The 144,179-nt window shown below is 34.7% G+C and overlaps 4 protein-coding genes and 4 long non-coding RNA genes across 16 annotated transcripts; 3 read left to right on the top strand and 5 right to left on the bottom strand.

Moving 5' to 3' along the window:
- Positions 1-2,759: 2,759 nt before the first annotated feature.
- LOC138123041 (oxidative stress-induced growth inhibitor 2-like) lies at positions 2,760-26,406 on the bottom strand. 2 transcript variants are annotated; one of them, XM_069037554.1, is made up of 5 exons: positions 26,155-26,406; positions 15,348-15,416; positions 14,755-15,029; positions 5,430-6,467; positions 2,760-5,376 (listed from the first exon to the last, which is right to left on the bottom strand). In XM_069037554.1, exons 2-5 carry the CDS (start codon positions 15,397-15,399, stop codon positions 4,963-4,965), a joined length of 1,779 nt encoding a protein of 592 aa, XP_068893655.1. In that variant the 5' UTR covers positions 15,400-15,416; positions 26,155-26,406; the 3' UTR covers positions 2,760-4,962. The 2 variants fall into 2 exon arrangements, with proteins under 2 accessions (XP_068893655.1, XP_068893653.1); XM_069037552.1 differs by lacking the exon at positions 26,155-26,406 and adding an exon at positions 16,140-16,226.
- An 11,073-nt stretch (positions 26,407-37,479) lies between these two features.
- Positions 37,480-38,389, bottom strand: LOC138124864 (uncharacterized). Its single transcript, XR_011157300.1, has 2 exons — positions 37,885-38,389; positions 37,480-37,827 (listed from the first exon to the last, which is right to left on the bottom strand). It is a non-coding gene; the product is annotated as an uncharacterized lncRNA (long non-coding RNA).
- A 9,374-nt stretch (positions 38,390-47,763) lies between these two features.
- Positions 47,764-49,049, bottom strand: LOC138124444 (uncharacterized). Its single transcript, XR_011157148.1, has 4 exons — positions 48,748-49,049; positions 48,577-48,690; positions 48,268-48,519; positions 47,764-48,205 (listed from the first exon to the last, which is right to left on the bottom strand). It is a non-coding gene; the product is annotated as an uncharacterized lncRNA (long non-coding RNA).
- Positions 49,050-50,025: 976 nt separating this feature from the next.
- Positions 50,026-57,117, top strand: LOC138124053 (zinc finger protein ZFP2-like). 3 transcript variants are annotated; one of them, XM_069038974.1, is made up of 7 exons: positions 50,026-50,232; positions 50,281-50,748; positions 50,800-50,972; positions 51,024-51,225; positions 51,278-51,458; positions 54,908-55,275; positions 55,326-57,117. In XM_069038974.1, exons 1-7 carry the CDS (start codon positions 50,173-50,175, stop codon positions 55,830-55,832), a joined length of 1,959 nt encoding a protein of 652 aa, XP_068895075.1. In that variant the 5' UTR covers positions 50,026-50,172; the 3' UTR covers positions 55,833-57,117. The 3 variants fall into 3 exon arrangements, with proteins under 3 accessions (XP_068895075.1, XP_068895074.1, XP_068895076.1); XM_069038973.1 differs by having other exon boundaries at positions 50,027-50,232; positions 54,905-55,275; XM_069038975.1 differs by having other exon boundaries at positions 50,033-50,232; positions 50,285-50,748; positions 54,905-55,275.
- LOC138124055 (uncharacterized) lies at positions 56,373-58,779 on the bottom strand. Its single transcript, XR_011156991.1, has 2 exons — positions 58,513-58,779; positions 56,373-57,625 (listed from the first exon to the last, which is right to left on the bottom strand). It is a non-coding gene; the product is annotated as an uncharacterized lncRNA (long non-coding RNA).
- On the top strand, positions 57,601-105,812 carry LOC138124052 (oxysterol-binding protein-related protein 6-like). 6 transcript variants are annotated; one of them, XM_069038971.1, is made up of 11 exons: positions 57,601-57,800; positions 67,384-67,605; positions 76,489-76,809; positions 94,339-94,633; positions 94,686-94,900; positions 94,962-95,135; positions 95,184-95,364; positions 95,416-95,645; positions 95,715-95,970; positions 103,853-104,532; positions 104,672-105,812. In XM_069038971.1, the coding sequence occupies exons 3-11, from the start codon at positions 76,510-76,512 to the stop codon at positions 105,128-105,130; spliced, it is 2,790 nt and encodes a 929-aa protein (XP_068895072.1). In that variant the 5' UTR covers positions 57,601-57,800; positions 67,384-67,605; positions 76,489-76,509; the 3' UTR covers positions 105,131-105,812. The 6 variants fall into 6 exon arrangements, with proteins under 6 accessions (XP_068895072.1, XP_068895070.1, XP_068895071.1 ...); XM_069038970.1 differs by lacking the exons at positions 57,601-57,800; positions 67,384-67,605 and adding exons at positions 63,732-63,865; positions 64,134-64,325; XM_069038969.1 differs by lacking the exon at positions 67,384-67,605 and having other exon boundaries at positions 57,603-57,800.
- A 4,083-nt stretch (positions 105,813-109,895) lies between these two features.
- Positions 109,896-111,267, bottom strand: LOC138124897 (uncharacterized). The gene is made up of 2 exons (XM_069040079.1): positions 110,788-111,267; positions 109,896-110,726 (listed from the first exon to the last, which is right to left on the bottom strand). Exons 1-2 carry the CDS (start codon positions 110,981-110,983, stop codon positions 109,996-109,998), a joined length of 927 nt encoding a protein of 308 aa, XP_068896180.1. The 5' UTR covers positions 110,984-111,267; the 3' UTR covers positions 109,896-109,995.
- A 2,701-nt stretch (positions 111,268-113,968) lies between these two features.
- On the top strand, positions 113,969-118,687 carry LOC138124064 (uncharacterized). The gene is made up of 4 exons (XR_011156993.1): positions 113,969-114,495; positions 114,558-114,719; positions 114,793-114,955; positions 118,345-118,687. It is a non-coding gene; the product is annotated as an uncharacterized lncRNA (long non-coding RNA).
- Positions 118,688-144,179: the final 25,492 nt, after the last annotated feature.

The raw sequence follows: 144,179 nt of genomic DNA on the forward strand, positions 1-144,179 counted from the left end.
CGAAACGTTTCCTGGCAAAAATTAATCTAGAATTTTAGAAATAAAGTAGGTACCTTAGTATTTTTGTTCTTTTCAAATGGAAACTGTTATTTACCAAAGAATATGGCAGTGTGTATGTTTATACAATATGGTCAACAATAAAAGAGATAAGAGGCGGCTGTGGAAAACAAAATTTCTGTAAACATATGGCGTAACAATAAACTATCAATTTTGATATTTACCTGAAATTTATTTAAACAGTGATTTTCATTCGACAAGACAAAATACTTATGGCAGAAAGCTATTTTCGAAAAGGGAACGAAGAGAATAGTGACTGGGTTTGCCATATTTTTTGGAGTTTGAACAAAACCTCTTTCATCGTAGCTGTTAGTATAACTGAAGCTACGTCGTAGGTTTTCAGAAGTTTTGTTTTCCATAACCGCTCGTTATGTCTATTTTTATTGATCACATTATAGAATATATTAAAAAACAAATGAAAGGACCATTGACCATGAAGAACAAAATTCACACACACTTCTTCACTTTCCTTCACTTTGCTTGCTGTCACAATTTAATCCCATCTAACATTATTTTAGTAATTTCTTTAATTTTGTAACGACTTTCACAATGACTTTGCATACGGTCAAATTGATGAAAATAAAATGTAGCAGATAACAGTTCTTATAATATAAGAGTAACCGAAAAGTTAGTTCTCTTCAACAAGACACGGTAGAACAATTGAGGTGAAGAAAATGAATTATTTGAAGTTATACATTTACTGTACGAGTGTAACAAATTGATAAAATAGTAGTTTATCTAACGAGTTCGTTTGTAAATTGGCTTTTTTTGGCATGAGTGAGCCAGTTCTCGTTTCACTCGCGTTTTAAAGGCCCACGAGTGCCAAAAAAAGGCCAATTTACACAAGAACGAGTTGAATAAAACATTTTTTTGTTCAACGAGCCCCGTAAAGGCTCTAAATTGCTTTAAAATTAGCTTGTCGTTTCGTTTTGACAAGTTGTCAAATTTATCAAAATCCGTTCACACAAGAGAACAAAAAAGTGTTTTTTCTTATTATCATTGAAATGGATTTTTGCTTGATTTAAAATAATTAATACAAAAAAGGACACTCACAGATTCTTTATGTTCTCCGCGTGAAACATCCCCATACAGTTAGGCAATTGTATTCGTATGAGTCAATCTATGATTCGACGTCGGATTACCGTGGACTCCCAAATTTTCTTTATCAGGCGGTATTATTGATCCATAGTTTTTTAACGTTCTTGGTAAATTTATCCGTGATTCTTTTAAGGAGTTTTCCATTACAAAGAATCACCAATTTAGAACTTTTTCTTTTGATATTAACTTCCTGTTTGATTTTTTTACAGTTTATATCGTCCACAAGATTTTAATTTTTTATGAAAATATTGATTAATAATAATCAATTATTTTTGAACAGCAGGACAAAAATATAACTACTTAGGTACATCCTTTAGGTATAGGTATGTAACTTCTTCATTTGAGTGTTGGCAACCAGTGTGTGAACGAAACGAAGAAAAAGAGGGATGAAGATACAGGGGTGGAAGTAGAAAAGTAGAAAGGCCCAAGACGATAAATAAAAAACATGACCGAAATTAATTTTAAGACCGAGCGCCCATAAATTAGAATTGCGTGATGCAGGCATAGAAATAAAGAGAGAAAGAGAAAGAAAATAAATGTTACTTGGAAAAGAGTCAAACGAGGTGTAGATGTATTACCACTAAAAAACAATGGAACCTTTATTGAGAAAATGTAAATAGGAGTAAGAAATAGAAAGATATCTACTTAATGTAAAGAAAGAGGTGAAAATGTTTTCGTTTTATTTGCTGGATTTCCTGACGGAAGTCGTTGTTTGTCAAACAACCGTCGTTTTCCGTATTACGAGTACTTTACTACCATCTGTTCGGGGATTCATTTTATTTTGGTCGGATTTTGCAGATATCCATCGAACTCTAAAAATATAAAATATGTCGTGTTCTGAAATTGTATTTAGATCGTCAGTCTAAAATTGTGGTGACAAATCCCCGAATAGTAGGTACATACAAGGGCGGTGACCTACCCCTGTGACTCACCCAGTTAAACTCGTAAGCCTTCGATCCAGGTAGAAGTTTACTAGAAATTTACTACAATACTCTCCAACAACAATGGGAGAGCCAGATGATAGCAAATCTTAGACAATATTTCAGGTATTTCAAGCCTTCAACTGCAGAGGGTGTCAGTTTCCCTCCAATAAGATTTTATGCCATTTTGAGTTTGAGTAGTGTAGAAAGTTTGTAAATTAAGCTCTGCCAAATAAGTAATGTGTAATATAGGTATATTTCCCATAATTATTTTAGTTGATGGAAAATTATTTTTTTATAATGCATTTAACAACTAATTTCGATTATTGTTATCACTTCATTAAGGCTATCTCTTCAAATTAATTTTAAAACGGTGCCTCCAACCTAATAAGTAAAAATGAATAGATCGTTTTGTTATGGTGCATTATTAGCCGGCTATCACGCATGGCGGGTTTTATTGAGCAAAGATCTCTGATAAGAAGCGCTAATGTAAATTTGTTCGAAAATTTTCTAACACAATGTGGGCCGATAACTCCATTATTTGTAATCGTGTGGGTGTTGTCCACAATGTTTGCTTATCGCATTCGTGGCAGGTTAATTTGTTTCAAAGAATCTGCAGGAATTCAGACAGATTCAGCCGTCCCTTACGGGAAAACATCAGTTTTGTTCTGGTCGATCAAACACTTTCTTAACCAATATAGTCATTTTATTTTTGTAAAATTTTTTACAAATAAAAAAATAAACAACGTTTTTCCAACAAAACAACTGGTGAAGTTCGTATAATTTGGGACAATTATTGCTCACTTCAAAAGTACGACGTCCATCAAGGGTAAACAATATTAGGATAAATCTAAAAATAATTGTTCAATAGTAACCTCGATAAACAAAGTTGCATTGCTAGGCATGCAACCGAGAGAAACAACTAATTGCATGACATCATAGGACCTTAGGTTTTTTCTTTCGGTTGCACACATTCCCCCAAGTATCTTAACATCTAAACAATCTTTGTGATTACAAAGTATAAAAAATATCAAATGTTATTGTACCTACTCTACAACAGTATAACAAAAAAATAACAATAAATTGCACGTAAAAATAAGAGGATATAGATATTTTTATAAAATATTTTGTTACAACAGTGGAATGATGCAGATTTGAAATGTGACTCATCAAACTTCTACTCTCATTGTTTATGTTTTATATTATGCTAATTATCACGCATTTTAGCACAGAAACAAAAATAAACCGAACCAAATATGGTAGACAAAAAAATTATGTATTTAGATTATGAAAACAGACCGAGTGACTCTCGAAGCCACAAAAATTAAACATTGAGGAGTACAACTACACAAATTATTTAAAAACATTTAGGAATTTATTAACGTTTAAGTTTCGGCAGAAATGGCTAATTTTTAGAAGAGGTGTGAAATTGCTTGAAAAACTCGGTAGGTACTAGTGTTTTTTGACACTGCAATTTTTGGCCGGTCGGTTGTTTGACGTTTTGACAAATTCCAAACAATCTGAATAATCATAATAAACATCGTAGATTACACAAGAAGTACAAATTTCTCCCACACCATGTTTCAATATTTGTACAGTGGCAGCCATTAATTTGGAAACACCAAGATTTTTCTATTGTAAATTGTTTGTCACTTTGACAATGTTATTGACATATCAATTTCGGCTGCGACAGTCTGTTGAATGCGCTCAACAATGACATGGGTGACATGACTTCATGACATAACGCTTACACTATCAAATATTAGAAATATCCAGTAAACTATATTACGCCGGTGTTTCCAAATTAATGGCCGCCACTGTACCTAAGTATGTAAAATCTATTTGGAAGTATTTGTTAACCACGCCCTCTAGCATCTAAGATTGTCAACATTTTCGTAAAACATCCTGTTCAATAATAAATTTAATATTTTAATCGAATTCAGTCATGATTTAAATAGATTTAAAATGTCCTAATAAAATTATTCTTAAAATTAATCTATCGCGTAGGCAAAACTGCAAAGTCAAAAACATGATAACTGGATAACAAGTAACGATGCTACATTTAGCCCTAAATCTTTGAAATGCCCAACATTAAGATGCATTAATGAAATATCGCAAAAAATCAGCTTAGTAACTTGGTTTTTGAAAAAATTGCGATATAAAACCCAAAAAGTTTATGTAACTAAAAAATTAAGCCCACAGTATATAAAAACTACTTGGTTAAGCATATTTTTGTTGTTTAACATTGTTCCACACCTTTCATCTTTTACTTTTTTTGTTTTTTTGTTATAATTATAGAATAATTGTCAAAAGTAGGCCCAAGAAAGAATAGAGTGTCAAAATTAAAATTAAGTAAATGATCACAATGTGCACAGTTGTACAACGAAGCCAAATTGTTAATTTTGACACCCTCTATCACTGAAAAATTTACGAGCTGTCGAAGATGTCAGATTGAGCGTAAATGAATAAAACAAATTAATGAAGAAATAGGTAACTTCGTTGTTTCGCAAGTCTAATTGTTTCCACAACGACTTTTCTTTTTAGATTAGAACAAAACGATATTTCTTAGGACGACAAAACTGAACACACCCCAAAACTGTCAACACGAAAGCTGTCACGATTGTCAAATTTATCATAGGCGGCATCTATTATACCCACGGCCTCCTAGATTCATAAGAGACTCGTCTTTTATGAATCTAGGAGGCCGTGATTATACCTCTTCGATCTGTCATTTTCGTCAGCTCGATCAATTTTTGTGTAAAATAATATATAAAATCCATAAAATATCGCTTGAATTACACGTGAACTCAAGAAGTTTAACAGTACGACTTAAAATTACGTAGTTTTAACACCCAGTGCAAAGTGCGAAATAAAAAACACTTCACATCTATGCAAAACAAGAAACAGAATTGCTGTTCTTCCTGTACAGCTCTGAAACAACAGCCAAAGCACCACCTGGTATGAATCTAACAAAATTATCTCCGGCCAGAGGCCCGACAGCGAACAAATTGTCGAATCCGTCAACGGCATGTGTCAATCTGTCTATGTTCAAAGTGTTGGTCTTGCAGTCTATCGGCACGTTCTTCTTGACCCCCAGGTCAAAGTCTTGCGGTAGGAATTTCAAATCCGGTCTGGATCCGATCAAGACGGCAACGAACGAGACCCGGACCTTTTGGACGTCTCCGGATTTGGATGTCAGAATGACGGAACGCGACGTTTCGTCGACGTCGGAGACATTATACTCAGGGTAGGCGGTGTAAAAGGGGTAAGTAGATCCTCCGTCTTTCATCATTTGGTGTACCTAATAAAACAACAATTGAGAAATGTATGTAAACCATTGTTATCGTTACTTACTTTGTGATACTCCGGGTACATGTTTTCGGGCAGTTGCCTGTTCAGATCTGCCGCCTTGTTCCTGAAAACGTGCAACACCGGAACATTGCGGCCCCTGGTAGCGACGACGGCGTCAGCGGCGCTCAGTCCGGCCCCCACGATAAGCACCGGATCGATCTCTTCGTCTCCGCTGCTCTGGATGTAGCGGTCGAGGTTGTACTCGAGACTCCTCAGGTCGTGGAAGAGCCACGCCGGGTCCTTCTTGCCTTTAGAAAAATCCAGTCTATTGGGCAGGTCGCTGGCCCCGTTGGCCAAAACTAGGTATTTACAGTGGTACGTGGTGGTCTCCCCGGACTCGACGTTCCGGGTCTCCACGGACCAGCTGCTCCGCTGGTCGGGATCACAGATTGGACTGATTCTAAAAGGCACGCGCGATGCATTCTTCGAGTCAAAATTACGCGAGTTCCTCACGTTGAAATTATCACTACGGAAACTATCACAAGAATTTGTTGAATCACAGCTTAAGCTAACGGATCGGTCCCTCTCCCGCCTAGACAGGAGCTTGGCCTGAGTATTCACCTCCCGGATTTTTCTGTCTGGGCTTAGGCCCTGACAAAGCGCGTCCCTCGGTCGTTTGCAACACCGACTCGGTTTTAGCTTCCTGTGGCCTCTGGAAAGGAGGTAGTTGAAAGCGTCGGAGATTAGGCAAGATTTGGGTGTCGGGACGATCTCCATCTGTTCGATGGTCACCTTTGTTTCGGCACTCAGTCTTTCTGCGACCTCCCTCTCGCGGAAGTCTCGCTTGGTTCCGTTGAGCGGCGCCACGTGCGACACCACGGCGTTGTTGACGAAGTATTTCGACAGGTTCATCTCTTGAACGTACTGGACGTAGTAGTTGGCCACGTTGCAAGCGAAGGCTCTCTTTTCGCCAGAGTCTCGTGGGTGGAAGGGGAGCCCAGGCAAGGACATCCAAGTCCCCAGAGACAATGTCAGGATGTAAGGGTCCATCTTGTGCCAGGAGCCGCCAGGCGGACCCTTCCCTAAAACCACGTGGTCGATCTGCAAAATGGACAAACAATTGTCTTTAATAACAATATATTTTTTTACTATTACATATGTACATCTTGAGTTTGGTACCGTAGAACGATCGACTTAGATTCATCCATACAGTTTTTAAATAATTACAAGAAATGCTTAAAGCTTCAAAATAACACTTTGGATATCAGTATCGTTTTCTGTTTTGAAACACACAGTCACAACCATCCAGAAAAAACTAATTAAGCCGTTTATGTACTTGACACGAAAAACAAAACAACATTTCGATAAATATTTTGTCTAATTGAGTAACAGTCTAACGACAGATGTAAGCCACCTTAAGCCCCCTTTAGTTTAACAATCATACACGTAAGAAACAATTTACAAGCCCAATTTTGAGTTACAACGGCCAATTGGGCTTACACAGTTTTTAAATTACATTATACTTCTCTTAATTAATTTTTAAATGCTTTAATACAGGGTCATTATACATGATTGTCCCATCGTAGTTGGCGCTGAAAACCCACACAAATTTTTTATGTGCCGCCACCCTCGCAACGTTAGACAAACTAGTAGACAGATTTCCACTACCGCCAGTAGCGTCACCTATCGGCGATACTAGTCTCACTCATGTTATGAAGTTTTCGGCACATTCAACTACGTCACCAACGCCTACTGCGATGAGACAATCATTTATAATGACCCTGTATAATTGCTTAAAATTTGATGTACAGTCAAATTTAAAAAAGTGGTCGTCAATGTCATTTCATTTCATTAAATTTTATGCCAAAATGTGACATTGATGACCACTTTTTTTTTTAATTTGACTGTACAAGCTGTACGTAACAAGTAGATTGCACCGATTTTTTAAAAACTAATACGTGTATCGTAATGCATCTCCACAATAATAGTTATTTATGCAACGAGTTTCTGTGTAAAAGCCAAATTTACCCAGAAACGAGTTGCATACAAAATTTTATTGTTTGAAACGACGTCCCTGAAGCTTCCAAATCTTTTAAAAATGGTTTCGCATTTGTTTTTGACAGTTCTGACAAAATTTTTTAAGACCTGTCAGAAATGTAACGTTGAATGTGTTGTCTAGGGCAACGGTTCGTTATCTGCTCATTTTGCTTTAGGGCATTTAAGACGCAGTTTACAAACGAGAAAAATGAGAATTTATGTCAGTTGAAAACAAAATATGTTTAATATAAAACAAATGCTTGTTATTTATTAGTTGCAATAAATGTCACCGTTAGTTTAAAAATCATTCAATCAGAGAAAATTGTATTAATTATGATTTCAAAAGTGCTCTCACACTAAAAGAATGCATTGGATTGGAAGATTCTGTTCTACTATTGGTAGTGAAGCATTTTGTGGAAGAACAGTTTACAAATGGTGCAATGAATTTATGTTTAAAAGAGTTTCACTCCCTGACGATTTATACGTAGGCAAATCAGTTTCTGCTGTTCAGAAGAAATCGTAGCCGCTCCAAGAACAGAAGGGTGATAACCGAAATTTACTTATAGAATTATAGGAAGTACCTTGAACATTATTGCTATTAATAACGTGTTGCATTATCAGTTGAGCGTCAGACAAATTCTTTGTCGCCGGGTGTTCCATCATTTAATAGATGTTCAAAAGCAACAACGGGTCGAATACCGCAAAGAAACTCTGGAAGATACCTCCAAAGCAGTTTACATCATCATTACAGTTGACGATACTTCGATATGTGGGTGTTTCTCCACAAGGCTGTAATCCAGTTAAAGTTAAGTAATCTGGTGGTGTAGAGAAAAAGATGGTTGCTTCTTTTTTTCAAAATCTGGACGCGTCGCTGTTGTTACTTGGGGAATGAATGCACAATTAACACAGAGTAAAATTATTAGAACGCGTGTTCTTCACATTAAAACGTGGAGTTTGGGAGTCCTCATCATGCCGTCGAAAGTTTTAAAAATACATATAGTTTTTGAATATACAGAGTTTTTTGAACTTTTTTTTAACTCTGAGCATAGCCCATACTTAGGCCCTATGTTCAGTTTTAAAAAACGCAGATCAATGTTCAATGCATGTATCTAACCAGGTAGCAGGTACTTAACCAACGTTACGTCAATTTAGCTGCTTGACAATAAAAAAAGACAGGTTGTTTGAATTATTATTGTGATAAAATAAATTAAATTACACATTATGTCATGCCATGCCAATCGGGTCATAAGAAATGTGCGTCACGTTTTTTTAGTCACTTATCCCGATAGACCAATTCAATCAATCCGAACAATTTTTAACATTATTTCAAAATTTAACAACCACGGATGCGTCGACTATAAATTGGCTGCATAGCAAATATTCTCAATGCATTGATCTGCGTTTTTTAAAATTGAACACAGGGACTAAGTATGGGCTATGTTCAAGAGTTAAAAAAGCACCCTGTATTGCAAAAAAAATCGAGTACCTACTGAAAAGCACTGATTTTTTTTTTTTGACTTTTAATGGTTATGTCTGACACAAGAAATGTCATTATGTCTGACGTAGTGACGTAAGAAATGAAAACAAGAAGAATGAATTAAACACTAATAGAAAATTTGATGTACTCGATTTTTTTGCATGTCCATTTTTTTGTATGTCCATTGCAAACAATTTTTTTTGGAGAAACAGATTTTTTAAAATGATTTACAGTGATAATGAGACCGACGGAATTGAAAATGCAACCCACAATACATTTCCAAAGTTAACGTGGATATATGTTTTTTAATTTAAAAAACATGAAACATGGTTAGCTGTGCAGTTGCGTAAATTTTAACATAAACGTCATTTGCTTGGTTAAATGAAATTGTGAAAAAACGAAGAGGAAAATGTTTATTGTCTGCATAAACGCAAAACGGCTAAAGCATTTCTCGGCTTCCGTAACTAGTAAACAGACTTTTACCACAATAAATACGTAATTTGGTGAGAACTTTGAGACCTATCAATAATGCGTTTTATTTTTAAAATTTCATTTTCTTTGTAAAACATTAATTTTGTCATGCTATGCAATAGGCAACCAGTAAAACTAATTTGCTCTGAGGGTTGCCTATTGTAGATCAGACTATTATTATTCCATTTCTGGTGAAAGAGTCGGCAAGCTATAGTCCTTGTATCTTCGTAAGGAATTACTTAATGACTTAATGATTTAAGTCATGAATAAACCAAACAAAGACCCCACTTAAAGAAATTTATTGGGATATTGTACCTATCAATCACTAGGCGGTCTCGGAGAAAAAAATTACCTGGGGTAGTACCTACTCAAAATATTTGTCGGAGACGGTCTAGTGATTGACAGGCACAATATGACAATAAATTTCTTTAAGTAGGATTTTTGTTCGGTTTATTTAGGGCTTAAGTCAGAATTCCTTAGGAAGATACAAGGACTATATCAACGCCTGGTACGATCTCACATTTACCAACCGTCGACCGATTACCACCTTTTCTAGTGCAAAGTCAATTAGCCGGAACACATATTACAAATGATAACCATGAGTTATGAGAACCATGAGTTCGTTTAAAAATTCTTCTGTACTAAATAACCCTCGCAACTGTAGTTTAGATTAAAATTAACTGTAAATATTTTTATAATCTAATAAATGTTTATGCATTCAAACTGTTTATGCAGTTTATGTCTCGCTCAACCTATTAAATGGGGTGATTCAAAGTGATTGCGAATAAGTATGGCAACTACATATTATGTACAAAAATTTATGTGGCAGCTGTGTGGGTAAGATAGAGTTGACATTTCTTTGACAGTTCATAGTCGCCCAATTTTAAAAATTGTCAAGTCAATGTACAGTGTTATAAAAAAATGCACGCCTATGAAATGTCATACAAATGTCAACTCTACTCTACCCCACCCACATAGTTGCCACATAAATTTTCGTACATACTTGCCATACTTATCCACAATCATTTTAAATCACCCAATATTATAATAGATATCGTTTGATCAAATAAATTTCAGATCATAACAGCGTTGTACTATTATTCGACACATGTGTTTAGAAGGAGCAAATGACATTCCAAGTACTAGTAGACTAAGTAGACTTATAGTACTATTGCGGCCAAAAAATTTCGTCCACCCTTTTCCTGTCATTTCACAAAAATTGGATGTAGTTTAACATTTATTGTCATTATTCGTTCCTAAAGGCTGCTTTACAGCATACGTGAGTAGAATGACAGTTGTGGACAAAAAAATTTTCCGCCATATTTGATCACATGATAGATTAACATACAGAGTATTTCACGAGTGATAATGAGCTCGACGGAATTGAAGATGCAACCCACACAACATTTCTGATAAAAGCTGGCTATTGAAATTAAATTATCCAGCTTTTTTCGAAAATGTATTCTGGGTTGCATTTTCAATTCCGTCGGGCTCATTATCACTCGTGAAATACACTGTATTTGATGTGTAAATTTACAAACGCAGGCAACCAATAATGCATCAATTCTTGAAGTTTTAGTAAAATTTTGATTTTATTGAAAGTAGGAAACTTGAGAATAACTTGAAGTCAGTGGCTTTATCCAAGACCAAATAAATTATTTATTATTTATTTTTTAAATATTATAATAATGTAAAAATTTCCGATAACAATGCATTGTAAATCAAAAATGTTATGTAATTATGTTATCAATACATTGTAAATTAAAATGATGTTAAAATTAATTATTGTGTCAATTGCGAAGTAAATTAGTCCCACATAGTTTGAAACCATTATTGCTGCGATTATTCATGTAATGTGGTTAATTGATGAAAATGCTTAAATTCTTTTATCTACGATCGTGTATAAAGTAAGCACTTTTTGCACTAAAAATCGTTGTCAAAGTTGACGTTTAATGAACTGACGAATTCGTGCCATAAAACTTTTAGTGCACGCTTTTATGACACAGAACTGTCAAAATACAACAATACAATTTGTTTGAAACATTGTGTATAAGTAGGTAGCTAAACGACGTGGTTCTCAAACGACTTTGGTTACTCATAAAATATGGAATCAATGATAATTATTTTATACAAATTTATGTTGAAACACTCACATCCTTTCAAATACCTACTCTCTCGTACCTCGGTCGTATTTTAAACCCGTTCGTGCAATAAAGGATAACTTTTTACACTTATATCTTAAATAACTATTTTATTTCAAAATAAATAAATAAATAAATTGAAGTGTAATTTTGTTATCAAAGTTTTACATTTTTATATCGTAAGTATATGTTTTGTTGCAGTATGTTGCAGTATGGCAGTGGCGACTTGTGGGTGACAAATTCTACTAAATTTTCAAGATAAATGTATTTGGGTACAGAAAACGTACCCAAATACGTCACATTATTGTCTACTTATTAATTAGTTTTTCAACAGTAGGAGAAATAATTTTATTAATTGAATTAGTAAGCACTAAGCGTAATTAAAACGAAAACTAACGTGTGAAGCTCTGCAACGACAATTTTTTCAAATTCTTTCTCCTCGCAGGAGACCGGACATTTATTTCAGTGTTTTTGCTTGTTATAAAATAAATAATAATAATTTATTAATAATGTATAAAAAGTTTATATGTACAGGGTCTTTCACAACTCGCGCCCTACAGAAAAAGAGGAAACAAGAGATCGCATTTGGATGTGTAATTTTGAAGAAAAAAAATCTAGCTTAAAAGATATTCGAGAAAAGACAACTTAAAGTTAACCAATTAGAGATCTACACCTCCAAGGTGTATTTGCCGTAATTTTACGTTGCTAGGATTTCATTTAAGAAAAAACATCTTTAAAATATTTGGGCGATTGGAGTTTTTTTGAAAGATGTCACTGTCAAATTAAATTTGTACAATCATGTATTCAGCCGCTGATTATTTAGAAATGATAATAATTTTTGGGGAATGTGAGCGTAACGCCAGGGAGGCAGCAAGAGTCTTGGAAGAACGTTTTCAGGGCAGAAATCATAATTATTTTTTCGTTTGCAACACATTTTTTTTTTAATTTTTTGCTTCCTACGTTGTAATAATAATTGAAATGACCTAGAATGCCATTTAGTTGCGACCATCAAGCATCAACCACTACCCCACGAGTCCGAGGCCCGCGGCCCGTCCAAGACAAAACTTGAGAGCGCGGCCGACCGGGTCATACCAGCCAGTCTTTGCTTAAGCAGTACCTAGACATCTGAACTTGCAATGTAATGACAGCTCTAACATTTCAGATTTTTAACCTAAATTTGTTGAGAATGAAAAGTCAAATCTAATAGTGTCAAAATTACAGTAACCCAAACATTTTTTGTAGCTGATGGTATTATTTTTGAAACCTAGCAACTGACTTTATTTGGTTGAAATAAAATCACACCTCGAGATGCCCTTCTGGGATTGGTAGAATTACAAGTCTTGTAACTCAGTTATGAAAGCAGTAGTAAATTCTTTGTTTCTATTTTTTGACAACTTATTGTCGTCGGCAGGTACCCTTTTTCTGTAGGGCGCGAGTTGTGAAAGGCCCTGTATATTTAATTGACAATAAAACAACATTCAATCATCTATTCAAATTATTTCTTTCTGTAATAAAAAAAAATTGCAATGACGAATAAAACAAAAATTCAGACGCTGTGTTGAATAATTGACAAGTACAGCTAGCAGTACTAGGCTTACATACGACGTATGTTACTCAATATGTGTTTGTTGTTGATTGTACTGCAGATAATAACAACGTGAGAGTTTTCTCGACTGGCATGTTTGATTAATTATTATTGTATTTGTAAACTAAGCTACAGCTGGTTTCAAAAAAATCGGGAAATGAAAATTTTCCTAATGTAAATTTGGTTTTGTCGATTTGTCAATTAATTGTCTACTTGACAATACCTATCAAGTGATTTTTAAAAATGTGATTGAATTTTGACGTTAAATCTAACCTATCTCCCGTAAGAAGGTTTCACACTATGGAAAAATTGCAAAAATGTGTCAATTTTATTCTGACAGTTCCCGTTTTTTTTTGCAACCAGCTGTATGTACTATTGCGATCAAAAAATTTTGGACACTGATGTCATCGTGCTGTCATACATTCTAAAACGACCTTTATGTATTAATAACCTCAATTTTGATTGTGTCAATTTTGAAAATGTGAATGTCAGATTTACCGAGAAAATATTCAAAAAGATAAATGGAATAGAACCAGGTTTTAATTAATAAAAAATATAAAACAAATATCCAAATGTACTCGCATATTAAAAAAATTATATTTTAAACCGGAGTCAAATTGACAACAATTTCATCTTTCATGTGACAGTTTCAATAAAGCATGATTTAGAGTAATTTTTTTAATGTGACAGAAGTTTGATGTCCAAAATTTTATGATCGTAATAGTACTACCAAGCTCCATTCTTGTCACGGGCTTCTCCTGTAACAACTGTTTTGTTGCTTGCCTGCTCATAATTTTTTTACTGTACTATAGGTTCCCAAAGATATACAGGTATTTCACGAGTGATAATGAGCCCGGCGGAATTGAAAATGCAACCCACAATACATTGGAACGTAAGCCTGGACATGGAGGCGATAAATATCCGGCTTTTCCTCCTGATGTATTGTGGGTTGCATTTTCAATTGCGCCGGGCTCATTATCACTCGTGAAATACCCTATCGACTGTAGAGCGATTATGGATTTGCCGTGCAAAGTATCTAATGAGTGACTCAAAATGGTTGTGTGACAACTGTGTGGGTAGGACAGAGTTGACATTTCTTTTACAGTTCGTAGTCGCGCAATTTTGAAAATTGGCAAGTTAGCTTGCAATGGTACAAAAAAATCAAATGCACACCTAGGAAATGTCATACAAATGTCAACTCTATCCCACCCACACGGTTGCCACATACATTTTCGTACATAGTTGCCATATTTATTCACAATCATTTTGAATCACCCAATAGTTTACAACGGCTTAAACGCAATCTACCTTGATAAGTGAATTGCCAGAATTTGTTTGTGGCTAGCCGATGATAAGGGTCTAATAGGAGACAGTTATGACTTTCTGTTGTGAAGATTAATGAATTTTAATAAATGGTAAACACCAATTTGGCCATAATCCCAATATATTTTTGAGAAAAGTATAAAATGTTTGTCTTTTAGTATTTATTTTTAATCGGTTGCCGTCAATCTGTTTGATATCAAAGAACTGGCCCATCTGGATTCTGGACCATCTGAAGGTCTGAATATGTTCATGCTAGAGAGAGAGAGAGAGAACAGTATCGACAAAAAATCGGAGTATTCCAAGGTTAGGTACGTCGACTCACACATTTAAACCACTTCCTTCCGTTCCACTCACCTCAACCCCGGCCTTCTTGAATTCCACCAACGGCTCCATCTCCATTCCGATGTCGGCACAGGGATGCAACAACGAATCCAACAGCAACGATACGGGATTGGTTGACCTGCCTTCGAGTCCGGCCGCAAGATGGCCCAAGTCCTGGTTGACTAGGCACTGATTGATGCCAGATCTGAGCCGCATCGACAACATATCGTCGGGGTGCGAATCCGAGATCAGGAAAGGAAGATTCCCCGACAACATGAAAGAGAGGGCAATGCCGCTCGGTCCATTTCCTACAAGAAAATATGTCGTCATCGATCTTGCTGGAAGGTCACGGTGAAGGTGACTGATAATTATTATTGAATGAATTCCGACCGATGTTAGAGCGTATTTAGTTGTAGAATTGCGCAACTGGAAGTCGGCCCCTGCGATAACCACCGGGGAAGCTTCCATTCAAACTTATTTTCAATAATTTTGTTTGTCGCTCCTGATAAACAAATTATTTTTGACCCGATCTGATTGCGCGCTGTTGATGCATCTTCGTAGCAACAATCGCTGTTTTTAATTAATTTTATATCGACTCGACCGACTGTTAGTATCTACATACCTACCTATAATGACCACTTCCTTGTAAACAACGTCACTGGAATTTCCTGACTTCATGGTGCTTTGTCGATTTACTGCAAAAAAAAACTGTCAAAAAGTGATCGGTCATGAGATGAATGAAAAAATTCACACGTCTGCTGGCAGGATTGTTTTCAGTTTTCAAGGTCGCGATATATCACGCTTCCCATACAGACGAGTGATCTTGAAAAAAAAGCTCTTGGACGAGGTCCAAGTGAAGTAAAAGTCAATTGCCCGCCCGACAAAAATAAATAAATAAATTTGATGACACATCGGACATCATGTAGAAAAATAAATTCGTGCTAAGAAAATATTGATTTTCTGCAAATTGTCATTAGAAAATCTAAGTGGAACAAATTTGGAAATACTTTGTGTCAGATCTATCTGGATGCATATTTTGAAATAGATTCATCTAGTTCTGGTTTTATGTCTATTCCTGTGATCCTACTAAAATATTAACGATCACGTCTAATAAATACACATAATGTCGAATATAAAGTGAACTTGAACTTTAATGGGTCGTTTTGAACGAAACCGTGTTGGTCTCGTGACAATCTACTTAAGCTAATAACGCAAATAATTATCCTCAATTCTGTCATTAATTAAACGGGGCAAAATTTTCCACTAATTGAGCGACTCGTGTTCAACTTTGTTTTTCTCGTTGAACTTTAACCTTCACCAAATGTGAAATGGTCAACTGAAAGTTGCACAGGAGCAGGACATTAGCAACAGGACTAGTCTAGTTCTTTACTGACGACGTTACGATTCTATGTACTTACGTTGAATCCGATTTGTTTGGACAACCATGTGACTCACACACGTGCAAACAGTATTAAGTTAACTAGTCAAATGGAAAAAAAATCAAGTAGCATTTTATACTTTTGGGCAACTTTATCTGATAAAAACCGATAAAATATAGCGGAAGAATTTTCTCTTTTTTCGCGAAAAGGAGGTCGTATGGAAATCTACTATTTCGGAAACTCGCTCGATCGTAAATTTAAATTTTTGGCATCCCTGGAACCCAGTTCTGGTCACTCTCGAATTTCGTTCATTCCACAAAAGTAGCAGCAGGAATATTTTTAGAAAATGTGCATTTTTCAGGTTCCACATCCTGCTATAAATTTTTTCTTGTTTAGTTTTTTTGATATTGCTGAGTAAAAGTAAACGTTGTTGCTCGGGGAGATAAAAAAAATATAATTTTAGTGTTATGTAGGTCGAGTGTAAATTTGCGCAATGCAGCAAAAATCGCATCCGGAGAGGAATAATTTGTTGTAAAACAAGAAGTAATCACTTTCTCTGATTAGTAGCATTCGAGTTTGATAAAGGAAAGTGAATTACGTTGTTAGTATGTACTGATGACAATGTTTGTCGACGTTAAACTTACCGTAAAGGACGAACATTTTTTTGAACAATAAAAAAAATGGACCAGAAATAGCACAGATGAGGTCAAAATACTTGCTTATGTAAATTTATTGTAATAAATGCGAATAAAGTGTTACTGCCAATGACGAATCGTTGTCATTAGTAAATTATAAATTATCATAAGAATTTTTATAAAAGCAGATAAAAAAAGGAATTAATAACGTGGTGTACGTCCTTTGAAAAAAAAATTTGCCCATGGCACTATAAGATTAGATATAAACTTTTCTGTGACGATTTTTGAAAATTTGTCAAACATCTTTAAAAAAATATCCAAATTGTTTCTTATTTCGGTTAAAATTCTTTTACTGAGAGCTTTGTTTTTTGCAAATTAAAATTACAACACCTCAGATTCCATTAGTACGACTAAATGTTATCGATGGAAAAAATCTACCTACAAAACAGAATTTGTGTGTTTTTAAGTTTAATTCGAATGTTTTGTCTGGTTTCTGCCGTAATTTTGTAATTATATCTTATCTGTAAAGTTAAAAGTCACAAATTGGTACAGATTTAAAAAATGATCGTTGTGAGCTTGAGTGTTATTGTTTTAGCAACTATCCAATTCTATTGTTTATTAAGTTATCCTCGTTCATCTTATAAACTGTCATTAACTTTCTCAAAGTTTCATCAGATATGAACTGTTGAAGAGGTATCACGGCATTCAAGGATGTAACCTAATTATGGTTTTACACAACTTCTAAATATAATTATTAATAGTATTGCGAATAAATGTTAAAACAAATGACGAAAAAGTGTCATATACATTCCGTGCATACTGTATACTAATCAATGGCTACCTAGAAACAACGTTAATACAAAACCATGAATGTTAAATTAATGACTTTTCCAATATTTTTTATTTGAGGCTATCTTTCTTTTCTTTCTACTTCATTCCAGACTTCCAGAGAAACCTTTTTTTTTTCGTTTTCTATCAAGATTGGTGTACATTTTAAGAGTTTAAAATTAGTGACGATTAATCATTAAATTTAAAAATATTTTCACCTGCTGCAAATATCCTTCAACAAGTCAATTTTCGAATATACCGCGCGAGCGAGTAACCTGATTTACGCCACTTTTTTTAGAACAAGCGATGCTTTGAAATACATACTCGTATGTCAGTTCTTATAAAATTTAATTTTCTGAATGCATAACTAATGTTATTTCTTGAACGTCGTCCATTTTGTCCGAAATTATAGCATCATAAATTAACCAATATCCGACAGAGCTGAACTATGGTTTAAAAATGTGACTTTGAAATCTCATTATTTAGTAGAAATCTTTAAATTTCTGACTTATCTAGTATTTTTTTTTAGTGATACATTAAAAAAAATATATGTATTTACTTCTCCGGGATTACCAAGTGATAGTAAATGATTCACCATCACCTCGTCTATTTCTGTAACATAAGTACGAGTATATTAATTCACAAAACAATTTTGGGACTAAGTAGTACATATTTCACGTTTTAAAATTGCAAATCACGGCTCATTAGATTACTAATTAGTGTCAAAAAGATAAAAATAAAGTCGGAGAGGATAATTTTTAGTTTTATTATGAAAAATACAGTCGCGGACAGAAAAACGTAGGGCAATGTTTTTTCGCGAATGTAAGTCGGTTTACTCTTTCTATGGTTACTATTAAGATATTTATTTATTTATCAATTTTAGCTAAATTTCTTAATAAGACTTGTCCTAAGTACTTTTTTCGGTTCGCGACTGTATGTATTTTTCGAAAAATGTACAAGGACATTATAAAAATATATACCTACACAAATGCCAGAATTTAAGGTTAGGAAGCTGTTTGTTGACGTTTTATGTACAAACGTGTGTACAGCCGTGGTTCAGGTTACAATAGAATCCATGCCTAGAAAGAATTTTACGAAAACTTTAAATTAACGGCAAAAAATAAGTTGTAACGGCTGCAATTTCTACACAGATATGTATTTATTTCAAATATTAAATGTATTTGTACCATAAGAGCAAAAAAAAATGCCATCAAGGATAGCCACGAAAAAGAAAGTACCGTGTCTTTGATTAAGAAATTCGTCATGCATTTGTGGAATCCTGAAATAGGTTATTTAAATAAACAATTATAGGTATTATTGCATTTTTTCCCTGTAACTTACAGTGGATAAGCGCATTATGGACTGTGTCACAGCTATCCTTGATGGCATTTTTTTTGCTCTTACAGTATAAAATGTTTAGCAACTAAATTAATTGTCATGTATTGTCTTCACGTGAAGTAACTTTAGACGTCATATCAATCGGAGAAGACCTCCCCAAGGCTAATTCCATTACAGACTTTTTTGATCACACGGTACTAATAAAATTCTACATTATATAAAAAAAAAATCCAAAAAAATTATTTACAACCTTTAGAATGCCAAATATCAGTTAATCTTAACTTAAAGCGTGAAATTTAGATAACCAATAAATAAATATCTAAAAATGTAAAGTTTAGATTATTTATTATTGAAAGTTAATAAAAGTTAAGTTCATTTTTGAAAAAAATCAAACTTCACGATTAATGTTTCATTTCGTTCCTGATAAGATCATTAGTGTAAGCAGTAGCCCTTTGAGTTTAATACGATAAATACGATCTTATCTTTTCTAAAGCAAAAAGTAAAAAGTAAATTACTATTTTCTTATTTCAAAAAATCTTCGAATAACATTAATAAATTTATTCGTAGTGTGGAAAGAATAAAATATATTATTACAAAGTCCTAGACTGTGTAACAAAATTTTATTTTCTACAATTTTCCACTACATGAAATGACAATTGTTGAGAATTATATGTTTCACCCTGTATGATGTAGAACTTTAACTTGTTTTGAAATTTAGAAACGCAATTGAGCTCTATAAATATACAAATTATATAATTATTTAGATCGGTGATAATTATTTAATATCTTATTTTTGAACAAGTTTAGTCAACCTCTTCCCTTAGCTTCGAATTTGGTTAAATTTCATCAAATTGCAAAGATTCCGGTGGAACGCGGTTTAAGGACATGTCTCACTGGTAGCTAATTGAAATCGTTAGCATACCTCTTTGAAATAATTTGCAATTAGGAGTTATCAGCAATTATTGGCGCCCGAACGAATGTCGCGAGGTTATCGATGAACGTATTGACGGCTTTTTTTAAATTGTTGACTTCGCGACGATAAGTAACAAGCGACAAAAATTAGATAACAACTAATTTTCAACAGATGCACTGCACTGGACCAAAAAAATATTACCTAACAGCGGATTTGGTATCCCACTAAAGTAAACAGGCGAGAATTGCATCCGATAAATAAAGCAATGAACTTGCTCTCTTCATGATAAATTCCCAACCGCATAAAATAAACAATGATTACTGATGACAATCGATTTAATTGGAATGATTTATCGATGTCATTGAGGTAAATCGAAAGTTCTTGTAAACGTGATTAAGGACCAACTGAATTTAGACATTTAGAGTGGCCCTGGTTTCAATAACATTTTTTAAAGCAGGATAACGGGATTTTAGTACATACTCCACTATACGTTTTTAAGAGCAAACATTATTTACTTTTTCATTGCTATTACTATAAAGCACCTGTTGCATTGATTGTTACTGAAGGTTGTTACGAGCTAATAATTTAGAATGTTAAATTAAGTGGACTATTTTTAAAAATGTATTCATGTTGAAATTATAAAGTAATTACAGAAACAATTATGTTTTTCAAGCTTTAGTCGTCATTATATGGCTTCGTAATTTTTTCTTAATTACAGGAAATTACAAAGGGAGATGCAGACCTAGAAACAACTCGTACAACCTTGGAAACAACTATTTGTGTTGTTGGAACAATACACATATCAAATTTTTCAAATGCAATAAAAATTATTAGTAATTATCTGCCTTAATAAAATCTATTCTTTAAAAATAAAAAAAGTTTTTTGCATATTACATCTGTCGCAATACTGTCCAAGTGGACAAAAAAAGAAAATCGGACATTTCATTATTTTATTATTATTTTAGCGATAGTTTGGCAGTGACATTTATACGTCAATACTTGATATTTTCTACACCCCCCGTCATTACTGTCCGTCCACTCCCTAAGTTAATTTTTATTTTTTAGCCTGTACGTTTTGAAAATATTCAGGAAACAAATAGTGCATTGGATTCCTTGAGAACTGGCCTTTTAAACGAGGTGTCACTTGGCATACCCTTACATTTGAAAAAAAAAGATTTTTTACAAAAATCGCCTATGTCCAAATTATGAATTTTATTCCAGTTAAGTTTTCTACACTGTATAATACGCAATTACAAGTACATATATCTAATTACATAAATGTAACTGCCGTAATTTAAACTTATAAAGGATTAGTTGTTTGTAACCGCGGCGGTCAAATTTAAGGCTCCTAATCATATTGCGGAGAAAGTACTAGAAGGTATCTCTATCTTTGCCAACTTTATTTTGAGTGTAGTGGACGGATGGTGAAAAACTACTATATAAATAAACCGTCTATTTTAGACAAACACAAACTGTTATTTAAACTGCAAATAATAAAATAGATAAATAAAATTTACAAAAATGAATTGATAAAATAGCAGTGATTTTCAAACAACTCTCCTTTTTTACATTTTATTCGTGACACTAAAACATGACATTTTGTATAATCAGGGTGGATATGAACGAACTGGTGTAATAAACTCTAAATATATTTTTGTTCAGTTTTGATTAATCGGAACGTTTTCAACTTCCTGTGTATACGGTGAGTTTTTTTAAGACTGACCATAGGGTTTTACATGCTAATTTTTCAACCCCCTGTTAACTTTTGTTCCGATAAAAATATTCAAACCATTTTTGGAACAAAGTTGGAAGATTTTTAAAACTATCGGATAGATTACAATTTAATATCCCAAACTGTCGAAAAAGTTGTGAAAAAAATATTTTGTCTGCAACCGTACGCGAAATGAGCACTTCGCGTGCGTACAACAGGCCGCGAAATTGAATTGCGCAGCCGTTACCTTGACGAAGGCCGTAAAAGTAAAAGTCATTTTTATATTTATTTATTATTACATACAATTACAACATATCTATCTGCATATTTCCGGTGTAGTCTTACAAAATCTGGATTGGTTACAGTTAAAGTTTGATTTTGTGGCAGGAACGGCCACTATTAGTACAGAATTTTCATCCGGTTTCAAATTTCCGCCAATTTCAAATGAGACAGCCGCATGAGGTTGAGGAGTCGATAACAAAGATCCCCATTATCGATCTTGGATCTATCATCTATATAAAACAACACATGTGAATTAGGTTAATTTTGGTTAATTTTTCACCGATCAAAAAGAGAAATATCTCGTAACATTTCCTGAATGTCATCACATTTTGGTTTATTTGTGTCTTTGCACGACTCCTGATATTTCCCCGATTAAAATAACCTAAAAAGGAGCAGATGATACAACCTAGCATAACAGAACTTAACTACCTTCCACAATAAATAAATTCCAATAAATAGGTAAGCCAGTACAACATTATCCGACACGGTTTTCACATTCTTCTTTTACATCAGTCTCAAAGTCACTGTAACATTTTTCATATTGCCGTTTCGATTTTTCAGGTTTCAAATGCGACACTGCACAGTTTATAATATTTTTTTAACTCTGGATGAGTACACGGAACTGAAACATCGTAATTTTCTTCGGACATTTTTGCAATTTTTCTCAAAGTGAATTGTTTTATTTATGTCGTTTCCGTAGCGACATGGCAACATGTAGGACGACTTTATTTTTATTGACAGTGAAGGAAATTTTACTTGTTCATTTTATAATTACAAATTTTCGGGTTGCACACAAAATGTTGTGTGCACCTTGGCTACGAAATCGTTTGACGACCTCGAGATTGTCTTGTCTCGGCCGCAAAGCGGCCTTGACGACAATTTTTCGACAGTTTGGGATATTGAATTGTACTCTATCCGATAGTTTAAAAAATCTTCCAACTTTGTTCCAAAACTGGTTTGAATATTTTCATCGGAACAAAAGTTAACAGGGGGTTGAAAAATTAGCATGTAAAACCCTATGGCCAGTCTTAAAAAAAACCCACTGTAACGGGTGTTTTTTAAAATTTGGCGTCGAAGTAGGCGTTGAAGTGTCGATTGTGAACGCACTATACAGGTTACGGATCGCGGATCAGCTGTTTCAATCTTACGCTTTTACATGAGTGGTGCGATCTCAATCGACTCTCCAACGCCTACTTCGACGCCAAATTTAAAAAGACACCCTTTATATCTCTATGTAAGTATGTTTGTATCGAGCGATCAAATTAATTAATTAATTAATAATTAATCAAGTTATCCATGAATCCGAAATCGTATGTCGTTTCTTGAACAAAAAACATAGCTTAAAACACAGGTTAGATCTGGGCATATCAATCGAGAAGACATACGGATTCAAATCCATGGATGACTCGATTACAAATTAATTTGATCGCTCTTACATACTGTATTCTGTAAGGATATAACAGATGGTCCCGGATCAACAAATGTAACGATTTATTTTTGTTTTCGTACAAATAAAAATTTATAAAAATGTATGGATATACATACCAAGAGTTAAAATTAAAAATTAAAAGACGAAAAAGATTAGAGTGTCACATGTATAAAAAAAACTGCCACTTCAAAAGTAAACACGTCGACAAAACTCAAACAAATTTGTTTATTATTTTCAAATGTACACTTGAAAAAAACTTGTATACTTATATACATAATTATCCAGGCGGGCCCATTAGTTGCTTTATCACTTACTAACTGAATACATTTTACATTTTGAACATTTTAAAATTTTTATTTAATATTTTGAACACTTGCTCCGTGTAATAATTTTATTTCCAAAAGCAGCGTTTCATTGTTCTAATGCAAAATAGGTTTGACTTTTTTCTGACCTGAATACAATACCAGATGTTGGGGCACCGAGATCTGAAGGTCACCCATGAAAGTAAATTACACCTTCAAGGTCACCGTTTTATGCCGTGTAACATCTAAAAGGTTATTGGGGCTTTACTTTTTGAGATATGGATGGCAATACAGCTAGGATGACTATAGTTTGTCTAAACATAAGTGAATTTTATGGTTTTAACATCTAAAGTACTTTATGAGGGATTTTAGGGTTGTTCACGACAAATCCATCACAACAGAATATTTAGCTACCCTGTCGTAAATTTTGCAACGCGTGCCTGTCTTTGTTAAACGAAAAGCTGCAGATTTGGTTATTGCCATTTTTACAACATCCCTCATAAAGTACTTGAGTTGTTAAAACCGTAAAATTCACTTATGTTTAGACAAACTTTAGCAGCCGATATCAAGAAGTGCTAAAAAATATTGTTCGCAACATGATTTGACATTATTTGGCTATTATCTTTGGAATATCTAAAGGATCAGGTGTATATTAATAACCCCCGGATCATCCACCAAAAGAAGCACATACGAGTCAGACTTGTTAAGAGTTTTTAAATAAAATGGCTGTTATTTACGAGTATGACATTATTTTTCTTGCACGTACCTATAGTTAATTAATTTTATTAAAATAATGTATGTAAGTATGTAATGCAAAATTTTTACTTAAAATTACTAAGGGCGAGTTGAAAAATTGTCAAAAATGTCCCGCTCGAATGTTTTCACGTGTGATCCATCAACCGAAAGTTCTAAGTCACTGATTCAGAAAATGTATATTTTATTCTTTGGAAATGAGTCTAGCCACCGCCAGAGGCTTCAGACATCAAGAGGCGCCAAAGACTTATTCGACTTCATGTAAAGTCTCAACAAAGATATGATTTTGCATTTTAAAGCACATAAATACCTACTTTACAATGGCTTCACCACGGTCTGTCGTAAAATACAATAAATATGGGCCACAATGTGTTTGCAACTATAGCCGACGACAAGGTTCTAGTACGAGTAGAAGTTTCATGATTGTCTGTTTTTAATTAAGCCATAATCGAAACATACCTTTGGGGAAACTTTACCCTGGTCATGTTACGTATCATTCTAAAGCACTCCTTGAATACTCATTTTTGCTCCTAGAACTAGGCGTCGCAAATGATCTTGAAGCGCTTCACAGACTTCAAAGTCTTTGGCACCTCTTGATGGCTGTGGAATTTCCACAGAATAAAATATACGTTTTCGGAATCAAGGAGTGAGGGATCTTTCGATTGATATCGATATGTCATACGAGTATACATGTAAATATTCGAATAGTCCTTACTACGACTAATAAACAACCAAAAATGGATTATTTTTTTTTAATTATGGATGGCCCACGTCTATAAATCTTTGTTGCCACCACAATTAAACTTTGAACACCAAAAAACCAAAAAAGATTTGTAAAATGTTTTCATTGAATTAGGCAAATCCCCCAAAACATCAATTTAACAATTTTAAAGATCCAAATTACGTACATATGTTGATATTTTTGTAATGTTTTCATTTTGGTATTATGTATTTAAATGATCTAATTTTACATTCGGATTTTCTTTGGAATGCATAAGTTGAACGCTTCACTCTGTATATATTTTGCATGATAGACATTATTAATATTTGTGTTGTCGGCGGCGACACAATATACCAATCAAAATAGATCAATACAATTTCATAACAAAATTGACATTATTGACATGTAAATAGCCACCTGTCACTGATATAAAAGTAAAAAAAAATACAATTTGAGATGAATTTTCAGCATTTTAATTTATATATCACCTAATAGTTAACTAATCCACTTTGTACATCTGTATCTTTTGATACATTTGGGTATCTAACTAATGGCAATTTTTCAAATTAAAAAAAGCTACTGTACAGTCAGAATAACAAAATCAATATGTTTGATTGTCGATTCATTCTTGACCATTTGCAACTTACGAGTAGATATGTAATTAAAAAAATAAAATAAAATAAACTCATTCAGGATAATCCCCGGAGCAGTTTCCTGTGCCTTCAGCGGATCTATTTCTGTGCAGGTTTGTAATAATCATCCACTACGTATATTTTTTTATAATTTCAAGTGACCTGCTATTTTTAGATTTAAGAGAAAATTTTTCAAAATAAAAAATCGATGTAATTCGTAAGCAACCACTTGCTATTCATCCAAGAACTATCGACTGAATCGGAAAAAGACCATAAAAACAAACTAAGCACAAGAACAAACCAAGCCACCGGATCCTTCTCCTGAGCTTTTTCGGCGGTCCTATTTTTGCGCGTCACGAAACCGGATCGTACTTCAGCGGGCACATGTTGCAAAACTATCGGATTTCAGCGATGACAACACACAATTCTTGACATCCATTAGTGTTTTGACAGTCATCCGAGTCAATCAATAATGCACCATAATAATTTATGGCGATACCATCCACTCACCTGTACACGAAAAGTGGTAAAAAAATTTCACGAAGCTCTGGCTTTTCCCTTGTTGGGCGTCGATCAATTGAAAAAAAAATCCAATTTCTGTGATTGATCGAAAAACGTACGCTGTTCTCGGTCCCGGAGCGGTTGTCTTTCTGCTGGTACACTTCTAAAAACTCGCGAACATTCCAACAGAGCGACATCGACTACTACTACTTACACATTTTACTCATGCCGAGCCGGCAAAGAATGGATTAGCTGCGCGCGCACCTCAAATATGCGGCTGACAACGTAAATTACGTAAAGAACATCGTCTAATCTATTGCGACGAGGGGGAAATTTATAGCTCACCTGAAAGTGCAGTCGGCACAGACGTCGACTTTGCCAATTCATCTGGCCTATATTGCGATAAGGTAGCCACGCCCTCTCCATTGATAAGGCCGTTATCTAACAATGCAGAGATCGCGGCGGCGATGGCCTTACGAGGTCTTCTTCTATTGCGCAACGATTGTTGCTGTGGTGTAATTTTGTGTTCTGTTTGTTCGAGATCTGCTAGGTGCGATAATTTTAAAAGGCCGTGAGATAAAAATTCGGTGGAAAAACAAATAATTATTTGACTAATTTTAAATGTCCGTGAAACGGACATCATCTAGACTAGACCAATGAATTAATAAATGCGAAGTGTGTACTGTAGTGTATCAACTACAAAGCTGGTTCCAACTTGCAAAAGATTCTACGACGAAGTTATTTAAAAAAACTGTAAACATCAATTTTAGTCGGATTCAAATTTAACTGAAATTATCTTTCAAATTCTGATAAGAAACCTATGGAAAGGACGTAATTTCAAATGTCCTAATCAAAATTGCGGATAATCTGGAATTGTTATAAAAAAAACATTTAAGTGAATGTTGGATATTATGTAAACATAAGATCAAAGCAATCGTTGGTTGAGTAATGGGAAAAACCATTTGCTTTATGTCTGAGGTACCAAAAACGCTACTGAGGAAACGAGTTTTAAAAATACGAGTATGTAGTTCATAACAATTTGATGAAAAAATGGATTTTCGACTTAACACTAGTTCCAATTTGAATTGAAACGTTATATGTATTTGTGTCCTGTGTTCGTATGAGTCGCATTACGGACAGGGTGACTTTGGAAACACACATTGTATATTCTTTAAAATCAAATTATAGTTATGAAAAAATAAAAACTCGTTCAAAGCCAACTCCAAGTGAAAATTTTAATAGTCACCCGTTACATAGTTGCTTTTAGTCTTGTACATTGTCCCACAACCTCGTAGGTAAAATTTCGGCACATTTTTAAAATACACCCTTGTATATCATATTTTAAAAATGTACGCCAATGCGACGTAACCTCTAGGAAATATGCTTTAAGCTTGTTTGACACGATGCTAAATTTTGTAGACAATTTGTTAGAAAATAAGAGAGACCCTCGATCAGGACCAATGAACGATCAGGATCATAATCTGTCTTTGTCAGATCCTGATCGTTCATTGGTCCTCTCTCATTTTCTAACAAATTTACACTTATAATATCCCAAGTGCATTGATTATTTCCGGAAATTTTTTCGAATGCATTTCCAAAACGTATTAATTAGCCCGAGTGGAACACGAGGGCTAATTACGTTTTGGAAATGCATGAGAATAAAATTTCCGGATATTAATCAATGCACGAGGGCATATTCGGTAAGAAAATCGCAACGACACGGACATTATGCTTCTTAAATTATAAATTTCTGACAAAAAAAATCAAGTTGTATAACAGAATTATCCTTGACAACGGAAAAAAATTGTTTAATTTCAAAAAATGTCACGTTTTGGTTCTACGTCTTTGCTAAATATTGATGAAGCGGTATAAAATACAGTACCAGTGAACACAAAACGCAGCAAAACATGTGAGTGGACCCAGTTTACAAGTTTTTGTAAAGAAAAAAGGTATAACTTTGAAAATTGCGTATCGCAAGAAGAGCTCGCAATTATATTGGGTGCGTTTTTTTGCAATCTTCTAGAAGTTGGAGATTCTTCCAAAAGAGAAACTTCCCACAGTCGCTAAATCGGACGTTTTTTTGCTGCATTCTCTTTGACAGTCCACAGACACACATAACATCATTAGTAATAAGTGTTTACTTTTTTGCCATGAATAATAACAATAACAATATGATATTATACAACATGTTAAACAAAAGGCAGCTGTGATTCTGCGCAGAGGATGTGGCTAAATGATAATTTTTGTCGTTTCGGTTGCACTATTGACTCTTTGCAACCTTGCAACTTTTCTGCTTTCTCTGCCATCTAATTTGATGGCAGAAAAGAGAGATGCTCGGAGAGAATCTTCCGCGACCAATAAAACGATACTTCTGACAGTGGGAGATTCTTCCGTTGAGCAAAAAAACGCACCCATTGAAAGACTGGGATTTTAACATGAGGAAGAAGAATGGAAATGAATATAAGGAGTCAGTGGTAAAAATTATGTGGAACTCCACTGCCAAACAATTACAAGAAATGTATTATAGGAAGTTTAATATGAAGTTTGATCCATTTACCGACATTGAATTCAGCAGCTCCAGAGCTGCACGTGACGCGAAAAGGCGAGATTTACAGACAAACCCCACAAAAAGAAAACACAGTTCTGCATCTTTAACTACTGAAGAATTGTCAAAAATGATAGAAATATGGGATGAAAATACGCCAAACGGGCTACAACGAAAACTGTTTCACATTGTAGGATACGAGCTCGCTTGGCGAGAAGGCGAAGCAAGTACTTGCTGTATTCAACACTTTATAGAAGAAAAAGACAAAAATGGTGCAAGAACAGGACGTGTTGAATATAATCCCGTATTCAGCAAAACAAGCCAAGGTGGTTCGAAGAAGCTAGCGGACAGTAAATGGTTGGTGGAGAATAAAGATAATCCAGATATTTGTCCAGTTCGGTAACTACAATCTTGTTTTCAGATTGTTGAGAAAACTCTTAGAAAAAAGAACAAAATTTATTAGCACAGACAGATTATTTTTAACTCCTAACCCAAGTTGTCAAAACCAACAATCTAAAGGATGGTTTAAAAACACGCCTGTGGGAAGAAACCAGATATCTTCATGGATGGCTGAATCGGCAAAAAAAATTGGTATCGACACAAAAAAAAAAAAAATTACTAATCATTCTGTAAGAGCCACGGCCGTTTCAAACTTAGCAAAGCAAGGAGTCGGAGAACAGCAGCTTATTAAAATTACTGGACATAGCAGCGCACATTCTATCCGTCCATACTTACAAATGGACATGGAGCATCACCAAACCATCATTAATTCAATGAGGCAGAAAATAAAACCATTTGGAAGCAGTTCTTGTAATGACACTTCATCACTATCAGATAATTCTTCCAAAAATATGATTACTTACAACAATTGTGTGTTCAATTTTAACAGTAACTCTTCTAATTAATATTAATTTTGTAATTTGAGATTTTTAATAAATTAAATGATTTTGATTGGCTGAAAAAATTTCCACTTATTAATTTCATGTTGGGTTAGCTAGGTGCAAAAAATTTCCAGGAAATCTCTGTATTGTTATAGAAACGACACCAAATTCTCTTTTTCTATTGGCTATTTTTAAGTGTCGTGCGATTTTCTACAAAATTTAGCATCGTGTCATACAGCCTTTAGAACAAGTAAACCGCATTGGTGTACGTTTTATAAAACATGATAAATTTGATCATTATATCCAGTCTAGCTTGACACATTCAAAGCGACGAACTTTAGGACGTGCAGTAAGTGTTATCATCCAAAAGGACGATAAGCTCGTAGTCCCATTGCAAGCACATTGCAATTTACAGTCATCTTGCAAAGTACACGTCCTGTATAATAGCTGTAATGAAAGCATTACGAATCTGCCGAATATTTTCATTTGGATTTCGTACAGCAAGAAGTTGTCTGCACCGTTTGCCGCCTCCTTGGATACTTTTAAAACGACCAGAACATGCCTGGCGCATATGAATATGTTCATCAGACCGTCTTCTCATTACCGTAGAAGTGTTAAAATGTCTAACCTTTTGGCTGTTTCCTGAAAATATAAACCTACCTCCTTTATGGCAATAATTCGCCCCGTTGCAAATGCAAATAATTGTCCAAATCATCCTGAAGCACGAACTCTGAGCCTTTTAAGAAAGTTTTCAGAATCAAGGACAGACTTTACCATTCTATAGATGTATGAGAAAAAACTCTTTACCTTACTTAGTTTTGCCATTTTTTGACTTAAGATTAAAAGAAGATAAGTAAAAAAAGATTAGTATTTTAGTGTGAGGTGATGTACACAACAAGCATATTTTCAGTTTGATTTATTTAAGTATCCTCTAGTATGTATATGTCAAATTTCGTTTTTTCTTTCAAAATATTAAACTCATCTTAAGAAATCTGAATTTGAAAAGATATTTTTCAGTCTTGTAGAGTTGTGATAGGTTTAGAATTTATCGGGCAAAATCCTTCCATAATTTTTGAAAAAAAATCCCAAATGAAGTTTACATCGTAAATTAATGTAAATTAAATTGAATTAGTAAGACAAACTCTTAGGGCGTGAGTTGTTGCAATTTTTATTCTCATTAAAGTATTTGGTCGTGTGTGACACATACAATAGAAAATTATAAGATAATAACTGTTCTAGAATAAAACCATGTTCTAAGATTTTATCTTCTATTAATTGTTATCATTGTTGTGGACAAAAATTATGAGATTTAGCAAATTCAACTTGACTATTTTGTCCGGCATTTATCTAAGAATCCTTTTGTAAATATGTTTACATGCAATAAAAATAAATCATTTTTGTTACATTCGTAATCTTGGCAAAGCTTCGTTTCTACAAGGTTAATCTTAAATATTTTTACCGATTAGAATAATATAAAAACGATTATTCTAAATTTTATTGATCATTTATTCATAGTAAATACGACTATAAAATCGTAAAAATTACGATAATTACTTAACCATAAAAACAGAAAAATACGACTTTCCACAAATAAAAATTAATTAAGGTTGTGTTTATTGTGATATGGGGTAATATGACGCAATAAGTAAACCATCTACGTATTATTAGTTTTGGTAATAAATAACGCAATAAACGGGTCTATCAGTTCATTTACCTAGCTTTGGCTTGCAAAGGAAAATTACATAATTCACTTCATTAAATAAAAACAATATGATCAAGTATAACGGAATTTAGGACTTTTAATTATGACGTCATGGAAATGTGGGGTCTCGAGGTAATTACTCGCCAAGCGATACAGTAGATAAGAAAATTAAAAAAAAATTCTGTAAATGTAAAGTAAAAATGAAAAGTGGGTACGAGGGTGATGTGAAAAATTCTCGACCTGGTATAGGTATAGATGTCGGTCATATCAACAGCAGAGAATAGTTATTATTATTATTATAAATTATACATTATAAATGATTGTCTCATCGCAGTTGGCGTTGAAAACGCCCACAAATTTTGGATGTGCCGCCAGCCTCGCAACGTTAGACAATTTAGTAGACAGATTTTCACTACCGCCAGAAGCGCCACCTGTTGGCGATACTAGTCTCACTCATGTTACGAGACTTGCGGTACATTCAACTATGTTGCCAACGCCTACTGCGAAGGGACAGTAATTTATAATGATTCTTTATTTTATTAAGTCCGTTAAGCCAGTGAAGTGAGTGTTTTTTGTGCATGAAAAGGTCTTTTACGCCGAGACGCAGGTCGAGGCAGGGCCTTTGAATGCACAAAAATAGTAGTTTATTTAACAAGTTGAATACGTTTTTTTGTTCGACGAGCCCCTTAAAAGCTCCAAATCGCTTAAAATCTTTAAAATTAGCTTGACGTTTCGTTTTGACAAGTTGTAACATTTGACAGTTGTAAAATTCTCAAATTCTGACAGTGTCGAATAAAAAATCGTAATATTTTATCCAACAAACATTTTTTTGGTTCTTATATACATCTTGTTTGGTTTCATACATTTTTTTTTAATTTGAAAAATGTATAAAATAAAGAAACTAGTAACACGTACTCGTACTCGTACTCGTACAAATTTATTTGTATCTATAAACTTCAAACAATTAATTTGTATGAAAATAACCAAAATGTTGAAAGTACCAAACAAGATGTTTTTTGGAGAAAACATTAAGAACATTTCATTTTCATTTGCCATTTACATACTTTGCGTTCATTTAAACTTATCCTCAAAGTAGCCGTTTAAGAGTCGATTGTGAACGCACTACGGATTACGGATCACGGATCAGCTGTTTAAATCTTACATTTTTACGCGAGTGGTGCATTCACAATCGACTCTTCAATGCCAACTTTGAGGATAAATTTAAATGAACGCACGATACAACTTATTATAACAAAACTTAGGATTATCTTCCACAATAAATAATTTTCCTCACTAGCTTTTTCTAAAAATAAATTTATCTGGTCTCGTGTTAATACCTACCTTAGACTTTTTCGCCTGATACCCAACTGATTTTTTTTTCAAAAAAGTATTAACTTCAGAAACTTCGTTATATTAATGCCATCCCGTATGTTTAGTCTGAGCTTCAACATTGAATACCTGCTCCAAAACTTGAACTTTTCAATATTTTTCATTTTCCAGTAAATAAGCCAATACCACATTTTCCGACACCGTTTTCGCATTCTTCTTGTTACACCAGTCTCTAAAGTCACAGTAACATTTTTCTTACTGCCGTTTAGACTTTTCAGGTATTAAATTATTAGCCTGCACCATTTATAATATTTTTAAATTCTGAAGGAGTACCCGAAACTAAAGCATCGTAATTTTCTTTCGACATTTTTACTATTTTTTTTCAAAATGAATTGTTTTATTTATTTCATTTCTATAGGGACATGCCAACATGTAAGCCGACTTACTTGACAGTGAAGGAAATTTTACTTGTTCATTTTATAATTAGGAGTACAGATTTTCGGTTGCACAAAAAATGTTTCACTCGGTACGTTAAAGAACGATTTCGCGGCCTTGATATAAAAATAACTATTTTAGTCGATTGTACCATAAAGTAGTATTTTTCGGTTTGAATATCTGAACGAAAACGTCGTCTTTTCGTCAAAGCATTATTTTTCGTTCTAGGCCGAAACATATTTTTCGTCCGCTTTGTTGTTAAGCAATGAATAACGTTCAACAATCGACAACAGTTAAGTTGTCAATAAAACCCTGGCAATGTTGTTAAAAAAAAAATAAGGAAGTTTTTAACAGCCCGCATTTTTTCAAAATTTTTATGGATCAAAGTTCACTTTGACAACGAAATGAAAATTTTATTTTTATTGCAATCGACTAGGTAATAATGTATAATACATGGACGAAAACAATATTTTCGACTCATTGCTGTTTCTGGACTCGGCTTTGCCTCGTCCAGCAATTTCCAGCAGTTTGACCGAAATATTTTTTTTTCGTCCTTATAATACTTAAATAACTATTGCGTTAAAATGATGCATTTGTTTTTATACAATTTTCAGTTAAGTATATGGCACAAATTGCAAACGACAATCTTAAAATAACGAGTTCAAAGCGCGGTAAAAGGTCATTTTGAGGATCTTGAAGAAATTCAAAAATACAGCCTTTTATTAACAGTTCTCAAACTTTTCAAGTGACGCGTATCCTGTCTCACAGAGTGTGGTATATACTTAAACTTGTAATTGATCCGCAAGTGAAGGTTCTTAAAAAAAAATTCCTGTCCTAAGTTTAACCGTGTGGGTACAGAAGCAAATTGAAAATTTTGCCAAAACCGTTTGGAAACCGCTGAAAACGGCCAATATTAATTCAATGAATGTCGGACGTTTTTTTGTTGACGCTTTTTTGACATTTTTTTTCTCAATAATTTTTGTTTTCAATACGTTTAAAGATACGTTCAGGGTTTGCATAATGCAGGGTTTAAATATATACCATACTCTGTGAGACACCCTGTATTCAGCAGTGACCGTAATCCCGAAAGACTGTTTTCTTATTGTCAAATAGTCAATCAGTTACAAGTTTTGTGGTCCACGAATAATCAATTCGTATGAAAAATTTACATATTTTTTTCTAGGAAAAATTCATGGAACATTGATAATAAAATTAATATTCATCAGAAAATTATGATTTCTTATTTTTATGTTGATATAGGTGGAAAAGAATATACTCGTAGTATAAGGTAAAAAAATCCGAATTGTTAACGTTGTCCTTGTTATCATAAATCGATAATTCGGTTGAATCCATTTTAACTAATTCCTGCACAGAATAATTGATTGATTTATTAGTTCTTTAATGTGTAGAGAATATTCAACAAAGGAAAAACTAATTCATTAAAAGTTTATTCTGCAAACAAGTAAAAAACAGAAAACAATTCTTCAATTTTCTGCAAAAATATCTTAAATTGAATGAAGTGGAACTAAAACAAATTTATCTACGATCGCGTAAAAAGTAGGCACTTTTTGCACTAAAAATCGTTGTCAAAGTTGACGTTTAGAGAAACTGACGGAATCGTTCTCTAATAGCTATTTATGCACCAAGGGCGTTACAACGATGATTACGCCCGGAGAACGATGAATCCAGCTCGAGGGCTTTAGCCCGAGAGATGGATATCGTTCGATGGTGGTGCATACAACATTTTATTTTTCACTATACGTGTTCTTTAAAAAAAAAAAAAAATTGGCATCTTTGCAATTATGAATTGATGAGGGCGTTATGAATTCATTACGCCCGCTTATTCTTATCAGCCCTTTCACAATGGCGTTAACGTTACGTCGATGTTAAAACGTTAATGTTAACGTTAGATCTAATTACATGTATTTCAGTACTTTTCATAAATTATTTCCGTTGGCTAATGTTAGAACGTAACGTTAAGAGTCCAGAACATTTCTAGAACTAACGTTAACGCTAACAATATCATGCAACATTCATTTTCATCATAACGTCATTGTGAACGGTCCACAATGAAATACATGTAATTTTGAATTTCTAGATCTAACGTTAACATTAACGTTTTAACATTGACGTAACGTTAACGCCATTGTGTATGGGCCTTATTACGAGCGCACCATGTGGAAAGATCCCAGCAGAGGGCCAGCAGTGTCACTAACGCTTGCGCGAGTTTGAGAAGAGTCATAAAGTGGTACCAGAGAGTGGCCGACTGATACCGCATCTAAAGCATTTACGGTATAGGAGGGCTATAGGGAATGCTCCCTCCTGTTAATACTACCTCCATGGTTGGAAGAGTGGAGATGGAGACCCTGCGTTTGCCGTCGAGGTCTACTTTTCAAACTGATATTCTGTGATCGCAACCCTTCCAAAATCGCTTCAGTGTTGGGTCGTGTCCCGAACCAGAAATCAATTGTTACATGGGTCACTACGTTCAGACAAACCGGAAGTGCGACAAGACGAAGAACTGGAGTTTCACTTCAATAAGGGGCAATTTGTAGTAGAGAACTCGCTCGCCAGATTTGGCCCCTTGCGACTTTGTTTATGGGTTTTTTTGAAATCTCGCGTTTATATCAACCATCTAAGGACCCTACAAGACCTGAAGGCCAAAATCCGTGCAGAAATTGCACATCACGTGACGTGAATACGAATGAATAATCTCCGTCGGAGGGCGTAGTGCTTAGCATTAAATTAAGGTACTATGGCGGACAATAAATTTAGGCCGGCATATTTCTGACATTTCAAAAAAGTCAATGCAAGCGACCATTTATTGTCATTATGACTGATGTGTCAGTTTGTCAAACTGGAGGTTTTCAAGCTGTTTGGCGTTTCCTTCGCCTTTTTCATAACTTACAGATCATGACGCATTAGCATAACTGATTTGTAGTAGCACTTCTCTCTGCTGCACGCTTCTTTTCCCAATTTAATTTTGATTATCGCTGTCACGATGACAAGAATGACAAAAATCGAAAATGGGGTTAGTTGAACATAATGCCAGCTTCACATTTTGATGTCAACTCAATGACAGGCCGGCCTAAATTTATTGTCCGCCATAGTACAGTTGGTTGCAAAAAAAAAAACGGGAACTGTCAGAATAAAATTAACAAATTTTTACAATTTTTTCATAGTGTGTGAAACCTTCTTACGAGAGATAGGTTAGAATTAGAGTCAAAATTCAGACATTTTTAGAAATTATTTGATAGGTATTGTCGAGTAGACAATTAATTGACAAATGGACAAAACAAATTTACATTAAATAATTAAATAAAAAAATTTCGTTTCCCGTTTTTTTTTTTTGCAACTAACTGTATTAAATTTGTTTGTGTATGCATTAAATCATTAAATTTCAATTCATTTTAATTATTCATTTTATCTTAATAAAAAAACTTAATTTAATTCACCTAATAAGTTAACACAACATTTATTGATTCTGAGGCGGTACGAAGTTCGCCGGGTCAGCTAGTTATTTTATACAAATTTATGTTAAGACCGGTGTGATGATCTCACGATCGTAGATAAAATGTTGTAAGACATACGTGTAAAAAGTTCCTTTGTTGCACTCACATCTTTCAAAATACTCCCTCGTACTTCGGTCGTATTTTAAACCCGTTCGTGCAATAAAGGATAACTTTTTACACTTATATCTTAAATAACTATTATAGAATATCAGTTATTTTAGTTATTTATTTCTATATACAGGATGTCCCAGAACTCGCTGATCAAACTTACAGTGCGTTTTCCTTGGTGATAACTGAAAGCAATACCGTTTAAAAAAAAGGACAGGGTATAATCGATTTTTTGTAATGAATAATTAAAGTTAACCAATCAGAAGGACGCTGTTAATTTGAATTTCACGTAAATTTAACCAAAGGTTTGAATTGCCTAGCAACATAATTCTAATAAGAATGGTATGGAATTTCAAGTAAATGTTTGGGCAACTGTGAAGATTTTGACAACGTCAAGTTATGATTTGATTCGAAATTGTCAAACTTCGTATTGAAATCATGTATACAGCTGCAGAGAATGCCGAAATGGTCATAATTTATGGAGAGTGCCGGCGCAATGCACGTGAGGATGCAAGGGAATATGCAATACGTTTTCCACGACGTTTGCCACATCCAAATTATAACGTATTTCTACGGTTGGTGTACCGTGCTCGAGACATTGGGTCCTTGGTGCCTAGCTGACAAGAAATTGGTGGTCCCCCGCGAGAAGTTAGAACGCCAGAGACTGAAGATGCTGTTCTTCAGTACTTTGATGACGACGGTAGAAGAAGTATATTTAAAGAACAATATTTACCGCGAACCTATCAATATTTTAGAAGAACTAAATGACCAAATTCACGAAAGACTGGCTACTGTTATTCCTAATATGCTTAGACTGAACACTTGTTATAAATTATTCTTTTTATTTTGCATGTTTCTTATTTCATTTGTTGCATTCTACATCGTTTAGTTATAAAATTTGATCTTAAATTTTTACTAATAATGATGCTAAAATAAATAGGTTAGTTCAATCCAGTTTTGTCTTCTTTCTTTCAGAACTGCCACTATGCTTGATCTGTTGCTAAAAACCTACGTGTAACTCCAGCTTTTTTTGCACTGTCAAAAATGTTCCTAAAAGTCTTTTCTTTCATATCGACGATGCTCGTGTAGCTGCGCTAATACGTTGCAGATGCAGTGTTATGCACAGGAGTCAGGATAAATTTCTTGTGATTCCGATTCACTTCACAGGCCCTGCATATTTCACTTTTTACTAAAATTTTTAAGGTAGTAGTAATATGTATTACTCACTTGACGCTACGTCGCCATTTTACCTTCCTTCAACAAAGGTTCAATTCATCATATCCCTCCCGTCAATTTGCCATACCCCTCAAGGTTACAATTGCTCTGGAAATTTTCACTCATAACAAACCATATTTCATTCATTGCCGGAATAAGAAACTTCTTGCGTTCCCTCATTTAGATTCTATACATTTGTTCGCCTGCCTTTGGCGAAATTATCCCATTTTTGGTTATTTCAAAAATAGCTGTCACTTTTGACGTCTGTTTCGACAAGTTGACCAGATAAATATTGAAAATAATTTTATTATTCATCGAATTATACGTTGCTTGGCAATTGAGGGAAGGTACTCAATTTTCTCATAAAGGGAAAATTAGATCGAGCTCTATTGGTCAATTTGATTAATTCATAACTAAAAAGCTGTTGCACCCTGAATATTTTTCTAAACGTTTTTTACCTTCATTACCATCAAGGAATATACAGTTTCAATTTGATCCGCGAGTTCTGGGACAGCCTGTATGTACTCGTATTTCAATTTCAACATGTTTATATAGTGCACACAAAAAGTTAGGGATACTCGTATCACAACGCCTAAATAAAAACATAAACCTAATATGCATATAGATTATGTTTAGGTATATTTACGCTTTCTGATATCCCTAACTTTCTGTGCTCAATGTATACAATATACTGAAGGACAGTCAACCATGTAATTAATTAAATGGCATTGTTTAAAAACAACTTTGTCATAGGAATTAGAGAAATAGATGCTGAGATTAATTTTAGTGGGTTATATGTCAACACAAAAATAAAATTGTCTAAGTAATGGACATTAGTGTTAATACTGAGCTTTTGGAATTTGCATTCTATAAAAGCGAGAGAATGTAGACAAAAAAAATCTTTTAAATATAGCACAGAACTACTTTGCTAGGTTAAAATAGCAGTGCGGAAACTCGCAAACTAGGCCATAATATCGTTGGAATCTCTTTCAACATATGTATTTTCATCTGTTTGTTGACAACATTTATATGGCCACAAAGAAATAATTCCATTATACTTTTGTAACACTGAATAAAACTACATTTTTAACATTTTTTCATCATTATTGATGCAAAATGATACAGCTGCACACGACCCTAATGAAAACGCTAACAATAGGTAAATTGATAACAGAGCATAGATACAGGAATGTAGTTTCACGATTTTTAAAATAGAACAAATGAATTCGATTAAAAAATAATCACAAGACTGATTATCATGTAACCCATTTCTAAATAAATACTTATAAAAGAAAAATAAAAACTTTAAAAGTAATCGATGTATCATTGTTACATGATGTTTGCAATCATCTTTTCTGCAACTCATCCGGATGACATCATATTTAATAACACTTAAACGCCGACAGAAAATTAATAGATTTGATGTAGATGCTTTAAATGGGCTAACATTGTTACTTTTTAAGTTTTTTGAAATCTAATTTGTGCATTAAAATGAACTAAGTCAGCGTCGTAGGAACTGTGAAGTTCTGATGGTTTTCAAATAAACAACTAACTCATCGCAAAATATTTCTAAATTAATGAATAATACTCTAATAAAGGAATTTTAAGTAAGATCATTTTGCTAAAAGACATTTGTCCCATAATAATGCTTCCAATCTTGGCAGTCCCCAAGATCTACTTGCTCCTTCGAATACCGAGCGCCGCCCCCCTCAACTCTATCGTTCGTGTAAATTTAAATAATTATCTGGTTATATCCAGATAAACTGCTTAAATTTATGGGCGCTGCTTCGATACAACGTTGTTCCACCTTTTAATTACGATTTATCGTCGACGTTACAATCTCTTGTCCCTGCATGGTGTCGTGTGTTACCTACATATGTTCGTATATACAGAGTGGCATACTAAAAATTACTGTGGGAACGACGAAATTGGTGCAGAAGAGATTTATCTTTGTCAATAATAACCGTTTGTGATAAGATAACACAGTTTACGTGTTTTATAATTTGCAGATAATTATGTACCTAGTGACCGGATACGAGTATGTTTGATTAGGTTACTTGAGGCGACAATGACTAAGATAATTTTAGTAGTTCTTTGTTCCGAAGAAGCACGTAAGCTTTTATCGCTGTGAGGTAAAATATGAAAAATAAAACCACAAACCTCAAAAAATCTGACATTATATTTATTGTCTTTGAGTACATTGTTTTTTATTTATTTTTGATAGTTTTTGTTCATTCCATTTAAAAATAGTTATTTATTTAACGAGTTTCACTCGTGTTTTAATCTGACCCACTCATACCAAAAAAAGTCCAAATTACCCAAGAACGAGTTGAATACAACGTTTTTTTGTTCGACGAGCCCCTTAAAGGCTCCAAATCGCTTAAAATCTTTAAAATTAACTTGACGTTTCGTTTTGACAAGTTGTCACATTTATCAAGATCCGTTCACATAGGAGAAAATTCTCAAATTCTGACAGTGTCGAACAAAAAAAATATATTAAAACACTTTTAGTAGATTAATGAAGACCCAATAAAGTAGACTCTTAAATTGTTTCACTTTTGTCAACTAATACTCAATAAATCAATAATAGTAAGATATTTTGACAGTATCAATATATATATATATATTTTAAATTACAACAGAAGGTTAGTGGATGGCCAATAGTCAAGCTGGGCTGGGGTTTGGGGGTTGTCCATTGCTTTACATTACATGGTAGCAATACTAATAATAGTAATAATGTAATGTAAAGTAATGACTAATTACGAAGTTCAGTGGTAGGAATGGATAATTGTAAAAATGTGTACTTTTAAGTAATTTTTTCATCTGTCAATGTAGGTATCTTAAAGAATTGTGCATTACCTGATAACACTTGATTGATAAATATTATCTGTATCAACAAGTCTTAATTACAATATGTAATTACAGTTAATTTCAAAATGATAGAGTACACCTAATTTTCTACAGTGTAAAATTCACTTACATTTTTTTTAATCTAACCGAAAACGCAAAAATGCTCGTACTTTCCAAATTAGAAGAAGGGTGGTTGATCCGGAGGGTAGCCCAGTATTATAATATAATATAACATGGTGAACAGCACCGTGTAGTGGATAAAACAGACAATATTATGGTGCTCTAAAATATCAGCGACATTATATGTCGTCAAATTTACCTAACCTATATAAAAAACATGACGTTTAAATTTCAAAAAGGAATCTTTACATGTTGAAAAAAACTATAATAAATCGACTTCTTGATTTTTGAGGTGTACTCTATAATTTTGAAATTAACTGTACACTTCTGTTCAGTGAAAAAGCATACACTTATATTTTGCTTGTGTAAATCAGATTTACCATTACCTGATGTCACTGTCAATGTCAGTGGCAGGTAATTGAAATAATTCTATTTCAATCAGTAACAGTGTAGGTACTTCATACCCCCTCTAATGTTACTGTTATCAACATTAGGTATAGCTATTATTCTTTATTTTCAAGGTTTATTGTTGGTTCTTTTAAGTCTGGTATAATCAAAATTCGTTTGTAAGTTCTTACCTGATAACTTAATAGCTATGGGTAAACATGGAAACAAACATCAAGTAAATTTACACAACCAAAAAATCGCAAAAATCTCTCTCAAGACTTGTATGCTTTTTCCGTGAACAGAAGTGTAAATGCCAAATTTTATTGACTTTGCAAGAGATACAAATTACATATTTGTAAAAATTTTGTGTTTTCATGTTGTTATTACTACTTATGAATTGTAATTTAATTATGTAATTCGTTCTGATAAGTAAAGTGATTATCATTAACCATTAACCATTAACCAAAATAATAGTATATTATGTTATGAGGAGCAAAAATGAAGTTTTATGTGCTGCAGCTGGTAGATTGGCTGCCGAACGCAGTGAGGCAGACAAACCAGCCAAAGCACATAAAACCATTTTTGCTCCGAATAACATATCTACCTATAATCTGTTTCAAAATCAAAAATCCACCAACAGTGCATTCTACCTCGAAAATACAACCGACAACGTCGCCAACTTTTGTTTTTAGTGTGCTGCAAGTGTCAGAAAAAAGTGGGGTTATGAAAGAAAACTGTTGTAAAGTCATTTTGGTGGTAGTTCATCGTGTTTTTTATTCTCATTTTATTATTTCACTAAAAAAGTATGATATGGTATCTACCACCTTTTTGTACATAATAATTATTTTGTGTTACGTAAATAAACTCAACAGTTCAATGTCAAATTTTGGCGGGAGGTTGAGCCAACCCAAAAAAAGTTAACTTCTTCTAGGGATTTCTTTTTTTTTGCCAACATAATTCAACAGGTGGTGGATTTTTGATTTTGAAACAGATTATATACTATTTTTTCTTCAAATCTTCATAACAAATTATTTAAGACATGTTAAGAAACCAGGCAGGAATTTCAAATGATTTAGCTAGTTTACTTTACTGCCGCTCATCAGTGGAGATAATAACTTCACGGACGCCCTCAGTGGAGATAATAACTTTATCTGCCGCTCTCAGCGGAGATAATAACTTTATCTGCCGCTCGTCAGCTCGTTAGATGCCATGACAATGAAGTGACACTTTAGCATTATCAATGCAGCAGGATAATGTCATAATTTACGAACGTTTGAAGAAAAATAGTCATTTACCCAATTAGTGGGATAAAAGCAATATTACAGGATTCGAGTGTGAAGATTGCAGATCACGAGGGCGTTAGCCCGAGTTCATCTGTAATCACACGAGTTTCCTGTAATGTGCTTTAGCCCACGTGTTATGTACAAAATTTTATCTAAGATCACCCCGCATTAAAAAAAAAAGGTAAATCTTATTTATTTCCGCCAGTTTCATTACACCACAGTGGAATAATAACTTACTTATCCCACTGAGTGGGGTAATGAAGCTCACTTATCCCACTGAGTAGAGTAATGAAATGCGTCCGGTAATGAAGTTCCTTATTCCACTCAAATGAGTGGGATAAGTGTCATTTATCCCACGGGATTAGATAAATATTTTTTTTTTCGCTCAAGAATTATTTTTCTCTCATTCATCCGCGCCCCACCTACTGATTACGATAGAATGTTCATATCACATTTTGAAGCCAGTCAGAGAAGCAAAGGTCATTTTCAAAAAACCTGCTCTTTCCTTTTGATCAACCACTGTTCCTTAAAGCCAGAGATATTGTTGAGGGTGGCCAACATTCTCAGTTAAGCTGCGTGGTTGTGAGGCTTGGAAGGTTCCATCTCCTCATGTCATTCATGGGTTGTATCGGCGCAATAATGACAGGGAGTGGCTTGAAGGCGCTACTTATGACTATTTGTACAGATCACAGGCATGGACAATGCCTATTCACGGGCTGTACGAGCACACATTCTGACTAATCTGATATTGGCTGGCATTATTTTGGATGAGGTAGATTTGACTAGGAAGGAAAGAGCCGAAACTGAGAATAAGCTACGTGAGAGTGAAATCTCTCATCTTGTTTGTAAAGGAAAATAACTCTTACCAAAGCCTAAGAGCCAAATTTAAAACTACGAGTACATTACATAATTTGGAAGGTAATGGTCCCACATCAAAGCTGTGGGTCCAATATTTTCACACGTGTACTCCCGTAGAACCATTCATCCTGGCAGAGCGTCAGGGTGATTAGAACCTTCACCTGTATACTATCGATAAAATGCTACCTTTTTTCATTCAGCTGGTCACTATTTCTACACAAAGAGTGCCCACTTATATTTGCAAAATATGGTGGCTCCAGAACAGCGGATGGATCCAATTGAGTTTAAGATATTCACAGAACGAAATTTTACCATCCGCCGATTCGATAAGTTTTGGTCCGGCCTGTGGTCAGATTTGATTGCTGATGTGGTCTATGAAAAGGTACGGTGGATTGACACATGTGCGTGGAATCTCCAGCAGTATGCTAGCACGGTGGACCGTAGGAATGGTGTTCATGGTTAACATACTCGTATATGCCAGGACATGTACCCGCTAGAGCTCAAATTAAAGCTCGCGGATGAATGACAGGAAAATAATTCTTGAGCGATAAAAATCAAGACCACTTGACCACAAAAGGAGCATACTTGGGGCGTTCGATGATTTTCCATACAACCAGAACAAGTCTGGTGCTGACGGCAGTATTTCTTCACCAACTTCACAGACTCCCTTTAAGTTGTTAATCACACATACTAAATTACGTTAAAATAATTTATTTGACCGGTTTAGGCCCTATACGTGATGTTGGATGTGCTGAAATAGTTATTTGTGTATTAAGTGCGCAAAATGATTGTTTTTTGTTTGCGCATGAGAATGAGTTTTTGGTCGAGACCGTCAGGTCGAGACTTCAAACTCATTCGAATGCGCCAACAAAACAATTATCTTGCGCACTAAATACAAACACTATTTTTTCTACAACCGCTTTTTAAACTTTTGCTAATAAAATTGACACTTACTACAAAACGATCAGACATTCAAGTTGCCCGCTTACGCTGGTTACTTGGTTACAAATTTTTGTAAAATTTTCCTTGGGTGTTTTAATATTTTTTCTACTTCCTTCTCTAAAGTGTCACATTTTGCACTGACAAATAGTGTATAAAACGTCACTTTAAAAACGATTGTTCATTAGTCACAACTTGGTGTCCATTCGGGCGTTTTCGGGATATTAAACACGCTCGAAGTTTCTTTAAACACGGCTTGAATTTTTTGGACATATTTAGCTCTAGATCAAGTTGGTATTTTGACGTTTATCAGTTTCGCATCCGGCATGAAAGAAAAGGTCATTGCAGTGGAATAATTCGTCGTATTTTTCAAATATGGACCTGAAGCCACCAACAGTTTGTATCCTGAGAAATATATATATTCCTATTTGGTATGTTCATTTAGTTTGTATGTTTAAATTAACATTTAATAAAAAAGTTGCTTGTTTCGTTTGTGTGTTCCATTTGTTAATTTGGTCGTAGAAAAAGTATAGTATTCAACTCGTTTATAAACTTCTCTAGACACTTGTTTATTAAACACTCGCTCCGCTACGCTTCGCTCGTGCCTAACATAAAACGCGTGTCTAAAGTGCCGTTTATAAATCTTGTTGCATAATATACTATTAAAATTAATGAAAACAAGTTTGCATCGTTATCGAGTTGCAAAGTATGTCATTTTTTGATAGATCAAAAATAGTTGTCTAAAAGTTTCCTTGGATGTTTTAATATTTTTTTTCACTGTTTTTATGGTGAAAAAAAAATTAAAACACCCAAGGAAAATTTTACAAAAATTCGTAACCAAGTAACCAGCGCAAGCGGGCAACTTGAATGTCTGATCGTTTTGTAGTAAGTGTCAATTTTATTAGCAAAAGTTTAAAAAGCGGTTGTAGAAAAAATAGTGTTTGTATTTCGTGCGCAAGATGATTGTTTTGTTGGCGCATTCGAATGAGTTTGAAGTCTCGACCTGACGGTCTCGACCAAAAACTCATTCTCATACGCCAACAAAAAACAATCATTTTGCGCACTTAATACAAAAATAACTATTTCATTAATTTTTCCCAAATTCCATTTTTTGAGGTTTTCGGTTAGGTGTATGCCACTTTTGAGAGAGGCATTGGACCTGCAGCTGCCCGTCAGATCTCAATTTAAAGCTAAATAAATATACTTCAAGTTCATTGCCCATGACTTTTCTCATGGGGCAAGTATTTTTGACGATATTTAATAAAATAAGACGTAAACAAATTTTTTTCACTTCTTGGAAAAAATACCCAATTTTTGAAGAACTCTCTCTCGGAAACTACTGGATTCACAAAGTTCGCTTAGGCCTCAAACTGTAGTGAATTTAATCTAGTTTAAAAAAGGTAACTTCAATGTTTTGTGTGAGACTCATATCTTTGGAGATATTGAGCAAAAACTGAAAATAGTGCGAAAATTTTGCTGTTCTTTGGCTACCACGCAACGCGCACAAATCTTTCGAAGTTGCAAATTTGGTTTTTCACTCTTGGCTGAGGTCCAAACAACATATTAAAAAATCAGAACTACATGACCTTTTGCAAGGTCGGACCCTTTTTTATGTTTATATTGACTGGACTATCATTATCAACTTAAGATTTAGTCGAATTAAACTATACACGAATGAATTTGGTATGAATAGAACGAAGTAGCATTAAATAATTTTTGTTCGACACACTTGTCAAAACGAAACGTCAAGCTAATTTTAAAGATCTTAAGCGATTTGGAGCCTTTAAGGGACTCGTCGAACAAAAAACGTATTCTACTCATTCGTGTGTAAATTGGGCTCTTTATGTCACTCGTGGGCAATTTAAACTGGCCCACTCATGCCATAAAGAGCCCAATTTACACACGAGCTCGTTAAATAAACTATAGTATTGCCGTTATAACTTTTTATCTGCTCCGCCCACTAAAATTGACCAATCAGAATCAAAGCCACTAAAGCCAGATTCAATCTGTACAACTTTTCATCACATTTGCCACGTAAAAAAGTTAAGGTTAGAATTTTGCTGTCAAGTCCACAATTATTGTTTTAGGTTCTAAAAAATAAAATGTCATTAAGACAATTCGAATGTCAGAAATTTTTACTGTGTAAATCAGATCGTCTTAACAACCTATTTGATTGGTAACTAAGAAAATGAAATGGGCGGGACAGGTAAAATGTTATGTTGGTACAAGAGACAATTAGAGTGTAGATCAATTCTGTGGCGGTCGTGAAAAAGTAGGTAAGTCAAATAATTTCAAAAATGAGTTAGCGATGTTTACACCTTAATAATAAATCATGGAGTTAAATAATTCAGATTTTCACAGTTTAAAATTGACTTATATTGAAAGCAAGTACAGGTAGAAAGAAGTTTCTATTTAATTACAGGATTATAGGAATGATGTGGAATTTTGAATCGTTGCCCTGAAAAATTAACATTTTCGACTTACCTAGTTTTTCACGACCGCCACAGAATTATTATCAAATTATAAAGCTCTAAGGCTCAGAGCAGATTTTGTTACCCACGTGTATACATAATAGTAACTGGTGTTTTTTAAAATTTGGCGTCGAAGTAGGCGTTGAACTGTCGATTGTGAACGCACTATACCTACAGGTTGCAGATCACGGATCATCTTACGCTTTACACGAGTGCTGCGATCTCAATCGACTCTCCAACGCCTACTTCGACGCCAGATTTAAAAAAAACACCCTTTAGATTTATACATTCAAAACTATAAATTTAAACTATAGGTAATTTCAAATTTGTGGTACAAATTGTGGGACAATTTTATTTTTCGAGGGTAATGTAGGCTGAACATTGAACAATATTTCCATGGATTTTTTGCTGCCAGAACAAAAAGCAGCTTTCATTTATTTGTCAGATTGACAAATGATTATACTTTTCAAAGCAATTTTACTGCAAAATGCCTAATGATAATAAAATTTAATTGTTAATTCTAGTCAAAATACATATTTTTTTTTAATAAAATGTTAATTAATTAACTACTTCAAATCACATTTAAAACCAAAAAAAAAAGTTGTCCCAGATGTATATGAACAAGTGAAATTGAGAGATACTATGGCGGACAATAAATTTAGGCCGGCCTGTCATTGGCTTGACATCAAAATGTGAAGCTGGCATTATGTTCAACTAACCCCATTTTCGATTTTTGTCATTCTTGTCATCGTGACAGCGATAATCAAAATTAAAATTGGGAAAAGAAGCGTCCACCAGAGATAAGTGCTACTACAAATCAGTTATGCTAAAGTCTATTTTTTCCTGGTAGGCGCGTGCGTGCGCATCTCCGAAAGGTAGAATCACATAGCTAAGATTTTTAGCAGGATGCAGGAATTGTTAGTATTTTTGGTTGCATATTATCTAGGGGGATCGGTATTTGTGGTTGCAGATTAAAACTCATGTTTATGATTTAATGTTTCTATAATTTGTAAAATGTAAACAAAAAAGTTTATGAATCAACTCGTGGAAAAATTGATAACAAATATTATATGTACAACATTTTTTATTTTATACACACAGGAGTTAAATTGGGTACAAAACAACTCGATACTTTTGGATTCAATCGTTAATTAAAAAAATAAAATAAAATAATCAACACCGCACTTTTCACCTAAAAAAAAATACAGTGACATCGACAATAATTGTCAGTTCACATGAAAGCGGCAAAAATTTCATAACATGGACATGGCCTGCTTCGACAACAATCATTTCTAATAACCATGTATCTTGCAAGATAAAAGGTTTCCCTTCTTGGCGTATTTTTTTTATTTCCCGTAAATATCTTCTTCGCCAAGATATATCTTCTCTTTCTATTAACAGGCTTTTTCTGTTTCGTTATTTGTGCTATTTGAAATAAACATAGATTTAAATGTTTACAGTTAATTGAAAACAATGTATGTACTTACTTAAATTTTAATTCATGTAAAACATTATAAAGCTTAGAACGACTGATGTTTGGAATTTCTTCATTGTTTTGCACTTCCCTGTACACAGCATCAATTGTAGGAATTGTGTTTGCAGAGAAAAATGAGTGCACTGTTTTTCGAATGAGATATTTTTGATGTTCATCCATTTCCTATCAGGTTTCTTCGGTGCCTGTAATTGCCCACACTTCTTTTCTTCCGCCAAGTATCATTGAATGGTTCTAAATCCACAACCTTCAACACAAAGTAATTAAGCTGTGATACAACCAAAAAAAACTCAGAAATCAATACCAGTATAATCTGCAGTTTTTTCCATTTGAGCCGTCTTGGTTAACTCGGCAAAATCCTTGGAGATCCCACGAAATACTTTAACGATCATTTCTTTCTCGGCTTGTAAGAAATTTGCTATAAATATGAATTAAAAAAAAACTGTTACTTGATGTTAGCATAAATCCAACTTACACCGTTTGGTGATCAAAATTAAGACATCTTGTTGACATATAAAAACTTCTTAACCTCTAAGAACTAAGAACTGTTTTTTTAATAAATAAACGGACACAACACAAAATACACACAAAACACGAAAGGAAAACTAAGACACGATGAAACAAAAATGGCAGCTTGGACCTGATTGAAAGTACAGAACACTGTAATATTGCACATTTCTCTAGTGTAAGTAGAAAAATAAAGTAACCAATAGGAAAGTCGCATTTCGTTGCAGGATTTTGTAAATGCGCACGCACGCGCCTACCAGGAAAAAATAGACTTATAGTGCGTCATGATCTGTAAAGCTTGTTTGACACGATACTAAATTTTTGAGAAAATTTACTAGTAAATGAGAGAGGACCAATGAACGATCAGGATCTGACAAAGACAGACTATGATCCTGATCGTTCATTGGTCCTGTCGAGGGTCTCTCTCATTTTCTAACAAATTTACTACGAAATTTAGCATCGTGTCAAACAAGCTTAAGTTACGAAAAGGGCGAAGGAAACGCCAAACAGCTTGAAAACCTTCAGTTTGACAAACTGACACATCAGTCATAATGACAATAAATGGTCGCTTGCATTGACTTTTTTGAAATGTCAGAAATTTGTCGGCCTAAATTTATTGTCCGCCATAGTACGTTACAACAGTTGTCCCAGATTTATTTGAACATGACTGTACATCTAATGATAATGATATTATTTAACTAAACATAAACTTCGGGTAACCTTCAAATGTCAATTCTCACGTTTCAGAATTTTTTTAGATTGCATAATCGGAATATTTTATTGATTAATGTTTGGCAAATTCTTAATGCCAAAGTGTTTTATTAATCTCGTAAGTAGATTCAATTATTCTCGTTTCGTCAATTAAGTTGCCATCATTAGCCCACACGTTATCTGTACTTAATAATTATTACATATTTCTAATTTTCAAAAATTAGCTTTAATTTCAATTGTTATTTTATGTTAAATTTTAATAAATAATTATTTCAATTACATACATAATTGTTTTTTCTATTGTAATTTAAAATTATTATATCATTAGGTACACACTCGTTATTTGACTGATATATTTCTAGTTAAAAAAAATAGCTTTAATTTGAATGAATTGTGATTTAAAATTATAATGTTATTATAATTCAGTGGATACAATAATTAATTCATTATGACAAGACACTGTAAAAAAATGGAATTTTAATTGACGCCATCTCTTGGTCAAAAGTGTTTACACACTTTGGCGGAAGATATTTTCTTTTTTTACATAACCTCAAAGTGACATTTGTCATGTGTTGACGTTTTGTTAATAAACTCGAAAACCCATAAAAAATAATGTCGCGTTTTTCAGTATTATTTTAATACGTTTAATCACAAGTATTATTAATTTTATGTAAAAAGTAAAATGAGGCACGTACGAATAACCGGCCAAAATATTAAGAAACTGACCTCATTCAAAAACCAGGTAAAATTAAATAAAAGCGGAACTCGCAACCTAATTGACGATTTTCAGATAGGCGATATACTTAAGGAATTGAATAAATTTGACGAAAATGATAAGACAGAAGCAATGTCCTACATACGAAACTACATTAGTAATGACTCGAACGTTGCTTGTTCTTCAGACTCATCTAAAGCAACTCGAAGAAAAGGTACATCTGCAGAGAAAACTAACAAGTATTGTAAAGTGCAAAAAAAGAGGTACAACTTGAGGTGTGACAAAAATAGGAAAATAAAATATTCAGATGGCAACACTGTTTCTCTGAAAAAAATCATTTTTAAATGTAAAGTTTGTAATGCCAGTGAGAAAACTAAAAAACTCATGTTGAAACATGTCCAGACTCATGTGGGGGCGCCTCGGTCTTGCATCAAGTGTAAGAGAACTTTTAATGGCAGTGTCCCATTCAAATGGCATCAGAGTAACTACTGCCACCCTTCATTCTATGACAAGTGGAAATTTAAATGCAACTTATGTCCCAGAGTGAGTTAAGCATTTTGCAATTGTTATTTCTTCATAAACACTTTTTTGCAGGAGTTTGTTTCAAAAAGGACCTTAGAGAGTCACTTGCAGGGACACAAACGCAATAATTGCTCTTACTGTGATAAAGTACTGACACGCCGGGTGCAGCTTATACGACACTTACTGGAAGTACATGCAATAAAACTTGAGAGAGATACTTACAAGTGTGACCACTGTGAAAAGAGGTTTGCCAACTGCAACACAAAAAACAGTTTATTATACAATTGTTGTTGCAGATATATCAAAAAGTGCTCGTTATTTTATCATTTAAGACAACATCTTCCAGACAAGTGTGTTTGTTTGGAGTGTGGACAGATTAGTGACTCTATTGAAGAATATGAAGCACACAAAAAACAGCACGATCTTCAGAAGCATTTCAATTGCTCCAAATGTGGAGACAAATTTTCCAGAAGACAACAGTACTTGTACCATTTGAAAGTGCATAGTAACTAATGCAGTGTGTATTGTTGTTAATTTTTTTTTTTTTTAGCGCCACAATCAGTACAGATGTGTTACTTGCAATGAGTCTTATGCATCGAGAGTTAAGGCCATCAAGCACAAGCAACAGGGTCATCAAGTTGAGGGATTAAATCCGAGATTCATTTGCCCCCATTGTCCCATAGCTTTCCACAGAGAAAGTCGGTTTCATATCCACATGAGGAAACACACAGGTGATAAAATCTAGTAAACATCGTTCACGTGATTAATTTTTTTTTTTGAACACACTGTTTGATTTCCGCCACGAAGTGCTTGACATGCGGACCCATCAAAATGAACATAACATGTTGCTGAATTTCCCGCAATGTCTGATTATTCTTTGATTGCAAATTAGCAAAACTGACAACAATGCACTAGACATCGATGCTATTTATAACCTCAAACTTAGAAAAACATAAACTAATTCAACAGACAGCTTTACTACCAAATTGGCTCTCATTATGCCAAAACAACGTGAATGCCTTTTTAAACTTTTTGTACTCATAGCCTTGAAAGCAACGCTTCCAACATCCAACGCTCGCTCCGAAACGAATGCTTCCCGGTCGACTCGAATGTAAAAATTGCAAAAAACACTGGCCCTTTGAGGCATTCAAAAAAAAATCTGTCTTGATAATAATAAAATTTAGTTCATAAAATACAACTTCCCTGGGTTTTCCTCCATTAAAAAATTACGGAAAGATTTATAATCGATGAAAATTGTTCCTACAAAATTCACAAATTATTGCAAAAATCGAAATATCAAGTGAAGCAATTGTTTCCAATAACCAAAGATCACTGCCTACTTGGTTTTATGTTCGTTTATGTTTAATGTATTAAAACAAAAAAATTTAATTTAATGTTCGTACAAAAAATATTGTACGAACCACTTGCGTGAAGACATCTTCCGTTCATTCGCGCATTAATTAAAGGCACTCGCTCCTTCGTCGCTCGTGCTTTAAAAAATGCGCTCATGCAGGAACATCGTCTTCCAGTACTTGATTCGTAAATAACTATAGTACACTGACGGACAAAAAAATTGTCGTCACTCATTTGACGGCACTGTCATTTTATTTAATGTTTCATTAATGTAAATCATACTTCTAACTTTGAGGTTAACCAATGTCTGGTCAAATGACTTGGTATTTTAAAATTATTTAAAATATTTGTCACTTATGACATATTATTGTGAAGGCTCGCAAGCATGTTTTACATAATAAAAATAATGAAAGGCATTTTGGCGACAATTTTTTTGTCTGTCAGTGTACATTAAATAGAGTTGGCTCCATCCTGGTTCCCAGGGGCGTTTTTCGATTGATAATTGGCTGCACTGTTTTTGTCAAAATTGGCACTATTTGTGTTTAAATAAAATTGTTAATTATCAAAATGTTTCTAGAGTGGAAAATAAATTATAAATTATAATGTTAACTATTTAGATTTGCTTGCATTTACTTCACAAAGTCCAGTGACGTGGGACAAAGTCTGTGGGAACCAGGCTGTCAATGCAATTTTAACTCTCAAAAACTCCTCTATGATTCCCTATAGATACTGTCAATGCTTTAGATATCAGTCGGCCACTGTCTAGTAGAATACAACTTTATGACTCTTTTCAAACTACGCGCCAGCGTTAGTGACACTGTTGGCCCTCTGTTGGGATGTTTCCACTGGCGTGCTCAACAGGGGGCAATTAGGGAATTTGGGCATTTCCCATTTCAGCCATTTTAGTTTCGGCTTTACGTGTGAGTGGTTCCGGCGTGAATTTTCTCCGTCTTTGGGTGCTGTTTTATTGTCTTTGTTGTTTTGTTATTGTTGAACTTTTTGTAATTCGGTAGGATTGCAAAGTGAGTGAAAAACGCCACTGGAGAGGCACATGTTGCGCTCTGTATTTAGTACTATTTTATAGCAGTGCGCATTTACGCGGCATTTCCCCTTTTTTCAAATAGTGATATAGTCCATTCATTTTAAATCTTGGGTAAAGTTGTAAACTCAAAACGCCGTAAATTACGAAAGCGGCAAGTTTTCATTGTGTGGGTACTGTAAAGTAGTAATCCCTCTGTTCACATAAAATTGGTACCACGTCGTACTTTCACCATCTTATCGACGAGCAAAAGAAAGAGACCTTAAAGTATCTGCAAATAAAAAAAAATTAAAACATATTTTGCGATCAGTGACCAAAAAAATGTTAAGAGATTGTTGATTTTGTATTGGGAAATTTTGTATTTGAGAAATAAGATTACTAAATAAATAAATAAGAGTAATTAATAAAGTATCCATTACATGTATACTTTAAAGTAAATTAATAAATAAAATAATAAAATACTTACATAAACAAATAGAAAATTAATCGTCATCTGAATCAAATTCACTAAAGTTGACTCAAGTTGCAAAAAACCACTTTGCATTTGCAACAGCAATTTTATGCCATTAGTCATTTGAAATTACTTTAAAACTGTACTTATATGGAAAATATTCAATCCAAACTATGATTTTCTGGTCCCTTTGTGCCTTTATTTGCTTCAAAAATATGAAAAAAATGCTGTTGCAAATGACAAGTGGTTTTTTGCAACTTGAGTCAACATTAGATGATTCACCAGTATTGGCAACAAATATTCCAGCACATTAATAATAATTTGTTCAGACTGATAAGTCAAATGACCCAAACCACCTGACATATTGAGTAAAATTAAGGCACTGAATTCACTTTACACAACACAAGTTATTTTTTGAACGGTACAACTAAGACTGTAATTGTTTAGTGGCTTAGGGCCGGCCGGTCCTGTATTTTTAAAATTCGGGAAAACCCCATTATTATGTACTTTCTGTCTACGCTTGGGATGTCTTATTATTACCTGCACTCGTCGTATAGATAAGGTAAGCAGAACATATTTATAGTACCTAAAAACAGATGTTTTACCGACGAATGCAAATGTATGTTAAATAATGAGCCACCCAGAACACTCGATATTTGTCTCAAGAAAATCCGCGGATAAATTTAACTACAAGAACGCAATGCCCTCAGAAATTTAATGTTTGGGACGGTATTTTTAATAATAAAATTATTGGGCGATTTTAGTAGTAAATTTAAACACAAACATATTTCGACATTTTGATAAATGTGAATAAAAATGTTTCTAATAACTTGACCATTTAACAAATGTTAAATTTAATCAATTTCTTAATGAAGTAGGTACCTGAAATCACGCAAAAACTATTTTTCATGTTAAATTCCTATGGTCAGGTTTGGTAGTTGACACTCGGTATTGAACACAGTTTTAGATTCACTGAGTTTCGGACAAGTGTCAAAGCAGGCAAGTTTTATTACTAAACCCAAGATTTAAAATGAATGGACTATAGTGCTCTCCCTCCTGTCAATAGTACCTCCATAGTGGTTGTAACGGGTGTTTTTTAAAATCTGGCGTCGAAGTTGGCGTTGAAGAGTCGATTGTGAATGCCACTATACGGGTAACGGGCCACGGATGCACCGTTTGAATCTTACGCTTTTACACGAGCGGTGCGTTCTCAATCGACTCTCCAACGCCAACTTCGACGCCAAATTTAAAAAAAAAACACTCTTTATAAGACGTTGATCTTGATATAAGATTTTGTAATTGCTAAAAAAATGAATGAGGTTTTTTTTTTCTAGAAGAAAGTCGAAGCGTTAATTGCAAGTATTGCAAAAAGACCTTCAACTCGCCCTACGCTTACTACAAACATTGCATAACCATCAACCACGAGAAATTCAGTCCGGAAATAAGCGACATCGTTTGCGAAAAATGCGGGAAACACTTTGTGAAACGTTATGACTTGAGACAACACATGTACCGCGTCCACAACATATCGAAACAGTTCTTTTCCTGTGACCATTGCGATTACAAAACCGTCCACAAGTGCAACATGGACAGACATGTCGCTTTGCATTTCCGGAAGAACAATCAGTACACTTGCGAGTATTGCGGAAAGAGCTGTGACAGCATCGCTAATCTCAACGACCACATCACCTACAACCACATCCAGGTACTCATTCTGTTAAAACAGCTTTCAACATTTGACGAGATCGATTTCAGACAAAACAGTTCAGATGTGACAAGTGCGACAAGTCGTTCAAGAGAAATTCAGAACTGGTGCGACACCAAGACAGTCATTCTGACGTGAGGCCGCACGTTTGCACCGTCTGTGGTAAGACGTACAAGAGATTGAATCATTTGAAGAGGCACGAGCATCGGGTCCATCAGATTGTCAAAGAAACCAGAAGAATAAAGAAGGTTTTGATTGGTGGAGAAGAGTGCGAGGAGCAGAAAGAAGCAGACGCACAGTCAAGCTCTAAGATGGTGTTTTTGCAGTCGCAAGTTGGCGACCCTAAGTGTACTCTGGTGAAGGAGCAAGAACAGGTCCTGTTGAATTTTTCTGGGACGGCGGAGATTAACAGTCTCGACCAGATCACTTATCTGTTGCCGGAGAGGGGTTGGGGTATCGATAATGATGATTTCTACAGGGTGTACAATGTTCCATTGAATTACGGCGGTCAGGATGGAAGTTTAACAAATAGTGAAAATATTCCCAGTGAGCAATGACCACGAGACAAAGAAAATGCTTTAATTTTTTCTATTTACCATTGATTGTTGTTTTGTTCAGTTTTATACCGGGTGCTTCGCTAAAATGGGTACATATATCCAAGACAAAAGTAAAAAAGAGACAATAATCATAAATAACATCGTTTTAATAAAGATTATCATAAAAACTAAAAAAAAAAAATAAGTACAATACAAAAATGTAAAGAAATTTAAAAAACAAACTTGTCTTGCAAGTACAAAATGTCGTGAGGGTTATCGTTTTGGATTTTTAATGATGGAAACAGTTTGCTAAGATCCAAGATTGTTTCAGAAAATCTTGGATTAATGGTCAGTCTGACATATTCGGAAGAACAAGAGAAACGTGTCTTTTTTTGTTTTTATTATTGAAAAAGAAAATTTCTTTTGTAACATTATTAACAAGCGTTAAATTTGGGTTTTTCACGCATTTCATGTCAATCTTTTTTTAAGTGTGACAGTTGACAAGATAAGCAGTCGAGGAACTACTTTAAATCGATTTAACCTAATTTTCATTTGTGCACCTGAAAAAGTTTACCATCGAATAATTTATCCTTATAATTAGTGAAAATAATTCAAATCTAGAAATATGGAAGATTAGGAGCTAGTTTACAGAAGCGAAATTAAGTTAACCGTAATCAAATGCGAGGTTAACTGAACACGTGATCAGATTAAACCAATCAAAATTTGGGATTCGTGGGTTAATCGCGCATTAAAATTTAGTTTAATATTTAATTCTCTTTCTATAAATTAGCCCTTCTAAGACAATATCTAGTAGGCTGTTTTTATCTTTTTTGTGTGGTGGAAAATGAGAAATTAATTTACTTTTTAATAATAATTTTAAGAAAGAATGAAAAATCTTTTATAAAAGAATAAGGTAGAAACAATTTTCTAAGGATATTTTCTTCTGGAATCATTTAAAGTGCTAAATATTAAAATATTCAAATTGTCAGCAATAGCACGAAAGTACTTTTGATACTTGGGATGACACTGAATCAAGCACAGACAAGCTTTTGAAAAACGACTCCACCGCCTCAACACAGGGATTGAATGCTTTGTTCTGTTGATATAGATAGTATTGTTCATGTAATTGTTGAAATGTGTAATTTTACTGTATTTTTCTAACTTTCTAAAACATATGGATCATTCGAATGCAAGTTTTCGCGAAGGTTTCGATGGCTCATTGTTTCCAATACAATATTATGAAACACTTCACAAATTGTATATACATATTATAAAATAGAAATATATTTGTTTCAGTCGATTTAAATTATCGTTTGATTAACATTCTCCAAATATTTAATAAAAGATAACATGGTAAATTGGATTGTAAATATTTTTTATCTAGCGTGGTGTCGCTGACCACGTATTCAATATCCATGCCGTAGCAGAAATCTATGAATTCCAAATCAATTTTTTTACAAGAACAACTCAAACAATTCTCTATCATGTTATCTATAAGCATTTATCAGTCAATGTATCCTGCTAATCATTATCAATAAAACTTAGATTTTTATCAGTTTATCACTGTTCAATCGATGTGTCATTTAATTTTTCATTCTACAACGTTGGCATCGCGGAAAAGCTGCCCCTGAAAATCTGGTGGAAACTGTCAGAAACTGTGTTCAGAAACGTTGGCAACTGATTTCGAAAAAAAAAATCTTTGAAACCGGGTGTCTTCAGTGTTGCCACCTCTCCGATCCGCATTCCCCCACTTCGAAACCCGCAACCTGCATTATAACCTTGGCGCTGCACGGCGATGGACAAGTAGAATCATCCTGTATAAAAAAGTATTGTCAACATAGTGATAGCGGTTAGTTATTGTGTTTTGATTACAGTGTAAGTTCGTAATTGTGCAGGCCGCGTTATAAGATATGGTACGTACAGTGTCGCCTCGTGAGTTTCTGCTCGGCTCGTCGATGGGACATAATTGGTGTTATTGGATTTAACAAGGTAAGTCAAAAATTCGATCATTTCCTAAATTTGTTGTATGAGGTAATGCTGGAGGCTGCACCTCGCCACTCATTAGCACCTGTTAGCGCTATGCCCCAGAGGGTCCCACTGTTTGCCGCGACTCGACGAAAAATCGTTACTGTTAACCTAAATTTTGATTTCTTGGTTTTGCACTTGGAAATTGTTGCATAATATTTTTGGCAGTTCGTGGAATTTATTTTAAAAAGCCCAATCTAGAGCCAAATTAGCAAGGTGTTTTATTTAACTTTCACGACGCTGGTGGCCCCCTTGTGACCGCGAGTACGTCTCGTTGGGCAAATTCGAAATTTATTGAACCACACTGGATATATTGTTTTGACAATGAATCATAAATATTGGAATTATCTCGGGTTAAAGTGTGAACCTGGAAAAAAAGAAGTAAGTACAGTAGCATGTGACTCGGGACATTTTTGCCGATAGTGATTTTATTCGGTTTATCGAAGAAGGGAAGGGCCACCTCAACTTGGAAAACTGGTCAATACATTTTTAAACGATCCGGGACGATTCTGCAAAATGATTTCCCACCGGTGAGTCAACATAACATTGGCAGTGTTGTCCGAGTCTGACCCTCCACACGAACTGGTAAATTTTTGATTTGTCGCAATAAAAGGCGCTCTTTGAGACAACGCTTTTTTAACCGAAATTGTTGGTGACTGAAACGATTCCGACTTACCTTGAACGGTGCTGTTTAATATGCGGCAAAGGTTCTACTTTCAATAATTCGGTTGTTTTTTAGTATGTATCTCAATTTTTGATTCGGTTTCTGCACTAGAACTAATGCGGAAAATTATCATTTGACACTTATGTCGATATTAAATGTCGTAGCCAACTTTGAAAGGCAACCTGCCAACTTTTCATTACATGCTTTTTCCAATTCTTTGACGTTTTCTATCGATTTTATGTTTTGGAAAATGATTTGATGCTTGCATAAAATGTTGAAATTAATTTATTAAAAAAAAATAGTTGTACGAAATGCAGTCGCATTGTTACCAATTCCAGACTAAAACATTTGATTTTCAAGTTGACAGTTCAGAGTTATGTCAGTTTTCCTGAGCAATTAAATACAGTCACAATGACGATCTATCGAGCCATCAAATTAATTTGTAATCGAGTTATCCATGAATCCGAAATCGTATATCGTTTCTTGAACAAAAAACACAGCTTAAAACACAGGTTAGATCTGTGCATATCAATCGAAAAGACATACGAATTCAAATCCATGGATGACTTGATTACAAATTAATTTGATCGCTCTTTATTTTTGTTTGATCCTTGGTGTTACGAAAAACCTAGTTTCAAGTGACTGAAATTTTCTTCACAAATTCAATTACTGTTTCTAACGACTCAGAGTTTTTATCTTTATTATAGCTCACCGCAAAGTACCCATGGATCCTTTCCGGTTTTCTAAATACAGAGTGTCCCATTTATGCAAGTACGTAGAGAGAAAGTATACGGAAGCTTTCGGTTTTTGACTCCCAATTGAAGTTTTTGCTTTGAGACACAGTGAAACTGAATTGCTGGTTTCTTCTTGAAAACTGCATTGAAAAAATTCTCTTTGACACTCTATAAACCGAAATTAACAATTTTTGATTTATTACCGATGTAAAATTATGTATGACGAAATTTTAACTCTTGTTGACACTTGTGACATCACAGTTTAGCCAACCTCGTTTCTAAATTAATGCGTAAAAATACCAAAAGTAGTCGAATTTCATTAGATAGATTAACATAGCCTTGAAATTATACAAAATTGGTACTTCCTCTTTCCTTTGGTGGGCTACGAGAGTGTCGATGTAAATAATTGTAAAAATTATAATTTTCCATTAAAATAGGTGACAGTTACATAGAGTGCAGTGTTGCCATGAAAAATTGTGACAATGACAGTTTATCTTAATTCTGTTTGATCTTTTATATTACTAAAAAAAAAACTGATTTCAGTGTAAATAATCGTGATTTTGCGAAGAAATTTAAATACATATTGTTTTATTTATTTTTCAAGATCCTTTACCAAGGAATTTGATGTTCGTTTTCATACAGAAGCAACTTTTATTTTTACTTTAGCGTGGTATAAATGTTTCACTTAAAAAAATTGTTACATTTAACAGTTTTTGCTTGTTTTTGCATACAGCAGACATTATTACTATTGACAGCAACCGTCATTATGAAAAATGTTATTTGTAATTTATGGACAATGCCTTATAAATTCATGCTGACATTTACCAAAACAGAAATAAAATATTTAAAGACTAATTTGAGGAAATCGAATATTTCAGATGTCAATAAGTGTTACGTAGAGTATAAAATTAATCTTCATTAGAGAGTTTGAAATAGCTATTTATGCAATAAGTTAGGAAATTAATTTTTTTCCGTATTACGGTCTACGGAAAAAATGGATTTTGTACTTATCTGACTCTGAGGGCCTGACTAATAAACCGATAATATTCAATTGTTCACCGAAGGGACATCAGATGAAGATGGTGGTACCGACCGTTTCATTGTAATTTTACCTTAAAAATAATTTGCCATAAGGATCATTTTTGTCATTCATAATTCTTGTCAAATCAGATAGAAACTCCGAACGAATATTCAACCCCTCATCTGCAGGGAGCGTTCTTAGTAAGTTCAGATTTACTCGTAATATGTACTTTGGGAAATACAACTACACAATGCCGCTCTCTGCATTTGGTGAATATTATAGTTTTATTAGTCGGGCCTTCAGAGTCGGGAAAATGTACTACATTGCACACATGTTTTTTCTACTGGAATTTGGAAAAATAAATTAAATTTGGATATTTTCAATTTTCTATAATCACATACATATTATGTATGTATTTCTAAATTAAAAAGTGAAATCAAAATTGTTCTGTTTTCGTTACTGTAGAAGAGAAACAGTTATGTTTATAAAAAAAACAAAGTTTGTGAAGGCGTTTCAAGTGTTCACTCGAGTAAATTTACGGAAATTCTTTTAAAATGTCTGCTATAGTGAATCATTTGATATTGAAGAATATGTAAAATAGGATAGGCCGAATACCTGAAAAGTAACATCGCACGAATATTGAACAACTTTTTTCGTGTTAGTTTAAGGAAAGTCTTAAAAGAAAACATCAATTAGTTGTAAATTTTGAGGTTATCTTTGACAGATTTCAAGTTACGTATCTCAGGAAACGATCAAAATTGAACTTTTAGTTTTTAGTGTTTCCGCACTTGTTAGGAAATATTCCACTTTTCCTAATTCAAATTAGTATTCAAATATGTTAGTTTTCCAAACTCTAGTAGAAAAACTTTAAAACGATATAGAAAATGCAAAGTAATTGTTTTTTTCCTTTTCGTCCAGTCTACTAGAACCAATATTTTGAGTGCATTTTTTTTTCGAAGCTGTATTTGAAATCAATGAATGTTAAGCAGCCTCTTGAAGAAATTTTGAAAAATTTGAAATGTAATTAAAAGTGAAATATGTAATGTTTTAATTTTTTCTCATTTTGGTGAGTAATTCGGTATATGTATTATACCAAGATTGGAATTTTGAATGTAGGAGTAACATATTTACTTTTCACAATCTATCAACAGTTTTGCGTTAAACCAAAGATAAGGTTTACTTTTAGGAAATATATTGTAAGGAGAAAAAATTGTTGAGAATCTCGTATTTTTTTATACAGCCAAAGATTTCGGATGATTAATAAATGTCGAGTGAGTTTTACGATCTTAATTTTCGTTAGAAATTTCGAAGAAGTGAAAAGGAGCTACCAAGTGTAACCAATTTAGTCGTTTGTTCTTATTTTAGCGATTTTTTTTCAAAACTTTATAGCAAAAATTAAATTCGCTTATGATTTATAAAATGCCGTGAATATCCCAATTACAATTTGTGAAAGAAAAATTGGAAATATTTGTTCTTTGCTTATGCTGAATTTTCTTCACGAAAAATGTGTTTCAAGAATTACAGTTAAACGTGTTATTGGTGTTTCAGGAATTATAGTTTGACGTGTCATCGGTAAAATTTCCATTTTCGTACGTCCTTCATTCATAAATCATAACAATGCAATCCGCGGATCGGGATTTCTTCATCCACAGATGACTCATTTGTTGCAGTTTCTCAGATTTTCTTAAAACCCCAGTGTGTAAACATATGTAGAAACATCAGGAAACTGTCGTACGTTGTGGAAGTTAAAAGAAACGTAAAAATTCAAAGCGAAGAATTTGTAATCAAATGATTGGTAACATTTGTTTATACAGGGTGTCCCAGAGTTGCGAAAAAGCTTCATAACTTGTTTGTTATTAAAGATATCAACTTTTTCTTTTTTCTAGATGATAGCTACGCTTCTATTGCATATTTGGAAAATATTGCGGTATACAGGTGTCCCAATATTATAAAAACACCAAAGTTATGTTTTTTTAAAGGGAACCTGCCCAGTTTGATTTCATTTTTGGATTCTATGCTAAATTGTGAATCAAATCTACACAGGTCGTTTTTACTTATCTGCCATCGTTGTTGATCAGTGGAGCTTTTTTTTTTACCAGAATTCCGAATTGCAGGGGTCCCTTCGAAAATTTGTTTCAAATGGCACCCCGTACTTATTATTGCATTGGTCGAAAGCTTTTTTGACAAGCTTTCCAACGGTATAAGGTTTGTATAGTCGAATGTGAAAATCTAGGGTGCTATCTTAAAATTACTAAAAATCACTAAAATAATTAAATGTTTAATTGTTAAACATTGTTTTGTTGGTTGATTCATCTTTATGGAGTGACCATATTGTGTCATTATCTTTTGTTAGGCTTACTAGATTTTTGTATTGTCTTTTTAACGGAAAAATTGCACCAAATTTAGCGATTTTAGGATAGCGCCCTAGATTTTCAGATTCGACTATACAAACCTTATATTGTTCAAAAGCTTGTCAAAAAAGCCTTCGACCAGTGCAATAATAAATACGGAGTGCCATTTGAAAAAAATGAGTTTTTGACATTTTTAGTTCGTTATGTTTAAAAAATCGCAGTAGGCATATGCGACTGAGCAGGTTATTGAGTAAACACTCAGCAGATGCGGCAAACATTCAGAAATCAAACAGCGTCAATCATTTTAATTTATGTGCAACGATTTTGGAAGGTACACATTTTCGAAGGGACCCCTACAATTCGAAATTCTGGTAAAAAAGCGCCACTGTATAAATTTGAAACATAACTTTAGTGTTTTTATAATATTGAGACACACTGTATACATACCGCAATATTTTCCGAATGTGCAGTAGTAGCGCAGAAATTAAAAAAAAATTAAAAGTTGATATCTTTAATAACAAACAAGTTATGGAGCTTTTTTGCAACTCTGGGACACCTGTATAATAATGTCGATTTATTTTTTCATTTTAATAATCAATAATACTTATTTATAGACATTTTTGCCTCCTTGAATAATTCAGATGGTGTCAACACACTGCAAACTCCCCTACAAAACCTAATAGTAATTGAAAAATAACATTTTCCTCCGGGTACTCCACTACTCCCAATTAAACCTCAAAACTATGCCAGTTCGCATAGTCGAAATGTACAACATTTCAATTGTGCGCTTCGCTATTTTTATTAGTTGCAGTGAGTAATCCATGTAAAAATACAGCCAAGAAGACATTGTTTTTGCCTGCAAGCCAGCTAGTACATATTTTCGCGATGGTGATTCTTGGCTGCGAAACGTTTAAATAGACAATGACGGAGACTGTTGTTCAATCCAATAACGACATCACAGTTTAATGTAGGTAATCCAAACTGAACTGGCGTCTAAGTGTTTGATAATGAGTTAGTTTTTATTTGTACTTGCCACCAGTTAAGCCTCGTAACTTGGATAACGGGAATTCACTGGAGTTTATTTTTTTTGCCAGATCAACACCGGATTCTTATTAAAAGATTATTGTATTGCTGTGCTGACTTTTATTGCGAAAGGGCTTAGTGTGGTTTTGTGTAACGCGAAATACAGTTTGTCTGTTGAGCTTTGTTTGTGTGTTGAGACGTAGCTGCAGATAGCTTCAGTGTTCAAATTAAATAATGTAAGTTAGGTATGTACTTGGTTTTTAGTTTTCAGAAGTTATCGTGCAGTAACACTTTTTGATTGAGCGTTTCTATTATTTGGTCAAAAGATGAAACGAGAAATGAGTACATATAATAAACTACATATTTATAGTTCCCAGAAAATAAGAAAGATTTTTCTGATGTTATCATCACTACTTTAGCAACTCACACAAAATTTTACACTTTGAAATTCTTTTTTCATCTGTTACAGTATTCTTCGTTATGATTGATGTTTTTGTTCGTTAGGCAAAAAATTGCATGAAATGTACAGAAGGTGCTAAAATGTTATTATCTTGAAGTATGGATCTACAAAGGCGGCTTCAGCTGCAGCTCTAACTGGTCTTTTTTGTATTACAATACACATTGTAAGGGACACATCTCAGCAGTATGCCATAAATTGGATTGCATAACTCATCATTAAATGAAACAGCAAAATAAGTAAGTGTCTCTTTCTTGGAGTTTTTTTAATTGGCATTTTCATCTGATTTGTAGATTAGTATTTAGTTCCACTAGAATATTTTGCATTTCTTTGTAATATCAAATTAATGTTACATTGTCTTTTTATTAGATACTTGATAGTGGGGTAAACAATGTAAAATCTTCATCCTAATTCATAAATTTAATTTTTATCCAGTAAACTTAAATAGATTTTATTTTTAAAGTAATATTCGTGGAACACTACCCTACTTCATGAAATTTTTTCTTATCTCCAGTTTTTTATGATAGTTTTTTTTTGATAAAAATGTATAAATACAGGGTGTAGCACAACTCACGCCCCAGAGGAAACTGACTTGTGCCGCCAGCAATAACATTACAGGAACGATTGATTCTTTTTTCTTATTTGCTTTTTTAATCGAGTTATAAGCATATCAAATCCACCAATCCCGTTAATCTAGCGCGGATAAAGTAGGGAAGAACAGAACGAATGGGGCCGTTGGGTGGTTTCCAAAAATTCTATCATTTTACTCGAAATATGTGGTAGATTGTATTTTATTGTCAAATTTAGCACATTATTGCACTGTGAAAAAACTTAGGTTAAGAATAATGTCAACGAATTTAATAAAAGTTGTCATCGTATACAGGGTGTTTGGGGTATAAGGTAACAAACGTCTCCTGTGTAAAGAAATAGACAAAATAAAACTTTTATTCTAGTAACATGTTTTAGTGTGTGTTATAATTTTCTAGTATTAATCATTTTTTCAATTTGAAGAACTAGGTACTGTATGAGATCCACCGGATTTCTAAATTATAAAGGCGCCAGCTAAGGCATTTTCCTTTACAAATCTTTATTAGCTTGGTATTAATAATTACAGATACGAACAGTGGCTCTTAAACAGTGGAAACAGGGTTTAGTCAGTTTAGTTCAGTATAATAAAAAAAGCAAATTGAAAAAAATGCCACTAAGAAAAGTTGTTTATTTAACCTATAATCTGTTTCAGAATCAAAAATCCACCAACACTGCATTTTATCTCGAAAATACAACCGACAACGTCACCAACTTTTGCTTTTAGTGTGTTTGCAAGTGTCAGAAAAAAGTTGGGTTATGAAAGAAAACTGTTGACAGTCGTTTAGATCGTAATAATTCATCGTGTTTTTTATTCTCATTTTATTATACAGAGCGCCCAGAAATGTGGTAGCAAGTTTTTCGATTGGTCCCGAAAGATGACACTTTTTTACAGAGACCTTTTTTATGCATGGCAACGCCGCTATCTAAATTGAGATAAATAAATGTCAAGAATTGTCAAACGTAAAACATTCAAATTTAAATTTTATTGAAAATGTTCAAATTGACCACCATTATGCTCAATGCATAACTGAACCCTTCGAGCAACATCTCGACAAATTTTAGTGCACAAATCAGGGGTAAAAATTGTTCGGAAAACCTCCTTAACATATTCTTTTGAAAAAATTCTAAAATTGAATGTTGCAAGATTGAACAAATTTGGCTTTTCGAAAGTGCCATCTTGTGACACTTTGCGTAAAAGTTGCTACCACATTTCTAGGCGCTCTGTATCACTCAAAAGTTATGATATGGTAGCTACCACCTTTTTGTACATAATAATTATTTTGTGTTACGTAAAAAAACTCAACAGTTCAATGTCAAATTTTGGCGGGAGGTTGGGCCAACCCAAAAAAATGAAACTTATTCTAGGGATTTCTTTTTTTTCTGTCAACATAATTCAACAGGTGGTAGATTTTTGATTTTGAAACAGATTATAGCTGTGCATCTCAGAAAAGTTTGTTACCTTAAACACCAAACACCCTGTAGCCAGCAACTATTCATAACGGGTGACTATTAAAATTTTCACTTAAGGTTGGCTATGGAACATTCTTTGTTTTCCGTTGCACCTTAGACACTGACAAGTTTGACATTATAGTTAACATTATAGGTTATGTTTCAACTGAACTGACTGACATTTGTCCTTCGTTCTTACGTGTGTCTAGAGTAACAGAAAAAATAAAAACTCGTTCAACTGCAAGTGAAAATTTTAATAGCCACCCGTTACAAAAAATTTATTATTGGGCGGAAGTCGTAAACAACAAATGGTGGTTCTAAAAACAACCGAGTTTAAGAGAACGAAAGCAAATAATAACAACGCAAACACCAACAAAACAAAAAGATGAAAGAATTAAGAAGATCCTCAAAATGTCCACCATTAATTTCGAGACATAGTTGTGTACGCCGTAGTAAGCTTAACTTAGGGGCCCTGACCATTTGAGGTGTAATTGTTCCAAAAGCTTATAATCTGTTTCGAAGATTCTCCTCGTTATGAATGGGTCGGTTGTAAACAACATTTTTCACGTGCCCTCCTAAGAAAAAATCCTACGATTAGGATACATTCGATTAAAAATACCTTTCAGGCCGGCCTGAGATATGACATTTGGTGGGGGTGTGCGTAGACGGAAAACAGTCGGACGAGTCCATCTTTCGTAAAATAGGGGTGTTCAACAGATTAAAAATCAGCTGATTGTTACTGTGACCGCTGTTCTCTGCTTTGACCGGTTTTGCCACGCCACTGGAATATTTTGTCGGCGCAGAATCGCAGATTTCCCAAACCAAATGTCATATCTCAGGCCGGCCTTACTCTACATTGTGACTGAAATGGGGTGGAGCCACTGATTTATGCGAAAAATCAATGGAATATCTTCAAGCAAATGAGGCAGTTCCATGTTTAAAAAGTTTGCGTACAGTGTTCCTGTTAAACGCATTGGGAATTCAAAAGGTCCGATCTGAAAATAAAGAATAGGTAAATACGTTTTCTTTATTTTTTACAATCTTGACTTATCACTGAGTCTCCCACTAGTCCTGTCCACAAATTTTCGGAAAATCGACGCTGAAATGCACGCGGATAAATAGCCCTTTGACTGTTATTATCGTACCGAAACTTGATTCGTTCGAAAACAAGACCCGCGCAATAAAATTTTCATCTTCTGCAGCTTTATTAAGCAACTAAACACAACAATTTCTTCGAACAGAGTAATCTTTTTGTTCAAGGTGTTGCACACGAGTACAGTGGAAAGGATGTTCTGCTTCAAAACGCGATGTACCGATCGGCTGGATATTTCCAATTCTTGGGCAATTTTTCTTATACTCCTAGTTCCATCTTCCTCAACGATATTTAGTATTGCCTCTTCATTAGCCAAGGTCCGTGCGGTTCGTGCACCTCCGCCAATTTCATTCCGATTCGGCAAAACTTTCCCTGTTTCTTGAGCCCTAGTAAGTACTCTCAAAATTGTTTTTTGTTCGACACTGTCAGAATTTGAGAATTTTCTCCTGTGTGAACGGATTTTGATAAATGTCACAACTTGTCAAAACGAAACGTCAAGCTAATTTAAAGATTTTGAGCGATCTGGAGCCTTCAAGGGGCTCGTCGAACAAAAAAATGTTATATTCAACTCGTTCGTGTGTAAATTGGACCTTTTTGGGCACTCGCGTTTTAAAATGGCCCACTCGTGCCAAAAAAGGCCCAATTTACGCACAAACTCATTTAATAAACTACTATTTGTGATCAGGAGAAGGTCGGTTAGGGAAACGATCAGAGAAAACTCTTGCTGCCTCCCTAACGTTCCGCCCGCAATCTGCAAACATAATCAACATCTCAACATAATCGGCAGCTGAATACCTACATCTCGGCAAAGTTTTACAACACGACTTCAGATCTTGAGAAAACACAATGACAAATTAAAATGTTTAAATTGTCAAGATGACACAAACATCTTTCAAAAAAAAAGCAGTGGCCCATTTGATTATAAAAAGTTTCGTGCGGGTCGGTAATATTCGATTGCGTTGTGACCAATTAAGTCCTCGATGGTATCCTTGTCTGATTGGTCAATTTCGCAATGTCTTTTCTCGTCTATCTCCAAAAATGACACACCACACGTTAACACTAAATCGTCTTTGGAAATTTTCTTCCACAGCAACATCATTACATATTATTCTTATTATCAAACTGTTTTGACAAATGAATATTCAGAGCTTACTTAGTCATTTCGAGCATTTAGAACAAACTTCTCTCTTGTTTATTTTGGTCACTTGATTTTTAAATTAATTAATAGTTCTTTGCATTTTTATATTCAGAAGACAAATCTCTACAAATAAAAAAAATGTACAATGCTATTTGAAAAAAACTGGACGAAAGATTTTTTTTTTGAATTTAATTGGTATTGAAGTGTTTTCAAAATTATTTCATTTGATGTGTTATTTATTCAAATCGGATAAAAAATAAGCAATAAACAATAAAATTGTTTTTTAGTAAACATGAAATAAATATAAAATGAAAAACAAAAGCCCTTAATTACAAATTGAAGATTAAACTTGAAAACAATAATAGCAATTCATAAGCTACAAGCTGTAACATACGGGAAACAAACAGAATTTGTGATTGTGATTTCTGATTAGATTTTTATAGAATCTTTAAAAACTCATCAGACATGTAGCAGACTTTTGAAATTAATACACTTTTATTAACCTTTATACAGATATTTTGCAGAATGCGTTCAGTTTTTGTATCGTGTGTTTTTTTAATTTCACCTCGAAGTGGGCAGTAAAGAGTCGATTGTGAACGCACCACGGATTACAGATCACGGATCAGCTGTTTAAAGCTAACCTCACTTTTTGCGATGTTTGTGTTTTTACTCTGCAGACTTGCGTTCACAGTGAGTCGATTGTGCCTATTTTGAGGTAAAATAAAAAAAAAAACACCCGATATACAGGGTGATTTTGAAACTTGTGCAGATATTTTAATCACGAGCTACTGGCTTCATGTAGAACTCGGAAAAAATAATTAAAAAATTCTATGTCAAAAAATAAAATGACATTTTTTGAGCTATAATTTTTTTTAATTGGTTTTAGTTTTCTACGTTGCCCTACAACCTCGTAGGTAAAATTTCAGCACGTTTTAAAAATACACCCTTGTATATGATGTTTTATAAAATGTACGCCAATGCGAAGTAACTTATAGGAAATATGCTTTAAAACAAGGAAACCGCATTAGTGTACGTTTTATAAAATATGATTTACAGGGTGTATTTTTAAAATGTGCCGAAATTTTACCTACGAGGTTGTTTGATAACGTAGAAGACTAAAAGCAATTAAAAAAAATTGTAGCTCAAAAAATAAATGTCATTTTATTTTTTGACAGAATTTTTTAAACATTTTTTCCGAGTTCTACATGAAGCCAGTAGCTCGTAATTAAAATATCTGCACAACTTTCAAAATCACCCTGTACATGGTAGAAATTGTTCACAAAATTTTGTCACCAAGTATACAGGGTGTTATAGTCCAGGTAATAAATTTAATCACCGATAGAAGTCTTTAAAATAAACATTTTTTACGCACAACTGCATTAAAATTGTTTCTTTATATCTTGGTTACCATGGCCGAAAGTTTGCCATTACATTAAACGGGCTGTAAATTGTAAAGTTGTTAAAAAATTCAAATTCAAATTGAAATACATTTTTCAGTTTTGTGTGTATTACATGTCATTATTAGTATTGTATAACAGTGTGATATACGATGTAGCTGCCCCTGAGGCTTATGGCCTTTTCAGCAGTCCCGTTGTTAAGAAAACGCATAAAACACATAGCTACTAACATTTTTACTATTCTTTAATTGGCCCTGTTTTTTTCGTGCCTTTAGCGAAAGATCCAGTTTTTCTGCTAGTTAACTTTGTACAGTAAACATACAAGCAAAAAAATCTAATTGCTTTTTTCTTCAAACGTCCGTAAATTATGACATTATCCTGCTTGATTGATAATGCTAAAGTGTCACTTCATTGTCATGGCATCTAACGAGCTGACGAGCGGCAGATAAAGTTATTATCTCCGCTGAGAGCGGCAGATAAAGTTATTATCTCCACTGATGAGCGGCAGTAAAGTAAACTAGCTAAATCATTTGAAATTCCTACCTGGTTTCTTAACATGTCTTAAATAATTTGTTATGAAGGTTAGAAGAAAAAATAGTACATACAGTGCATTTTTTTTAACTGTTGCCATAGGGAATTGCATGGTAAAACTTTTACCCCCTGTTAACTTTTGTTCTGATGAAAATATTCAAACCATATTTGGAACAAAGTTGGAAGATTTTTTAAACTATCGGATAGTTTACAATTCAATATACTAAACTGTTGAAAAAGTTGTGAAAAAAATTTTTAAAGCGCGCCGGAATAATAGTACGTCGAGCGGCCGCCAGAATAGCGTCCCTGTCGGCTCAACTCAACCAGCACCTGACCAAATTCCATTACAGTGCGACACTTACAAAATAGTCGAAGAAAAACATTTCGAACAATTCCTTTGATAATTTCTGTTAATTTGTTAAATTATTTGTGCGTTAACGTTGTCACGTTTGGTTTTTTTTATAAAGATATTTAATCATAACCACGAGAAGATCTCGCTATTTGATTTTTAAATGAAACTGACAAAAATCAAAAGTGGGGATAGGCAGTTGCTGGTTGAGCCGACAAGGACGCTATTCTGGCCGCCGCTCGACGTACTATTATTCCGGCGTGGTACAAATATTTTTTTCACAACTTTTTCGACAGTTTAGGATATTGAATTGTAATCTATCCGATAGTTTAAAAAATCTTCCAACTTTGTTCCAAAAATGGTTTGAATATTTTCATCAGAACAAAAGTTAACAGGGGGGATAAGTTTTAGGCAACAGTTAAAAAAATGCACTGTATATGTTATTCGGAGCAAAAATGGTTTTATGTGCTTTGGCTGGTTTGTCTGCCTCACTGCGTTCGGCAGCCAATCTACCAGCCGCAGCACATAAAACTTCATTTTTGCTCCTCATAACAGTCATAACATAATATACTATTTCCGTAAGCTGTTACAAATGTAGGTACAAAGGGAAGTAATTAAAATATTAAATAAAAATAAATATGTGCCGACCGGCTTATAATTTGTTTTTTACTTAACTTAACAATTTGTTTATTAATCGTTTTTTATTTCAAATGTCACTACTTAGTCCATACTGCGTTATAATATCCTGTTTTCAGCGTATGCTAATTAAGTCGCGAACAAGTTTTAATTTTTAATAAATTAAATTTCAATTGAGCGCTCCTTTGAAGTACGTTTTCGGAGTTTATGAAGCACCTGCAATACATTTTCACACAATTTAAACAGTTTCAGTAAAAGCTGGACTCACACCGAGTGTTGATTGTCAAAACAACTCTTTCAGGAGCCGATCAGCTATATTTCCTTAATTACAACCACTCAACCATTAATTATGGTTTAACAGTTTGCAAGAAACTGAGTCGTATTTTAAAAGTGATTGCAGTATTTTATACTGTCACTTACTCAAACATTTACATGTAATGCTTAATAGCGGCGATAAGTAGTTGGCGGTGCTAATTGCAACGAACCATACCGCAATTGCTAAAATAATCGATGATTTCTCGCTTATTTTTAATGTAATTAATCAGAAAAGGAAAGTATTGACTGATAGATTACCAGAATGTTACCAAGGTGCACGTGTGTCTTTGCTTGATCGATATTGTCATTTTGACAGTTCAGTGACAGATGTAATGTCAAATAGGTGTAGCGAACGTACTAGATTTCGGAAATTTTCATAAGACTTTCCTAAAATGGAACGTAACAAGAGTTGTTTTTAATGACACAGGTGAGTCATTTCGTTATGTAAATTTACAATTATTCATTTTAAGCTTCATCATATCCGTAGGCTTAAATGTGTGTAATTTGCTTTGAAAAAAATTGTTCCAAATTTATACATAATGTCATCGATTTGGAGCAAAAACGTGTTTTCCTGATTGAGATGAACATTAGTCAAGATGGCGTGTTTAGCCCGCACGCAGCCCACGGCCAACTCGCTTATAATGTTTGTTATTATTGACATTTTAGGGGGAATTTTTCAAAAAAAAAAAACCAATGTCGCATAAAACAGATTAAATGGTTTTGCTCGGTCGTAAAGAGTTTTGCATCGATAAAACTAGGGTTAGAATTCTATTTAAAATTTTAATGTAACGGGGTAAAAAAGGGTTAATTGTGCGCAAGTTGGATAACATCTTGCATTTTAGTCGAGTTTGGAATTCACGCGATTGTTTCAAAAGAACCCATTGTAGTTTTAGAAATACAATTATGGATGCGGGAGCGAGTATTAATCAATTGTTTAACTCGATTTCCAGTTAATTACCACTGAGGGGAATTTCGAAGTGAACAAAAATAATAATTGATTACGATTTTGACAATTACCGCGAAATTGGAACTGAAAAATAAAACGTAAATTAATTAAAGTTCTTTTTTTCTGCGATCGCATACATTATTCTGTTTATGCTTAAATTTAATTTTGAACAAAGCAAATTGTGAATAACAACACATTTGATAAATATTTATTTGGTTGAAGATAAGTCAGTTCTTGTGAATAATATATCGAGTCAGAAGTCAATTAATTTACAATAACACATTTAAAACGCGTATCAAGAAAACTAAAATCCTAGGAGGCTGTCGCATCGATGAGTTAAGCACAGACTTACTCTTGACATGCCGCAACATATAAATTAGAATACATATTGATTAGTTAGTTGATCACTTAATTACGCATACAAATTACAAATTGATGCTTTTCTAAAACCGATTAGTTTTTTTGCTGGGAGATATTATAAGTACATATTACCATTTGTTTTTATACCATAATATGTTAAAAAAATATGTAACAAACAAAAGGTTTGAAAATGTGTGGGTTTCCTCGAATAATCCAGCCGTAAATATCATCATTAGGACATTTGTAATGAACGAAAATCGAAAATAGTTTTGGTCCGAAGATGGTTCCTAGATTAATGAGTCACGGTCACCAACATTTGACTGCTGTACAGTTAATTTCAAAATTATAGAGTACACCTAATTTTCTACAGTGTGAACTGCACTTACATTTTTTGTCAAAGATCAGTGTCAATTTTGACAAAGAAAATGCCTAATTTAACCGAAAACGTGAAAGTGCTCATTCTTTCCAAATTAGAAGAAGGATGTTCGATCCAGATGGTAGCCCATCGCGAAGAGCACCGTGCAGAGTATAAAACAGACAATATTATGGTGTTCTAAAATATCAGCGACATTTTATGTTGTCAAACTTACCTAACCTATATAAAAAATATGACGCTCAAATTTCAAAAAGGCATCTTTACATGTGGAAAAAATTGTAATAAATCGACTTCTTGATTTTTGAGGTGTGCTCTATAATTTTGAAATTAACTGTACCTACTGTAATTGACAACGTCCAGGCTAGGTTATATGGATCTTGGTCCGTGGTTAGATGTAATAACGTAAAGCTGCGCCGCATGTTTTCGATGTCGCTTTTATTCGTATTCATTTTGAAACACGGTATTTTATCCGAATATAAAATTTACACGAAAATTATTCAGTCAAGCTATAAAACGTTTGTTATCCTGTCTTGAAGGTTTTAGAACACAGAATTGAATTCCCATCCTAACTAGAAAATTTTCCAGCTTGATGATTTCTTGAATATTGATTTATTGATACTACAGTGTTGTTTGTTGAAAGGAGGTGGAAATCAATAGCTACTCAGTGAAACCTTTAAAACTTTTTTGAAACATTTTGAAATCAAGTTAATGAAGGAAGAAACGTTCTTTGCAAATTTATATCGTATTCTTCAGGTGTCAATCACAGATTGGGGATCTCAATCGCAAGATTTATTTTAACTACATAATTGGTTTTCTTCTTGGAAAACTTAAAGGGACATTCCAGTAAAGTTTGCATCAAAAACCAATTCAGAGCTAAATGTGAAACTTCAAAGAATAATTTTAAAATTAATTGCTTGAGAGTTGATGAAGGGAGAAATTTGGTGTGCAAGTTTGTTTTACTCTTTAGGTTTCATTATTCACACAGCAGTGATAAAAAAAATATTATATATATCAGATTCAGATTCCTAGTACAAGATATTTTCAAACTGAACACTGCGATGTTATTTTTTACTGGGAATGGTAAACACTGAGTAAATCAAATAATCACGCAATAGAGCCGAGGAGACACTCTTCAATTCAAAAGAAGATTTAAGCTTGTTTGACACGATGCTAAATTTTGTAGAAAATTTGTTAGAAAATGAGAGAGACCCTCGATCAGGATCATAGTCTGTCTTTGTCAGATCCTGATCGTTCATTGGTCCTCTCTCATTTTCTAACAAATTTTCTACAAAATTTAGCATCGTGTCATACAGCCTTTATACATAAAAATCTGACCAAACTCTGACAAAGAAAAAATTTGCACTTATTTGTGGGAAGCTAATGAAGAAAGCTTGGCTCTCCAAATATGGTTTATCTTACCCATTAGGTCTCAGTGACAGATTAGTGACCAGAAGATCTATTGATTTTTTCGGATTAAAATTCGTAGAATAGAATATTTTTTTGTAACCCTTTAATTTTCATATTAGGGAACCCTAGATTGCTACTTGGTGTCCTCTAGTGGAAGGAAACACTCAGTAAATCAGCAAATCACATAATGAACTTGGAACACTCTTCACTTCGAAATAAAATTAATATAAACATTTTCCAACTATGAACCAACCTCTGAAACTTGCCATCAAATATTTGGAAATGATTTTTTTTTTTTGTGGGTTAATGTAGAAAGAATTTTGCTTTGCAAATAAATTTTGACTTCTTTTTTAAAATTTGGGTGCGGAGTAGTGGCCAGAAAATTGACTGATAATTTACGAATAAACAATTTTTTTCTGATTGATTCTGTATAAAAAACTACATTGTTCCTTACCATAATTTGGGTACTGAAAAATTACAAACGTGCTTAATAAGTTAATAACATTGGAAACTCAGGAAGATTATCTAATTCTTCAACAAACCTTCAGACTTGTAATAAAGATTAGGAAATTAATTTTCTAACAATTTAAGAGAGAAACTTCTCTTGCCTGTGGGATTTATGTAGCGCTTCGAGTGTCAAAGAATGAGAAGATTTGGATGTAAATTATAGTGCCTGTAATCGAGGGCTTTGGATAGAGATGAAGTTAATCAGAAAATCATGAAAGGAAATATTCTTCAATACAAAATAAGACTAGAAGCAAAATTACCCATTTTTAACCTCAAGTTTGTAAAAAAAAAAAATTGAAATTAATGTTGCTGAAAGAATCATTCACGGCTTTACTAGCTTGAGGTATTACACAAATAGCATTTTAAATAGAATTACTTCATTTGTGTCACTCTCCTTGCATCTGTTCATTAAATATTTTAATGCTAATGAATAACCAAAAGGATTGGGGCATTGTTGGAACTTGTTTTAAGCCAATTAAGAAACTGGATTAAACGTGACATTGACAAATTTCACCGCAAACTTGAAAATATTCCCGACCTTCCATCTTTCTTAAAAATGAAATTTTTACCAACACTTATCGCTGCAAGAGACGCATTTTTCTTGCAGACGTAGTTTAATTCGAATTAAAATTTTCCAGATAAGATAATAAATTGACGCTCTCACTTATTTTTTTTTTCCGTAATTTAATGAAATATTGTCTTAACCTCGACACGTGGTATCGATTCCTGACAGTCCCAAGAAACGCGTCCCCATCGATCTGAAGAAAGTTCTAAAAATTGTGTTACGTAAAGTTGTATTGTTTTTTGGAAAGTGAACGATAGGTCGGAGAAGTTTCAATTTTTCATGGTTTCGAGATATTGTTGTGCATCTATCGATCCATAAAATTATATTACCGTGAAAAAGCGAGTTCGGTGTTTAGTCCGACGTTGTTCTCCGCCTAATCCACTCAATAGTGTCGATTAATTTTGTATCGTGCTGTGTGAATAATTTATCACTTTTTCGGTTAACCTAATGTGAGGTTATAAGTTGTAAATAAAGTTATCAGGAAAATGACTTTGCGGGTCAGTAAACCTCATTGAAACTGCTCCATAATATATCAGCTCAGTTTTGTTTCCTGAATGTTTGAGAAACAAACCTTACTTTGCTCGCGTCAGCTGTCGCGGCTCGTGCGCTCAAAAACCTACAAAATACTCTTTAGGAGTACTGTCACTGACCAGTTTAATGTTTGTGAGAGATAATGCTCGCGTACACCTTCATGGTAACCAGTGGACAATGCGCAAAACCGGTAATTGGTGTTTTTTCGTTGCAGTGCCGCAAAAGTCGCAGGATTATGGCCAGCGGCGACAAGAAGAGTCCCCAGCTGAGCAAGATCAAAGTCAAAGTTGGCAACAGTACTGTGACTGCTAGCGATTCGGACGCTAGCGTGGAGACGAACAGTTTGAGCGCCGACAGTACCACGGAACAGAACAATGTGCCGCAAACTGAAAAGCGACGAAAGAAAACCAGGAGGGGATCGGAATGGGAGATCATGGAAGGGTTGAAGGATGGACAGAGGTTTGAGAGCAAGCCGAATCAATTCAGTGGGTTCCTCCATAAGAAGAGGAAGTGGCCGTTGAAGGGATGGCACAAGGTAATTTTTCAGATTTTACATTGCCTCTCACGTTGCATAAAATTAGATGGACAGAATAAGATCTTCATCATGCTTTCTGCTTTCTTACAATTCACTCAATATGGTTTTTTAAATTGATTGAATTAGAAAACGAAAATTAAATGTAAATATTTTTCTTTTTGCGGCTTAAAAAATTGAAACAAGTATATTTTGTATGATCTGTGTTCTTTCATAAATGGTCCATGATAAAAAGTGGAATTCAAGTGCATGAATTGCATCGTCTACTCGTCTCCGTTTCGTGGACCGACATGCAATTCGCGTGAACGAAAGCGGCCTTACTCTCGAGTGCTGTACATATTTGGTTTTGTTCGATACCTCCTTAGAAAGTGAGTCTGTAATTTTGTATTCAAAATTTTAAATAAAATTAAGACAAATCAAATACATAAATAAATCATATGTTCGGAGGGATCTGTTGATATGAAAAAAAATATATACATATACAGGCTGTCCCCAAAAAAGAAGACGAGTCCATAACTCCGTTATTTATCGGAAGATTTTAATTATCTGTACACCAAATTAAATGATTGTTAATAGGCTACAAAATGGCCTAATAAATTCAAGTATAGCCCCATGGACTTCAAGGGTAAACTGTCAAAAAAAAAAATTTCAAATGGGATTACATATTTTTTTTTAGTAATTCTGATAGAGATTTTTATTCTGAAAATAACAGTGTATCACAAGTATACACTTAAATACCAAAAATTCACAAAAAAAAAAAATGTAAAAAAACGCTACTATCGTCTATGTTCCATTTTGCGCTAAACATTGGGGGCATATCTGCGCAATCCCACATATTATTATTTGTCATTTGTTTTTCTAGCTACCTTAATTTGGTTATTACATTGTAACGCAATGCATTTTGATAGCTTTTCGCTTGGTGCTCGTCATTTGTTTCAAAAGTTAGTGTTATTTTTTTTTATGTCAAGTTATACTTGTGATACATTGTTGTTTAGTCTTGAAGCCCTTGGAACTATACGTCAATTTATTAAGCCGTTTTGTAGCCTATTAAAAACCATTTAATTTGGTGTATATATAATTAAAATCCTCCGATAAATAAGGGAGTTATGGACTCGTCTTTTTTTTTGGGACACTCTGTATATTAAATAAACAATGTTCTGTAACGTCAATAAAGTGATTGTGTATACGTTGTGGAAATGGATGATGAAGAATTATATGTTCATAATGATGTCCTGGAAGAGGCCGCGAGGTACCAAATGTTGCCTAAAAAATCAAAATTACGTTATCAGAAAGAATTGGAAAAATTTACGAGTGAATGAAAACCAGTGAGTGAAAGACAGTGAGCGAAAAACGATGAGCGAAAGTGCACTGAACGAAAGAAAAACCTTGACCCACTGGTAACTATGGATGCAGAGTCACTTCCTAGGGAGGTATCGAACAAATGGAATTTACTGTTAAATATTTTTTTCGTCTCTTAAAAATACTCCTCCACGTGCTCCATGTACAGTTAAATAGCTTCTGGACGTACTCTTTATTGAATTATTATAAATTCTTTGGGAGTCCGTTCCCATTCTTCAACTAATCCAACTAACAAACTCATCGTGAGTAATTCAAACGACTTAACAACAACTGACGTTGCAATTGAGATTGCAGTCTGATGATCTAGGAGGTCAAATCATTCTGTCAATATTATGCTATTGAACAGCTTAGCTCATCGACAATCGAGAACGAGCACAATCAAAATCAAATCAAAAATTTAATAAATAATATGTTGTAGTACAGAGTAGTTGGTAAAATTAAATCGTTGGACAAAAAGGATCGCCACCAGCAAAGACACTTTTGTCTGTCAGCCGCATTGTTTCCCTCCGTAATCAAATAAGTTCTCTGCAACCATCTAAAATGACCCCAGTTCAGATTTCTCCCTTCCGAAGGTGCTTGTGAAATGTGAATCCATATTAAATTTACGCTCTTCCAATATCCTAGTGACTTAACATCCCAATTTAGGTGTTCTTTCGTCAAGTTTTGTGAGTAGTACGACGGTTTCGATTTAACAGTGGACATATAATACGTTTTCTGACTCCTAAGTTGTATTCGTCGTCTTCGTGCAACAATACATGAGGAAATAACAACCCCCGGAGCAGTTCGTAAAGGTTTAAATTTGAGTAGCATTTTGCGCCGAATTTCGTCTAGCTAGCAGTCGGTCTCACATGTTGAGTCTGTGCTGGTGTTGTGTTGCTTGGAGAAATCCTCCCTGTCGAAAGCTGACACTGCCAGTATTGGGTGAAACATTTAAAAATCTTGGAAGTTTTCTTCGAGAGATGACATTTTGGATCGTACATCGGGCAGTATTTAAGTTGCCTTCGGGTAAATCAGAATTTGGTAGTCTTTCCAAATCTGCAAAAGAAATTACATAGTTACTATTTAAAGAAATGGCGATAACGTCATTGCTTGGAAAAATGAATAGTTATTTGTACAACTAGTTATGGAAAGCCATACTTTTTTTCACGATTTTTTTTTTTTTTAAGTGCCTGAGTTATTTTCTAAAAGTTTAACTGGGAAACATTTTTTTTTCATTATTACAAACTTTTGCCGTACATTATAGTGAGTTCATAGTCATATTTAGAATCCTAACAATCAAGCCATAAAGACAATTATTATTATTTTCTTAAAAAATGTTTTTAATTTGTGGTTTTTTGATAATCTTGAAAGGAAACAAATTGCATAATGTGTTCCAGTTGATAAACGAATTATCTATAAAGATCCACATGAGAGATCTGAACTGTAGAGATTAATTTATGGCTTTTTGATAATTTTTAAAGAAAGAAAAGGAGCATGCAGAGTTCCAATTGATAAACAAATTATCTATAAAGATTCACACAACGAATCTGAACCATAGAGGTTTGGAATATAAATATTTCATACAAATATATCAGTGTTCCATTTCAATTGTCGAGCAGTTTATTTTGTTAAAAATGTCTCGAGGATCATAGACTAAGTAGCAGAATTTCTCGTATCTTGAAGTTTGATTGAGTTGGGAGCTTTACCAACGACCAGTTTTAACCAATCGCAAGAAATTGACCTTGTTGCAAATTTCTGCAATTTTATCCATTTCTTGTTGCATTCAGCAAGGATTTTGACCCGCTTTTGTTTACTGCGTTTAAATATTTCTTTGGTTATTTGTTGTCGCTAACTCATTGTCGATAAATAACATTTGAGTAATTGCGAGGGAGTTGACCATGAACTTGAAAATTGATCATCACTTGGTTTAGGCAATTTAAATTTAAAATACTCTTTATAATACACGAGGACTCTATTTAAGTAATCAACAATCTTTCCAATTTAGGAAACAGTGTCTTTTTTCCTTTCCTGCACCTTTTCAGTCTTGTTTTGTTTCGTTAATATTTTTCATTCCTTACTGCTTCTATAGCAGTTTATAGACTTGTATTTGATCAACGTCTGTTCGTATTTGAACTGTATCATCAGTTGTTCGAAAATGAAATTCAGTTAATGCTGTTTTATTTTTAATCTCGGTGAGTTTATCATGTGGCCATATAACCGTTAATCCTACATAGATACAACACGTTTACCAGTACGCCAAGTATGAGGTTATGACACGAGAAATATATTAAAACTGATCAATACAAAGAACACAAGGAAATATGGATAAACTTACTTAAATCATTTATTGCATAAAAATGACCGTCTGCTATTGATGTAGATTCGATACAAAAATGGGAAAATTGGTTACTTACTAAATGAGATTTATTGGACCACTTGTTGTTCACAACTGTTAACTCTTTATTCATTTCCTTATACCAAATATATCGGGCCTTCAAATAAATATATATTTAGAGGGCGTAGGCGACATTCTAATTCTGATACTGATAACAGTGTAAAGTAATTTTTGTAGGTAACCAATTATCCTCCGGAGTTACACAGGTTACATAGTAAGCTTTTTCCCAATTTTATATTGTCATATTCCGTGGAGGGGGAATAGGGAGAATGCACTACAAAAATTAAAAATATTTTCTAACCTAATTTTATTTCGTTAAATTTTCCACGCTGGATAAATGTGGCAAACAATTGAATTTCCATAGGTTGCTCTAGATATAAATTTATTTGAAGGCCCGTTACTTTATTATTAAGGTAGAGCTGACGCGCGTTTCAACAGTAAAGCTGTCATCATCTTGCTGTCATTTGGTGTAAGGAAATTAATAAGTGCTGTACTCACTGAATGATTAGAAGTTTTTTTCTTGATTTTTTTCTCAGAAATTTCATTCAGTTGTGTGGTTGATTTTTGCTTCTTTCCATTCTTCTACGATTTTGGAACGTTTGAAGTATTTGATTCTTTTGGTTCAGTCAAAAAAAAAAGGAATTAATGACCTTTAGAAAACCGTTGAGCAGTATCACTTATCTGTAATTTGTCCAAGACCATTTTGAAAATTCTAGCAAAATTGTGGATTTTCATATTTCGTCTGAGGACTCAAGTTGATTTACACAGATTTTTTTACGACTTGTTTCACGCAGAATCACAACACCTTCATCACAAAATTCATCGCATTGACTTAACCATTTCGTCTCTGAACTTTGTCAATTCATGCTTAAAAGAAAGGAAACCGCATGCGTTGTTCAAGAAAAAAAAAGAGAACATTTCTCTTACATATGGTGATCCTGACGTCCAAGTGGTCATACAAGATGTTGAATAACAGTACTTCAATGCCAAAGGTAATTATTATGATTCTATAGGAGACTTTGTTGTCATTTTCGGCCATTGTTCAAAGAGTGGCTAATTTTATGCAATGACACCAAAAAATTCCAAAGCCGAATCAAGTAAAATCATTTGCTCTTGGTTACTATTTGTAATAGGAAAGTACATTTCATCGTCCTTCATTTTAGAATTAATTTTGTTCAGATAATTTTCTGCATGATTACTTCAAGCTACTTTTCTGTTTACTTTAGTCTAATTGTTGGAAGTTCGTTGACAGACAACTCCGATTCTCACTTTTTTGTTAAAATATTTGTCTGACTGACAATTTGTCCTTTTGATCCACTTGAGATACACTCATAATAATGATTATTATTAAATCTTTAAAAATGTAAAACCGTTCGCCCCTTTACATTTTTACAAAGCGGTTTATTTGCAACTTCCTGGATAAATATTCAAAAGTTTTCATGTCAAGTCATTGCACTAGATCTGGTGGAATTAATGAAATTAATAACTGAACGTTATCGGCCATAAAGATAAAACTGAAAACAAATCGAGTAACAAATTTGTCTGCCTAAATCTGGAGTTCGTCAGTATGCATCGCCAATATTATTAGGTAGATGTTTACCTTTGACATTTTTCTATTTATACTCGTTTCTTCTGTTTGTTCTGGCTTCGCCGCACACCTCATCTGTATTTTTGCGCGATAAGGATTTTGTCCTTCTTTTGCGATTCTCCGTGTAAGCCTATTTAATGAATAAATTATTATTTTCGGCCTCCTAACAATACATCCAATTACCCCACTAATAATTAATGTGGAGGTCACAGGTCTTAAACGTCACTCCTGTTTTAAAAATAACACGACTGCATAATAGATAAGCCGTGTTCTTGTCGCATTTAACGCGCTTAGTACATTTCTAAAAAAATTGCGCTTGCAAACTAGTCGTTTTTTCGTCATTGAAAATAAGATAAAACCTGTCGAAATTTTTACGTCTCGCTTTTCAATATTTATGAGTGTTATGTTATCGCGGTATTTTCGCACCTAATGAGTTTTAAAATAGACATTGATTTGATCGGTTATTTGGGAGATTAAGTACATACTGGATATTTATTGATTTTTTGGGCGTAAAGTCAAATTTAAATAACGATTTGGGCCAGAGGGTGGCGGCCCAACCCCGTGAGGGCCCGGCTGGAATTAGGTGCGACAGGTTTCAATTACAAATTGCTTTAAAATGTAGTTTAGCCTGCGCAAAACCGAAAATTTTTTCTTCTCTGTCATTTAAAAATATCTGACGAATCTGTGAGTTGGTGTATGATTTATAGACACATTTGTAAATAGCCGTAAAATATGTATTTTGAACTGGACACGTTATTGCTTAAAGTTTATTTTTCTTGTATTAATAAGTTTTATATGCGAAACTTTGTGAGAAATATGGACATTGTTCACGAGTAAGTAAGTAAGTAAGTAAGTAAGCAAGATATGTACAATGTGCAACGATGCAAAGACAATAAAAAAAATTTGAACGAATTCATTATTTTAGAATAAAACAATACGTTTTTCAATTTGTGTTAAAATTATTGCAATAATATACATATAATATGTATTTCCATAACACTCGGTATATTGAAAATTACAAGAAAACGCATACGTTGTCTTACTTTGATTGGAATACTCGAATAAAAAACAGTGAAAACTGTTAGTAGGTACCTATTAGAATGACGGTCGTTTTTTCACATACAAAATTTTCACTCACTCTTGATTGGTGATTCAATTTATTACGTGGACTTCCATAACACCCTGTATTTTTAGAACCGCTGATCAAGTGACTTGCACCAAAATTAATAAGCCTTGAACCCTCCTTACCCTAAAGAAACATTCCAATCGATGCATTTTTGAAGAAGTTATCGTGAACAAGTAAAATTGCATATACGTATGTCCAAAACCAGTGGTCCAATTAGCACCAACGTCAATTAGCCGGGAGCTCTTACTCAGACCAATATTTTGTATACAAACAAATTCAATTCGGTACATTGTTGCGGAAGTTGTGAACGAACAGAAATCCCCCAAACACATAGATGTGTACGTACAGCCGCGATGGGGAAAACCACTTTTCTTAACGTTTTGAGCACGAACAACCAGAATTTGACCTTTTCTTGGAGACGATTTTCCAACCACATCACCATATTTCCTTTTCTTTAGGGAATACGGAAGTAAAATATTAATAATGAATAGTTATTTGTATCACAAGGCTAGAAAATGCCATTTTGCAAGTGCAAACACGGTTTGTGAAGCAGAGGCGTCAGCCGAGGTGACACAAGTGCGAGCACAAATATTTTCTAGCCGTGTAATACACAAAACTTTTTCGGTCGACAATTTATTTAAAGCAAAATATAAATAATAATTTTTGTTAAAATATTTTTCTTCCATTGGCAACATAAAGGATCCAACAAGCGACTGTCACGACAAAAGTTAACCAATTCCTCAAATATTCAAAACCGTCCTCGTCCTTTCTGTTATTCCTAACCAATCGGTTGATAACCCCCTCGGCCTCCACTGCTTATACACAATGTACAGCTTGCGATAAAGGATACAAATTTGCTCGACATTAATATTTCACACTTTAAAAATTGTACAAAAATGCCACATGACATTGACATTTTGTGCTGCCAACCTAAAAACTTTCATTAAAAATTCCTATTGTGTATCAAGGCCTAAAAGTGCATCTTTTTCATTCGAATCTGGGTTTTCTAGTCGAGGCGGAGCCGAGACTTGAAAACAGGCGAGGACAAAAGGCACTTTTTGGCCGAGGTGCACATTACATTTTTTAGACCGCCGCACGAAATACAAAGCAAAAGACATCATTGGAAAAATTAGAAATTACTTTTTCTTTATAGTATTTTTTATCAGTTTGCCAACAAAACGAGAAATTTCTAAATAATTTTAAGAAAACTTAATTTTCAAATATCCATTTAAGTACCTACATATTCTTGCCGTGAAAAAGTGAACATCTTTGTCAATGAAAATGTTGTGTGTTATAGATACTTAAAAGTTGAGATCTATTTTAGCTTTATTATATTTTTTTCCTCTTTGATAGCCGCGAATAAATTATTATTATCAGATTTAAACATTACTGATTAATTATTTAAAATTAAATCAATGGCAAGACCCATGTGCCCATTAGCCATTGTTTCTTTACATATTTACTCTTAGAGGAGCTTTAATGAAACAGCTTTTTCATATTACAATTAATTAAATCAACGGAAATCAATTTATTATTTCTTCCGCAATTCTAACGATCCCTTTGAGTCAGAGAAGTACAATAAATTAAATTAGGATACAATAATGCCTTCATTAAAAATTCATTAGGTAAAAATAGCAATATTTGTTAAACTTTGTTGAATGCATTTATCTATTAATAGTTAGGTGCATTATTTATTTATTTTCATTATCAAAATTTTCAGTTAAAATACCAGTGATCAAATTTGCTTTATATCAATTGCACGCATCATTTCATCGACAACAATATAAAAGCATGGTATCGTATAAGTCGAGCTTAAATGTATCCTTTTGATTTTTTTATTGAATTAGCTAGAAGAGCCAACAGAGTCTCGCCTATGGATGCTTACGATACTCTGGTCATTTTTCAGTTTCTGTTGAGAAGAGAAATCCCACAGTGTTGGTCAATTAGACATTTTTTGTGCTCGAGCTCTGTTAAACAAATTAATAATGCCACAATAGTATAAAAGCGTGTTTTTCTTTTAATTTAGTAAGAAGCCAGCAATAATTAAAACAAACTTTATTGTTGTCACAGGATTTACAGAAAAGCCATTGATCCATCACCAATTGAAGACAGTTTTGGTCGAATCCACGTGAATAATTTGGAAAATGTTTCAACAATGTTATGCACAATAGAGTGCGTTTTTTTAAACTGTTGTCATAGGGAATTGCATGATAAAAATTACACCCCTGTTAACTTTTGTTCTGATGAAAATATTCAAACTATTTTTGGAACAAAATTCGAAGATTTTTAAACTATCGGATAGATTTCAATTCAATATCCTAAACTGTCGAAAAAGTTTTGAAAAAAAAAAAATTTTAATAAAAGTGTTTTCTTGCCACTATCGTTTTTAGCAGGCTGAAATGTTAGTTGATTTCTGTCACTGTCATTTAAAAAATAAATAGCGAGACCTGCTCGAGGGCGAGGCTATGATTAAAATAAATAATAAATTAAAATATAAAACCAAATTTTTGTTCCCATTTCGCCTACTACGTTTTTTGTCAAATTATTTACGTTCATTAATTTCAACTTTGAAGAGTAAAATTGCTCAAATAAAACTGCCGTGCAATTCCCTATGGCAAGAGTAAAAAAAAAAACGCACTGTATATTACTGCCCACAAATTCTCAAGTTAAGGAAATAATAGTAACTAGAATTCCGTTACAACTTAATTACGCTAGTAATTAAGAGATTAGAGGATTAGAGGTATGTATGTATAAATAAAATTTAGGAAAAGCTCTAGTTTAAAGTGGATTAGGGCTGTAATGTAACCGATCTCTTTTCTAATGAAATTGAAATTTTATCGATGAATTGTTACTAAACTGTAGCATAATTGGAAAAATACTCCGTAATAGTAGTTTATTTAACGAGTTAGTGCGTAAATTGGGCTCTTTATGGCGTGAGTGGCCCAGTTTAAAACGCTAGTGAAACCAGCGTTTTAAATACCCACGAGTGCCACAAAGGGTCCAATTTACACACGAACGAGTTGAATACAACGTTTTTTTGTTCGAAGAGCACCTTATTAAAGGCTCCAAATCGCTTAAAATCTTTAAAATTAGCTTGACGTTTCGTTTTGACATTTATCAAAATCCGTTCACACAGGAGAAAATTCTCAAATTCTGACAGTGACAGTGTCAAAAAATAAATTTAAAAATATAAACAAACATGCGTTGTATTAAAATTTGCAAACCATGCAGTAAACAGCTAAGATATGCTTATTAAATATGCAATTTGAATACTTATAGTCCGATCTGTATATACAGGGTATTTCACGAATGATGAAGAGCCCGGCGGAATTAAAAATGCAACCGCCAATACAGTTAGTTCCACAAAAAAAACCGGGAAACGAAAATTTTCCTAATGTAAATTTGATTTTGTCCATTTGTCAATTAGTTGTCTACTTGGCAATACCTAAGTATCATATAATTTTAAAAAATGTCATTGAATTTTGTCGTTAATTCTAACCTATCTCTCGTAAGAAAGTTTCACACTATGAAAAATTTGTAAAAAGGTGTGTGTCAATTTTATTCTGACAGTTCCCGTTTTTTTTGCAACCAACTGTACATTTCCAAAGTTAACGTGGCTACGAGGGCAATTTTTTATGTAATCTACCTAGCAATGAATATGAAAAGTTAAAATAAAAATTGTCATTCTGTTAAATAGCTGTGACATTTTGAACCTGAATAGAAAAGTTTCAGCAAAATATGTCTGAAGACTTCTCTGCATTTTTTTATAAACTAAAATGAGTGAAATTCAACTCGAGTATCGAACTGGAATAAAATTTCTTACAAAAGAGGCTAATGGGCCAAAAGTGATTCATCAAAGGATGATCATCGTGTATGGGAATGAAGGCCCATCTTTATTTCAAATAAGATTTTGGTCTGAGCAGTTTCGCTGGGGTCGGGACTCTACACAGGTGATCCAAAATCAGGTCGACCAGTTGAGGCAAGAACTGGACATGATTTTTAAAAATTGAAGATTTGGTGGTGTCAGATCGGCGGATGAAGTTGACTTTTATTGCCAGGGGAAATGGAGTATCCGAAAATATTGTTTGGAAAGTTTTGCACGATGATTCGGCATGAACAAAGTGTTTAGACTTTGAATTCCAAGCTTCCTTACGCCAGACCAAAACTTGTCAGGAAAGAAATTTCCCATGAAAATTGAAAAAGCTTTACAAGCCCCTATTATTTTTTTTTCGCAAATTGGTACCGGGGTGTATCACTGGAACCCTCCTACTAAACAAGAATCAATGCAGTGCGTTCATAAAGTTCGCTTCCCCCCAAAAAAATCCAAAACACAGTCTTCGGGCGGAAAGCGCATGGCAACCATTTTTTGGGCCGAGGAAGGAATTCTGCTTATTGAAAGATGGTAAAAGGTACTACAATCAATGGAGAGGTTTATTTGAAGACAATTTTAAGGTTAAAAGAAGCATTGAAATTGAAACGGCCTTCATCGTGGCGTCAAAAGAATCTGCTTCTTTCTGAAAATTGCAAGGTCCATAAGGCATGCAATATACAGCCCCGACGTAGCATCCTGCGACTTCTTTTTGTTCAAAAAACTAAAAAAAAAAAAAACAAGGGGCCCAAAATTTACCACCGATAAATGAGCTAAAGACAGCTGTTGATGCTTATTTTGCAGAGCGTCGTAAAGAATTTTTTCTTGAAGGAATGCGGAAACTCGAGAAACGTTGTATTAAGTATATAAGCGTTAAAGGTAGTTATGTAGAAATATAAATTTATTTGGTTCTCCTATGTGTTTTCTTTCATGGGTAGGTAGATTACATAAAAAATTGCCCTCGTATTTTAAATATCATATTGTTTTAAAAAAAATATATAAATCCATGATGGCTTGCTTAGCTTCCGATAATTTTATTTGTCACAATTGGCATTTAAGAAAAAGTTCAAATACGATGATGAAAATGTATTCGAACGATGGGAAAACAGACATGATCATGATTTATGGCGAATGTAATAAAAAAAATTCTGCCGTTGCGCGTTTATGCAGACAATAAATGTTCTCTCAAAAATTCTTCGTTTTTTCACAATTTCATTTAACCAAGCGAATGACGTTTATGTCAAAATTTACGAAACTGCACAGCTAACTATGTTTTATGTTTTTTAAATCAAAAAACAAATATCCACGTTAACATTGGAAATGTATTGTGGGTTGCATTTTCAATTCCGTCGCGCTCATTATCCCTTGTGAAATATCCTGTATCGCGTGTCGCGTGAAAGTGAGAACTGTTTGAAGCATCTTTTCTAGTAGACGAGTAAAAGTATGATAACCTTGTAAGATCATATTTTTTTGAAGACGCAGTCACGGCAACTTCCACCAAACTTGACACTAGAAGTGGACATCAGACACTTCAAAATTCCATGACTGACATCGACCAGCGAACAATTATTAAGTTTGGCGTAAAACTAAATGATCCTGTTATTGATGTGGAAACATAATTGTATGTGTCAACTCTCAAAGGTATCCTAAACAGATATCCAAAAATTCCTTTCACGAATACGTTTGAAATCAGTTTCTTCGTCAGTGTTAAATATGATAAAATTTGGTGTGGGGGAGTAGTTTTTAAACGCGGCAACATTTCTAATATATAGCAACGAAAAAAAGTCACCTTTATAAAATAAATGTCAATGAAATTGTGGCAGTTTTCAAATTGTTTTCAAAATGAGTTTTACCGCAGATGAATATTGTAATATGTATGGATATTTAGCTCTTGGTGCGGCAGAAAATAACGCGGCATTTAGCTGCACAAACGTACAGCATGCGTTTTCGTAACGGAAGGCATCCCAATGTGAATCTTATTTATTAGGGATAATTTCCAAGGACTGAGAGAAAAAAATGTAGGTAACCATGACAACTACATACGGTGTTTTTACCTATTGCGTTGCGTTGCTGCCATTTACATTTTCACTTTCTGAGAATTTTTTGTTTAACTGAAAGCTGCAGAATAGTTTTTGATACAAAATCGGGGTCTGTGTTATGCTATGCGATGCTATTAAAACACCTGTTCGTCCTTTTTGACACACCCGATATAATAGAACAGAACATAATAAACACGATAATTGACAAAGTTTTATTTTATTTTATAAATTAATTTTCCATATTTTTGATTTGTTGTATTAGTCGTTAGTTGCCTTCGGCAGCACCCCCTTTTACCTTGGTGCCCTCCCCTAGGCCACAAACTTCGTAGCCTTATGCCCTGCCCGCCCCTGTTCGGAACAATAATAATAATTGTTTGGTCTCGGATGTTGATCTCAGCAAAGAAAAATAACAACACCGAACGAACGGTATCGGATTCTCTTGGATGGTTTCGCTTTGAAACAAAAACAAACAAAAAATCACCTTTAATCCTCCACCGAGTTAAACACCTCGAAGACGAAGTTGTCCCAGATTTATTCCGAACGGGCCAATCGTTCAAGTTTCAGAAGTCGATTCAGTGGAATAATTTTCTGACAAGAACAAGATTGATTGATTTCACTCTTCGACGCTAAGCAGGTTTTTGCTGCAGCGATTTCGGGTTTTTCGGTTTCGATTGCATTAATTCTAGTGTTTACGTAAGCGAGCAATAGTCTTTTATTGTTGTTTTGACGTATTCGTATACTGTTTTGATTCATGAGACAATTAAATTGGTGTTCTGTTTTTTTTTTTTGGTGTGGGTCTGGCTGTGATTGAAAGTAAAACTAGGGCGAGCTCAGTTGTTTGTGTTTTTGTCCAAGTTTTAACAGATATAAATAAATGGCCACGTAGCCAAATACAAAGAGTGCATGCAAAAATTAAGACACTGTTTCCAGATTTATGAAGGGCGAAAATCGATTGAAATCCCAAATTTTTTGTCATTCAATGCTGACTACTCTGGTGTGCAATATTCAAGTTTTAGAAACTAAACAAATAATATTGAAAAAATAAATAAAGAAAAAAAATCTCCTTTAATGGTAGGTACTTAATAATGTTTCTTAACTTTTCTTTTCGCATTTTGCTTTTCTTTTCTGCAAAAATAGCGTTTGTCGCAGCTTTAGGAATGCTCTGGTTTTGAAATCTTGCTTCCTATTTCCTCATATTGAAAAATCGTCTTAATACCCGAAACATAAAACACGAAAGACAAATTTGTTTTTTGTATCTTTAAGTAATTTTTAGTATATCAAAAAAGAATAATTATTGGAGTGAAATGTCTAGATTATGTTTATAAATGCATTACATCTAGTTGACTTTGGAATTTGGATTCATCGTAAGTTATGTGTCGCACTCTTTTATATTCATCTTTTCTAACAAATGTAAAGTCACTAAACATTAAATAAAAATTAAGTAATCTTAGAGTCAATTTCTGATATAAAATTGCAATGAAAAAAGTAACTTCAATTAACCCTTAAACTGAACAAAATACCCACTTTAGAAGAAAAATGTTTCAAGAAAACTTAAATTACGACGTTTAATTAAGGCTTTTTACTGATGAAGACTGCCATTTGCTAATCCACGTAATTACATCCAGTTAAAGTAGGAATATGTTTAGCTCGCATCACGTCGTAGGATAATGGGGCCAATATTCTTCCATGGCATAGTCAACGTTACCGCAAACAATTGTTACTGTTTTTTTATAAATCAATTGCATCCCAAGGAATTTAACAGAGGTTACTTTCAACGCGGTGGAGTTACAGCTCATACAATTCGAGAAAAGTTTTTCTTTAACCGAATAGCGAGCAGAGATATTTGTCTTGTTAGATCACTAGACCTTGCTCCGTTAGATTTCTCTATTTTCGAATCGCTCAAAAATTAAATCTATAAAGAAGGGATAAATATCTTGCGTGAATTGATGAACCGAATTACAATAAAATGCGATGAACTATCTTCGACAACATGAAAGGTTGTGTGGTTTTTATGTATTGAGCAAAATGGTGGCTACTCCGAGAACGATCAGTTTTCTAGAAAATTAAATGATCAACCATTTTTAAAGCGTATTGTCTTACTTTTTACGAGCGGTATATAAAAGTTTTCACATAAAAATATTCCAGATTATTTGTGGGTAGTCAAATCGAAGCAGCAACAGTTCCAGTTTTTAGACCATGGACTGTATTTCATTTCCATGCAAAAGTGACCATTACATAGGTAGTAATAAAATACAGACTACAGGTGGTAGCGTCAAATACTTTTAAAAACCATGAATTATTTGTTAATTTTATTTGTGTAAGCAATACCCACATTGATAGATTTTGATGTTATGCTTATGATAGGTGACCCTAAATGACAAATACATATATGTACAGGGTGTCTCAGCTAAGACTTTCGAGCCTAATATCTCGGTTATTTGCCAACGGATTTTTATGAAATTTAAAATGCAGATATTTTAGACCGTGAAGGTTCAAGTAGTAATAATAAAATTACCTCAAATTAAAAAATGTAATTTTAACACATGTTTCCTTCACCGAAAATTATGCGCGATTATTATTAGATTGTTAAACATTAAAAAATAGGGGTCAACACAAACAATTAAGTAAATCACTTGTCTGATTCAACGAAAAGATAAGATTTTGTCGTTAAAAATTTAATGTAAAATTTGAAGGTATTTGAGCAGTTACCTTTTGAAACAATTGATGATTAATTGCCAAGCAACATTTTGTACACCCTTTAAAGTCTGTCAAAATTGGGCGCGCTTTATTAGAAACGTCAATGGGCTTCAAGTATAAATTTGAGAATAATAGAAAAATTCTCATGGAATGGTTATTTATACAGTTATTCACCGTAGAGTTTCTGCGAAAATGTAATGTTATGCAACACAACATACTAAAAGCTCAGATTGCTAGATACCATGTTTAACGATTTACAAATAAGGAATCAAAGCAGTTTCATTTAAAAGTCAAAATGACATTTTTTTTCTCTATGTAAGGTTATGCGAACACTTAGATATCAAAATGACGTCTTTCTAAATACTGCTAACCGTTATATGACACTGCAATATCTCTCTATTGGATGAAATCAACGTTACAAATAGGCCTATTTGAATATCTTTGAGGCTAAACATGTGCAAGTTGAACAGCATTTTTACGGCACTCACCAAAAATGAGAATCATGTCTGTTTTTTCAACGTTTGAATACACGATAAAGTCGTGTAAAACGTACGAATTTTTTTATTATGTCAGATTACAAAATTATTCTTCTTGTAACCTTACATAGAGAACAAAAACGTTAAACATGGTATCTAGAAATCTGAGCTTTTGGTATTTTGTGTTCCATAACATTAAATTTTCGCTGGAACTCTACGGTAAATAACCCTGTATGTAGTAGCAAAGAAATTAAATTATCAGGAACACATTCATCGTTTTTAGAAAATTATCCAAATGTACAATTTACTCCAAAGACATCCTGATAACGTCTTTAAAAAGGGAGTGTTAAATCAGTTAATAATTGCTGCAGTGTTATCGCCGATGCTTTCTCAAAATAAAGTTGTGGTGATTGTGGACAGTGCATCCAATCACTCTGTACAATTTAATAAATCGCAAACTCAATCTGCGAAAAAACATTACCTGCATGTGCATTACCTACAGTACCTATCATACGGTGCACACGTTATACAAAGTGTTTTACGTAATTTTCCGAGATATACGCCGAATTTATGCAACTCAATATTCAGTAGTCACAAATTGCTGGATACCAAAATATACAGGGTTATTACAAATTATTGTAGTCCAAGTAGGCGTAAAAACTGAATGTAAAATGTATGGTTGCCAGTCCATATAAAATACATCAAAATTATGTGAATACGTGAGTATACTCGTGTCAAAAATGGATTACTCCCTAGAATTCGAACTTTTATGGAAATAACGTTTTTCATGTTGTGTGTAACTAGAATTTTCAAAAGTTATTTTGAATGCCTAAGGTTGGTTACTTTGAATTGAGAGATCAAATCCAAATAAATATGCCGCCAGTAACCAAAATTGATTGTGAAACGAAAAATCATCTATCACTTAGCGAGAAATTAGTCATTTGCAACTATTACAATTAATTTGCTGTCTTACATTTTTGGGATATCTTTTTTTTGTCACCAGAAACCACATAGCCTCCAACCTAACCAAGTTTATGGCAACCTAGTAACGAATATCCCTAAATCCTAGGGAGTAATCCATTTTTGACATGAGAGTAGGTACACACCGTTCAGTTAAATTTTGGGTGCAAAACAACTCAATATTTTTGGATTCAATCGTTAATTTAAAAAAAAAATAAATAATAAAATCTTCATCACCGCACTTTTCACCTAAAAAATGACAGTGACAGCGACAAAAATTGACAGTTCATTTCATAACATTGTCATGGCCTGCTTCGACTACAATCATTTATAATAAATAACCCTGAACAATTTAATGATCGTTGATTATTATTAATTAATTATTATCGTTAATGAAAATTATAGTTATAAATTAAAGAAGTATTATTACTGGTTGTATTTAAAGTTCTTCAGGGTCGGAAAGTTACGTGAAACACTTTGTAGATCCATAACTCATTTATTATTGACTAGTTTAACACTTGCATTTTTACATTTTCTCTACAGACTACATCGGCTAATAGACTTTTTCCTGATAACGTAAAACAACAAACACGAAACACGTACACATTTTTGTGTTGCGAAAGAGGGGATTGAAATGCTTTCATAATTATTAATTGCCATGAATGACAAACATTACATGTTACAACATCCAATTTCACAACACCGCAGCAGAAGAATGTCGATTATAATTTCCCAAACTTGTCACTTTTTATTCTGCCCTGGCGTCCATTTTGTCTTTAAAATAGTCACTAATGCATCGCTTGACTACGCAAATCATGTCGTAATTCATTTGACCTCCCCATTATTAAAATTAATAAATGTCAACTGTTTCCAAATGTATCGACGTGGGGTTGTCGCTTGGCGGAGGTGGCCGCCTCTACTTTCTTTCGTTCTGTTTTCCTCCGATGAATTTTTCATGTTCCAGCTTTGACGTTGTTATTTTCGTTTTAATATCAAATAAAAATACGCCAAGTCCACGTCTCATCTTCCACTCCTTTGATTCCAGCGCTACTTTGTGATAGAAAAAGGCATCTTGGTTTACGGCAAGGGTCCGAGTGAGATCAGCAGGGGCAAGATTCATGGATCCGTTGACATCGGTCTGTCGGTGATCACCACGAAAATCAAGAGGCGACGGATAGACATAGACGCGGAGGAATTCATCTACCACCTGAAGGCCAAGAGCGATGACGCTTTCGTCAGTTGGGTGCAACAGCTGACCGCCCACCGCTTGTACAGGCAGCACATCCTGACCTACGGCACGAACGTGGGGGTGCTGTTCAAGCCGACCGACGGTCTGCACAGTGAGTAGATCTGCATTGTTGTGAAAGCGGAAAAACAGAGCGACGTTTGAAGGTATACCGAGGACCCCGGAGATAGTGAGTCGCGACGGTAGCTTGACGAGAGGACTGCAACCGCCCTCCAGCGGCGGACGGTTGAACGTGTGGCTGCAGGAGTCTATCACCTCGATCGAGCAGTTCCAGAGGGAGACCACCACCGTCGAGCAGAACTTGACGAAGTTGACGAGGCTGCTGCAGCAAATCGAGGCCAGCGCCATTCTGGTAGCAGAGGTTTGTACTAACAGTTCGGAATGGCCAATCAAATTACTGATTTGACTTGTACGATTTTTAGGGTGTGACCGAGGCCCTCTCACCCAACATCAAGAAGGATAGGAGGAAGTTCGGTCTGAAGAAGAAAAAGTCGGCCAAGGGCGGCAGCGTCGACCTGACGATCCAGTTCAGCACCGCTAACAAGTCTTCGACGACCGGAACCGACACCGACAACACTTCTCCTCTTTCTGTAAAAGTAAACCCTCCATTGTGAAGTTTCATAATTTATTGTTGACTTTTCCAGGCCAACTCGTTCTCAGCGCTATCGACCTCTCCACAGCAATTCGGAATTAATACCATAGCCAGCTTGCCGGTGCCTATAGCGTCAACTACTCCAACTCCTGATAGTCTTAGCAACGTGGACGTCATCTCCTTGTCCACAGAGAATCAACTTAGGGAAGACTTTTTGACGCTTGCAAAAACTGGTAACACTCGAGACCTGTCCTCTTGCTTTGTTTATTCACCAACGTTTCCAGTCCTGGGTGGCCTAAAGGGTTTGAGTTTCGGCCTAAGCACCGAAAGGGAGCGCCTCAAGTCGGCCGTGGAGCTCGAAGGCACCGTAAACGTCAATCAAAACGTAGTTAGTTTAAGGAACAATCTGAATCAAGTCCTTCAGCAGAACACCGAATTGAAGAGCCGCCTCCTGAGGATCCACGAGGCCTCCGACGTGACGGACCTATCTTCGCTGGAGCAACTGTTGGAGAACGTGAGTCCGAGACTAGTGGGCGGCGTTGAGATACGTTTTGTCGATGTTTTGTTCTGTTTTTGACTACAGCATCGTCCCTATAATGCTTCGTTGAGCTATAGTTCCTCGTGTGTGAGTGCGACTGAATTTTTCGATGCCGAAGACTTGCCCACCGAGAAGGCGGATATCGAAGATGCCGAAGTGCAAGAAGAGGAGTCTGAGGTGCGTACACGTTCAGAAAGTAGTTCGGAGGCGGGCTCACTCTCCAGTGGCGAAGGCAGCATTAGTTCAGAGTCTGAACTTGGTACCGAGCTAAATACAATCAATAACTCGCTCGACCTGACAGGTAGGTGTGTTTTCTGTTTGTGTGAATGCCACTGGATGGCGTAGTTTACGTTCAGAGGTGAGTCAGTAGACGTGTACCCATTTTAATTGCGGTCCGTAGTGTTCTTTGATTTTATCTCCCCTTGTTCAATCCGACGTCTTCGTCTCTTAACACAGCACACTGTGCCGAGACAGTCGTAGTTGCCTGGTATTTTCCACTTTTCGTATGTCACGTCAGTTGGCAGTCCTTGCACTGACATTGAAGCTTTTCTTCCGTAAGAATGAAACAAATGTAATGTAAAAAGAAATTATTCCCAACAGAATGGTAGTGAACGTAGTTGTTTAATCAGTGCTCAGTTAGTTGCACTGGTAATTATTATATTTTTTTTATTAACAAAAGAATGTTCAGTTAGCGTAAACTAAACTTAAAATTTGATGTTGAAAACAAAAGTTATTTAATGTCATGAAAGGGAAGATAGGGAGTTTTACACTCTCAAGCATGTCAAAATAATGTGCAATTATTACGCTAAAAGTTTAACTAAAATAAAGTAACGTGTTTCTGATTGCACTAAAGTTTCAAGGAGTGTTGTACGAACATCGAAGCAACGAAAAGATTCAGGGAACACTTCAATTTCTGTACTAAAATCGTCTACAAAAAAGTTCGAAAATGTACCGTAACTATTTTAGAGAAGCATGAATTGAATGATTTCAGAAGAATTCAAGAAGAAGTTAACTATTTAAGGAACACTAGAAGTAAAGGTACCCGAATTGATCATAAACGCTTGCGATGAAGACGATTTAAATAATTTATTTGATTTTAATTATAGTGATGTACTCGTAGAATAAAATTGGAAAAATTGCGATAAATCATAATTTTTTTGTGCCGACTTTCCCACCTACATATTTCGAAAACTTAAGTTCTAACTGACACTGACAACTTTTTTTTTCTATTTTGCGCTCACAATGTTTGGGTGATTCAAAATGATTGTACGGGGTCATTATAAATGTTTGTAACAACTAGCGGGCGTAGCGACGCACAGCCACTTACGATGGTACAATCATTTATAATGATCCTGTAGATAAGTATGGCAACTATGTACGAAAATTTATGTGGCAACTGTGCGGGTAGGATAGAGTTGACATTTCTTTGACAGTTGATAGTCGTGCAATTTTGAAAATTGTCAAATCAATGTGGAATCAGTGTGGAATAAAATGATTTACATCTAGTTACCTTTGCATTACCCGTGTAAAAATACGAAATGCCGCTCTACAAAAAAAAGAAAGCCTAACCTCAAAATATATATCCAAATTCCAAATGTGATTTATCGCGAAGTGATGATATGCACGCAAAGTAGAGATTGAAATTAAAAAGGAGCTAACAAAAGCAAGTCACAGCTAGTGTTGAAAGTGACCACCAACGTTTGTTAATTCAATTTAGTGAATTGTAACAATTGTCAATTCGATTGATGACATTTATTGACAGAACTAATAGTTCGGCACTTGGAAAAAAAAAGTAGAGCGGTACAGGAAAATTTACATGTGCAAAAATTCCAAAGGTAACTAGATGTAAATCATTTTATTCCACACTGTATAATCAATTCACTTTTGTAATGACTAGACTTAGGCGAAAAATAGTGAGCGCATCAAGAATACCTCCCACCATCACGATCCAGTGCAGCGCGCTCGTATTACAAACGATCCACGGTTCACACTCGCAGCGAAAAGATAGCGGTGCGACGCTGTAGCGGACTGGTGGGGAGCGCCAACTATTTTCCGCCTAACCCTAGTAATGAATGACGAACTAGAGTTACTAAATTTAGTAACTTTTGTCTTGTGAACACATCTTTTTACCGCGAATTTGGGCTTTTAAAAAGTTAGGTTATGGGTCACGTCATTTGTTCTGTCAAAACTGGTCCCAATCAAAGTACATATAGTGAAATTAAATTTGTTTAATTATTTTGAAAAAAAAAGCAAAGTTGCACTAAACAAATACGAAAAGGCAGTTGAACGTAACAATGAAATAATTTTGCATTTTGCTACTCATCCTCGTCATCGTCGCTGTTTTCGAAGTCCGAATCGGAATCTTCAACCAAATTAACAATAATTGGGGATATGACATGGATGCTAAAGTTTCCCATAAGCCTTGTTGTTCTTCATTTAAAATTTTGTACATACTTCTGGGACTGAAGCCTGTACAGCACTTAGGTAGAATTTTATTTTAGATTTGGATTTACCGAAAAAACATCCGCCACTGCTTCTACAATTTTGCACTTTACGTATTTACGTTTCACCATGAGTAATTTCTTTTATTTTGTTGAAAGCCTGTAAAATGTGCTGCTTCGTCTGCTTGCTTATTGATGCTTTACTTTCATTTTGGCAGTGACAATAAGACAATAATATGACAATTGAAATCATTGCCAACTGTCGAATTTTCATTTATTTTGTAAAAAAAATCTAACAAAAAAAAAAGTTCCAGTTAGTTCGTCATTACAAAAAAGAATGCATTATACCGGGTGATCAAGAAGGACTGTTTAAGTTGGCAGTACAGTTGCAGCCGTTGAAAACTCAGACACTTTGACAACGCCAAACTTTTAGCTTTGTAAATGGTATTGAAAGTGACGTTTCTCAAAATGTCACGCAAACATTGTCCACATTAATTTCTCTCGTAATGGCTCTTCTACTCACACCGTCCCTCAGTCAAACACATTTTTGCAAATCAGATAATTGCGGTATTTTAAAAGTTACGCGCGATTCTGACCTAATATGTCAAATACTGACACTGACTTTATAATCCTTGATGAAAATCCTGTTTACGCTAATCAAATTTCGGAATTTATACAGAGTGTTTAAATATTTCCTGTTTGAGATTTCAACGGCCGCAACTGTACAATTAAGAAAATTTTTTAATTCGTTTATTTATAACACTGCAACCGGATATGTTTTGTTGGTTTATTTGACAAATATCTGATGTAGGTATAGCATTAACAACGACAAGCCATCAACAACCGAAAGTTACTCCTGTTATACGATTTAAAATACAATTCAGTGTTACCAACTTAAACAGTCCTTCTTGATCACCCCGTATAATATAAAAAAATAAAATGCACGCTCATGAAATGTCATACAAATGTCAACTCTACCCCACCCACACAGTTGCCACATAAATTTTCATACATAGTTGCCATGCTTATCCACAATCATTTTGAATCACCCAATATGTACTTAACTGGAGTAATACCGGGTGAGCAACAATTACTGTTTGAGTTGGCAATGCATTCTGGTGACTTTTGGTGATTTTTATGTCATGTTCCGACGAGAAAATCATTTTTTATTATACCCAATTTATGATAGCAACGAAACAACAACAATTGACCATTTCTATATCAACGATTAATGACACAGATTACTTCGGAAAAGGTATTTCAATTTACTTTTTTTGTTATAATTTTCAGATTGTAGTGCAGGTATAATAAAAAATAGCGTATGATACAAGTTTATAAGGGCCTTTAAAGCACTTGCGACGTTAAAAGCACTCCGCTACGCGTCGTGCTCTTAAACTCGTCGCGCGTGCTTTAAAGGCTTTCTTATAAACTTGTATCATAATATAGATACTACAGGGTCATTATAAATGATTGTCCCATCGTAGGTGGCTGTGCGCTATGCTTTAGGTGCGCCGCTACGCCCACTAGTTGTGACAAACATTTATAACGAGTCCGTATATTAATAAAAGAATAAAACTCAATCTTCAAAATAGTGTAAAATATGGTTAACCTACTATCGTGTCAAAAATAAATTACTCCTTATACGTATTTCGAACTTTTCGGGAACTAACGTATTTCAAGTTGTGTGTAACTAGAATTTTCAAAAGTAATTTTGAATGCCTAAGGTTGGTTACTTTGAATTGAGAGATTAAATCCAAATAAATATGCCGGCAGTATCCAAAATTGATTGTGAACCGAAAAATCATCTATCATTTAGCGAGAAATTAGTCATTTGCAACTGTTACAATTAATTTGCTGTCTTACATTTTTGGGATATCTTTTGTTTGTCACCAGAAACCAAAATTGATTGTTAAAAGAAAAATCATCTATCACTTAGCGAGAAATTAGTCATTTGCAAGTGTTATAAGGAATTTGCTGCCTTACGTTTTTGACATATCTTTTGTTTGTTACCAGAAACCACATAGCCTCCAACCTAACCAAATTTATGGCAACCTAGTAACGAATATCCCTAAATCCTAGGGGGTAATTTATTTTTGACACGATAGTAGGTCATCCTCGGAATCCGAATCAGACTACATATTTTCTTTGACTTGTCGGAAATGATAAAGATAATAATTTGAATTTGTCAATTTTCCGCATCAAGGTAAATTGCCAAATTAGGAAATTCAAAATTACTAAATTGACACAGCAAGTGATGCCAACATACTGTCATATTGACAGCACGGATGTCATTGAAAACGACTATACAAAAACATTCAAAATAACCTCAAATTCTTATAGCGAAATACAGTGTAAACATAAAGTTTGGGCCAAAAATCATAATAGCATTATGTGACGTTTTTAGGAAAATCGCTCGGACAGGTCGATTTTATTTCGAAAAACTACATCATGTGACGTGCAACTTGTTGAAATAACGTTATTGGTTTTTGCGCAACGACGTCGTCACCAATTTTTTTAAGGACAACTACTTTTTTCTTCTCTTTCTAATGGACCTTCCTTACATAAGATTTTTGAGAAAAAAAATTGTATTTAATTTTTAATGTGATTTTTTTTTCTTTGATGTTATTTAAAATCGAGGGTTTATTTTAATAGACCAAACAATTTAGAAGATTTAAAGCAGAGAAGTCGCGCTGAAATGGAACAAATGACCCCTGACATTATTGAGCGCAGTGTACAAAGTGTTTACACTCGTGTTGGTGAGTGCCAAATGTTACTGTATAATGTAGCGTAATACAGGGTCATTACAAATTATTGTCCCATCGCAGTTGGCGTTGGTGACAGGGTTTAATGTGCCGCAAGCCTTATAAAATGAGTGAGACTAGTATCGCCAATAGGTGGCGCTCCTGGCAGTAGTGAAAATCAAGTTTACTAGTTTGGCTAACGTTGTGTGGGTTTTCAACGCCAACTGCGATGGGACGATCATTTATAATGACCCTGTACCATCACATTTACACAATTACGTACATAATTGAAACGACTTGAAATTAAAATAACGCACACCTCTAAGCAAAGTATATTATGTTCGTTTTATAGGATACACTGTTAACGCTTGTTCTTTTGTGGTACTCCTTGGGACGCTCGTTGTGTCCGAAACAACTCATGTGACAACATAACGTATCACAACACGTGTGTCATAATATACTACAGACTACAGGGTTATTGTAGAAGCAGGCCATGCCCATGTTATGAAATTTTTGCCGGTTTCATGTGAACTGTCAATTTTTGTCGCTGTCATTGTCATTTTTTAGGTGAAAAGTGCGGTGATGGAAATTTTATTTATTTTTTTTTAAATTAACGATTGAATCCAAAAATATTGAGTTTTTTGCACCCAATTTAACTCCTATTTGTGAACGGTGTGTACTCACTTATTTCCATCATTTTGGTGTTTTTTTTTATATGGAGCGGCAACCATAAATTTTACATTCAGTTTTTACGCCTACTTGGACTACAATCATTTAAGTATAATAACCCCATATTTATGACATTAAACGACTGTTTTCGCCACCAAATTTGAATTTTTACTCTACATAAAATCCATTGATCTTTTAACAATTTATTTATTTAAATTAGATTTCTCTGACCATCGACATTTTTCATCATGTCAAAGATTACAGCAGATAATTTTCAAAATATCAGATTTCATTGCCTAAACTTCATCTCGTACAAGAAGTATTTTCTTGTAAGTAATGGAAAAACTTTACTATTGGTAAAGTCCTGATACTTTTGCAAAACTTAAATCACCATAATTAAAATGTCATTAACGCAAATGGCTTTATTTTCAAATTCATCAAACTTTTGTATCAGAATCAGAAACCATTTTACGACAGGCAATTTTAATATGTGAAGTGCTTTTAACATAAAATGGAGCGAGTAACCGACATTGTTTTTTTTTTTTTTGTGAATCGTTGTGTACTTTAATACTTAAGTTATTAATCGTTGACATTTGTTATTTTGTATTGATGTCCAATCGTGTGTATTTAGTGCATTCGTTCCAAACTGATGCAGCGCGATCAAGCAAGTTTTTACACTGTTCCCCTCAGATATTAAATGTCACATCCGTGCTGTCAAATATGATTTCTATCAGCTTGATCGTGGTGTATTTATGGCCGCTTTATTGAACAAGGTACGTTAAAATTGAGGACACGTAAAATTGCAGAAGATGCAAGAAGCAAAAAAAGAGTACTATGGCGGGCAAAAAATTTTAGCCGTCAATTTCTGCCACTGCAAAAAAAAATTGTAAGCCATACTTTATTGTCACTATGATTACCGTCTTGATTATGATTGGTACTATCGCGGTCAAAATACTTTGGTCGTCAATATGACATAAATGATATTCAATTGTAAAGCAAGCTATAGGATGTTTAACCTTATTTTTTACTTTTGTCAAAATTATTTTAATCCATCAGTGTCATACGGGTGGGGTAAATCCCAGCTGCGGAGGCAGGGTTCAAAAGCAAAAGATCCACATGGTCGCGGTTTAGACAACCTTCAGAAGTAAGTAAGACGATTCTAAATTTATCAAAAACTGAAGATGCCATATTTTTGACAAGAATAATTTGAAATTGTCATGTATATTGACATTAATACTTTATTTACATTTGAAGGGTCAAAAAGTGACGACCAAAGTATTTTGGCCGCGATAGTACTATGGCGGACAATAAATTTAGGCCGGCCTGTCACTGCCTTGACATCAAAATGTGAAGCTGGCATTTTGTTCAACTAACCCCATTTTCGATTTTTGTCATTCTTGTCATCGTGACAGCGATAATCAAAATTAAAATTGGGAAAAGAAGCGTGCACCAGAGAGAAGTGCTACTACAAATCAGTTATGCTAGTGCGTCATGATCTGTAAGTTACGAAAAAGGCGAAGGAAACACCAAACAGCTTGAAAACCTTCAGTTTGACAAACTGACACATCAGTCATAATGACAATAAATGGTCGCTTGCATTGACTTTTTTGAAATGTCAGAAATTTGTCGGCCTAAATTTATTGTCCGCTATAGTACTTTTTGGATAAATGTCAAAACTCGAAATTATTTTGTCATTTTCTACTACACAGGCGTTTACCTCAGGTTATCTAAGTACGACTGCTCTAACTTTGTTCATTCATGTCGGATTTTTGGAATATCTGAGCTTTAAACAGTTTAAATTGATTGTCAGAATAACAATATGCATGTCAAAATGACAAGAATCGAAAGTGGTGTTACGGTTCCTAAAGGTTTATCTACACTTTACACATGAACGTCAAGATAGTGACGGCTAAAATTTTTTGGACGCCATAGTACATTATTGCAGTTTATCTGAAATGAGCAGAATTTCGCTAAACATTTGAATCGTACAATTACAGAATTTTCAGATAACCACAATGTTTTGAGATGTCACTACAATCTATTCTGTAGAATGAACTGTTTTGTTTGAAAGCAATTTTTTTTTCAAAAAACAATTTTGCGATGTGAGCTCAGTGAGCAGTCACTTTTTTTCGGTAAATATAAAGACAGATTTATACTCGATTCTGTTTCGCCATTTGAAATTTCTTTCGACAATTTTGCTTCCTGCGATTGCGAATTCGCCTTTTTCATCATTGAAATGATCCTCGACACCGAAATGGGTCACATTCGTGCTGACTTCACCTTCTACGTGGACGTCCTTCGCACCACCAACCCCTTCCGGGCTGAATTCCAGGTTCTCAAGGACTGACAGGACGCAGGACGATCCTCCCCGCTCCTCGTCCTCACACCGAAGGGCTGTCATTGTGGAACCTCCTCAGTCGGAACATCGGCAAAGACCTATCCCAGATCAGCATGCCGGTGGCCTTGAATGAGCCTCTCAACGTCCTCCAGAGGCTGTGCGAAGAGCTCGAGTACTCCGAACTGTTGGACAAGGCGGCTAGTCTGGACGACCCCTACGAGCGCATGGTGGAGATCGCTGCGTTCGCAGTCTCCGGCTACGCCAGCACCTTGACGCGCGCCGGCAACAAGCCCTTCAACCCGCTTCTCGGCGAGACCTACGAATGTACCCGCGAGGACAAGGGCTTCAAGTTTCTGGCAGAGCAGGTGTCGCACCATCCTCCGATCAGCACTTGTTACGCCAAGAGTAACAATTTCACGTTCTGGCAAGACGCCAGAGTTAAGACAAAGTTCTGGGGGAAGAGCATGGAGTTTCAGCCTTTGGGGAGCGTCCACGTGCTGCTGCCGAGGACGGGCGATCTGTACACGTGGAACAAAGTCACCACGTGTGTGCATAATCTGTTCAGCGGACAGAGGTGGGTCGACCAGTACGGCGAGCTGAGGATCACGAACGGGAGGATCACGTGCAAGCTCACCTTCTCCAAGGCGAGCTACTGGTCAGCGAAGCGGCATGAGGTAATGAATTGTGACATAAATAAATCTATCCTCAGTCCGCTCCAAAATATTCCAGTCAATCTTGCACGTTTTGTTGCTAAATCATTTTTCTTTTCCATTTCTCTCTGTTGGTGATTGTCACGCTCGGTCGGGCTTTCAGGTAGTGGGGGCCGTGTTCGACGAGGGCGGCAAGACCGTCCACCGCCTCTTCGGCAAATGGTCCGAGTCCTTGTACTGCGGGGTGCCGCCGTCGGCGCGTTGCATTTGGCGCGCCGGCAATCTGCCCTCCAGCCACGAGCTCTACTACGGCTTCACGCGGTTCGCCATCGAGCTGAACGAGCTGGGCCCCGACGCTCACCTCCTGCCTCCCACCGACACCCGCTTCCGGCCGGACCAGAGGGCGCTCGAGGAGGGCGACCTCAACACCGCCGAGACGCTCAAGCTGCAGCTGGAGAGCGCCCAGAGGGACAGGCGGAAGCGACGCGAGGAGTTGTGCGTCGTGTACGAGCCCCGCTGGTTCTCCAACCAGAAAGACGACACTTGGGAGTACAACGGCAAGTACTGGGAGTTGAGGAAAAATCCGGGCTTCGCCAATTTGCAGTTCGAATCGTTGTGGTGACTTGCGGTTGGCGACGGGTGCTCGTTACGCGGTCTTCTCTAGTTAGGTGTCGGCGGACAAGGTGGCGCAAGTTGTGCAATGTTTATAGTGCACCATCCGTAATTGTTTCCTTTTGAATGCCATGCTTTTACGGACCGGTCTTTCGGAGTTCTGGACGTGTTTTATTTTTAGCAATAACGTTTTCAACATGTATCAGATTGAGACGTAGTGATAACGCCTTAGTTTTAGGTAGTGTGGCATTTTAGTTGAGTAGGCGACGCAAAACAGAATTTTAACTTGTGTTAAGGTATAAGAAAAATTCCACTTGAACTTTCCTATCTAGTCACTAATTATTGTTCAATAAGGTTAAAAGTGTACTGTTATTGTTGTAACTTGATATTTATTTTTATGTTAAGAGTACCGTAAATCTTTTAATTTATCATTTTAAATGTTCCAGAAATGTATCGCTACATTGTTCGTAATAATTAAAGTGTCTTTTTGGAATTATTGTAGAATTAGTTGGATTTTTAAGTCAATGAAAGTGACAATAATCACTACAACGCCAATTGTTTAAAATGCTTCATTTTATAATGCGAGCCTTTGCTTTCACAGAACTATCAAATTAGATTTGAATTCCCATTGAAATTTTTTATTTGTAAAATGCTCTTTTAAAGGTGAAGGTTAAATAAAAATGTTAAACTAATCAGTCGCCTTACTATGTAGCGTTTTGTATGTTGGCAAATCGTTTACAGCGCATCTCAAAAAAATCCATTTGAACTCCCATCCATGTAGTCCGCCTAATTTTTTGCGACGACGCAATTAAACTGCTCATAAATCTGTGAGCAGACAGTATTATGTATGTACTATGAATGAAAAAAAAAGTTTATAATCAGTATTCACCACTAGGAAAAGATTCTTCCCTCTATCAATATTAATTCCAAAACTTTTCTTTACACGTTGGACATTTTTTTTATCCTATAACAATTTGGTTAAGATGAAATTGGGTTTTCGATACTATACAGGCTTTATTAAAATGCGTTTAGAAAATTTAAACAGTGTTAGACCTCATCAAAACAAATTACTTTTCTATTTACCTACTATTTTTTCGAAAAATCTTTCTAAACCTAATGTTGATCTCCAAGGCACTTAAATCAGTTTTGGTTGATTTAAACTTGCCTAAACGAAGAGCTTTGTTCGATTTTCTTCGTGATTCACAATTGGTTAAATCAAGATTGACTCACCTTAAATGAGGACCGCGAAGAGATCATGGACCAAAAGACATGGGTTGGATCAACGAAAATTTCAGCCATAAATGAGACGCGCTCTCTTATTTAAATATAATTCAGAATAAAACTAAATTTCTTTACATCCCAACGCAAGCGAAGGTAATAAATGCGGTTGTGCCCCGCACTATATGACAATAACAGTTAATTATTCGTTATTTTTGTTTATTACCAAAAGTAAAAAGAGCATGAATTCGAATGAACTGTAATAACCCAATTATGACTAGTCTTCCGCTCAAATTTAAATATTTGAAAAATCAAACAAAACCCGCGAAATTGAACAGATTGTCCAAGTCGTGATCGTCCTAGAAACGGTAAGAACCCCTACGTTGTGTGTTTTTATACTACTACGTATATGCTTTATTTGCCTGATACGGTTGTGAAACCTCATCGCTCATTTTTGAGTATGTCTGTGGACGTTCGGGCCATCCGTTTCCATAAGACCAATGGGATGACGTTGTGACCTGCGGCACTTGCGTGGTCGGTATCGGAAGGCTCCGCCGGGCATTCCTTGTTGGGTCTTGGGTGATCGGTGGAAGGACAAGCCGAGACAACCCGTGTGCTGCTCCTCCGAGTCTACCCCACGTTCTTTGGAAATCCGACCTTTTTTTGGAGCCGTGTTGGAGTGTTCCCGGGCTAAGTGTCGTCTTTTCCCTCGTCGAACGGATCGGGACGTGGAGCTCTGGACTCGTCAGGACCGACCACGCTCGAGCGGATCAGCCACGTGGTTGTCGGGAGAAAAAGCCGAAAGCCTTTTTGTCGTATCGTTCGCCGTATGGTACATTTTTTGTGGTCGGAGGTTATCCTCTTGTTTCAGGTTTGACGCCTGCAGCGGAGTCATTTTCATCGCCGGGACTCCTCGAGGACAGTGCGCACTGGACCATCGCGGAGCTCTGCCGGAATTCATCGACCGCCTGTGAGGTAGGTCCCTGTCTGAAGGGGTAACTTCCGACATCTTTTGGTGTGGCGAACGACACCCCCCATTGGCTCGCGAGTGTGCCTCATTTCTCCTTGTTTTTCGTGTTTTTTTTGTTCAAGGACCTCAGGCCACCAACCAGGACGCAAATTTCAATTTTATTTTCATTGGTTAAGAATTTTTTTTTGTTTTTTTTTTGTTGTTGTAAATAAATGCTGAACCTTCTCCAGGGACACGTATAAATTTAATTAATCCCACCCCCCGAACCCCGACCTTCTCGGCTTGAGCTAGCCCACGGTCGAAAGTGGCGTAACGTGCCCTACGGGTTTCGAATTCCTAATTATAATATAACATAAAAATAACAATTCCAAAAATTCCATTAACTTAACATTTTTTCTTTCTATTCCTCACAGCTCTCCTTCTCTATCCTTTCCCCCCTCTTCCATACCTCTTTCATCCATCCTATCTCTCTTCCGTCTTCGCTCAGTATTTCTCTCCGTTCCTTTCCCTCCCTTTCTCTCATTTCGATCGTCTCTCTCTCCTCACGGCACATTATTTCTTATTCTTCCATCCAATACCTGTTCTCTCTCTCCTCGTTCCCATATCTAAATCTCGCCATCATTTTTCTTTTTTTCGCGCTCTCTTTCCCCAGGTACACCGGAACATCCTCTGTCACGCACCTCTCATACGCCCTGTTATACCTTGATTCTCTGATTCTTTCCCTTCTCTCTTGCTTGTCCGTATCTCTGTCCCTCTCGCTCAGCTTTGCACACATCTATCTTCCTTCCGCTCTCACTCTTTCCACTTCCTCACTGGCATGCCCGTTCCTCCTGCAGTACTTCTTTCTCTCCTTCTCAGCCGCATTCTTTTTCTTTTCTCTATAGCACTCAGTCAGCATACTGCACTCTTCCCTTCCGCCCATTCTGTCCTCGAACTTTACCGCTCTCTTTCCCGCTTTCACTCTCAGCTTGCTCCTCTTGCATTCTTCCCTCACTATGTACCCTGGTGTTACTCTGTCCACTCCTAGCACCCATCTCAAATATTTCTCTTGCACTCGCTCCACCTCGTCTTGTTCCTTCCATCCCCAAATCTCTGCTCCGTACATCAGCACGTTCTCTACCATGCTCTCGAACATCATCATTCTCCTTCCGAACTCACCTCCCCACTTTCTCTCTCCTATTCCCCAAACGCATCCAACTACGGGGGTAGTCCCATAAGTACCCGGCCTAACAAGGAAGACAAAATATTTTAGAAAAAATATCCATATTTCTCTAGACAGTCTCCTTCTAGCTCGATACGCCTTGCCCAGCGATGTTCAATAGTTTCGATACCCTGTTTATAGTGAAAACCGTCGAGCTTCTCAAAATAGCCATTAACCGCAGACTCCACATCTTCATTGTTGGCAAATCTTTTACCACCGAGCCTTTGTTTTAAGTTTGGAACGAACAAATAATCCGAAAGAGCTAAATCTGACGAATAGGTTGTATGAGAAAGGAATTCGAACTTTAACTCATTGATTTTGGCAATCGTGAAAATGAATTTGTGAACTGGTGCATTGTCTTGATGCCAAATGCGGCCGTTTTGTCTTGATTCCATTACGTAAACGCTGCAATAAGTTAGTATAATACTCTCCGATTATTGTTTTTCTTTTTTGAAAATAAACAATGAAAATTATCCCACGGGCATCCAAAAAAAGTGACACCAAGACCTTGCCTGCAGATAACTGCCTTCGCCTTCTTTGGAGCCGATTATCCCATTATTATTATTATTAGTCCATTGTTTTGACTGTTCCTTCGACCTTCGTGTGAAGTGAAGGACCCATTTTGGATCCATGGTTATGAGTCGATGCAAAAATTCGCCTTTATTGCTGTGAAACATTGCCAAACACGAGATTGAAACATCCTCACGACGCGGTTTTTGTGCCATTGTGAGCAAATGCGGCACCCATCTTGCGCACAGCTTTCTCAGGTTCAAATTTTCAGCCAATATGCGATGTGTAGCATTTTTTGAAATGCCTATCATGTCTGCTACCTCCCGCAATTTTAATCGACGGTTATCCAATACCATTTTCTGGATTTATTTTACCATTTCTGGCGTGGTCACCTCTTTTGGTCGACCACTGCGATGTTCGTCTTGGCAGCTCGTACGGCCTCGTTTAAACTCTGCCACCCAATATTTTATTGTTGTAAACGAAGGAGCAGATTCCCCCAGAGTAGAATCTAGCTCGGCTTTGATATTGGTTGGACGGAGACCTTTCAAATAAAAATACTATATCACATAACGATGACCAATTTTATTAATGTTTATTTCATACTGTCCGGTAGATGCTCGATTGCATCATCAATTTGAGTCCGGTAGGTGAGTTATACCGGGTGTCCATTCTCAAAGTCGAACATAGGCAATTAACATTGTGCATTCAGTTTATAGGCATTATGCTATAATTTTTATACATCACACATTAAAGAATTAATAATAATAAAGTAATTAACATTTTAAAAGCAGTTTTTATTATAAAATTCTTAATAAAATAAAAGCAAAGAAACTAAAGAAAAAGATAAAATTACAATAAATATTTAAATAACCCCCGTTTTGAAATAAGCAATACCCCAATCTGTTATAAAAAGCATTTCTTACATTAGCCAACTGCCTTTCAGTAATTAACGCGCACTCGGCAGTTATTGCTTCTCTCAAAGAATTAATATCTGGGTGGCGTCTTTTGTAAATTTTGTTTTAAGGTGGCTCCACAAGAAAAAGTCGCAAGGTGCTAAATCAGGAGATCTTGCTGGCCAATTTATAGCACCACCTCTACCAATCCAACAATTTGGAAATGAATCATTTAAAAAATTTCTAACTCCTAGGCCGAAATGCGCGGGACAGCCATCTTGTTGGAACCAGATTTCCTGATTTTCTCTTGCAACTTCTTCCAATGCAGGTCCTACCTTAGTTACTAATAAATCTAAATAAGTTGCTGAATTTAAATTTCCCTCTATTTCAAATAGACCAATATTATTAAACATCCCAGCCCAGATATAAATTTTTTGAGGATACTGAGTTCGAGTAGAAATATTAAATCTAGGGTTTTCCTGAGCCCAATATCGCGTGTTTTGGACATTTGGTTCGTTATTTAACGTAAAAGTGCATTCGTCTGTAAAGTAAATTGCGGACAGAAAGCGACGATCATTGTTAGCACGCTCCTGCATTTCATAACAGAAGGCACTCCTACTTTCTTCGTCAACAGCAAATATCTCTTGATGCCACTGTGCCTTGTAGGGATGATATTTATATTTTCTGAGGATAGTCTGTATCTGCGATTTGCATAAACCTACTTCAAAGGAAATTTGCCTTAAACTGGATGTTGGGTCCAAATTTACCATCGCCAAAACACGTTCTTCTGTGCGGTCAACTATTTGTCTATTTCCTGCGATATAATTATTGTTTTTGAATATTTTCTCTTACCAATACAAAATATTATTACTTACCACCCCTAGCTTCTGATTCTAAAGAAATATTTGCACATCTTTCAAATTTTTGTACAAATTTGTGAATAGTACTAACAGAAGGTATAGGTCTGGTATGAAACTTTACGGCAAACAAATCTCTAACTCTCCGCAAACTAACGCCACTGTAAAAGGTTTTTACCATAAAAATTCGTTCTTCATTGGAGTAACAATTCATTTTTCGCTTGACTTAAACCAACAAATTTCAAATTTTTGGACAAATGCTGTCAAATTTGAAAATCATGGCATGTCATATTTAAAAATCGCCAAGTTTTAAATTAGCATATTAAAATAAAAATAGCACCTTTAATCTTATTACTGGTATCATTTCAAGCGCAATAATTTTATCTTTCTATTGATACCATTACCTTACCTGTAAGTTCAATTGGCGAGCAGGAATCAGCAAAAACGTTCAATTCAATGTTAATTGCCTATGTTCGAGTTTGAGAACGGACAGGGGGTATATAACAGTATCAGAGCCGGAAAGTGTCACTTAGCAACACCTACCGGACTGTTTTCCTTTTATACATCAAATCTGACATTGAAAAGTGAAAAAGTCAAAAAATATTCGATCTAGAAAAACAATAGCAACGGCCGTTGCCACAGGAAAAAAGGTGATGCTATTTTCACAATTTAATGTGATTTTTTAATTTTTGAAATAAAATGATGATGCACAAGAGACTTCCAGTATGAAATAAAATACATTACGATATACATCCGGTAGTACTTGTAACAGGTACTCGTTTAGACATTGTAGACTCGGCTCCTAACGTCGCCTCGTCCATAATGTCTAACTCGTACTGTTACAAGTAACCTACCGGACTTATAACGTAAATTATTATTACAAATTCATTGAGAACGTTCACTATTGATGGCTGCTAAACAACATAGACAACATAGCGTCTTCAAACTTAAGCTTCATAAGGTTTGGTATTTTCTACCATAGTAATTCTTTTCAAACAACGACTGCCGTAAGTACCCCAGACCAGGTACTTATGGGACTACCCTTGTACCTTGTTCGCCTTCCTCACTACTTCTCTCACTTGCGCCTTGTCTGTGGCTCTCTCGTTGAAGATGTAGCCCAAGTGCTTAAACTCGCTCACTCTTTCTATCTTGCTTTCTTCCCGCTTCCACTCCACTCGCTCTCTTCATTCTTCTTCTTTGAACACCATCATTTTCGTCTTGTCCACATTCACTTCCGGCTCTTTCTTCTTCACGTACTTTCCCAGGCTCCTCATCATTTCTTTCATCTTTCTCTCACTCTTTGCCACAATCACCATGTCGTCCGCAAACGCCAGGCTCCAAACTTTCTCCCTGCCCACTACGACCCCCCCCCCCCCCCGCGCTTTCGTCAACATTTCGTCCACGTCCTCCACGTGTATCGTGAACAGCAGGGGGCTGAGCGGGCAGCCCTGTCTCACTCTCATTGTCGTTTAAAACCATTCACCTTCTTTCTCTCCCACGTTCACTTTGTTTCTTGTTCTCGTATCTCCTCGACCTTTCGCACCAGCCATTCACTTATTCCTCTCTCCCTCTCATACATTCAAACATTTTCACTGTGTCAACCTTGTCGAACGCCGTCCTGAAGTCTATAATCTTAAATTACTCCCTATGATTTATTTAGGGATATTCGTTGCTAGGTTGCCATAAATTTGGTTAGGTTGGAGGCTATGTGGTTTCTGGTGACAAACAAAATATATCGTAACCCTAAGTCAGCGAATTCCTTGTAACAGTTGCATATGGCTTTATTTCTCGCTAAGTGATAGATGTTTTTTTGTTGCACAATCAATTTTGGTTTCTGGCGGCATATTTAGTTGCACTTACAGCCGTTTGCACCGTCGTAGTTTAAAATTAAGAAGAACTTAAAACCTTAGTTACAATTATTAAACTCGTAGCAACAATTGTTTTTTAGCTTGGTTTAAAAATAAGGAACGTCGGTGCAATCGGTGCAAACGGCCATTAATCTCTCAATTCATCGTAACCAACCTTAAGTATTCAAAATTACTTTTGAAAATTCTAGTTACACACAACATGAAAAACGCGATTTCCCTAAAAGTTCGAATTCTAGGGAGTAATTTATTTTAGACACGAGAGTACGAACAATGCGCACACCGCCCCCCCATTCTTCCTCAATTCGTTCCTTCTTAAATGGTCTAGGATGTACACATTGTCCATAGTACCCCTTCCCTTTCAGAACCCTGCCTGACTATCCGGCAGCACTCCTTTTTCCTCGATCTCTCTCTCTTCATCCTTTCGTTCAAGAAAGACGCGTACAACTTATACCCGGTGTTCAGGAGAGTTATTCCTCGGTAGTTTTCCGTCTTTTTAAAAAATTGTTACAATTGTTGTACACTGTCTGTGTTTTTTTTATAATCAATTGTCAAAGTGTTTCATATGAGGGGGTGAGATCTTGGGGCGTTGTGTAACACGTGGTCGGAACGCGTGGGGTGTTAAACGGTAGTCCATTTCGGGAACGACCACACATTCGACACAGGGAAAACCGTGAGCACGTGCTTGGCCGAAAGTAGGCTGTAGATGCGGGGGCAGTTTGACCACGTTGCAATGAAAAACGAGAGCCTACGAAGGGGGCCTTCTGGGGTTGCCGGCGTGGGGACCGCGAGGCTTGTCCATGAAGCGCGACTCTGACCGTGGAGCTTCTCACCGCCTCGGTGGAAGGCCTCTGTTTCATCTGGTGTGGGGACCGCAAGGGTGTTTTGGAGGACACAAATCGGGGCACTGCACCCATAACGAGTTAGGTGTCGCAGGAACTTGGACGAATGCGCCGCGGTCCCGCGGTAGTTTAGGAAATAATAGATCGGGGGGCGAGAACTAGGTTAACTTCGCGAGGGTAAACCACGTGTTACGCGAGGAGGTGAGAGCGAGAGCGTAGTAATCAGTTAGGGCCCTAATTATTGTAAATTTGAGTTTTGTTTATTTATTCTTATGTCATGTTGTATAAAACTGAACGAGTAGAAAAGATTATGGTGTACCATCGTTTGTGGATGAGTTTTGGAGGTTTTACGCATCCCATTTACAGGCGTCCTTCCACCGATCTATGTATTTTTATTTTGAAGTTTCTCCACCCTGCAGGTGCGCCATTTTGGATAAAACACACAACGTAGGGGTTTCCTAGGGTTTTTACCGCTTCGATGACGATCACGACTTGGCCATTTGTTCATTTGTGCGGGTTTTATTTGGTTTTTCAAATATTTGAATTTGCGCGGAACTGGCGATACTTGGGTTTACATTACATCACATTTACCCAAAACTCCTTTTTTCTCGGGGTAGCAGTTCTGGGAAACCTTCATAAACTAGGGCTGCCAACTGAACTATGATAATATTGATCCAGCTTATTTGATTTTTTTTTCGGAACACCGGTATATCTATGATGTCACACGACCAAGTATATTTTTACATAAATCGTTATTTGGAAAGCTTTAAACCTAACCCAACATTGGGCGATTTTTATGCAATTTCTAAAAAAAATCAAGTATTGATGTAAAAATGTACTACATTGGGGGCTATGCAACCAACAAAACTCAAAACATTGTTTTTCAAAGTGTCACTCAAAGTGAAAGAGCGACAATGGAGTTCTCACAGAAGTGCATACATGAATATCTCGAAAATTTAAAGAGGCTTAACAAGTGCGACAGTCGGATTTTCGCATTCGTACTGTGGTTCTTCTCCTCTGTAAGTACCTACTATAACAACTACTGTATTACTTGTGTCAGTTTTAATACTTTCACTTTCAGGCAGTTTTAATGGTAGCATTTATTTTGTGTCTAGTCATGCCAGAAGACCTTTTGTATGAAGTTTATTACTTTAAATACCAAAACTATATATTATACATATTACTGGCCGTCATTCTACACTTATTTTTAACTTGCATGCTAATGTTCTATGGGTTAAAAACGGTAATTTTAAAAAACCAGTCGAATTTTGGAAAAAAACTCTTTTCTTCTTAGACCTCATAATATTTTTCTCTAGAACAAAAGTTGGTGCATTTTAATTTGGATAATAACGATGATAATTTATTGGAACGTCCATTTGGCAACATCTGTCATTTGTATTGTAACCTATGTGGTGGATGGATTGGAATCACAAGTTGACAAGACCTCCCACAAAACTATTTGTCTATTCTTTGTACAAGGTAAAACTCTTACTCATTTTAACCACCGACGAATGTAGTAGAGCTTATTTCATCGAAATGTACAATGAGGGACATGGAATCCTGGGCAGTCTGTTATTGTCATTTCAAAAAGTGTCAATGTAAATGCACCTTTACCGTCATTATGATTGATATTTTCAAAAAAATTGTCAAATTAACTTAAGCTTGGTTATGAGTAGCTAAGGTATGCCTTAGAAATTTTGACAACTGAATGACACATCTGCCCAGTTTTCCGTGTCCCCAATAGTACTATGGCCGTCACATTCTTGACATTCAAGTAAAGTGTTAATAAACCTTAAGGAATCGTAACCCCACTTTCGATTCTTGTCATTTTGACAATCAATTTAAACTGTTTGAAGCTCAGATATTCCAAAAATCCGACATGAATAAACAAAATTAGAACAATCGTACATAATTAATCTGAGTTAAACGTTCTGTGTAGTAGAAATGACAAAATAATTTTGAGTTTTAAAATCTACCACCCAAAAAATAACGTTCATAATCAAGACGGTAAACATGATGACAATAAAGTACGGATTACAAATATCGGTAAGCAACATAAGTAACGAATACAACAATCACTGGCTGGTCGAGTGCCCTTAGAAAATGTAATTGAAAGCAAAACAAAATGGACGCACGCGGCTACTAATTTTCGAAATTACCAGATTGCCAAAAAAAAAAGAACCTTCCGGGGAAAACTTAGGGATAACGCTTAAAATTAACAAATGGGCGCTTCTCGAAAGAAAGAGCATGCAACAAAATGATATTTACAACATACCCTTACCACGTGGTCCTGGTCCAAAAAAAAACACACACAAAAAGACAACGAACGTGGGACAAATTACCCGGGGTTAATTAAAATGTCGGATTCCTCACGGGGACACATAACATCTACTCGGGAGGGTAGTGTAATTGATGCAGATTCAACTTACAAATTTTGGAATATGGATCGCTCTTCGCACGGTGTGTTCGTTTCGAAAAACCAAACAAAAAGTGTCCTACCCCCTTCAACCACGCGCGCGAGAGCCCGCTTCACCCCCGCTATATTTCCTCTTTCCGAGTTGCCAACCCCCCAGGATTACCAACCCCATCCCTTAGTTCCTAATCTAGCCGCTAGTACCTTCACATTTGGCGCGCTCCCGTGGCGGTACCGGGAATTAAAATTTAAATTTTAAACTGGGTCATTACAAAGTAGTGAGCACAATTTTGGTTAGATTGTTATATTGTAAGCCTATCTTTTAATTGTTGTTACTTAGAAACCTGTAACAAAACCCGTGCTGATGGCTGGATTTTATCGATGTATTTTTTAGCGATTTTAATGTGTGTAAATGTTTTGCCTTATTTATTAGGCAAGTATTACCAATTACATACTGAATTACTACAAACACTAAAAATTTATAAAAAGCAATTTTCACACATTTGACATACCTACATACAAAATGTCAGTAATACATTTTCTTGGAAACGATTAATTAATTTTTCCGTTGACCGCCTGTTAATTTCAATATTAATGAATTCTTTTGTCTAAATTATAGTGTACTAATGGACCTCATTAATACACTATTTTTCATTAATCAACGATTTTTGCGATTTTGACGTTTTGATTAAATTTTGATGTATAAACAACCTGGAACATGCATTGTTTGCACTTACCAACACTGCAGCAGGTAGTGCAGCAGGGTTTTCTATATTTTATAGCTCCATAACTGCACAATTACAAATTCATTTTTTCAAAAACCAACATTTTTGGTTAAAATTCGCATGTCATATTTTTCAAAGGTAACGAGGTTTCCGTAGCAATCGTGATTTTTACGTGAAATTGAATGTGAATGGAGTTGACGTCTTCTGACACTCTTTGTGGAAAAGTGAATAGAAAGTGTTGAAAAATTTAAAAATGGCCTACCCTGAGGACAAAAAAAGAATGAAGGTATTTATAAGGTCTCATCTTTATGGAAAAAGATGAAATTGGTTTTGATTTGGCTTTAATTTCAAAATTTGCCACCAAAAATAAAAAGTTTGCGGTCAACGAAAAAATTTTGTAATCAACTCTTTTGTTAATGGGCGATTAATAATCTCAACTATTAAAGCCACTCACTCGCTACACTCGTTCGTGCTTTAAACAGTTTCGATTATTAATCGCCTTCATTAACAAACTAGTTTATTAAATAACTATTATCCCCATTTACAGTAGCCCTCAATACGTGTACGATTTTTTTTTAATAGAAGTGTACATTTTTTAAAACATGATATATAGTCCATTTTTTAATTATAGTCCGATGTATCAATTAAAAAGCAGAACAACTGTCATATTGCTATCTCTTTTCAACATAATGTAAACAAACTATTGAATTCTTATACGTATTGTATTAAGCGTGTCCCACTATGCATCTCGCTTTAGCATGTGTGATTCGAGCAAGACACGAGTTTATTACATTAGCGACGTCAAATTTTTAGGTTACGTTTTAACCACATTATTTGTGATAGTTTTGTTTAGTTTTGCTTGAAATGTCCTCCGTATGATGCCAACGAAAAGCATGTGGACAGATTCATTTACAGAATTTGTAAATTGCAAAAATAATATTGGAATTGCGCGGAAACTTGCAAGACTGGAAGTTAACAGGTAAGGGGGTAAACTAATTCATGGTGTTGCCGAAACAAAATCTAGGAAGAAAGAAAGAGTCTAAAAACGTGGTTGTTTAGTGCTGTTTTCAACAATTTTTAATATATCTGACCTATTAGTTGATAAGTATGTAAATAGTTATCAAAAGAGTTCTGAAGGGAGCGGTTTTTTGAGACAAAATTAAAACGGAGGAATGAATTTGCAGAAAAACCAACAAAGCACGAAAGAACACAACTCAAAATCTTAAAAATTGAAATTTCTTATGATATCTGTCTCATGTTGCCTAAATAAATTTTCAAATATTGGTAGAACCATGCACTGCTGTCAAATGTCGAAAGCAGACGCAGGTCATGTCGACTTCTTGATTCGGACTAAGCTCATCGGACTATAATAAAAAAATGGACTATACAAGGGTATATTTTTAAAATATGCCGAAATTTTACCTACGAGGTTGTGGAAGAACGTAGAAGACTAAAAGCAATTAAAAAAAAAATGTAGCTCAAAAAATAAATGCCATTTTATTTTTTGACATAGAATTTTTTAAATATTTTTTCCGAGTTCTACATACATGAAGCCAGTAACTCGTGGTTAAAATTTCTGCACAACTTTCAAAAACATCCTGTATAAAATAAAATAGCTATGTGCCCGGTTGATAGGTGGCGCTTTCTTTTAGAAGAGTTGCAGTTAGCTGTTTCTGTTACAGCCCACTGCACACGAACATTTTAGATGTTGCAGGTTTTCATTTTTTCAGCTATATGGCTGTTTATAATAGCTTATATGTGGTATTACTGGAAAAAAATGAAAGAAATTAACAACGTAGCCAATTTGGTTCAGTACGTGGCAGAAAGAAGTACAAGTTTGATATCGTTTCATCGTGGGAGATCCAATGAGGCGCCACCAGCACTAAGTGGATCATAATTTCACTACTTTTTAACAGGTGGCGACACTATCTCTGAGAGCTTACTTAGTAAAAAATCACAATTAGAGATTTAATTAAACCTACTTATTAATATGTATCTGGAAGCAGAACAAAGAAAATGTATTGTGAAATTTATGTTATTAAATGTATAAATACTGAAAAATAGTTTTCAGAAGTAGTTTTTCCTTTCGTAATTTTTCAATTTGTGGAGTTTTGATAGGTAGTTTTGATGTTGTCCAAACTAAGGGATTTTCGGTTCAAGAATATACCACGGTATTCACAAGATCCTAATTCAGAATTAAACAGTGATGGATTTCTTGAAAAATATTAACAAGTCACGTCCCGGAAATACAAATTTGTCTGCATCGTCAAGAAAATGTTTTCGTTGTAAATGAACCGCAACAATTTTAACTTGGAAAACTGTGGTCTCATGGTTTAATTATTTTTCAATAACATACTTTCTCTGGTTCAAAAATGTACGTCCACTTTAGATCAACGACAGTGTTAGCGCATCTCACTTCGATCTTTTATTGACCGATCTCGATTGTTTACCGTTCTTGTATTCAAACGAAACGGTTATCTTCTCCATCGAGACCTTTGTTTGAATTTTATTGTGGTTTTTGTTCTTTTTGTATGAAAAATACACACGTGGAAATCTAGACGCCGTTATCATTTTCGAGTAAATATTGTTAACCTGTCGCCATTCCTTAGATAATTTCGAAATTATCAAAATATAAACAAAGGTGTGTGCGAATCTATACTTATTTATGGACTATGATTTCCATTCCAAAAGGAAAATGCTCATCTTCATCGATAATCGATTTATCACGTTGGCCGTCATCTTTTGAGAAACATGTCGCACGTCACATATCGCATTACCTAGAAGTCGCAGGAAGTACCTAAAATCGCGCTATCGGGAAGTGTATCGCGTCGGGATCAAGATACTCTCTTTCCTTCAAGCGCCGCCATCTTGTTCGCTCGCAGATTGATCTGCCGCCGCCATTTCCGCGACATAGCCACGGACAAAAACTTTCAAAAATTCGCCTGCATAATGAGAGATAAAAACACAACGGCCGTCATAAATAATGGTCCCCGAACATAAAAAAACTTTCGGCTGGCTACAATGCAAGGGAAAGTGAAGTCTAATAAATGAAAGTTACGCATAAAATTCTCATGAAAATGCGTACGAAAAGTGTGTGAGGCACAATGGTTCGGTGAGAGCTGCAGATAGGTTCGGCTACACTAATTTGGACGCTATGTGGAGGCACGAAAAAGAACCGCGTTCCGATGAATATGCGGAAGCGCAGCTGAATACTTTTTGTAGGAATATCGACAATGCACAATTTTTATGCGGGTAATGGTCGGAGATTGTCGAATTGGATTCACGGAGCGGCTATTAGAGGCTCGTGTAATGGCAGTTATTGAAACATGTAATTATGGCCGTGTCCTCTTATTATTGAAGAACATGGAAGGAACAATAGGTTTAACGTAGATGTGTATGCTTTGGAACTTGGGGTGCTTGGTATTCTACAGTTCTTGTAGAAGTGGATGGACCAACTGGTAAGAATCATTATTCATTACGCAGGGTTTTGGTGTTTCTCATCTTCTATCGAGGAGTCCTAGAGTAAGTACTTAATATAATAAGACACAATTTAGATGATGCACATTTGTTAAGGATCCGTCTTATTGCCTTAAGTCTCTGGGACAGTTTGATAGTAGCAATAAATATCATTTGGGTAATAGTAGAAGAGTGGGGGATGGCCAGTGGCAAATTGGGCTGGGGTTTGAAAGTGGTCATTGCTTCACATAATTATCCATGTATTCATTATTACCTTGTAAAGATACCGGTAAGGATGAAGTTCAGGCGGAATGGCGGTTAACTGTTGAGTCAGTGGTTATTCTTGTATTATTGATAATAATAATCGGTGTCGGGCGACATTAAAGGGAGATGGATCTTAAGATGGTTATATTTACACTTAGTCTTGTTAATAAATTTTATCATTAGTTAATAATAGCCTGCGTAATGATAAATTAGTCCTGTCTGAATGTGAAACAGTGAGACAAAAATTGAAGGAGGGTACTGCAGGCACCAAACGTACCTACTACTACTCCAACAGAACAAAGTATGTAGTCCATAGGGATCATAGTCCATACTGAAGAATGGAAGAACAAACAGAGAACAAAAAATAACAAATGTAAATACATCCAACGCAGGAGCGACAAAGCAAGTGCAGCAATGAATATACATAATTATTTTCTGTAAGCGAATTTTTAAAAACGCAGCAGAAAAACTATCCAAACATAAATTATATTCGGAAAGAACCTTAGCTCAGGGGTAATTTTTAGCACAGAGAAGACACTGAAGCTTGGCAGCTGGAACCTAACGGAGTTATTCGAGATACACTGAGGGCAGGTGAATTATTTGTGGCTTCCATGAGTAGTGCAGTGAATTAGGCTGGTGATTAGCCGGTGATAGAGATACAGTTACTGGGTGTATACATAGGTAACTGGGTGATAGCAGGTTTGGGCAATCTGGGCGGTGAAATCAGTGCCATCAATATTTAAAACGTCTGGCAGATACCATGATATCCTGAGTACCGAACTAGGTTCGGGTGGGACACCTTTGGCTCATGACATGGCTTTGCCGTTGATCGGGCGCGTCCTATAGGGATAGCCAGTGGTGGCACCCAAATGCAAAGGTTGTAAGGTAACCCCGGTTCCCAGGTACTGAGGGGACATTAATAACGTATGGATGTGAGTTCTAGGCTCACACGCTGGCACTGGCGGTCTTCTTTTGCATCCTAAATTGCACACTGGGGCTTTTACAGGTGCTACCAAAACATACGACGCAATCCCGGAATGTAGCGCTCTGAGAACGACGCCCGTGGTTGGAGTCCCTCGTCATGATCGAGTTAGGGGGGAAGAAACCCCCTGGTGAGTCACTGTATTCTCTTGATTTGTGACAGATGTGTCACGTGTTATCGTTTACATATTTGTACCGTCCCAATTAAGCTTACCCGAGCCCCGACCTGTGCTTTGCTTTTTGACTGACTGAATGACGTGAAGGTGAGTGTTTGTCTCCAGGGCACTTAAGTCAGCTTTAGTTGACTTAAGCCTACCTAAACGAAGAGCTTTGTTCGATTTTCTCCGTGATCCACAATTCGTTAAATCAAAATTGACTTACCTTTTTTTTTGCGGACCGCGAAGAGACCATGGACCGATTGGCATGGGTGGAATTCAACGATAATTTTGGACTTCGGTGCCACTTCAATTAAGTGGGTTTCACGACACGAGACGATGAGTACGAAAACTAGGTGTGTTCACAAGGACGGTCAAATTCGAAGTCTCTCTTTCTTCCCAAAAAATGTCCATCACCGGTAGGGGAGGTTTCGTCAACCCCGATTTTGCACGAAATTGTGAATCGGTTAACGCGCAATAACCAATGACAGAGGGTGCAACTATTTTCGAATTGAATTTTTAAAGCTAACTCAAACTACGCGCTAAAACTAAACCGAACAAAACCAAACAAAAATGAAAAGAACTAAAATTAATTATTTACAAAAGCCAACAGTGAGTCTGATTGTAGATTATCGTACGACTGTAGCTGAGATTGTCTAATGTGTGCTGAGGAGACCAATATATTAATTGTCAAATATTGAGCGGATAAGGCTCTTGGGCAACAACCAAGTCTTACATTTCTACATAAAGTAGAAATATTTAATAAAACTAAATTAATACGGGCACGTAGATTATAAGGAAGAAGTTCCCTTATCAAAAAGTTTAGAGTAAGTATCTTGTATTAGAAGAAACGAAGAAGAAAATTTTTTTCAAAATAAAGAATCCATGTGGGATTAAAAAAAGAAAATCAACAAAGATGTAAACAAAAAAAAGAGAGTGTGTCGTAAAGACGCACGATAGAAGTGAAACTTTTGTATTACAGGGAAATCAGAATATTGTAAATTATCAGTTATCACTGATAGGTTCAAGAGGAGGTGGCTGAGCCGAGGTGCTAGTTGCTGGTTCATTGTCTTTATTATTTACACCGTCCAAACTAGCACGTATTCTATTCCTTTCTATACTATCTCGTTCAATTTCAGATCTATTTTTTCTTTTTTTCACATTCTGAACTGTCACTTCACTCGTACATTTTCTCTCACGCCACGCTCTCGTTCTTTCTGCGCCTGACTTAGGCATATTCACAACAAAATTGTATATTTTAATGAAGAAAATAAATTATAAACAACGATAACACTAAACAATATCGAAATGCGTAACTCATTGTTCATTTTTAAGCCTCCAAATTTAAAGAGAGGACATTTTCGATAAATGCCGTGAGTGTGACAAAGACAGAAGTATATTAACTTACATTTAACTGAGATGGAAATATTGGCGCAACCGTTGTGCGAGACAGTGTTTACCCCCTCCACTTTTCGTCACACAAAAAGGTTGGCGATCAGAATTTCAAAACCCTCCCATAAAAAGTTTCACTTCAAAAATACAGGAAAGACAAAGTCAAAATTAAGAACAATGTGTTAAAAAAATTGAATGCATTGCTAGAGAAGATACGAGAATGATGATGATGAAAATCTATTATAATTTATTGATGAAATTGAAATTAATAAAATATTTAACTTTTGGATAATAAAATAGAATCAATAAGCCAAATTTTAAAAAGAACATTTAATTTTAATTTGATAAACAGATCAGAGGATATGTCTAAATGGTTTACATAGGAAATGACATTATGGACAATATGGTGGATCATCACAAGTTCAGACCAGTAACTTGTCCGACAGCTACTTAAGTATTGTATAACATATTAGCATCACTTATAGCCGATTATTATTTTCATAATCAATTCATATCATACACAATTTTTATATCGTATGATAACAAAATTTGTGTAGTCTTCTTTATCTAGGTGTAGAGTCAGCCTCGGGGATGAATCCGCATGTCTTTACCGACTGAATTGTTGAATTGTGGCCTCTAAAGGTATATCATTTGAAAACATTAATACAACTACAATTAATTTTCACTACTGAAAATTTAATTTATTAACATACATACACCGTGTGATTTTGGTACATATACAGTGTGGAAACTACTTATGGAATAAATTCAGTAATTTCAAAAATCTAATTTTTAAAATTTTATTAAAAAAAGTTGACTATTTTTCATTGATTTTAGTGTTAGAAGTATCACTTTTTTTTACTTAGTGAAAAAAAGTTATGATGTCAGCAACTTTTTTTAACTGTTTGGTTTTAATCCATGAATGAACGATATACATATTCTACAGAGAAGTGATTTATCAAAATGAAAATTAGAACAATTAGTACTTAACATTAAACCCACCTTTCTTTAGTAATTTCAGGATCTTTATCTGAATTACTCATTTTCACTTTTATTGAGACTAACATAAAACTGACAAATTAATTTTAAAACAATAAACATATAACGTTTCCTTAGTTACCACAACCGGCCACCGCACTTGACTGACCAAAATGGAAGCACAAATTACAGTTAAAATAGGTTTTAATTTATGAAATTTAAATTTTTTTTATAGACAACTCGTGTTAGCGTGCTTTTTTTTTTCATGCGTGTGGATTATTCAACTCGTCTACGACTCGTTTAATAAACTTCCACACTTATGAAAAAAAGTTGCACTTCTAACACTCGTTGTCTAAATAACTATTAGATTTAATGTAGAAATTCTTTTGTATGGGTTTATTTAAAATAGAAGATTTATTTTAATGGACCAAACAATTTAGAAGATTTACGGCAGAGAATTAGCGCCGAAATGGAACAAATAAGCCCTGACATTATTGAGCTCAGTGTACAAAGTGTCGGTGAGTGTTAAATGGTTGGCAGGGGACAATTTCAACATTTGCATTAAATTTTATTGTTAACCTTAGATGTTTGTTTGTTTTTGTTTGAGGTCAATTAAACTTCCTGAGAAGTTTCACGTGGTTTGCAATAGAGTGACTGACAGTGATCAATTTTAACTTGTCCTAAGGAGGAAAGTTGAAAATTGGTTTACAAAGAAGCTCTTTCTTACATATAGAAAACGCATTATTTTAAATCTTTGTACAATAATAAATTGTCGCTCGTTTAGTTAATAATGCTTAATTTTGCAAGTGTTTTTTTTCTTCTTAAGTATGTACTATCATTTGTAGTAGTTTACTACTTATCATCTTTAATTTGTGTTTGCAATTTCATCAAAAGGAATAATAAATTAGTTCTGATTGTGAAAATACTTGTAAAGATCGTAAGTGGTAATATCCTTTACACATGGTCTACCTAGAAACCTGTATCAAACTCAAAATATTTGGTTAAGAGGGAAATGAGGTAACTTCATTTTTTACGAGGCAACAATATTTTGAAGATACTCGTAGTTACGAGTAGGTATATGATTTTTTGTATCAAAAAAGTACCAAGGAATTTTTACTACAATACAGGATATTCTATCTAAGACTTTCAGGTCTTATATCTCTATTATTTATGGATCGATTTTTGTGATTTTTTTTTTTTGAGAATTACAACAAATTTGACGAGGATTTTTTTATAAACGTGAGATTACAACATACATACTTTTCTTTGTAATAGATATACGATAAAGTTTCAAAATCAATGATTTTATTTTTATAAATAAATAAAAAGTATATTACTGGGGCATTTTCGCAATAAACTTTACTCATTTTGTTTTAAAACATCATCAATGTACTTTTTTCATATCCTGAATAGATTTAGGGCCGGTTGCACCAACGTGAGTTAAATTTAACTATAGATTAAAATATACGAAAACATTGTTATTACAATAGGTAACTAAAGTAACGAAACATTTTAACCTACAGTTAACTTTAACTAGCGTTGGTGCAACCGGCCCTTAATGAACTTGGAGACTGAAATAAAAAAATCCGAAAATTGCAAATTGTATGTATACCTAGTTTTGTTGGAGTTTGGCAATTTTACCCTTTGTTGTTGCCATGTGTTGTGTTACATAGTAGGCACATAATAACAAACAATTGTATTTTTAACGAGTTGTCATAATAAAGAATTTCGTGTTCGCTGAACCTGTATTTCTGATTCTCTGAAACTCTCACAAGTTTGTCTCATTTCTAAATTTCCACCACCTGTTGAATTATGTTGGCAAAATAAAAATATTTCTAAATTGGGAATTCTTGTAACCAAAGTTGGCAATATAATTATTTTGTAAACATGATTCGAAAACATTAAAATTAGTTCATAAGTTTATTTTGCTTTTAGAATTTGATTTTCTACCTACTCACTTATTGCTGATTTTAAACAAGGTTTTCGTCTTTTTTCTTTATTCTAAAATTTTGAGTTGTAAAAACGGAAATTAACAGATAACCTAACAAATACAATCTGACGCATTTTTCACCAAACAATGTTGCCGGTAGTATTTCCAACGTAGAATGCAGTGTTGGTGAAAATTTAGAATTGAGACAGACTATAAGAACATTTTTAAGAACAATATTTTTACGAAAATCGCATTCATGAATTTACTATCCAATGAGAAAGCTACGTTTATTGTTATTACCATGGATACATAAAATATTTCCGGAAATATTTTTGACAACTCTAGGTGGAAAGAAAAATATTTACAGTATAACAAAAATTGCAAAACCTTTATTCAAATTACTACATTTTTATAAATAAAAGTTTAATTTGTTGAGGAGTTAAAATTCTACAGTCTTGGTATGTATTTTTAAAAAACTTTAGATACATTTTTTGTCGTTCACTGATGGTTAATGTATTCATGCGATTTTCTTGCCGAATATCCATCTGCATAGATTCATATCCGGAAAATTTTATTTTCGTGCATTGCTGACAAAGTTATTAATCGCCTGAGTCGATGACGAGGGCGATTACTTTGTCAGCAATGCACTGAAAAAATTTTCGGATAGAATCTATGCATCAGGATATTATAAGTGATACAGGGTCATCATAAAAGATTGTCTCATCGCAGTAGGCGTTGGTGACGTAGTTGAATGTGCCGCAAGCTTCATAACATGAGTGAAACTAGTATCGCCGATAGGTGGCGATACTGGCGGTAGTGGAAATCTGTCTAGTAGTTTGTCTAACGTTGCCAGGCTGGCGGTACATCCAAAATTTGTGTGGGTTTTCAACGCCAACTACGATGGGACAATCATTTATAATGACCCTGCATATTTTTTAAATATTCCCTACAACATTAATTTGTGAAAAAAAGATGTAAAAAGGATGTAACGTGATGAAGGGAAAAATTTAGACTAGTTGTGTTGTTAAATCCTCACCGCGCTTGCTCACAAGACATCTCCTTTTTTAATGTCGATTACAATATTGGAGCAATCTTTATTTCGTAGATTTAGCCCTCTTGTAACATTAAAAAAAAGCACTTTTAAGAGCCTCATTTTCCGGGCTGTAAGGCAAGCATGATGGGAGCGAATAAATGACCTTTTTCTTCTACTTTGTTTTTGTTCTTAATAACATAAGATTTCACTTCTTGAAATTACAGCTAGTAAAAAAAGTTAAACATAATTATGACAGCAAGTTTACTAACATGTTCACAGTTCACTTGAACTGCACCACAAATATTTTATTTTTTTTACTGTGTACGTAGTATGCACGAGTTGTGCTGTGGTTTGAAGAACATCACGGACCTACCTCCCCCTAAAATGTGACATTTTTCCATCTCCCATTTGATTCCACACAACTATTCAAAAACTGACTACCAGAACAAAAATTATTTGCGGTTTGTGCAGTGACGCATGTTTATCTCTCTGTTTGCACCTTTTTCTCAGTCGACTCTCTTAATTGTCCCTCTCGTGAATCAGTTGTTTGCAATTTGAGATATACTCAACGTCATAAAACAAGTGAAAAGTCCCTTTCAGGAGAGCGCATTTGCTCAAATGATCGACAGGGTTTTTACCTTTTCCATCTTTTTCACGTTCGACTTGTGCCAATATTGTGCATTTATCGCAACCTAATTAAGTTTTATAAACAAATATGTTTTCGATTTGCGGCGATACGTCTTATGATGATAAAATTTTAAGTGATTGCAGTTGTTCAGACAGGAAACTGATAGACAGATAAAAATGATTAATGGCGACACACCTACGTTCTATTGGTGTTTACGTGACTTTAAAAAAATCGCTTTTTTATTGTCTTGCGACGAAAGTTTAATAAGCTTTTGTTTTATCTCACTGGTAATTGGACTTGTTTACAATTAGCAAACTGTCTCTCGGAGTCAATTCTATAAATATATTTTTATGTCACTGGTTATATAATTTTCTCGTTTGCAGTGACGACCTTAATTCCTCGTTCCACTTTGCGACGACTTCCCCTACTATCTTTTTAAAGTGAGAAGGCGTCATTTTCATTGAAGCTATTCACGTTTGCGTGGAAGTGTTGTTTTCGTGATTTTATAATTCCTCGTAGCTTAATCTACCTTAAGCAGTCTTGACTTAACACATAAGTCTAACATTGATCCCTCTTGAACAAATATTATTTTCCCGGTTTTTTGAAAAATTGCGGAAATTAAAGTGTTTATTTGAACTGCAAATGGCGCTGATTTAGATTAGAAAGCTACATTTTTAGAAAACAACGTTAATTACGAAAACACTGTCGAGATCATAAAGCGAAAACTTTTAAACCGAGTTTTACAAGTTAGTGTTAAATTTAGATATACAGGGTGTCTCAGCTAAGACTTTCGAGCCTAATATCTCGGTTATTTGCTAACGGATTTTTATGAAATTTAAAATGCAGATATTTTAGACCTTGAAGGTTCAATTAGTAATAGTAAAATTACCTCAAGTTAAAAAATGTAATTTTAACACATGTTTCCTTTATCAAAAATTATGCGCGATTATTATTTAATTGTTAAACATTAAAAAATAGGGGTCTACACAATTAACAATTAAGTAAATCACTTGTCTGATTCAACGAAAAGATTAGATTTTGTCGTTAAAAATTTAATGTAAAATTTGAAGGTATTTGAGCAGTTATCTTTTGAAACAATTGATGATTAATAGCCAAACAACATTTTGTACACCTTTAAAGTCTGTCAAAATTGGGCGCGCTTTATTAGAAACGTAAAATTGTGAAAATTTATTGAAAATACTCTAAAAATAGACTTGAGCGGCAGAAATTTCAATATCGTTGAAAAAAGAAAAAAAAATCTGCCTATGGAGAGTGTCGTAAGAACTTCAATGACACAGTTCGTTTTCTTGTGGAACACTATCCAAATGTAGGCTTTACAAAAATGTAAGGTTAAGAGAGTCGTCAATTTATTTGAAGACACAGGAAGCGTACGTGAACCAAATTACCTTGCTAAAATATTCCGATTGTGTTTTAGTCCTTTATGGAAGAATTAAAGCATCCAGTATAATCAATTACGTCCAAATGTTGTCTTTAACTTTATAAGTGTTTGTAAGGTTAGCAAGATAAACGTCAAATATGTCACCTGCATTTGTGCGAAAAGGGGTGACCAAAATTCGGCGATAGTGCGCGTTTGTTTCATAAGGGTCTACGTTTTTGCATCTGCAGCCACGTTTAACACAGTTTCTTCTTTTTTCTTGCAAACCAGACGGCTTTCAAGGACGAGTTTCTCCTTACAGCATTTTAAATTGACGATCAATTTTTTGATATAAATCTTAATTGATTCAACATTTTAAAAAGGCATGTAAAAAATAATTATTATCGGTGGCTGTCATGGTCTGGCCCTTTTCGAGATTATCTATGAAAATATTTTTTTTAGAAACTCGAAACCATCTTCTCCCCTGCTGATAAAACAATCTTTGCCTTCTTCGGTGACGAGAACTTCTATGTTACATATTATCATTTGGAATATTATTTTGTCTTACATCTGTAGCAAAGGAACAATGTCTTAAGCGTAGTCTCTTATTAGAGAAATATTTCTGTAAGAGGTTCGAACACTCCTTCTAGTCACAATTCCGATACGTTTTTGTTTAGTTATGGAAAACGTAGCAGTTACCTCATCAAGACTTTGGATATGTTAAATTCATGAGTTAGTTGTTCAAAAGGAATGGACAAGTCCTCAGGAACTAACCGGACAACAATGAAGTGGAAGCATGCGGACAATGTTTCATTTTTTGCAGAATAGTAAGATCTCTGACAAAACTAGAAAAATTTAAAATTTCAGTTCATGTTAGGAATGCGGAAATCTTGAATTAGGCCAAGATTGTTCCTACTGATTTGATGAACAGTTATCTTTTTCTATGAATCAGATATTGGTAAACATGAGTAAAATTGTTTCCCAACACGGCAATCGAAGCCCCAAACTGCACAAATGATGCACTTAATAAAATTCGAAACTTGTTTTCTATTTGATCTTGCACCAGTTACCATTTAATAAAGAATGTGAAAGTATTGCACAAATGGTGTTTGTCTCCAGGGCACTTAAATCAGTTTTTGTTGATTTAAGTCTACCTAAATGATGAGCTTTGTCCGATTTTCTCCGTGATCCACAATTCGTTAAATCAAAATTGACTTACCTTAAATGAGGACCGCGAAGAAACCATGGACCAGAAGACATGGGTTAGATCAACGAGAATTTTGGTCCCAATTCTAGCAAGTGCGTTTCACGACACGATCCAATGTTTTTCTTTTCACGACGGTGGTCAAAGTGTTTCTTCTTGTAAAATCTCCCTCAAGCGTCCCGGGGTTTGTCAATCCTGACTTTAAACGACATTGTGAGATTATTAACGCGCAACAACCAATCGAAGAGGGTGCAACTACCTTTTTTTTTAATTTTCAACTAATCTAAATTACGCACTAATAACTAACCAAGCAAATAATCCAAACAAAAATGAAACAACCAAAATTAACTATTTATAAAACCCAACAAATGGAATTTTATCGAAAAGATGAGTTTGAATCATTGAAAACCATATTATGTGCATACCTAACATATTTTTCTACGACTGTTAAAAATACTGTACTATACTTCACCATTTACTGTGTGTAAAACATCTTTATGATAATAATGGAAAAAGAGTAATAATTTTTTTAAAATGCCGGAAAGTGTCATTATTTCACTCTGGCGTTATGAACTCATGTTTTTCTTTCGCTCATCGGATTGCTGCATTCGCCTGCGGATCGTACGGTCAAGGTGGTTAAACTGCCATTCGTGAAAAAAGTACTACTTAACGCACTTGTTGTATAAATTACGATTTATAAGCTTACACTTTATCTTTTTTCAAGTACATATCATGAAAGTTTACCTTAAAAGTTTACTTTTATTAGCTTAAATTAAAAAAAATATATATTGAGGCCATTCGGAAGCAGTTAACGGTACTTTACCATTCATTTTTTAAATAAACCACTGCTTTATTTGCTTGTTGATTAAATAATAAACACTTAGTAAGCAGAATCTTTCCAACTAACTAGTAACTATCTTTAAATGTTACTGTTCCCAAATAATACAGGGTTATGATAAAATAACGCACAAAATTCATAAAACGCACAGTATTAATTTTTGAAAAAACGCAAAAACACGTCAAACAGGTGTCCCAGAGTTGCGAAAAAGCTCCATAACTGGTTTGTTATTAAAGATATCACCTTTTTCTTTTTTTTTAGATGATAGCTGCGTTTCTACTGCACATTCAGAAAATATTGCGGTATATATACAGGTGTCCCAATGTTATAAAAACACTAAAGTTATGTTTTGTTTAAATGGAACCTAAAGACTATTCAAAAATCAAAAAACCATCACCTGTTGCTTTAGGTTGGTAAAATTTAAAAGAACCCTAGGTAGATATTTTTTCGTACTATGTTGGTAACTATAAATTATGACATTTATTTGATTCAAAATAAAATTCAATTGCTTTGAATTTCGTTCATATTGTTTTATCAGCAGCACGTTTCGTTTAAAACAAGACACTTAATAAACATTTAACCTGAACCAAATTTTACACTAGATAGCGTTGCCGATAGTAATTATCGAGGAAAATGCGACGTTGCTCTTGATTTTTGGCCAATGCTATTTGGATGATTTTGAAGCACTAGTGCGCAAAATCTATATTCGCGGTTAACTGTTCCGTTTGCGAAATGTCATTTTGAAGTTAGTCAGTTCAAAAAACTGTATGTAAATAGATTATTGTTTAATAACGTTCCAAATACATATTTGCCGACTTGACACTTTTTGCAGAAGCAGTATATCCCCTAAGCGTTATACAGAATGTCCCAAAAAATGTATGATCGAGAGGGGCTGTGGAAAATAAAAGCATTGAAAACGTGTGGCGCAGCTTTACGTTATCACTTATCAGTTATCTACATAATCTAACTTTGAATGTGTGACTCATTCATATAGGAACCGTTCTGAAACAAAACTATTTTTGATCTTCTTTCATAATAGCTATCGTAATAATGACATTTACGGCTGAAATATTCAAGTTAAGTTTTGAAAAATTTTGTTCATCGCAGTCGTTCTTGATTATACATTTTTTGAAAGATGTTCATAGATGAGCATAGGGCAGTGAAGTAATCACAGTTATCCGTAATAAATACACTCAAACAAGAAATCATTTTTGGTGAATCCGGAAGTGACAGCACACTCCAGTTCATCTCAAGCATCGAGATCGTAGCAAACAGAACGAAGTGGTTACGTAGGAGGAGACCTCTTCTGCAGCGGTCGAGTATCACTTTTCCCGGCCATCTTGCGCTTTCTTACGGTTCCGGCGTCCTTGACCTTGCGTCGGTAGCGCGGTCTTAGGCATACTTCTTGTGCTGAAAGCTGACGTACGGCTTCCGCGTTCGCCATCTGCGATTTGTGTGTCAATATGGCAATAGTAATAATTGTTGCGTAATTGATTGGCAATAACCTTTATCGGACGTAACACAGAAAATGTTACTCCGGTCTATTCATAATTAAAATGAAAACGAGCCTTACATAATCGGCGTTTCATTAAAACAGTTAGCGCGAATTAAACGATCTATATGGAAAAAGTCCAACAACTTGAGCCATTACTGATTCAGGTCTTTAATGCTAATATCGGGGTTAGCGTTCGATACGCACTCAACAATCGAAAACAATTTACCGCACGCTTATTAAAAATTCGAAAATTATTATTTAACGACTTAACCACTCCATCGAGTGAGGATAAAGAGCTTTTGATGGCTTCGAATGCACTTTTATATTTTTATTTGGAATTAATCGAGGGCCACCCCCGGCTAACTTTTTACATTAAAGCAATTGCGGTAACGTAACACTAAATACTCGTACTCCAACAAAGCGTAATTTTTTTGAGAAGGGTCTTGTCACCCAATCGAATTTTCACCGGACCCGATTTCGTACAGATTCGATAGTTGATTTGCGCTTTGTGTAATTTCGGACTTTGTTGCATCATCTGCAAAATCGGCGATTGGAGATTTTATTATAAACCTAATTATTATGTTTATACAGATTGTTATATTTTCTGCAATTGTTTTGACATTAATTAATAATAAATTATTAATAATTCTGAATCTGTTTGTCCAGCACTGGAGATAAGTACAGCCATGGTAACAGGAATTTTCGAAAAACCACCAACAATTCTTTGGCAAAGGTACTAAATCTTAAAAATACTTTCTTTTTCTTTAATGGGAAAATGCAATGATTTTATGCGTTGCATAACAAATGAATTAAATAGTTTATCCAATCTAAGAAGCTGTTGGAGTTAAAAGAATGACTAGAGCACAACCCACAAACATTTTGCATTTTGTTTATTTTGAAAATCAAGTGTTCAACTAACAATTTAAAGACTACAGGAAGAAATTACACAACATGGGTCAGAAAATCTGGTAAGAGATTTTTGAAAATTAAGAGTGTTTGGAACATAGCAGTAAATATTTTCCCATCTTTGAAAAATGCATTTGTTTTTGTACTACGTTTAGATTTTCGTCATTTGTCAATACAATTTAAATCAATTGAATTTCAGACAACCAAGTAATCACACCGATTTACCTTTAGTATAGTATAAAAGGTGATTCACGAGTAATAATGAGCCTAACAAAATTTGTGAGGCATTTTACGATACATGTGCCCCATAGTTTTTTAGTTTGTATTTTTATTGATTATTCCACATAATGATTTTGATTAAATTTGACATTTTTTTTAAATCCACATAATCAGTGCAAATGTAGTGTTGGCTGTATCACAAATTTCGTTAGGCTCATTGTTACTCTTGAATCACCCTGTATGTATAGTCACGTTACCTTATAATTATGTAACATTTGTAATAATCTTTTGAGGAAGAAACAGCTTGAAGTGACCTTTCAATTTGATTTCCAAATGTTTGGTTATGTACAAAACGGGGGACTTTTTTGAATTAATGTCAGTGCACTGTTTTAAACTATAACCTAAAAGAAACAATAATAATCTTGTGTTTTTAATTACAGACACGTTTTTTGGCGGAAACAGAACAAATTATAAAAAAATTAAGTAACGTGCCAGCAAAAAGAAAAGAAATAAATCAGTGGAGGCGTTGCAGCGTTGCTGCCAACGTATTATGTCAGCTGTCAATATGACTGTATGTAACTCTCTTCTTGGGGAAAATAAACCTAAAACAAAAAAATAAAATAAAACATTGTTTACAATTTTTTTCAATTAAAATATTCTCCTCCGAACTTCTATTCTAATTTTATCGTGCAGAAGCGTGCATCATCCTATTGAAATATAATTTTGTATTTTGAAAGTTTTCTCTTTTCGTGACAAACATCCACATTATACAGCGAGCCATCCACGCCTCCCAATAAATCAAAACGACCGCACCACCCCCATTTTCGAAAAACCCGAAAACAAAACCTCGCCGTGCCAACTACAACAATTCCGGTGTCCATTTATAACGGCCGTCCTTGCGTTATCCTTAACATTTAATATCGCTTGGCGAGTTGCGTACACTCCGGTCCGCAGGAGTCCCGACGCAAATAGCTCCTTGCAGCACTATTTTTAGCTCGGATAGAGTCAGCTGTGGACGACGCGGCCTACTATGTCGCTGTTGCATCGACCTACTTCCTCATTTTTAAAATTATCCCGGCTAATGGCTTTCATTACGTCTGCTTGCATGCCTGACGCAATTTTTTATTCTCGGCTTTGTTGTGATGTTCGAGGATCGGTGTTTGTTTCCTTTTCGGAGCCACTGTTCAGGAGTTCAGGTTTTGTGGCTTAGTTTGGCGTTAGTTGATGAAAGCTGTCCGATTGGTCAAGTGTCCCGTTTCAGCGACTGGCATTTGTGGGTCTGTTCCCAAGATGCAATTAGAGTTTGTTAGCTAATGCAGAGTCATTTGCCACGATTGTGGGTTTTTATTTTTAGAAAAGGTCACTAGAGTCGTGCAAGTCTGATGTTTTGCAAAAGTTGCGATTTCAAAATTTTCCAAAAACGAAAAAAATCGACCAAGAATTCTCCATTTCACTTATATTTGCGATTATTTGTAATTCCCATCGTCAGCTTACACCTTAAAAAATATGTATTTTTATTTGGGACAAGTAGGCCTTGAATCACATATAAAAAACAAAGGTATTTGTTTTATTAACTTATTTGTCAGTTTTAAGACTATTTGCTGGCAGATTACGAGATTAGCATGTACGAAAACGCAATTTGCACAAATTTGCACAAAAAATAAATAAACTTGTTTTTTTTTGTGGAAGTTTTTATCAGTGCAAATTAATTTTTCAAAGTAATAATGATTAATTGTAACGTTGTGGAACTGTTGCGAAAATATTTATTTGCATACAAATGCATTATTATTATTTAAACACATTTTAATGACCGAGTACGATATGTTAAATTTTGACTAGTTATGGAATTTATGGGAACATTCTCAAGAGGGTCTGTTAATCACATTTCGAAATTTACCAAAATTTATGAATCAATGGTTTTTGAAATGGGATTATTTTTTTCACACGCAATATAACGTTTAATAATTTTCCTGTCAAGAACAATAATGAACTGAAATTATTCTATGGAATTTTTGAAATAGTCTCAGGTGATTGAGAAATATGCTACAATAATCTGTAACTTGGCCAAATATATTAGGTATGGAGTTGACTTATTAAATAATATTTTCAAGGTTTTAAAAAATTTGCACAATTTTTAAGCCAAATACGAAAATATTTAATCAGAGTGAACCGACCACCAAGACGTGCATACCCAAAAAATATGTAAAAATAATGTTGAATAAAATGTACCTATAGGCCTTGCCAAACCCAAATAACCACCACCTGTTGAATTATGTTGGTGAAAACAAAATTATACTAAATGTATAATGGCAATTTTGATATACCTAGGATGCTAGACCAATCAAATCTAAGTGTACAACGTTGCCGATTGATTTTTTGGGTAGAATACAGTGTTGGTAGTTATTTGGCTTTGGCAAAGACTATATCTAAAAATTAATGTCTTCATTTTTTTCCTGAGCGTAATAAAGGAATGACAAGTTAGAACTACATATTTTTTTAATACCGTCAAAGACCCCGATTGTCAAAATCTGCTTCATGCTTATTTTTTTTTAAGGAAATGAACTCGAAGCATTCAAATCTATGAACTAGTTGTTGCGCGTTGATGTATCAGTTTTGATAGGCGGGCAGATCGAACTATAATGTTGTTACTTCTTATGGTTGTGCCACCTGCAGGGACGCTACTTGTCCCATTTACTTCCAGTTGATATTTAGAATATTTTATACGCCAAGTTCCAAAACGCACAAGAATGTTTCGTATCAAAACCATTAAGCTATAACTCAGAATGTTTCCATCGTTAGAGAAATGTCCATTTAAGGATTGTTGTTAAAAAATAGTTTTAAACCAAATTTTGACTATACTGTATACATATGTATGTATCTGAAACCAATTTAATATACTATTTATAATACCATACTGTGTCATTTTGTTAAGTTTCCTTTAAATATTTGTAATTTCACAGCTTTTGCCTATTTTAAAAACGAAGCAATGGCAATCGGATCAATGGTTTTGGAAATGTGTTGAGTTTTTGTGCAGTTTTCTTGACTTTACGATAACTTTTGCATAAAAGCACCAATTCGAATGTTGCTTTTCCGTGGCAAATTTTACTGAAATATTTATTTGGAACATAGAAGTCATACAAAGTGTCTATAAAGAGTCCTGTGGAATTGTGCGGCTCTATATGTTTTTTGGCCGAACTATGTCGAGTCGTTGAAGCTGGTAGATTAAATGTCAAATGACAAATGTTAAATTATTAATAATTAAATCTTGGCGTCAGTTTGTGAGTTCGGCGTCTTAGTTGTTTTGCTTGTGATTTTCTTCAACAGCTTTTATCAAGAGTAAAACGTTTTTCCGCATAAGTGTGAACTGTGAATACCAAAAACAAGTTAGGAAGTAGCGAAGGTAAGACATTTATTTTCGTATGTTTACAGTAAGTAATAGGCAATGTTTTTAGTAAACCGCAAAGATTTTATCGCTAGAGCAAAACACCTTCATTGTGATGTCGGATTATTCTATAGACGCTTGCAAGGAAGAATTTTTCGCAAAATTTCCAAATGACAATATCGTGGAAGCAAATTAATTCCACACATGAGAAGGAATGTGGATAGATTTGTGGCAACTGTTGAAAAAGGTAAAAATATATGAAGAGCGCCAATGAAGAAAGAAATTGTTGAAGATTAACTCCAACGAATGGAACAAAGCTTAAAAAAATCCCTCAGGATGTTATCACTTCAGGCTGATGTACGGTCGGTGGACAAATAAAACTGGGACACTTAAAATTTAATCTATGTAAATCAGACCATTGAATTGCAATATATTTGTCAGTGTCTATATAATATGTCATACCAAAGTTAACCTATTTGTGATAAAGCCGTAATTAAACGATGCAAATTTGTAAATTTTGACTTCTATGATTGTCATTTTTGTCCCAGTTTTATTTGTCCACCGACTGTACCACTCTCCACTTGTCAGAAAATTGTTAGAAAAAACCTGAAGTTCTATTCACACAAAATCACAACACTTCAAGAACTTCCACCAGGTGATTCTGAGAGGCGCTTAGAATACTGCCATTGGTTTTTGAACAATTTGAATGATGAAAGGTTCCTAATAATGAATTTGAATTAAACAATTTAATTTTTTAACTTTACTTGCAGATTATTAGACATCAGCTTTTTTTTGACGAAGCACAAAACTATAGAATATGGAGTTAAGAAAATCCACATGAATTTGTAGAAACCCGATTGCATCCTATTAAGGTTGGAGTATGGATTGCTGCCTCACGAAAGCGTTTAATTGCTTTTATTGTAAAAATCAAAGAACCTGTCATTAATGAAGTTACATAACCTCTGTTTTTTTATTTGGTACCACAATATGCTACAAAGCGGCAAAAATCAAATATATTCGAGTTCCACTGGTCTCTTGATATTTGTTCTTCTATAGACACTCTGAGCATCTATCTACGAATCTATTCTATAGTTTGGAAAAAAAAAATTACATTATTCTGATTCTCCTGAATTTTCTGGCTCATCACCATCATTGAATTATTCATAACTCTTTTTCTCCTTTGAGTTGAGAAGGTGTTCTTTTATAGACACTCTGTGTATTTGATTAATTCCTTAATGCTGCTGTTATTTGTAACACTTCCTCCTAGATCTAGATTTATATTGTTTGTAAAATTTTATTCAGAATCATTGGGTATAAATGTTCCCGTTTCATGCGATTAAAAAAATGATCGAATCAGCTGTGAAAATGTCCGTGATTGAACTGCACCGATACCTAATTGTCAAATAAAATGAAAAACGCAAAGGAAAAAAATGGCGGAAATGATAATTTGAAAACCAAGTTTTGTCGTTAAAAATATGTGCAATTAAAAAAAATACTGTCAAGATGTTTGTTTTACTAAATCGTAACATGACGTTTTAGATAAGCGCCTGCCAGAAAACTTGAATGCAAGAAAGTAAGGTTACGAAGTTTGTTTCATGTAAATAAAGAAATACGGTTTCATTTTCAAGGCTAACTCGAATACAAATTTTACTGATCACAGGATACTTTGTACTGACACAACAAAGATTAGTTGGAAAACAAAAATGTAAAACGTTGCCCAAATTATTTTTCATTCATCTTTTTAAGAATTTCCGTACAATTGTACTAACAAGAGCGTAGGTACCACAAGACTGCTAGTTGGGTAGACTTCTCTACTTCGTATATTATTCTATCTAAAAATATTATAATTAAGCAATAGTGTTTTAGTACCTTTTTCGTAGGGAAAAATTGACTTTTTTTAACTAGATCAAGCCGGTGTAATATACGGAAGTAATCATTTTTATTGATACAAGATACGACAAATTTTGAAATGAAAAAGTAATTATCTTAAAGCAAACACATCAATGTCGTTAAAGTCTAGAATGCATCCACATATTGAGGTTGGTTATGGAACATGATGGAAACTCGTGAAAATTTGACGATCGTAATAAAGTTTTGGTACCTTATTCGTTGGGAAAAACTGACTTTTTGAAATAGATCAAGTGGGTTAATATACGAAAGTAACAATTTTTATTGATATAATATACGATAAATTTTGAAATAAAAAAGTACATATTAAGGTTGTTTATGGAACATAGAGGAAGTGCATGCAATCTGAATGATCTCCATTTCGATATGGCAAAATCTTTTGAAATCTCTGAATAAACAAACGTACCTAGTTTTCTCGCTACGGTTTAAAACCAAACTGAGGTAAATTTAGGATATTTTGAAAATGAATTATTAATAAAAATTTAACAGAAACCGGTTACTGCAAAATTATTTATTTTGATTTATTAACTTTTGTATTTTTCAAAACACAGCTAGATTTGCACTTCCTTTGAATGCCTAATGTGGGATAATTTCTGACCGGCCGATGAAGAAACTACGGCAAGCTGGAATTTCTTTTTCTGATTTGACCAAAGTTTATGAACAAAAGGGTTTTATCGGTCATGGAAACTTGTATCAGATAAGTAAGGAGACAATAAACCTTGTAAAACCAAAACGTCAAAAATTCTAGACTCTGTTATTGCTTACTTTCAAAATAATCATATTTTTTTTCTATTAATAATATCTTTAGTAAATTTTTGAAGAACCGTGCTAAATTGAAATACGAGTACATAAATCAATATTTTACTTTATCTTTATTAATCAATACGTATGTTACTTAATTAAAAAAATAATTTCAAAAGGAAAATTTACGTATTACATATTTTTTATACTAGATGTTCTCTCAAAATGTTAATCAGAATCCCACGTCTAGGATCTAGGACCCCTCATGTTTCCGTTCTGTCTATTCATGTTGGGTTCCTCAATAAATTACAAATTTTTATATTCATTTATATTTTATAACAGACTGTGAATAATTGTCTTCAAATTTTTGATGATATATACATAGTTGAATATGTTTCTACCTTAATATCGTTTAAATTACCGTTTTCTCAATTTGGTTGTAAGCCGTAAAATTTTATGGTACTATTGGGAGCACGGAATTTCGGGCGGACTTGAAATTTGACTGATATAAGATGTGAAATAGGCTTCAGTTGCTAGACGTATTAATAACGTCATCCACTATTGTCACATATCATTTTGACAAATTGCATTCATCAATTCTGAAAAGTTGCAAGTGCTTAGATGTGATTTTCCAAAAACTGAACAGTCTTTTATTAAACTAATTATAATTGTGACAGTTTATTTTGAAGTTCAGTCAAAATTAATTATGACATTTATGACAATAAAGCTTAGACTACAATGGGTTTTTTTAATTCAATGCTCGCCATAGCACTTTAAGTTAAAGATCTTGCGGGGCTTATAAATTCTAGTTTACCACTAGCAGGTAACATTTTAAGCAGGGTTGTATTGTACATTTTGCCTTGTACGGCAAATGACACGCGCCGCTTCCCAACCTTTTCAAACTCAACCATTGTGCCTGTTAATCGCTCATAATATGCAATAAAATTTTACGACCTACAACGAAATTGAGAAAACAGTAAATAGCTACTTTCCTAAGAAAAGGTGGCAGTAACAGAATTATCTTAACAAAAATTTTCACAGAAATTGAACTTGTTTTAATGGGTTCTACGATCACTTTTTCGTATCTCATTTACACAAGCCATCCAGTATACCTACATTTCTATTTAATTTCTATGTAACAGGACTGACCGCAGTACATCTGTTCGTACTAAATTTACATATTTTAAGTGCATTTCCAAACACAACGGTCTCAATGTTGAAAATTGCTTTCAACGGGTCTATAGCACTCGATTTTAGTGTTAATGCAAACGCATTAGATTATTCCACTTAGTGGCTTTCAATGAATACGTATAATTAATTATTAGTAATTTATTCCATTTAGTAATTTTTATTTCTTTCGATCAACTCTAATTCAATAACAAATTCTCTGTTCGGTTTATTTTCTTCTTTTGTCCTTACTAATAGATGTAAGTGTCTAAAGTCTTATGACTAATCATATTGTTGCTATAATTATAGAGAATTATGTTTCTATATAGGTCAGTTTCCTTTAAGAAAATGATAGCTGTGGTTAATTACGGAGTACCCAATACAATTATAAGAGAAATGATTGAGTGCGATTATAACGCATTTTGTCGTTACTCTATTGATAAGGATGTACATTTATTGTTTAAACCGCATTACGTAAACAGTTTAAGTCATTTCATTGTTATTACCTAAATTACTCATTTAGTAGAAATAAAACTCGAAATTAAATGAGAAAAAAATGATATTTCAATTTTTTGAAAATTTAAATTGTAAAAATGACTTTATTTATTGGTGATCTTGATCATGTAGATATTCATATACAGTGTGTATCTGAAATACGTGTGTTAATTTTAACCAGTGGAAGAGCTCGCCAATTTGTGAAACTTTTCTGTATAACATTTTTCAAAATTCGCGAAAGTTTTGCAAGATTTTTGCCCCCCAATTTTTATTAACCCAGTCGTTTTGTGTAATTATGTATAGTTGAATTTTTTTAATAAACAATTGTCAAAACGTTGTCTTGTTGGTATGAGCCAAACTGTGATTTTCATGATAATACGATTGGTCACATTGAGTGTCAACATTTTTTTATGTAACTGAGCCTGCGCCCTAACGAGCGAGAGTTTATTTTAAATTCGAAAAGGTTTCTCCTGATTTCTCATTAAATTTGCTTTGAAAATGAATTCACGGAAGAAAGGTACGGGAAGTGAAGTGAACATAACCTTAACCATGATTTGGTGTCAAATTGTTATACAGCTGGTCCATATGTCCAAATTTTAGGGTGGTACAGTATGGTTTTTTTCTTCATTTTGACACTGACAATTGTTTATTAAAAAAATTTCACTATAGTCTCTAATTTTTTGTAACCATGAGTATTTTAATTTTAATTATTTAATGTTTTCTATAACAGTGTAACATTTTTGACAAGGCTATGTTTCTATCACAACAGAAAATGTTCACCCTCACCCATAGACGAGTATACACATTGATGGTTAATTTACTGCAGATTTTAAATCAATTTGTAATGTGTTTTCGTAAAAATGTTATAGAGAAAAGGGTAATTGTTCACTTTAACTACTTTTGGAATTTTCGCGTTTTTTCTGGCTAGACAGCCTCAGGACGTCCTCCTACATCGTTTCCCACCAGTCAAACCTTGTGCAAATGAAAATTTTCCTTACCCTTTAGTTATACTAAGACTTGGCGCGACCTTGACGCGACCTTGAAACACACCAAGAGAGAAGAAAAAGGCATTTGCACAAGATTTGAATGGTGGGACACGATCTAGGAGGACGCCCTGAGGCTGTCTAGCCAGAAAAAACGCGAAAATTCCAGAAGTAGTTAAAGTGAACAATTACCGAGAAAAGATTAATAAATTGGCGAGTTCGTTTACTGGTTTAAATTAACACACCTATTTCTGATACACCCTGTATGTAACATGTTACAATCAATACCCAAGTTTGGATGTTAGTGCGGGAGAGACAACGCTCTGAGAAAGATACTAAAGACAATAATAATAATAATATATTATATAGAATATAGCCTAAGGGAGTTCGTTTCGGCTTAGGGACGCGAGGGTCGCGGGTTCGGTTCCGAGCCAGGGCGAAAAAAAAAGAAGAAAAAAAAGGCTATATTCTATCTCGTGATTCGGAAGTCACGTTAAGCCATTGGTCCCGGTCTATTGAGTTGGTCATCATGCCCCTCATAGATTTGTAAACCAGTCTTAGACTGTGTAACAAATTTTTATTTTATTGTATTAATCAAATTATGAATCGATGTAAATGATCGATGTTTAAAAGTGATTCCGTTATTGAAGTCGATAACAAATAAGATAATTTAGGCTGATATTACTTTGACGGTGATGTCAGGTGATCGTGGTCTGGACTTACAGGGGAATTACCTTCTGTAAACAGTAAAATAATAAAAGGAGGTGGCAACAGCAACAAATTCGCTGAAAGTATTGAATGAGCACAACTTAAATATTAATTTAATTAAGCTTTAACAATTTTGGTGTTTATGAAGTAACATAGATTCATTGAGCTCTGTTAAAAGATAGGAAATAATATGGGTGACGCCAGTAAGTTAGTGCAATGGGTGCGATGAGAATAGTGGGCGACACACCCATAATCTATCTAAATCTGCAAACGAATGGGAGGCTGTCGTTAAAAAAATGGCGATGACGTCTTTATCGGGAAATGGAACAAAAAAGAAGAGTTCTTTCGGTAAAGAGAATATTTGAATATTTCAATTTTTTTTCGCACACTTTCTGCTGATCTGGCAGCACCTTTTAGACACCATCAATTTGTCTGGTACTATAATATTTTACATTACAAAATATCGTTATCTGTTTAAATACAAAAATCAGTCGTGATACTATGACGTAACTTTACTAATTTTTTTGCTCACTTTGACCTCTCGCAGCTACTGAACACAGCGAGTGGCCAGACTCTCCATTCAGTGGTTATCGACTAAACCACTGTACAATAATATAAGAAATATATTTGACGATATAATTTAAAGTAAAACAGCCATAAGGAAAATTAGCTAGAAGTTGTGTTGATGATGATTTGGTAATAGAGCTAAATTCTTTTTCTTGCTTTATCTTGTTCCTGTTTGTTTACTTTTATCTATTTCTGATTATTTAGTAATTTTAATCAATATTGCTCCGAATTTAAACTCGCTATATTTGTAACTAAAAATGTCTGAATAAACTTTTTCTTTTTTTAGTATTTTGTTTCTTGTACGTTCTAGCATGTACTTTTTCGGTTGAAAATACATCCGTCAATAACGTTTTGCCCAACTCTGAGCCAACATCGCGTCCTTGCGCAAGGTCGTTTGTGAAAACAATTCCTCCAACGATGGTCGATGATTTTGTTCGATGCAGCAATCCGCGTCCACATGGTGGAAAAGTGTTTCCTAACAGTTCTTCACGTGTGCAAGGCCGTCTTCGACCGGAATCCGCCCTGTCGCCGAAGTGGGACGCCCAATCCCGAAAACCCCAAACAATGTCGCCACCTGCTCCAGTCTGGGCGACCCGTCGCCCCGAAAAACCCATCCAGGATATTCTGTCAACTTCCGTCCGGAGTGTCGACCTCCGCCGTCGCAACATTACCTAACCTCTCGCAACCGAATGATTCAACAAGAATCGAGCCGGCGACGAAAGTGAAAAAGCCGCACACAACAAAACAACAAAATTCTAGA

Source organism: Tenebrio molitor, chromosome 2, assembly GCF_963966145.1.
Source record: "Tenebrio molitor chromosome 2, icTenMoli1.1, whole genome shotgun sequence".
Classification (NCBI taxonomy): Eukaryota; Metazoa; Arthropoda; class Insecta; order Coleoptera; family Tenebrionidae; genus Tenebrio; species Tenebrio molitor.

Coding starts and splice junctions, on each gene's coding strand:
- LOC138123041 (XM_069037552.1), bottom strand. CDS start 16,167: ATGGTTGTCCAAACAAATCGGATTCAAC. Junction 15,030..15,347: donor CAAGGAAGTGGTCATTATAG/GTAGGTATGTAG, acceptor ATTTTCTTGTAG/GAAATGGACCGAGCGGCATT. Junction 6,468..14,754: donor TCAAGAAGGCCGGGGTTGAG/GTGAGTGGAACG, acceptor TCCATTTTGCAG/ATCGACCACGTGGTTTTAGG.
- LOC138124053 (XM_069038973.1), top strand. CDS start 50,173: ATGAGGCACGTACGAATAACCGGCCAAAATATTAAGAAACTGACCTCA. Junction 51,226..51,277: donor AGTACTTGTACCATTTGAAA/GTGCATAGTAAC, acceptor TTTTTTTTTTAG/CGCCACAATCAGTACAGATG. Junction 51,459..54,904: donor CCACATGAGGAAACACACAG/GTGATAAAATCT, acceptor TTTTTTTTCTAG/AAGAAAGTCGAAGCGTTAAT.
- LOC138124052 (XM_069038967.1), top strand. CDS start 76,417: ATGCTCGCGTACACCTTCATG. Junction 94,634..94,685: donor GCCGACCGACGGTCTGCACA/GTGAGTAGATCT, acceptor CGACGTTTGAAG/GTATACCGAGGACCCCGGAG. Junction 95,136..95,183: donor CTTCTCCTCTTTCTGTAAAA/GTAAACCCTCCA, acceptor TGACTTTTCCAG/GCCAACTCGTTCTCAGCGCT.
- LOC138124897 (XM_069040079.1), bottom strand. CDS start 110,983: ATGAATTGTTACTCCAATGAAGAACGAATTTTTATGGTAAAAACCTTT. Junction 110,727..110,787: donor AGAATCAGAAGCTAGGGGTG/GTAAGTAATAAT, acceptor ATTATATCGCAG/GAAATAGACAAATAGTTGAC.